Raw genomic sequence first — 144,179 nt, 5'->3', positions numbered from 1 at the left:
GCTCAAACAGCTGCAAAACCTGTTTTCCCAGCACGGAGACCTTGAGTTCTATAAGATAAAGCCATAAACATGTTTGTCTGAGTCTTCTATCAAAAGTTACAGCTATTTATATGAAGTTGTACAAAAACGCTTTCTTTCGCCAAGACAGTGCGTTTCTCACTGTTACATGCATTTGAATGGGGAACTCGACCGAAACAAAGTATAGGTTTTCATTATGTGAATAACTTGGAAATCTTAGCTCAAACAGCTGCAAAACCTGTTTGCCCAGCACGGAGACCTTGAGTTCTATAAGATAAAGCCATAAACATGTGTATCCGAGTCTTCTATCAAAAGTTACAGCTATTTCTATGAAGTTGTACAAAAACGCTTTCTTTCGCCAAGACTGTGCATTTCTCACTGTTACATGCATTTGAATGGGGAACTCGACCGAAACAAAGTATAGGTTTTCATTATGTGAATAACTTGGAAATCTTAGCTCAAACAGCTGCAAAACCTGTTTGCCCAGCACGGAGACCTTGAGTTCTATAAGATAAAGCCATAAACATGTGTATCCGAGTCTTCTATCAAAAGTTACAGCTATTTATATGAAGTTGTACAAAAACGTTTTCTTTCGCCAAGACAGTGCGTTTCTCACTGTTACATGCATTTTGAATGGGGAACTCGACCGAAACAAAGTATAGGTTTTCATTATGTGAATAACTTGGAAATCTTAGCTCAAACAGCTGCAAAACCTGTTTTCCCAGCACGGAGACCTTGAGTTCTATAAGATAAAGCCATAAACATGTGTATCCGAGTCTTCTATCAAAAGTTACAGCTATTTATATCAAGTTGTACAAAAACGCTTTCTTTCGCCAAGACAGTGCGTTTCTCACTGTTACATGCATTTGAATGGGGAACTCGACCGAAACAAAGTATAGGTTTTCATTATGTGAATAACTTGGAAATCTTAGCTCAAACAGCTGCAAAACCTGTTTGCCCAGCACGGAGACCTTGAGTTCTATAAGATAAAGCCATAAACATGTGTATCCGAGTCTTCTATCAAAAGTTACAGCTATTTCTATGAAGTTGTACAAAAACGCTTTCTTTCGCCAAGACAGTGCGTTTCTCACTGTTACCTGCATTTGAATGGGGAACTCGACCGAAACAAAGTATAGGTTTTCATTATGTGAATAACTTGGAAATCTTAGCTCAAACAGCTGCAAAACCTGTTTGCCCAGCACGGAGACCTTGAGTTCTATAAGATAAAGCCATAAACATGTGTATCCGAGTCTTCTATCAAAAGTTACAGCTATTTATATGAAGTTGTACAAAAACGTTTTCTTTCGCCAAGACAGTGCGTTTCTCACTGTTACATGCATTTTGAATGGGGAACTCGACCGAAACAAAGTATAGGTTTTCATTATGTGAATAACTTGGAAATCTTAGCTCAAACAGCTGCAAAACCTGTTTTCCCAGCACGGAGACCTTGAGTTCTATAAGATAAAGCCATAAACATGTGTATCCGAGTCTTCTATCAAAAGTTACAGCTATTTATATCAAGTTGTACAAAAACGCTTTCTTTCGCCAAGACAGTGCGTTTCTCACTGTTACATGCATTTGAATGGGGAACTCGACCGAAACAAAGTATAGGTTTTCATTATGTGAATAACTTGGAAATCTTAGCTCAAACAGCTGCAAAACCTGTTTGCCCAGCACGGAGACCTTGAGTTCTATAAGATAAAGCCATAAACATGTGTATCCGAGTCTTCTATCAAAAGTTACAGCTATTTCTATGAAGTTGTACAAAAACGCTTTCTTTCGCCAAGACAGTGCGTTTCTCACTGTTACCTGCATTTGAATGGGGAACTCGACCGAAACAAAGTATAGGTTTTCATTATGTGAATAACTTGGAAATCTTAGCTCAAACAGCTGCAAAACCTGTTTTCCCAGCACGGAGACCTTGAGTTCTATAAGATAAAGCCATAAACATGTTTGTCTGAGTCTTCTATCAAAAGTTACAGCTATTTATATGAAGTTGTACAAAAACGCTTTCTTTCGCCAAGACAGTGCGTTTCTCACTGTTACATGCATTTGAATGGGGAACTCGACCGAAACAAAGTATAGGTTTTCATTATGTGAATAACTTGGAAATCTTAGCTCAAACAGCTGCAAAACCTGTTTGCCCAGCACGGAGACCTTGAGTTCTATAAGATAAAGCCATAAACATGTGTATCCGAGTCTTCTATCAAAAGTTACAGCTATTTCTATGAAGTTGTACAAAAACGCTTTCTTTCGCCAAGACTGTGCATTTCTCACTGTTACATGCATTTGAATGGGGAACTCGACCGAAACAAAGTATAGGTTTTCATTATGTGAATAACTTGGAAATCTTAGCTCAAACAGCTGCAAAACCTGTTTGCCCAGCACGGGAACCTTGAGTTCTATAAGATAAAGCCATAAACATGTGTATCCGAGTCTTCTATCAAAAGTTACAGCTATTTATATGAAGTTGTACAAAAACGCTTTCTTTCGCCAAGACAGTGCGTTTCTCACTGTTACATGCATTTGAATGGGGAACTCGACCGAAACAAAGTATAGGTTTTCATTATGTGAATAACTTGGAAATCTTAGCTCAAACAGCTGCAAAACCTGTTTTCCCAGCACGGAGACCTTGAGTTCTATAAGATAAAGCCATAAACATGTGTATCCGAGTCTTCTATCAAAAGTTACAGCTATTTATATGAAGTTGTACAAAAACGTTTTCTTTCGCCAAGACAGTGCGTTTCTCACTGTTACATGCATTTTGAATGGGGAACTCGACCGAAACAAAGTATAGGTTTTCATTATGTGAATAACTTGGAAATCTTAGCTCAAACAGCTGCAAAACCTGTTTTCCCAGCACGGAGACCTTGAGTTCTATAAGATAAAGCCATAAACATGTGTATCCGAGTCTTCTATCAAAAGTTACAGCTATTTATATGAAGTTGTACAAAAACGCTTTCTTTCGCCAAGACAGTGCGTTTCTCACTGTTACATGCATTTGAATGGGGAACTCGACCGAAACAAAGTATAGGTTTTCATTATGTGAATAACTTGGAAATCTTAGCTCAAACAGCTGCAAAACCTGTTTGCCCAGCACGGAGACCTTGAGTTCTATAAGATAAAGCCATAAACATGTGTATCCGAGTCTTCTATCAAAAGTTACAGCTATTTCTATGAAGTTGTACAAAAACGCTTTCTTTCGCCAAGACAGTGCGTTTCTCACTGTTACATGCATTTTGAATGGGGAACTCGACCGAAACAAAGTATAGGTTTTCATTATGTGAATAACTTGGAAATCTTAGCTCAAACAGCTGCAAAACCTGTTTTCCCAGCACGGAGACCTTGAGTTCTATAAGATAAAGCCATAAACATGTGTATCCGAGTCTTCTATCAAAAGTTACAGCTATTTATATGAAGTTGTACAAAAACGTTTTCTTTCGCCGAGACAGTGCGTTTCTCACTGTTACATGCATTTTGAATGGGGAACTCCACCGAAACAAAGTATAGGTTTTCATTATGTGAATAACTTGGAAATCTTAGCTCAAACAGCTGCAAAACCTGTTTTCCCAGCACGGAGACCTTGAGTTCTATAAGATAAAGCCATAAACATGTGTATCCGAGTCTTCTATCAAAAGTTACAGCTATTTATATGAAGTTGTACAAAAACGCTTTCTTTCGCCAAGACAGTGCGTTTCTCACTGTTACCTGCATTTGAATGGGGAACTCGACCGAAACAAAGTATAGGTTTTCATTATGTGAATAACTTGGAAATCTTAGCTCAAACAGCTGCAAAACCTGTTTGCCCAGCACGGGAACCTTGAGTTCTATAAGATAAAGCCATAAACATGTGTATCCGAGTCTTCTATCAAAAGTTACAGCTATTTATATGAAGTTGTACAAAAACGCTTTCTTTCGCCAAGACAGTGCGTTTCTCACTGTTACATGCATTTGAATGGGGAACTCGACCGAAACAAAGTATAGGTTTTCATTATGTGAATAACTTGGAAATCTTAGCTCAAACAGCTGCAAAACCTGTTTGCCCAGCACGGAGACCTTGAGTTCTATAAGATAAAGCCATAAACATGTGTATCCGAGTCTTCTATCAAAAGTTACAGCTATTTCTATGAAGTTGTACAAAAACGCTTTCTTTCGCCAAGACAGTGCGTTTCTCACTGTTACATGCATTTGAATGGGGAACTCGACCGAAACAAAGTATAGGTTTTCATTATGTGAATAACTTGGAAATCTTAGCTCAAACAGCTGCAAAACCTGTTTGCCCAGCACGGAGACCTTGAGTTCTATAAGATAAAGCCATAAACATGTGTATCCGAGTCTTCTATCAAAAGTTACAGCTATTTCTATGAAGTTGTACAAAAACGCTTTCTTTCGCCAAGACAGTGCGTTTCTCACTGTTACCTGCATTTGAATGGGGAACTCGACCGAAACAAAGTATAGGTTTTCATTATGTGAATAACTTGGAAATCTTAGCTCAAACAGCTGCAAAACCTGTTTTCCCAGCACGGAGACCTTGAGTTCTATAAGATAAAGCCATAAACATGTTTGTCTGAGTCTTCTATCAAAAGTTACAGCTATTTATATGAAGTTGTACAAAAACGCTTTCTTTCGCCAAGACAGTGCGTTTCTCACTGTTACATGCATTTGAATGGGGAACTCGACCGAAACAAAGTATAGGTTTTCATTATGTCAATAACTTGGAAATCTTAGCTCAAACAGCTGCAAAACCTGTTTGCCCAGCACGGAGACCTTGAGTTCTATAAGATAAAGCCATAAACATGTGTATCCGAGTCTTCTATCAAAAGTTACAGCTATTTCTATGAAGTTGTACAAAAACGCTTTCTTTCGCCAAGACTGTGCATTTCTCACTGTTACATGCATTTGAATGGGGAACTCGACCGAAACAAAGTATAGGTTTTCATTATGTGAATAACTTGGAAATCTTAGCTCAAACAGCTGCAAAACCTGTTTGCCCAGCACGGGAACCTTGAGTTCTATAAGATAAAGCCATAAACATGTGTATCCGAGTCTTCTATCAAAAGTTACAGCTATTTATATGAAGTTGTACAAAAACGCTTTCTTTCGCCAAGACAGTGCGTTTCTCACTGTTACATGCATTTGAATGGGGAACTCGACCGAAACAAAGTATAGGTTTTCATTATGTGAATAACTTGGAAATCTTAGCTCAAACAGCTGCAAAACCTGTTTTCCCAGCACGGAGACCTTGAGTTCTATAAGATAAAGCCATAAACATGTGTATCCGAGTCTTCTATCAAAAGTTACAGCTATTTATATGAAGTTGTACAAAAACGTTTTCTTTCGCCAAGACAGTGCGTTTCTCACTGTTACATGCATTTTGAATGGGGAACTCGACCGAAACAAAGTATAAGTTTTCATTATGTGAATAACTTGGAAATCTTAGCTCAAACAGCTGCAAAACCTGTTTTCCCAGCACGGAGACCTTGAGTTCTATAAGATAAAGCCATAAACATGTGTATCCGAGTCTTCTATCAAAAGTTACAGCTATTTATATGAAGTTGTACAAAAACGCTTTCTTTCGCCAAGACAGTGCGTTTCTCACTGTTACATGCATTTGAATGGGGAACTCGACCGAAACAAAGTATAGGTTTTCATTATGTGAATAACTTGGAAATCTTAGCTCAAACAGCTGCAAAACCTGTTTTCCCAGCACGGAGACCTTGAGTTCTATAAGATAAAGCCATAAACATGTGTATCCGAGTCTTCTATCAAAAGTTACAGCTATTTATATGAAGTTGTACAAAAACGTTTTCTTTCGCCAAGACAGTGCGTTTCTCACTGTTACATGCATTTTGAATGGGGAACTCGACCGAAACAAAGTATAGGTTTTCATTATGTGAATAACTTGGAAATCTTAGCTCAAACAGCTGCAAAACCTGTTTTCCCAGCACGGAGACCTTGAGTTCTATAAGATAAAGCCATAAACATGTGTATCCGAGTCTTCTATCAAAAGTTACAGCTATTTATATGAAGTTGTACAAAAACGCTTTCTTTCGCCAAGACAGTGCGTTTCTCACTGTTACATGCATTTGAATGGGGAACTCGACCGAAACAAAGTATAAGTTTTCATTATGTGAATAACTTGGAAATCTTAGCTCAAACAGCTGCAAAACCTGTTTTCCCAGCACGGAGACCTTGAGTTCTATAATATAAGGCCATAAACATGTTTGTCTGAGTCTTCTATCAAAAGTTACAGCTATTTCTATGAAGTTGTACAAAAACGCTTTCTTTCGCCAAGACAGTGCGTTTCTCACTGTTACATGCATTTGAATGGGGAACTCGACCGAAACAAAGTATAGGTTTTCATTATGTGAATAACTTGGAAATCTTAGCTCAAACAGCTGCAAAACCTGTTTGCCCAGCACGGAGACCTTGAGTTCTATAAGATAAAGCCATAAACATGTGTATCCGAGTCTTCTATCAAAAGTTACAGCTATTTATATGAAGTTGTACAAAAACGCTTTCTTTCGCCAAGACTGTGCGTTTCTCACTGTTACATGCATTTGAATGGGGAACTCCACCGAAACAAAGTATAGGTTTTCATTATGTGAATAACTTGGAAATCTTAGCTCAAACAGCTGCAAAACCTGTTTGCCCAGCACGGAGACCTTGAGTTCTATAAGATAAAGCCATAAACATGTTTGTCTGAGTCTTCTATCAAAAGTTACAGCTATTTATATGAAGTTGTACAAAAACGCTTTCTTTCGCCAAGACAGTGCATTTCTCACTGTTACATGCATTTGAATGGGGAACTCGACCGAAACAAAGTATAGGTTTTCATTATGTGAATAACTTGGAAATCTTAGCTCAAACAGCTGCAAAACCTGTTTTCCCAGCACGGAGACCTTGAGTTCTATAATATAAGGCCATAAACATGTTTGTCTGAGTCTTCTATCAAAAGTTACAGCTATTTCTATGAAGTTGTACAAAAACGCTTTCTTTCGCCAAGACAGTGCGTTTCTCACTGTTACATGCATTTGAATGGGGAACTCGACCGAAACAAAGTATAGGTTTTCATTATGTGAATAACTTGGAAATCTTAGCTCAAACAGCTGCAAAACCTGTTTGCCCAGCACGGAGACCTTGAGTTCTATAAGATAAAGCCATAAACATGTGTATCCGAGTCTTCTATCAAAAGTTACAGCTATTTATATGAAGTTGTACAAAAACGCTTTCTTTCGCCAAGACTGTGCGTTTCTCACTGTTACATGCATTTGAATGGGGAACTCCACCGAAACAAAGTATAGGTTTTCATTATGTGAATAACTTGGAAATCTTAGCTCAAACAGCTGCAAAACCTGTTTTCCCAGCACGGAGACCTTGAGTTCTATAAGATAAAGCCATAAACATGTTTGTCTGAGTCTTCTATCAAAAGTTACAGCTATTTATATGAAGTTGTACAAAAACGCTTTCTTTCGCCAAGACAGTGCATTTCTCACTGTTACATGCATTTGAATGGGGAACTCGACCGAAACAAAGTATAGGTTTTCATTATGTGAATAACTTGGAAATCTTAGCTCAAACAGCTGCAAAACCTGTTTTCCCAGCACGGAGACCTTGAGTTCTATAAGATAAAGCCATAAACATGTGTATCCGAGTCTTCTATCAAAAGTTACAGCTATTTCTATGAAGTTGTACAAAAACGCTTTCTTTCGCCAAGACAGTGCGTTTCTCACTGTTACCTGCATTTGAATGGGGAACTCGACCGAAACAAAGTATAGGTTTTCATTATGTGAATAACTTGGAAATCTTAGCTCAAACAGCTGCAAAACCTGTTTGCCCAGCACGGAGACCTTGAGTTCTATAAGATAAAGCCATAAACATGTGTATCCGAGTCTTCTATCAAAAGTTACAGCTATTTATATGAAGTTGTACAAAAACGTTTTCTTTCGCCAAGACAGTGCGTTTCTCACTGTTACATGCATTTTGAATGGGGAACTCGACCGAAACAAAGTATAGGTTTTCATTATGTGAATAACTTGGAAATCTTAGCTCAAACAGCTGCAAAACCTGTTTGCCCAGCACGGAGACCTTGAGTTCTATAAGATAAAGCCATAAACATGTGTATCCGAGTCTTCTATCAAAAGTTACAGCTATTTATATGAAGTTGTACAAAAACGCTTTCTTTCGCCAAGACTGTGCGTTTCTCACTGTTACATGCATTTGAATGGGGAACTCCACCGAAACAAAGTATAGGTTTTCATTATGTGAATAACTTGGAAATCTTAGCTCAAACAGCTGCAAAACCTGTTTTCCCAGCACGGAGACCTTGAGTTCTATAAGATAAAGCCATAAACATGTTTGTCTGAGTCTTCTATCAAAAGTTACAGCTATTTATATGAAGTTGTACAAAAACGCTTTCTTTCGCCAAGACAGTGCATTTCTCACTGTTACATGCATTTGAATGGGGAACTCGACCGAAACAAAGTATAGGTTTTCATTATGTGAATAACTTGGAAATCTTAGCTCAAACAGCTGCAAAACCTGTTTTCCCAGCACGGAGACCTTGAGTTCTATAAGATAAAGCCATAAACATGTGTATCCGAGTCTTCTATCAAAAGTTACAGCTATTTATATGAAGTTGTACAAAAACGCTTTCTTTCGCCAAGACAGTGCGTTTCTCACTGTTACCTGCATTTGAATGGGGAACTCGACCGAAACAAAGTATAGGTTTTCATTATGTGAATAACTTGGAAATCTTAGCTCAAACAGCTGCAAAACCTGTTTGCCCAGCACGGAGACCTTGAGTTCTATAAGATAAAGCCATAAACATGTGTATCCGAGTCTTCTATCAAAAGTTACAGCTATTTATATGAAGTTGTACAAAAACGTTTTCTTTCGCCAAGACAGTGCGTTTCTCACTGTTACATGCATTTTGAATGGGGAACTCGACCGAAACAAAGTATAGGTTTTCATTATGTGAATAACTTGGAAATCTTAGCTCAAACAGCTGCAAAACCTGTTTGCCCAGCACGGAGACCTTGAGTTCTATAAGATAAAGCCATAAACATGTGTATCCGAGTCTTCTATCAAAAGTTACAGCTATTTATATGAAGTTGTACAAAAACGCTTTCTTTCGCCAAGACTGTGCGTTTCTCACTGTTACATGCATTTGAATGGGGAACTCCACCGAAACAAAGTATAGGTTTTCATTATGTGAATAACTTGGAAATCTTAGCTCAAACAGCTGCAAAACCTGTTTTCCCAGCACGGAGACCTTGAGTTCTATAAGATAAAGCCATAAACATGTTTGTCTGAGTCTTCTATCAAAAGTTACAGCTATTTATATGAAGTTGTACAAAAACGCTTTCTTTCGCCAAGACAGTGCATTTCTCACTGTTACATGCATTTGAATGGGGAACTCGACCGAAACAAAGTATAGGTTTTCATTATGTGAATAACTTGGAAATCTTAGCTCAAACAGCTGCAAAACCTGTTTTCCCAGCACGGAGACCTTGAGTTCTATAAGATAAAGCCATAAACATGTGTATCCGAGTCTTCTATCAAAAGTTACAGCTATTTCTATGAAGTTGTACAAAAACGCTTTCTTTCGCCAAGACTGTGCGTTTCTCACTGTTACCTGCATTTGAATGGGGAACTCGACCGAAACAAAGTATAGGTTTTCATTATGTGAATAACTTGGAAATCTTAGCTCAAACAGCTGCAAAACCTGTTTGCCCAGCACGGAGACCTTGAGTTCTATAAGATAAAGCCATAAACATGTGTATCCGAGTCTTCTATCAAAAGTTACAGCTATTTATATGAAGTTGTACAAAAACGTTTTCTTTCGCCAAGACAGTGCGTTTCTCACTGTTACATGCATTTTGAATGGGGAACTCGACCGAAACAAAGTATAGGTTTTCATTATGTGAATAACTTGGAAATCTTAGCTCAAACAGCTGCAAAACCTGTTTTCCCAGCACGGAGACCTTGAGTTCTATAAGATAAAGCCATAAACATGTGTATCCGAGTCTTCTATCAAAAGTTACAGCTATTTATATGAAGTTGTACAAAAACGCTTTCTTTCGCCAAGACAGTGCGTTTCTCACTGTTACATGCATTTGAATGGGGAACTCGACCGAAACAAAGTATAGGTTTTCATTATGTGAATAACTTGGAAATCTTAGCTCAAACAGCTGCAAAACCTGTTTGCCCAGCACGGAGACCTTGAGTTCTATAAGATAAAGCCATAAACATGTGTATCCGAGTCTTCTATCAAAAGTTACAGCTATTTATATGAAGTTGTACAAAAACGCTTTCTTTCGCCAAGACTGTGCGTTTCTCACTGTTACATGCATTTGAATGGGGAACTCCACCGAAACAAAGTATAGGTTTTCATTATGTGAATAACTTGGAAATCTTAGCTCAAACAGCTGCAAAACCTGTTTGCCCAGCACGGAGACCTTGAGTTCTATAAGATAAAGCCATAAACATGTTTGTCTGAGTCTTCTATCAAAAGTTACAGCTATTTATATGAAGTTGTACAAAAACGCTTTCTTTCGCCAAGACAGTGCATTTCTCACTGTTACATGCATTTGAATGGGGAACTCGACCGAAACAAAGTATAGGTTTTCATTATGTGAATAACTTGGAAATCTTAGCTCAAACAGCTGCAAAACCTGTTTTCCCAGCACGGAGACCTTGAGTTCTATAAGGCCATAAACATGTTTGTCTGAGTCTTCTATCAAAAGTTACAGCTATTTCTATGAAGTTGTACAAAAACGCTTTCTTTCGCCAAGACAGTGCGTTTCTCACTGTTACATGCATTTGAATGGGGAACTCGACCGAAACAAAGTATAGGTTTTCATTATGTGAATAACTTGGAAATCTTAGCTCAAACAGCTGCAAAACCTGTTTGCCCAGCACGGAGACCTTGAGTTCTATAAGATAAAGCCATAAACATGTGTATCCGAGTCTTCTATCAAAAGTTACAGCTATTTATATGAAGTTGTACAAAAACGCTTTCTTTCGCCAAGACTGTGCGTTTCTCACTGTTACATGCATTTGAATGGGGAACTCCACCGAAACAAAGTATAGGTTTTCATTATGTGAATAACTTGGAAATCTTAGCTCAAACAGCTGCAAAACCTGTTTTCCCAGCACGGAGACCTTGAGTTCTATAAGATAAAGCCATAAACATGTTTGTCTGAGTCTTCTATCAAAAGTTACAGCTATTTCTATGAAGTTGTACAAAAACGCTTTCTTTCGCCAAGACAGTGCGTTTCTCACTGTTACCTGCATTTGAATGGGGAACTCGACCGAAACAAAGTATAGGTTTTCATTATGTGAATAACTTGGAAATCTTAGCTCAAACAGCTGCAAAACCTGTTTGCCCAGCACGGAGACCTTGAGTTCTATAAGATAAAGCCATAAACATGTGTATCCGAGTCTTCTATCAAAAGTTACAGCTATTTATATGAAGTTGTACAAAAACGTTTTCTTTCGCCAAGACAGTGCGTTTCTCACTGTTACATGCATTTTGAATGGGGAACTCCACCGAAACAAAGTATAGGTTTTCATTATGTGAATAACTTGGAAATCTTAGCTCAAACAGCTGCAAAACCTGTTTTCCCAGCACGGAGACCTTGAGTTCTATAAGATAAAGCCATAAACATGTTTGTCTGAGTCTTCTATCAAAAGTTACAGCTATTTATATGAAGTTGTACAAAAACGCTTTCTTTCGCCAAGACAGTGCGTTTCTCACTGTTACATGCATTTGAATGGGGAACTCGACCGAAACAAAGTATAGGTTTTCATTATGTGAATAACTTGGAAATCTTAGCTCAAACAGCTGCAAAACCTGTTTGCCCAGCACGGAGACCTTGAGTTCTATAAGATAAAGCCATAAACATGTTTGTCTGAGTCTTCTATCAAAAGTTACAGCTATTTATATGAAGTTGTACAAAAACGCTTTCTTTCGCCAAGACAGTGCGTTTCTCACTGTTACATGCATTTGAATGGGGAACTCCACCGAAACAAAGTATAGGTTTTCATTATGTGAATAACTTGGAAATCTTAGCTCAAACAGCTGCAAAACCTGTTTGCCCAGCACGGAGACCTTGAGTTCTATAAGATAAAGCCATAAACATGTTTGTCTGAGTCTTCTATCAAAAGTTACAGCTATTTATATGAAGTTGTACAAAAACGCTTTCTTTCGCCAAGACAGTGCATTTCTCACTGTTACATGCATTTGAATGGGGAACTCGACCGAAACAAAGTATAGGTTTTCATTATGTGAATAACTTGGAAATCTTAGCTCAAACAGCTGCAAAACCTGTTTTCCCAGCACGGAGACCTTGAGTTCTATAATATAAGGCCATAAACATGTTTGTCTGAGTCTTCTATCAAAAGTTACAGCTATTTCTATGAAGTTGTACAAAAACGCTTTCTTTCGCCAAGACAGTGCGTTTCTCACTGTTACATGCATTTGAATGGGGAACTCGACCGAAACAAAGTATAGGTTTTCATTATGTGAATAACTTGGAAATCTTAGCTCAAACAGCTGCAAAACCTGTTTGCCCAGCACGGAGACCTTGAGTTCTATAAGATAAAGCCATAAACATGTGTATCCGAGTCTTCTATCAAAAGTTACAGCTATTTATATGAAGTTGTACAAAAACGCTTTCTTTCGCCAAGACTGTGCGTTTCTCACTGTTACATGCATTTGAATGGGGAACTCCACCGAAACAAAGTATAGGTTTTCATTATGTGAATAACTTGGAAATCTTAGCTCAAACAGCTGCAAAACCTGTTTTCCCAGCACGGAGACCTTGAGTTCTATAAGATAAAGCCATAAACATGTTTGTCTGAGTCTTCTATCAAAAGTTACAGCTATTTCTATGAAGTTGTACAAAAACGCTTTCTTTCGCCAAGACAGTGCGTTTCTCACTGTTACCTGCATTTGAATGGGGAACTCGACCGAAACAAAGTATAGGTTTTCATTATGTGAATAACTTGGAAATCTTAGCTCAAACAGCTGCAAAACCTGTTTGCCCAGCACGGAGACCTTGAGTTCTATAAGATAAAGCCATAAACATGTGTATCCGAGTCTTCTATCAAAAGTTACAGCTATTTATATGAAGTTGTACAAAAACGTTTTCTTTCGCCAAGACAGTGCGTTTCTCACTGTTACATGCATTTTGAATGGGGAACTCCACCGAAACAAAGTATAGGTTTTCATTATGTGAATAACTTGGAAATCTTAGCTCAAACAGCTGCAAAACCTGTTTTCCCAGCACGGAGACCTTGAGTTCTATAAGATAAAGCCATAAACATGTTTGTCTGAGTCTTCTATCAAAAGTTACAGCTATTTATATGAAGTTGTACAAAAACGCTTTCTTTCGCCAAGACAGTGCGTTTCTCACTGTTACATGCATTTGAATGGGGAACTCGACCGAAACAAAGTATAGGTTTTCATTATGTGAATAACTTGGAAATCTTAGCTCAAACAGCTGCAAAACCTGTTTGCCCAGCACGGAGACCTTGAGTTCTATAAGATAAAGCCATAAACATGTTTGTCTGAGTCTTCTATCAAAAGTTACAGCTATTTATATGAAGTTGTACAAAAACGCTTTCTTTCGCCAAGACAGTGCGTTTCTCACTGTTACATGCATTTGAATGGGGAACTCGACCGAAACAAAGTATAGGTTTTCATTATGTGAATAACTTGGAAATCTTAGCTCAAACAGCTGCAAAACCTGTTTTCCCAGCACGGAGACCTTGAGTTCTATAAGATAAAGCCATAAACATGTGTATCCGAGTCTTCTATCAAAAGTTACAGCTATTTCTATGAAGTTGTACAAAAACGCTTTCTTTCGCCAAGACAGTGCGTTTCTCACTGTTACCTGCATTTGAATGGGGAACTCGACCGAAACAAAGTATAGGTTTTCATTATGTGAATAACTTGGAAATCTTAGCTCAAACAGCTGCAAAACCTGTTTTCCCAGCACGGAGACCTTGAGTTCTATAAGATAAAGCCATAAACATGTTTGTCTGAGTCTTCTATCAAAAGTTACAGCTATTTATATGAAGTTGTACAAAAACGCTTTCTTTCGCCAAGACAGTGCGTTTCTCACTGTTACATGCATTTGAATGGGGAACTCGACCGAAACAAAGTATAGGTTTTCATTATGTGAATAACTTGGAAATCTTAGCTCAAACAGCTGCAAAACCTGTTTGCCCAGCACGGGAACCTTGAGTTCTATAAGATAAAGCCATAAACATGTGTATCCGAGTCTTCTATCAAAAGTTACAGCTATTTATATGAAGTTGTACAAAAACGCTTTCTTTCGCCAAGACAGTGCGTTTCTCACTGTTACATGCATTTGAATGGGGAACTCGACCGAAACAAAGTATAGGTTTTCATTATGTGAATAACTTGGAAATCTTAGCTCAAACAGCTGCAAAACCTGTTTGCCCAGCACGGAGACCTTGAGTTCTATAAGATAAAGCCATAAACATGTGTATCCGAGTCTTCTATCAAAAGTTACAGCTATTTATATGAAGTTGTACAAAAACGTTTTCTTTCGCCAAGACAGTGCGTTTCTCACTGTTACATGCATTTTGAATGGGGAACTCGACCGAAACAAAGTATAGGTTTTCATTATGTGAATAACTTGGAAATCTTAGCTCAAACAGCTGCAAAACCTGTTTTCCCAGCACGGAGACCTTGAGTTCTATAAGATAAAGCCATAAACATGTGTATCCGAGTCTTCTATCAAAAGTTACAGCTATTTATATGAAGTTGTACAAAAACGCTTTCTTTCGCCAAGACAGTGCGTTTCTCACTGTTACATGCATTTGAATGGGGAACTCGACCGAAACAAAGTATAGGTTTTCATTATGTGAATAACTTGGAAATCTTAGCTCAAACAGCTGCAAAACCTGTTTGCCCAGCACGGAGACCTTGAGTTCTATAAGATAAAGCCATAAACATGTGTATCCGAGTCTTCTATCAAAAGTTACAGCTATTTCTATGAAGTTGTACAAAAACGCTTTCTTTCGCCAAGACAGTGCGTTTCTCACTGTTACCTGCATTTGAATGGGGAACTCGACCGAAACAAAGTATAGGTTTTCATTATGTGAATAACTTGGAAATCTTAGCTCAAACAGCTGCAAAACCTGTTTTCCCAGCACGGAGACCTTGAGTTCTATAAGATAAAGCCATAAACATGTTTGTCTGAGTCTTCTATCAAAAGTTACAGCTATTTATATGAAGTTGTACAAAAACGCTTTCTTTCGCCAAGACAGTGCGTTTCTCACTGTTACATGCATTTGAATGGGGAACTCGACCGAAACAAAGTATAGGTTTTCATTATGTGAATAACTTGGAAATCTTAGCTCAAACAGCTGCAAAACCTGTTTGCCCAGCACGGAGACCTTGAGTTCTATAAGATAAAGCCATAAACATGTGTATCCGAGTCTTCTATCAAAAGTTACAGCTATTTCTATGAAGTTGTACAAAAACGCTTTCTTTCGCCAAGACTGTGCATTTCTCACTGTTACATGCATTTGAATGGGGAACTCGACCGAAACAAAGTATAGGTTTTCATTATGTGAATAACTTGGAAATCTTAGCTCAAACAGCTGCAAAACCTGTTTGCCCAGCACGGGAACCTTGAGTTCTATAAGATAAAGCCATAAACATGTGTATCCGAGTCTTCTATCAAAAGTTACAGCTATTTATATGAAGTTGTACAAAAACGCTTTCTTTCGCCAAGACAGTGCGTTTCTCACTGTTACATGCATTTGAATGGGGAACTCGACCGAAACAAAGTATAGGTTTTCATTATGTGAATAACTTGGAAATCTTAGCTCAAACAGCTGCAAAACCTGTTTTCCCAGCACGGAGACCTTGAGTTCTATAAGATAAAGCCATAAACATGTTTGTCTGAGTCTTCTATCAAAAGTTACAGCTATTTATATGAAGTTGTACAAAAACGCTTTCTTTCGCCAAGACAGTGCGTTTCTCACTGTTACATGCATTTGAATGGGGAACTCGACCGAAACAAAGTATAGGTTTTCATTATGTGAATAACTTGGAAATCTTAGCTCAAACAGCTGCAAAACCTGTTTGCCCAGCACGGAGACCTTGAGTTCTATAAGATAAAGCCATAAACATGTGTATCCGAGTCTTCTATCAAAAGTTACAGCTATTTCTATGAAGTTGTACAAAAACGCTTTCTTTCGCCAAGACTGTGCATTTCTCACTGTTACATGCATTTGAATGGGGAACTCGACCGAAACAAAGTATAGGTTTTCATTATGTGAATAACTTGGAAATCTTAGCTCAAACAGCTGCAAAACCTGTTTGCCCAGCACGGGAACCTTGAGTTCTATAAGATAAAGCCATAAACATGTGTATCCGAGTCTTCTATCAAAAGTTACAGCTATTTATATGAAGTTGTACAAAAACGCTTTCTTTCGCCAAGACAGTGCGTTTCTCACTGTTACATGCATTTGAATGGGGAACTCGACCGAAACAAAGTATAGGTTTTCATTATGTGAATAACTTGGAAATCTTAGCTCAAACAGCTGCAAAACCTGTTTTCCCAGCACGGAGACCTTGAGTTCTATAAGATAAAGCCATAAACATGTGTATCCGAGTCTTCTATCAAAAGTTACAGCTATTTATATGAAGTTGTACAAAAACGTTTTCTTTCGCCAAGACAGTGCGTTTCTCACTGTTACATGCATTTTGAATGGGGAACTCGACCGAAACAAAGTATAGGTTTTCATTATGTGAATAACTTGGAAATCTTAGCTCAAACAGCTGCAAAACCTGTTTTCCCAGCACGGAGACCTTGAGTTCTATAAGATAAAGCCATAAACATGTGTATCCGAGTCTTCTATCAAAAGTTACAGCTATTTATATGAAGTTGTACAAAAACGCTTTCTTTCGCCAAGACAGTGCGTTTCTCACTGTTACATGCATTTGAATGGGGAACTCGACCGAAACAAAGTATAGGTTTTCATTATGTGAATAACTTGGAAATCTTAGCTCAAACAGCTGCAAAACCTGTTTGCCCAGCACGGAGACCTTGAGTTCTATAAGATAAAGCCATAAACATGTGTATCCGAGTCTTCTATCAAAAGTTACAGCTATTTCTATGAAGTTGTACAAAAACGCTTTCTTTCGCCAAGACAGTGCGTTTCTCACTGTTACATGCATTTTGAATGGGGAACTCGACCGAAACAAAGTATAGGTTTTCATTATGTGAATAACTTGGAAATCTTAGCTCAAACAGCTGCAAAACCTGTTTTCCCAGCACGGAGACCTTGAGTTCTATAAGATAAAGCCATAAACATATGTATCCGAGACTTCTATCAAAAGTTACAGCTATTTATATGAAGTTGTACAAAAACGTTTTCTTTCGCCGAGACAGTGCGTTTCTCACTGTTACATGCATTTTGAATGGGGAACTCGACCGAAACAAAGTATAGGTTTTCATTATGTGAATAACTTGGAAATCTTAGCTCAAACAGCTGCAAAACCTGTTTTCCCAGCACGGAGACCTTGAGTTCTATAAGATAAAGCCATAAACATGTGTATCCGAGTCTTCTATCAAAAGTTACAGCTATTTATATGAAGTTGTACAAAAACGCTTTCTTTCGCCAAGACAGTGCGTTTCTCACTGTTACCTGCATTTGAATGGGGAACTCGACCGAAACAAAGTATAGGTTTTCATTATGTGAATAACTTGGAAATCTTAGCTCAAACAGCTGCAAAACCTGTTTGCCCAGCACGGAGACCTTGAGTTCTATAAGATAAAGCCATAAACATGTGTATCCGAGTCTTCTATCAAAAGTTACAGCTATTTATATGAAGTTGTACAAAAACGCTTTCTTTCGCCAAGACAGTGCGTTTCTCACTGTTACATGCATTTGAATGGGGAACTCGACCGAAACAAAGTATAGGTTTTCATTATGTGAATAACTTGGAAATCTTAGCTCAAACAGCTGCAAAACCTGTTTTCCCAGCACGGAGACCTTGAGTTCTATAAGATAAAGCCATAAACATGTTTGTCTGAGTCTTCTATCAAAAGTTACAGCTATTTATATGAAGTTGTACAAAAACGCTTTCTTTCGCCAAGACAGTGCGTTTCTCACTGTTACATGCATTTGAATGGGGAACTCGACCGAAACAAAGTATAGGTTTTCATTATGTGAATAACTTGGAAATCTTAGCTCAAACAGCTGCAAAACCTGTTTGCCCAGCACGGAGACCTTGAGTTCTATAAGATAAAGCCATAAACATGTGTATCCGAGTCTTCTATCAAAAGTTACAGCTATTTCTATGAAGTTGTACAAAAACGCTTTCTTTCGCCAAGACTGTGCATTTCTCACTGTTACATGCATTTGAATGGGGAACTCGACCGAAACAAAGTATAGGTTTTCATTATGTGAATAACTTGGAAATCTTAGCTCAAACAGCTGCAAAACCTGTTTGCCCAGCACGGGAACCTTGAGTTCTATAAGATAAAGCCATAAACATGTGTATCCGAGTCTTCTATCAAAAGTTACAGCTATTTCTATGAAGTTGTACAAAAACGCTTTCTTTCGCCAAGACAGTGCGTTTCTCACTGTTACCTGCATTTGAATGGGGAACTCGACCGAAACAAAGTATAGGTTTTCATTATGTGAATAACTTGGAAATCTTAGCTCAAACAGCTGCAAAACCTGTTTTCCCAGCACGGAGACCTTGAGTTCTATAAGATAAAGCCATAAACATGTGTATCCGAGTCTTCTATCAAAAGTTACAGCTATTTATATGAAGTTGTACAAAAACGCTTTCTTTCGCCAAGACAGTGCGTTTCTCACTGTTACATGCATTTTGAATGGGGAACTCGACCGAAACAAAGTATAGGTTTTCATTATGTGAATAACTTGGAAATCTTAGCTCAAACAGCTGCAAAACCTGTTTTCCCAGCACGGAGACCTTGAGTTCTATAAGATAAAGCCATAAACATGTGTATCCGAGTCTTCTATCAAAAGTTACAGCTATTTATATGAAGTTGTACAAAAACGCTTTCTTTCGCCAAGACAGTGCGTTTCTCACTGTTACCTGCATTTGAATGGGGAACTCGACCGAAACAAAGTATAGGTTTTCATTATGTGAATAACTTGGAAATCTTAGCTCAAACAGCTGCAAAACCTGTTTGCCCAGCACGGAGACCTTGAGTTCTATAAGATAAAGCCATAAACATGTGTATCCGAGTCTTCTATCAAAAGTTACAGCTATTTATATGAAGTTGTACAAAAACGCTTTCTTTCGCCAAGACAGTGCGTTTCTCACTGTTACATGCATTTGAATGGGGAACTCGACCGAAACAAAGTATAGGTTTTCATTATGTGAATAACTTGGAAATCTTAGCTCAAACAGCTGCAAAACCTGTTTTCCCAGCACGGAGACCTTGAGTTCTATAAGATAAAGCCATAAACATGTTTGTCTGAGTCTTCTATCAAAAGTTACAGCTATTTATATGAAGTTGTACAAAAACGCTTTCTTTCGCCAAGACAGTGCGTTTCTCACTGTTACATGCATTTGAATGGGGAACTCGACCGAAACAAAGTATAGGTTTTCATTATGTGAATAACTTGGAAATCTTAGCTCAAACAGCTGCAAAACCTGTTTGCCCAGCACGGAGACCTTGAGTTCTATAAGATAAAGCCATAAACATGTGTATCCGAGTCTTCTATCAAAAGTTACAGCTATTTCTATGAAGTTGTACAAAAACGCTTTCTTTCGCCAAGACTGTGCATTTCTCACTGTTACATGCATTTGAATGGGGAACTCGACCGAAACAAAGTATAGGTTTTCATTATGTGAATAACTTGGAAATCTTAGCTCAAACAGCTGCAAAACCTGTTTGCCCAGCACGGGAACCTTGAGTTCTATAAGATAAAGCCATAAACATGTGTATCCGAGTCTTCTATCAAAAGTTACAGCTATTTCTATGAAGTTGTACAAAAACGCTTTCTTTCGCCAAGACAGTGCGTTTCTCACTGTTACCTGCATTTGAATGGGGAACTCGACCGAAACAAAGTATAGGTTTTCATTATGTGAATAACTTGGAAATCTTAGCTCAAACAGCTGCAAAACCTGTTTTCCCAGCACGGAGACCTTGAGTTCTATAAGATAAAGCCATAAACATGTTTGTCTGAGTCTTCTATCAAAAGTTACAGCTATTTATATGAAGTTGTACAAAAACGCTTTCTTTCGCCAAGACAGTGCGTTTCTCACTGTTACATGCATTTGAATGGGGAACTCGACCGAAACAAAGTATAGGTTTTCATTATGTGAATAACTTGGAAATCTTAGCTCAAACAGCTGCAAAACCTGTTTGCCCAGCACGGAGACCTTGAGTTCTATAAGATAAAGCCATAAACATGTGTATCCGAGTCTTCTATCAAAAGTTACAGCTATTTCTATGAAGTTGTACAAAAACGCTTTCTTTCGCCAAGACTGTGCATTTCTCACTGTTACATGCATTTGAATGGGGAACTCGACCGAAACAAAGTATAGGTTTTCATTATGTGAATAACTTGGAAATCTTAGCTCAAACAGCTGCAAAACCTGTTTGCCCAGCACGGGAACCTTGAGTTCTATAAGATAAAGCCATAAACATGTGTATCCGAGTCTTCTATCAAAAGTTACAGCTATTTATATGAAGTTGTACAAAAACGCTTTCTTTCGCCAAGACAGTGCGTTTCTCACTGTTACATGCATTTGAATGGGGAACTCGACCGAAACAAAGTATAGGTTTTCATTATGTGAATAACTTGGAAATCTTAGCTCAAACAGCTGCAAAACCTGTTTTCCCAGCACGGAGACCTTGAGTTCTATAAGATAAAGCCATAAACATGTGTATCCGAGTCTTCTATCAAAAGTTACAGCTATTTATATGAAGTTGTACAAAAACGTTTTCTTTCGCCAAGACATTGCGTTTCTCACTGTTACATGCATTTTGAATGGGGAACTCGACCGAAACAAAGTATAGGTTTTCATTATGTGAATAACTTGGAAATCTTAGCTCAAACAGCTGCAAAACCTGTTTTCCCAGCACGGAGACCTTGAGTTCTATAAGATAAAGCCATAAACATGTGTATCCGAGTCTTCTATCAAAAGTTACAGCTATTTATATGAAGTTGTACAAAAACGCTTTCTTTCGCCAAGACTGTGCGTTTCTCACTGTTACATGCATTTGAATGGGGAACTCCACCGAAACAAAGTATAGGTTTTCATTATGTGAATAACTTGGAAATCTTAGCTCAAACAGCTGCAAAACCTGTTTTCCCAGCACGGAGACCTTGAGTTCTATAAGATAAAGCCATAAACATGTTTGTCTGAGTCTTCTATCAAAAGTTACAGCTATTTATATGAAGTTGTACAAAAACGCTTTCTTTCGCCAAGACAGTGCATTTCTCACTGTTACATGCATTTGAATGGGGAACTCGACCGAAACAAAGTATAGGTTTTCATTATGTGAATAACTTGGAAATCTTAGCTCAAACAGCTGCAAAACCTGTTTTCCCAGCACGGAGACCTTGAGTTCTATAAGATAAAGCCATAAACATGTGTATCCGAGTCTTCTATCAAAAGTTACAGCTATTTCTATGAAGTTGTACAAAAACGCTTTCTTTCGCCAAGACAGTGCGTTTCTCACTGTTACCTGCATTTGAATGGGGAACTCGACCGAAACAAAGTATAGGTTTTCATTATGTGAATAACTTGGAAATCTTAGCTCAAACAGCTGCAAAACCTGTTTGCCCAGCACGGAGACCTTGAGTTCTATAAGATAAAGCCATAAACATGTGTATCCGAGTCTTCTATCAAAAGTTACAGCTATTTATATGAAGTTGTACAAAAACGCTTTCTTTCGCCAAGACAGTGCGTTTCTCACTGTTACATGCATTTTGAATGGGGAACTCGACCGAAACAAAGTATAGGTTTTCATTATGTGAATAACTTGGAAATCTTAGCTCAAACAGCTGCAAAACCTGTTTTCCCAGCACGGAGACCTTGAGTTCTATAAGATAAAGCCATAAACATGTGTATCCGAGTCTTCTATCAAAAGTTACAGCTATTTATATGAAGTTGTACAAAAACGCTTTCTTTCGCCAAGACAGTGCGTTTCTCACTGTTACATGCATTTGAATGGGGAACTCGACCGAAACAAAGTATAGGTTTTCATTATGTGAATAACTTGGAAATCTTAGCTCAAACAGCTGCAAAACCTGTTTGCCCAGCACGGAGACCTTGAGTTCTATAAGATAAAGCCATAAACATGTTTGTCTGAGTCTTCTATCAAAAGTTACAGCTATTTATATGAAGTTGTACAAAAACGCTTTCTTTCGCCAAGACAGTGCATTTCTCACTGTTACATGCATTTGAATGGGGAACTCGACCGAAACAAAGTATAGGTTTTCATTATGTGAATAACTTGGAAATCTTAGCTCAAACAGCTGCAAAACCTGTTTTCCCAGCACGGAGACCTTGAGTTCTATAATATAAGGCCATAAACATGTTTGTCTGAGTCTTCTATCAAAAGTTACAGCTATTTCTATGAAGTTGTACAAAAACGCTTTCTTTCGCCAAGACAGTGCGTTTCTCACTGTTACATGCATTTGAATGGGGAACTCGACCGAAACAAAGTATAGGTTTTCATTATGTGAATAACTTGGAAATCTTAGCTCAAACAGCTGCAAAACCTGTTTGCCCAGCACGGAGACCTTGAGTTCTATAAGATAAAGCCATAAACATGTGTATCCGAGTCTTCTATCAAAAGTTACAGCTATTTATATGAAGTTGTACAAAAACGCTTTCTTTCGCCAAGACTGTGCGTTTCTCACTGTTACATGCATTTGAATGGGGAACTCCACCGAAACAAAGTATAGGTTTTCATTATGTGAATAACTTGGAAATCTTAGCTCAAACAGCTGCAAAACCTGTTTTCCCAGCACGGAGACCTTGAGTTCTATAAGATAAAGCCATAAACATGTTTGTCTGAGTCTTCTATCAAAAGTTACAGCTATTTCTATGAAGTTGTACAAAAACGCTTTCTTTCGCCAAGACAGTGCGTTTCTCACTGTTACCTGCATTTGAATGGGGAACTCGACCGAAACAAAGTATAGGTTTTCATTATGTGAATAACTTGGAAATCTTAGCTCAAACAGCTGCAAAACCTGTTTGCCCAGCACGGAGACCTTGAGTTCTATAAGATAAAGCCATAAACATGTGTATCCGAGTCTTCTATCAAAAGTTACAGCTATTTATATGAAGTTGTACAAAAACGTTTTCTTTCGCCAAGACAGTGCGTTTCTCACTGTTACATGCATTTTGAATGGGGAACTCCACCGAAACAAAGTATAGGTTTTCATTATGTGAATAACTTGGAAATCTTAGCTCAAACAGCTGCAAAACCTGTTTTCCCAGCACGGAGACCTTGAGTTCTATAAGATAAAGCCATAAACATGTTTGTCTGAGTCTTCTATCAAAAGTTACAGCTATTTATATGAAGTTGTACAAAAACGCTTTCTTTCGCCAAGACAGTGCGTTTCTCACTGTTACATGCATTTGAATGGGGAACTCGACCGAAACAAAGTATAGGTTTTCATTATGTGAATAACTTGGAAATCTTAGCTCAAACAGCTGCAAAACCTGTTTGCCCAGCACGGAGACCTTGAGTTCTATAAGATAAAGCCATAAACATGTTTGTCTGAGTCTTCTATCAAAAGTTACAGCTATTTATATGAAGTTGTACAAAAACGCTTTCTTTCGCCAAGACAGTGCGTTTCTCACTGTTACATGCATTTGAATGGGGAACTCCACCGAAACAAAGTATAGGTTTTCATTATGTGAATAACTTGGAAATCTTAGCTCAAACAGCTGCAAAACCTGTTTGCCCAGCACGGAGACCTTGAGTTCTATAAGATAAAGCCATAAACATGTTTGTCTGAGTCTTCTATCAAAAGTTACAGCTATTTATATGAAGTTGTACAAAAACGCTTTCTTTCGCCAAGACAGTGCGTTTCTCACTGTTACATGCATTTGAATGGGGAACTCGACCGAAACAAAGTATAGGTTTTCATTATGTGAATAACTTGGAAATCTTAGCTCAAACAGCTGCAAAACCTGTTTGCCCAGCACGGGAACCTTGAGTTCTATAAGATAAAGCCATAAACATGTGTATCCGAGTCTTCTATCAAAAGTTACAGCTATTTCTATGAAGTTGTACAAAAACGCTTTCTTTCGCCAAGACAGTGCGTTTCTCACTGTTACCTGCATTTGAATGGGGAACTCGACCGAAACAAAGTATAGGTTTTCATTATGTGAATAACTTGGAAATCTTAGCTCAAACAGCTGCAAAACCTGTTTTCCCAGCACGGAGACCTTGAGTTCTATAAGATAAAGCCATAAACATGTTTGTCTGAGTCTTCTATCAAAAGTTACAGCTATTTATATGAAGTTGTACAAAAACGCTTTCTTTCGCCAAGACAGTGCGTTTCTCACTGTTACATGCATTTGAATGGGGAACTCGACCGAAACAAAGTATAGGTTTTCATTATGTGAATAACTTGGAAATCTTAGCTCAAACAGCTGCAAAACCTGTTTGCCCAGCACGGAGACCTTGAGTTCTATAAGATAAAGCCATAAACATGTGTATCCGAGTCTTCTATCAAAAGTTACAGCTATTTCTATGAAGTTGTACAAAAACGCTTTCTTTCGCCAAGACTGTGCATTTCTCACTGTTACATGCATTTGAATGGGGAACTCGACCGAAACAAAGTATAGGTTTTCATTATGTGAATAACTTGGAAATCTTAGCTCAAACAGCTGCAAAACCTGTTTGCCCAGCACGGGAACCTTGAGTTCTATAAGATAAAGCCATAAACATGTGTATCCGAGTCTTCTATCAAAAGTTACAGCTATTTATATGAAGTTGTACAAAAACGCTTTCTTTCGCCAAGACAGTGCGTTTCTCACTGTTACATGCATTTGAATGGGGAACTCGACCGAAACAAAGTATAGGTTTTCATTATGTGAATAACTTGGAAATCTTAGCTCAAACAGCTGCAAAACCTGTTTTCCCAGCACGGAGACCTTGAGTTCTATAAGATAAAGCCATAAACATGTGTATCCGAGTCTTCTATCAAAAGTTACAGCTATTTCTATGAAGTTGTACAAAAACGCTTTCTTTCGCCAAGACAGTGCGTTTCTCACTGTTACATGCATTTGAATGGGGAACTCGACCGAAACAAAGTATAGGTTTTCATTATGTGAATAACTTGGAAATCTTAGCTCAAACAGCTGCAAAACCTGTTTGCCCAGCACGGAGACCTTGAGTTCTATAAGATAAAGCCATAAACATGTGTATCCGAGTCTTCTATCAAAAGTTACAGCTATTTATATGAAGTTGTACAAAAACGCTTTCTTTCGCCAAGACTGTGCGTTTCTCACTGTTACATGCATTTGAATGGGGAACTCCACCGAAACAAAGTATAGGTTTTCATTATGTGAATAACTTGGAAATCTTAGCTCAAACAGCTGCAAAACCTGTTTTCCCAGCACGGAGACCTTGAGTTCTATAAGATAAAGCCATAAACATGTTTGTCTGAGTCTTCTATCAAAAGTTACAGCTATTTCTATGAAGTTGTACAAAAACGCTTTCTTTCGCCAAGACAGTGCGTTTCTCACTGTTACCTGCATTTGAATGGGGAACTCGACCGAAACAAAGTATAGGTTTTCATTATGTGAATAACTTGGAAATCTTAGCTCAAACAGCTGCAAAACCTGTTTGCCCAGCACGGAGACCTTGAGTTCTATAAGATAAAGCCATAAACATGTGTATCCGAGTCTTCTATCAAAAGTTACAGCTATTTATATGAAGTTGTACAAAAACGTTTTCTTTCGCCAAGACAGTGCGTTTCTCACTGTTACATGCATTTTGAATGGGGAACTCCACCGAAACAAAGTATAGGTTTTCATTATGTGAATAACTTGGAAATCTTAGCTCAAACAGCTGCAAAACCTGTTTTCCCAGCACGGAGACCTTGAGTTCTATAAGATAAAGCCATAAACATGTTTGTCTGAGTCTTCTATCAAAAGTTACAGCTATTTATATGAAGTTGTACAAAAACGCTTTCTTTCGCCAAGACAGTGCGTTTCTCACTGTTACATGCATTTGAATGGGGAACTCGACCGAAACAAAGTATAGGTTTTCATTATGTGAATAACTTGGAAATCTTAGCTCAAACAGCTGCAAAACCTGTTTGCCCAGCACGGAGACCTTGAGTTCTATAAGATAAAGCCATAAACATGTGTATCCGAGTCTTCTATCAAAAGTTACAGCTATTTATATGAAGTTGTACAAAAACGCTTTCTTTCGCCAAGACAGTGCGTTTCTCACTGTTACATGCATTTGAATGGGGAACTCGACCGAAACAAAGTATAGGTTTTCATTATGTGAATAACTTGGAAATCTTAGCTCAAACAGCTGCAAAACCTGTTTTCCCAGCACGGAGACCTTGAGTTCTATAAGATAAAGCCATAAACATGTTTGTCTGAGTCTTCTATCAAAAGTTACAGCTATTTATATGAAGTTGTACAAAAACGCTTTCTTTCGCCAAGACAGTGCGTTTCTCACTGTTACATGCATTTGAATGGGGAACTCGACCGAAACAAAGTATAGGTTTTCATTATGTGAATAACTTGGAAATCTTAGCTCAAACAGCTGCAAAACCTGTTTGCCCAGCACGGGAACCTTGAGTTCTATAAGATAAAGCCATAAACATGTGTATCCGAGTCTTCTATCAAAAGTTACAGCTATTTCTATGAAGTTGTACAAAAACGCTTTCTTTCGCCAAGACAGTGCGTTTCTCACTGTTACCTGCATTTGAATGGGGAACTCGACCGAAACAAAGTATAGGTTTTCATTATGTGAATAACTTGGAAATCTTAGCTCAAACAGCTGCAAAACCTGTTTTCCCAGCACGGAGACCTTGAGTTCTATAAGATAAAGCCATAAACATGTTTGTCTGAGTCTTCTATCAAAAGTTACAGCTATTTATATGAAGTTGTACAAAAACGCTTTCTTTCGCCAAGACAGTGCGTTTCTCACTGTTACATGCATTTGAATGGGGAACTCGACCGAAACAAAGTATAGGTTTTCATTATGTGAATAACTTGGAAATCTTAGCTCAAACAGCTGCAAAACCTGTTTGCCCAGCACGGAGACCTTGAGTTCTATAAGATAAAGCCATAAACATGTGTATCCGAGTCTTCTATCAAAAGTTACAGCTATTTCTATGAAGTTGTACAAAAACGCTTTCTTTCGCCAAGACTGTGCATTTCTCACTGTTACATGCATTTGAATGGGGAACTCGACCGAAACAAAGTATAGGTTTTCATTATGTGAATAACTTGGAAATCTTAGCTCAAACAGCTGCAAAACCTGTTTGCCCAGCACGGGAACCTTGAGTTCTATAAGATAAAGCCATAAACATGTGTATCCGAGTCTTCTATCAAAAGTTACAGCTATTTATATGAAGTTGTACAAAAACGCTTTCTTTCGCCAAGACAGTGCGTTTCTCACTGTTACATGCATTTGAATGGGGAACTCGACCGAAACAAAGTATAGGTTTTCATTATGTGAATAACTTGGAAATCTTAGCTCAAACAGCTGCAAAACCTGTTTTCCCAGCACGGAGACCTTGAGTTCTATAAGATAAAGCCATAAACATGTGTATCCGAGTCTTCTATCAAAAGTTACAGCTATTTATATGAAGTTGTACAAAAACGTTTTCTTTCGCCAAGACATTGCGTTTCTCACTGTTACATGCATTTTGAATGGGGAACTCGACCGAAACAAAGTATAGGTTTTCATTATGTGAATAACTTGGAAATCTTAGCTCAAACAGCTGCAAAACCTGTTTTCCCAGCACGGAGACCTTGAGTTCTATAAGATAAAGCCATAAACATGTGTATCCGAGTCTTCTATCAAAAGTTACAGCTATTTATATGAAGTTGTACAAAAACGCTTTCTTTCGCCAAGACTGTGCGTTTCTCACTGTTACATGCATTTGAATGGGGAACTCCACCGAAACAAAGTATAGGTTTTCATTATGTGAATAACTTGGAAATCTTAGCTCAAACAGCTGCAAAACCTGTTTTCCCAGCACGGAGACCTTGAGTTCTATAAGATAAAGCCATAAACATGTTTGTCTGAGTCTTCTATCAAAAGTTACAGCTATTTATATGAAGTTGTACAAAAACGCTTTCTTTCGCCAAGACAGTGCATTTCTCACTGTTACATGCATTTGAATGGGGAACTCGACCGAAACAAAGTATAGGTTTTCATTATGTGAATAACTTGGAAATCTTAGCTCAAACAGCTGCAAAACCTGTTTTCCCAGCACGGAGACCTTGAGTTCTATAAGATAAAGCCATAAACATGTGTATCCGAGTCTTCTATCAAAAGTTACAGCTATTTCTATGAAGTTGTACAAAAACGCTTTCTTTCGCCAAGACAGTGCGTTTCTCACTGTTACCTGCATTTGAATGGGGAACTCGACCGAAACAAAGTATAGGTTTTCATTATGTGAATAACTTGGAAATCTTAGCTCAAACAGCTGCAAAACCTGTTTGCCCAGCACGGAGACCTTGAGTTCTATAAGATAAAGCCATAAACATGTGTATCCGAGTCTTCTATCAAAAGTTACAGCTATTTATATGAAGTTGTACAAAAACGTTTTCTTTCGCCAAGACAGTGCGTTTCTCACTGTTACATGCATTTTGAATGGGGAACTCGACCGAAACAAAGTATAGGTTTTCATTATGTGAATAACTTGGAAATCTTAGCTCAAACAGCTGCAAAACCTGTTTTCCCAGCACGGAGACCTTGAGTTCTATAAGATAAAGCCATAAACATGTGTATCCGAGTCTTCTATCAAAAGTTACAGCTATTTATATGAAGTTGTACAAAAACGCTTTCTTTCGCCAAGACAGTGCGTTTCTCACTGTTACATGCATTTGAATGGGGAACTCGACCGAAACAAAGTATAGGTTTTCATTATGTGAATAACTTGGAAATCTTAGCTCAAACAGCTGCAAAACCTGTTTGCCCAGCACGGAGACCTTGAGTTCTATAAGATAAAGCCATAAACATGTTTGTCTGAGTCTTCTATCAAAAGTTACAGCTATTTATATGAAGTTGTACAAAAACGCTTTCTTTCGCCAAGACAGTGCATTTCTCACTGTTACATGCATTTGAATGGGGAACTCGACCGAAACAAAGTATAGGTTTTCATTATGTGAATAACTTGGAAATCTTAGCTCAAACAGCTGCAAAACCTGTTTTCCCAGCACGGAGACCTTGAGTTCTATAATATAAGGCCATAAACATGTTTGTCTGAGTCTTCTATCAAAAGTTACAGCTATTTCTATGAAGTTGTACAAAAACGCTTTCTTTCGCCAAGACAGTGCGTTTCTCACTGTTACATGCATTTGAATGGGGAACTCGACCGAAACAAAGTATAGGTTTTCATTATGTGAATAACTTGGAAATCTTAGCTCAAACAGCTGCAAAACCTGTTTGCCCAGCACGGAGACCTTGAGTTCTATAAGATAAAGCCATAAACATGTGTATCCGAGTCTTCTATCAAAAGTTACAGCTATTTATATGAAGTTGTACAAAAACGCTTTCTTTCGCCAAGACTGTGCGTTTCTCACTGTTACATGCATTTGAATGGGGAACTCCACCGAAACAAAGTATAGGTTTTCATTATGTGAATAACTTGGAAATCTTAGCTCAAACAGCTGCAAAACCTGTTTTCCCAGCACGGAGACCTTGAGTTCTATAAGATAAAGCCATAAACATGTTTGTCTGAGTCTTCTATCAAAAGTTACAGCTATTTCTATGAAGTTGTACAAAAACGCTTTCTTTCGCCAAGACAGTGCGTTTCTCACTGTTACCTGCATTTGAATGGGGAAGTCGACCGAAACAAAGTATAGGTTTTCATTATGTGAATAACTTGGAAATCTTAGCTCAAACAGCTGCAAAACCTGTTTGCCCAGCACGGAGACCTTGAGTTCTATAAGATAAAGCCATAAACATGTGTATCCGAGTCTTCTATCAAAAGTTACAGCTATTTATATGAAGTTGTACAAAAACGTTTTCTTTCGCCAAGACAGTGCGTTTCTCACTGTTACATGCATTTTGAATGGGGAACTCCACCGAAACAAAGTATAGGTTTTCATTATGTGAATAACTTGGAAATCTTAGCTCAAACAGCTGCAAAACCTGTTTTCCCAGCACGGAGACCTTGAGTTCTATAAGATAAAGCCATAAACATGTTTGTCTGAGTCTTCTATCAAAAGTTACAGCTATTTATATGAAGTTGTACAAAAACGCTTTCTTTCGCCAAGACAGTGCGTTTCTCACTGTTACATGCATTTGAATGGGGAACTCGACCGAAACAAAGTATAGGTTTTCATTATGTGAATAACTTGGAAATCTTAGCTCAAACAGCTGCAAAACCTGTTTGCCCAGCACGGAGACCTTGAGTTCTATAAGATAAAGCCATAAACATGTTTGTCTGAGTCTTCTATCAAAAGTTACAGCTATTTATATGAAGTTGTACAAAAACGCTTTCTTTCGCCAAGACAGTGCGTTTCTCACTGTTACATGCATTTGAATGGGGAACTCGACCGAAACAAAGTATAGGTTTTCATTATGTGAATAACTTGGAAATCTTAGCTCAAACAGCTGCAAAACCTGTTTGCCCAGCACGGAGACCTTGAGTTCTATAAGATAAAGCCATAAACATGTTTGTCTGAGTCTTCTATCAAAAGTTACAGCTATTTATATGAAGTTGTACAAAAACGCTTTCTTTCGCCAAGACAGTGCATTTCTCACTGTTACATGCATTTGAATGGGGAACTCGACCGAAACAAAGTATAGGTTTTCATTATGTGAATAACTTGGAAATCTTAGCTCAAACAGCTGCAAAACCTGTTTTCCCAGCACGGAGACCTTGAGTTCTATAATATAAGGCCATAAACATGTTTGTCTGAGTCTTCTATCAAAAGTTACAGCTATTTCTATGAAGTTGTACAAAAACGCTTTCTTTCGCCAAGACAGTGCGTTTCTCACTGTTACATGCATTTGAATGGGGAACTCGACCGAAACAAAGTATAGGTTTTCATTATGTGAATAACTTGGAAATCTTAGCTCAAACAGCTGCAAAACCTGTTTTCCCAGCACGGAGACCTTGAGTTCTATAAGATAAAGCCATAAACATGTGTATCCGAGTCTTCTATCAAAAGTTACAGCTATTTATATGAAGTTGTACAAAAACGCTTTCTTTCGCCAAGACTGTGCGTTTCTCACTGTTACATGCATTTGAATGGGGAACTCCACCGAAACAAAGTATAGGTTTTCATTATGTGAATAACTTGGAAATCTTAGCTCAAACAGCTGCAAAACCTGTTTTCCCAGCACGGAGACCTTGAGTTCTATAAGATAAAGCCATAAACATGTTTGTCTGAGTCTTCTATCAAAAGTTACAGCTATTTCTATGAAGTTGTACAAAAACGCTTTCTTTCGCCAAGACAGTGCGTTTCTCACTGTTACCTGCATTTGAATGGGGAACTCGACCGAAACAAAGTATAGGTTTTCATTATGTGAATAACTTGGAAATCTTAGCTCAAACAGCTGCAAAACCTGTTTGCCCAGCACGGAGACCTTGAGTTCTATAAGATAAAGCCATAAACATGTGTATCCGAGTCTTCTATCAAAAGTTACAGCTATTTATATGAAGTTGTACAAAAACGTTTTCTTTCGCCAAGACAGTGCGTTTCTCACTGTTACATGCATTTTGAATGGGGAACTCCACCGAAACAAAGTATAGGTTTTCATTATGTGAATAACTTGGAAATCTTAGCTCAAACAGCTGCAAAACCTGTTTTCCCAGCACGGAGACCTTGAGTTCTATAAGATAAAGCCATAAACATGTTTGTCCGAGTCTTCTATCAAAAGTTACAGCTATTTATATGAAGTTGTACAAAAACGCTTTCTTTCGCCAAGACAGTGCGTTTCTCACTGTTACATGCATTTGAATGGGGAACTCGACCGAAACAAAGTATAGGTTTTCATTATGTGAATAACTTGGAAATCTTAGCTCAAACAGCTGCAAAACCTGTTTGCCCAGCACGGAGACCTTGAGTTCTATAAGATAAAGCCATAAACATGTTTGTCTGAGTCTTCTATCAAAAGTTACAGCTATTTATATGAAGTTGTACAAAAACGCTTTCTTTCGCCAAGACAGTGCGTTTCTCACTGTTACATGCATTTGAATGGGGAACTCGACCGAAACAAAGTATAGGTTTTCATTATGTGAATAACTTGGAAATCTTAGCTCAAACAGCTGCAAAACCTGTTTTCCCAGCACGGAGACCTTGAGTTCTATAAGATAAAGCCATAAACATGTTTGTCTGAGTCTTCTATCAAAAGTTACAGCTATTTATATGAAGTTGTACAAAAACGCTTTCTTTCGCCAAGACAGTGCGTTTCTCACTGTTACATGCATTTGAATGGGGAACTCGACCGAAACAAAGTATAGGTTTTCATTATGTGAATAACTTGGAAATCTTAGCTCAAACAGCTGCAAAACCTGTTTGCCCAGCACGGAGACCTTGAGTTCTATAAGATAAAGCCATAAACATGTGTATCCGAGTCTTCTATCAAAAGTTACAGCTATTTCTATGAAGTTGTACAAAAACGCTTTCTTTCGCCAAGACTGTGCATTTCTCACTGTTACATGCATTTGAATGGGGAACTCGACCGAAACAAAGTATAGGTTTTCATTATGTGAATAACTTGGAAATCTTAGCTCAAACAGCTGCAAAACCTGTTTGCCCAGCACGGGAACCTTGAGTTCTATAAGATAAAGCCATAAACATGTGTATCCGAGTCTTCTATCAAAAGTTACAGCTATTTATATGAAGTTGTACAAAAACGCTTTCTTTCGCCAAGACAGTGCGTTTCTCACTGTTACATGCATTTGAATGGGGAACTCGACCGAAACAAAGTATAGGTTTTCATTATGTGAATAACTTGGAAATCTTAGCTCAAACAGCTGCAAAACCTGTTTTCCCAGCACGGAGACCTTGAGTTCTATAAGATAAAGCCATAAACATGTGTATCCGAGTCTTCTATCAAAAGTTACAGCTATTTATATGAAGTTGTACAAAAACGCTTTCTTTCGCCAAGACAGTGCGTTTCTCACTGTTACATGCATTTGAATGGGGAACTCGACCGAAACAAAGTATAGGTTTTCATTATGTGAATAACTTGGAAATCTTAGCTCAAACAGCTGCAAAACCTGTTTGCCCAGCACGGAGACCTTGAGTTCTATAAGATAAAGCCATAAACATGTTTGTCTGAGTCTTCTATCAAAAGTTACAGCTATTTATATGAAGTTGTACAAAAACGCTTTCTTTCGCCAAGACAGTGCATTTCTCACTGTTACATGCATTTGAATGGGGAACTCGACCGAAACAAAGTATAGGTTTTCATTATGTGAATAACTTGGAAATCTTAGCTCAAACAGCTGCAAAACCTGTTTTCCCAGCACGGAGACCTTGAGTTCTATAATATAAGGCCATAAACATGTTTGTCTGAGTCTTCTATCAAAAGTTACAGCTATTTCTATGAAGTTGTACAAAAACGCTTTCTTTCGCCAAGACAGTGCGTTTCTCACTGTTACATGCATTTGAATGGGGAACTCGACCGAAACAAAGTATAGGTTTTCATTATGTGAATAACTTGGAAATCTTAGCTCAAACAGCTGCAAAACCTGTTTTCCCAGCACGGAGACCTTGAGTTCTATAAGATAAAGCCATAAACATGTGTATCCGAGTCTTCTATCAAAAGTTACAGCTATTTATATGAAGTTGTACAAAAACGCTTTCTTTCGCCAAGACTGTGCGTTTCTCACTGTTACATGCATTTGAATGGGGAACTCCACCGAAACAAAGTATAGGTTTTCATTATGTGAATAACTTGGAAATCTTAGCTCAAACAGCTGCAAAACCTGTTTTCCCAGCACGGAGACCTTGAGTTCTATAAGATAAAGCCATAAACATGTTTGTCTGAGTCTTCTATCAAAAGTTACAGCTATTTCTATGAAGTTGTACAAAAACGCTTTCTTTCGCCAAGACAGTGCGTTTCTCACTGTTACCTGCATTTGAATGGGGAACTCGACCGAAACAAAGTATAGGTTTTCATTATGTGAATAACTTGGAAATCTTAGCTCAAACAGCTGCAAAACCTGTTTGCCCAGCACGGAGACCTTGAGTTCTATAAGATAAAGCCATAAACATGTGTATCCGAGTCTTCTATCAAAAGTTACAGCTATTTATATGAAGTTGTACAAAAACGTTTTCTTTCGCCAAGACAGTGCGTTTCTCACTGTTACATGCATTTTGAATGGGGAACTCCACCGAAACAAAGTATAGGTTTTCATTATGTGAATAACTTGGAAATCTTAGCTCAAACAGCTGCAAAACCTGTTTTCCCAGCACGGAGACCTTGAGTTCTATAAGATAAAGCCATAAACATGTTTGTCCGAGTCTTCTATCAAAAGTTACAGCTATTTATATGAAGTTGTACAAAAACGCTTTCTTTCGCCAAGACAGTGCGTTTCTCACTGTTACATGCATTTGAATGGGGAACTCGACCGAAACAAAGTATAGGTTTTCATTATGTGAATAACTTGGAAATCTTAGCTCAAACAGCTGCAAAACCTGTTTGCCCAGCACGGAGACCTTGAGTTCTATAAGATAAAGCCATAAACATGTTTGTCTGAGTCTTCTATCAAAAGTTACAGCTATTTATATGAAGTTGTACAAAAACGCTTTCTTTCGCCAAGACAGTGCGTTTCTCACTGTTACATGCATTTGAATGGGGAACTCGACCGAAACAAAGTATAGGTTTTCATTATGTGAATAACTTGGAAATCTTAGCTCAAACAGCTGCAAAACCTGTTTTCCCAGCACGGAGACCTTGAGTTCTATAAGATAAAGCCATAAACATGTTTGTCTGAGTCTTCTATCAAAAGTTACAGCTATTTATATGAAGTTGTACAAAAACGCTTTCTTTCGCCAAGACAGTGCGTTTCTCACTGTTACATGCATTTGAATGGGGAACTCGACCGAAACAAAGTATAGGTTTTCATTATGTGAATAACTTGGAAATCTTAGCTCAAACAGCTGCAAAACCTGTTTGCCCAGCACGGAGACCTTGAGTTCTATAAGATAAAGCCATAAACATGTGTATCCGAGTCTTCTATCAAAAGTTACAGCTATTTCTATGAAGTTGTACAAAAACGCTTTCTTTCGCCAAGACTGTGCATTTCTCACTGTTACATGCATTTGAATGGGGAACTCGACCGAAACAAAGTATAGGTTTTCATTATGTGAATAACTTGGAAATCTTAGCTCAAACAGCTGCAAAACCTGTTTGCCCAGCACGGGAACCTTGAGTTCTATAAGATAAAGCCATAAACATGTGTATCCGAGTCTTCTATCAAAAGTTACAGCTATTTATATGAAGTTGTACAAAAACGCTTTCTTTCGCCAAGACAGTGCGTTTCTCACTGTTACATGCATTTGAATGGGGAACTCGACCGAAACAAAGTATAGGTTTTCATTATGTGAATAACTTGGAAATCTTAGCTCAAACAGCTGCAAAACCTGTTTTCCCAGCACGGAGACCTTGAGTTCTATAAGATAAAGCCATAAACATGTGTATCCGAGTCTTCTATCAAAAGTTACAGCTATTTATATGAAGTTGTACAAAAACGTTTTCTTTCGCCAAGACAGTGCGTTTCTCACTGTTACATGCATTTTGAATGGGGAACTCGACCGAAACAAAGTATAGGTTTTCATTATGTGAATAACTTGGAAATCTTAGCTCAAACAGCTGCAAAACCTGTTTTCCCAGCACGGAGACCTTGAGTTCTATAAGATAAAGCCATAAACATGTGTATCCGAGTCTTCTATCAAAAGTTACAGCTATTTATATGAAGTTGTACAAAAACGCTTTCTTTCGCCAAGACAGTGCGTTTCTCACTGTTACATGCATTTGAATGGGGAACTCGACCGAAACAAAGTATAGGTTTTCATTATGTGAATAACTTGGAAATCTTAGCTCAAACAGCTGCAAAACCTGTTTGCCCAACACGGAGACCTTGAGTTCTATAAGATAAAGCCATAAACATGTGTATCCGAGTCTTCTATCAAAAGTTACAGCTATTTCTATGAAGTTGTACAAAAACGCTTTCTTTCGCCAAGACAGTGCGTTTCTCACTGTTACATGCATTTTGAATGGGGAACTCGACCGAAACAAAGTATAGGTTTTCATTATGTGAATAACTTGGAAATCTTAGCTCAAACAGCTGCAAAACCTGTTTTCCCAGCACGGAGACCTTGAGTTCTATAAGATAAAGCCATAAACATATGTATCTGAGTCTTCTATCAAAAGTTACAGCTATTTATATGAAGTTGTACAAAAACGTTTTCTTTCGCCGAGACAGTGCGTTTCTCACTGTTACATGCATTTTGAATGGGGAACTCGACCGAAACAAAGTATAGGTTTTCATTATGTGAATAACTTGGAAATCTTAGCTCAAACAGCTGCAAAACCTGTTTTCCCAGCACGGAGACCTTGAGTTCTATAAGATAAAGCCATAAACATGTGTATCCGAGTCTTCTATCAAAAGTTACAGCTATTTATATGAAGTTGTACAAAAACGCTTTCTTTCGCCAAGACAGTGCGTTTCTCACTGTTACCTGCATTTGAATGGGGAACTCGACCGAAACAAAGTATAGGTTTTCATTATGTGAATAACTTGGAAATCTTAGCTCAAACAGCTGCAAAACCTGTTTGCCCAGCACGGAGACCTTGAGTTCTATAAGATAAAGCCATAAACATGTGTATCCGAGTCTTCTATCAAAAGTTACAGCTATTTATATGAAGTTGTACAAAAACGCTTTCTTTCGCCAAGACAGTGCGTTTCTCACTGTTACATGCATTTGAATGGGGAACTCGACCGAAACAAAGTATAGGTTTTCATTATGTGAATAACTTGGAAATCTTAGCTCAAACAGCTGCAAAACCTGTTTTCCCAGCACGGAGACCTTGAGTTCTATAAGATAAAGCCATAAACATGTTTGTCTGAGTCTTCTATCAAAAGTTACAGCTATTTATATGAAGTTGTACAAAAACGCTTTCTTTCGCCAAGACAGTGCGTTTCTCACTGTTACATGCATTTGAATGGGGAACTCGACCGAAACAAAGTATAGGTTTTCATTATGTGAATAACTTGGAAATCTTAGCTCAAACAGCTGCAAAACCTGTTTGCCCAGCACGGAGACCTTGAGTTCTATAAGATAAAGCCATAAACATGTGTATCCGAGTCTTCTATCAAAAGTTACAGCTATTTCTATGAAGTTGTACAAAAACGCTTTCTTTCGCCAAGACTGTGCATTTCTCACTGTTACATGCATTTGAATGGGGAACTCGACCGAAACAAAGTATAGGTTTTCATTATGTGAATAACTTGGAAATCTTAGCTCAAACAGCTGCAAAACCTGTTTGCCCAGCACGGGAACCTTGAGTTCTATAAGATAAAGCCATAAACATGTGTATCCGAGTCTTCTATCAAAAGTTACAGCTATTTCTATGAAGTTGTACAAAAACGCTTTCTTTCGCCAAGACAGTGCGTTTCTCACTGTTACCTGCATTTGAATGGGGAACTCGACCGAAACAAAGTATAGGTTTTCATTATGTGAATAACTTGGAAATCTTAGCTCAAACAGCTGCAAAACCTGTTTTCCCAGCACGGAGACCTTGAGTTCTATAAGATAAAGCCATAAACATGTGTATCCGAGTCTTCTATCAAAAGTTACAGCTATTTATATGAAGTTGTACAAAAACGCTTTCTTTCGCCAAGACAGTGCGTTTCTCACTGTTACATGCATTTTGAATGGGGAACTCGACCGAAACAAAGTATAGGTTTTCATTATGTGAATAACTTGGAAATCTTAGCTCAAACAGCTGCAAAACCTGTTTTCCCAGCACGGAGACCTTGAGTTCTATAAGATAAAGCCATAAACATATGTATCCGAGTCTTCTATCAAAAGTTACAGCTATTTATATGAAGTTGTACAAAAACGTTTTCTTTCGCCGAGACAGTGCGTTTCTCACTGTTACATGCATTTTGAATGGGGAACTCGACCGAAACAAAGTATAGGTTTTCATTATGTGAATAACTTGGAAATCTTAGCTCAAACAGCTGCAAAACCTGTTTTCCCAGCACGGAGACCTTGAGTTCTATAAGATAAAGCCATAAACATGTGTATCCGAGTCTTCTATCAAAAGTTACAGCTATTTATATGAAGTTGTACAAAAACGCTTTCTTTCGCCAAGACAGTGCGTTTCTCACTGTTACCTGCATTTGAATGGGGAACTCGACCGAAACAAAGTATAGGTTTTCATTATGTGAATAACTTGGAAATCTTAGCTCAAACAGCTGCAAAACCTGTTTGCCCAGCACGGAGACCTTGAGTTCTATAAGATAAAGCCATAAACATGTGTATCCGAGTCTTCTATCAAAAGTTACAGCTATTTATATGAAGTTGTACAAAAACGCTTTCTTTCGCCAAGACAGTGCGTTTCTCACTGTTACATGCATTTGAATGGGGAACTCGACCGAAACAAAGTATAGGTTTTCATTATGTGAATAACTTGGAAATCTTAGCTCAAACAGCTGCAAAACCTGTTTTCCCAGCACGGAGACCTTGAGTTCTATAAGATAAAGCCATAAACATGTTTGTCTGAGTCTTCTATCAAAAGTTACAGCTATTTATATGAAGTTGTACAAAAACGCTTTCTTTCGCCAAGACAGTGCGTTTCTCACTGTTACATGCATTTGAATGGGGAACTCGACCGAAACAAAGTATAGGTTTTCATTATGTGAATAACTTGGAAATCTTAGCTCAAACAGCTGCAAAACCTGTTTGCCCAGCACGGAGACCTTGAGTTCTATAAGATAAAGCCATAAACATGTGTATCCGAGTCTTCTATCAAAAGTTACAGCTATTTCTATGAAGTTGTACAAAAACGCTTTCTTTCGCCAAGACTGTGCATTTCTCACTGTTACATGCATTTGAATGGGGAACTCGACCGAAACAAAGTATAGGTTTTCATTATGTGAATAACTTGGAAATCTTAGCTCAAACAGCTGCAAAACCTGTTTGCCCAGCACGGGAACCTTGAGTTCTATAAGATAAAGCCATAAACATGTGTATCCGAGTCTTCTATCAAAAGTTACAGCTATTTATATGAAGTTGTACAAAAACGCTTTCTTTCGCCAAGACAGTGCGTTTCTCACTGTTACATGCATTTGAATGGGGAACTCGACCGAAACAAAGTATAGGTTTTCATTATGTGAATAACTTGGAAATCTTAGCTCAAACAGCTGCAAAACCTGTTTTCCCAGCACGGAGACCTTGAGTTCTATAAGATAAAGCCATAAACATGTGTATCCGAGTCTTCTATCAAAAGTTACAGCTATTTATATGAAGTTGTACAAAAACGTTTTCTTTCGCCAAGACAGTGCGTTTCTCACTGTTACATGCATTTTGAATGGGGAACTCGACCGAAACAAAGTATAGGTTTTCATTATGTGAATAACTTGGAAATCTTAGCTCAAACAGCTGCAAAACCTGTTTTCCCAGCACGGAGACCTTGAGTTCTATAAGATAAAGCCATAAACATGTGTATCCGAGTCTTCTATCAAAAGTTACAGCTATTTATATGAAGTTGTACAAAAACGCTTTCTTTCGCCAAGACAGTGCGTTTCTCACTGTTACATGCATTTGAATGGGGAACTCGACCGAAACAAAGTATAGGTTTTCATTATGTGAATAACTTGGAAATCTTAGCTCAAACAGCTGCAAAACCTGTTTGCCCAACACGGAGACCTTGAGTTCTATAAGATAAAGCCATAAACATGTGTATCCGAGTCTTCTATCAAAAGTTACAGCTATTTCTATGAAGTTGTACAAAAACGCTTTCTTTCGCCAAGACAGTGCGTTTCTCACTGTTACATGCATTTTGAATGGGGAACTCGACCGAAACAAAGTATAGGTTTTCATTATGTGAATAACTTGGAAATCTTAGCTCAAACAGCTGCAAAACCTGTTTTCCCAGCACGGAGACCTTGAGTTCTATAAGATAAAGCCATAAACATATGTATCTGAGTCTTCTATCAAAAGTTACAGCTATTTATATGAAGTTGTACAAAAACGTTTTCTTTCGCCGAGACAGTGCGTTTCTCACTGTTACATGCATTTTGAATGGGGAACTCGACCGAAACAAAGTATAGGTTTTCATTATGTGAATAACTTGGAAATCTTAGCTCAAACAGCTGCAAAACCTGTTTTCCCAGCACGGAGACCTTGAGTTCTATAAGATAAAGCCATAAACATGTGTATCCGAGTCTTCTATCAAAAGTTACAGCTATTTATATGAAGTTGTACAAAAACGCTTTCTTTCGCCAAGACAGTGCGTTTCTCACTGTTACCTGCATTTGAATGGGGAACTCGACCGAAACAAAGTATAGGTTTTCATTATGTGAATAACTTGGAAATCTTAGCTCAAACAGCTGCAAAACCTGTTTGCCCAGCACGGAGACCTTGAGTTCTATAAGATAAAGCCATAAACATGTGTATCCGAGTCTTCTATCAAAAGTTACAGCTATTTATATGAAGTTGTACAAAAACGCTTTCTTTCGCCAAGACAGTGCGTTTCTCACTGTTACATGCATTTGAATGGGGAACTCGACCGAAACAAAGTATAGGTTTTCATTATGTGAATAACTTGGAAATCTTAGCTCAAACAGCTGCAAAACCTGTTTTCCCAGCACGGAGACCTTGAGTTCTATAAGATAAAGCCATAAACATGTTTGTCTGAGTCTTCTATCAAAAGTTACAGCTATTTATATGAAGTTGTACAAAAACGCTTTCTTTCGCCAAGACAGTGCGTTTCTCACTGTTACATGCATTTGAATGGGGAACTCGACCGAAACAAAGTATAGGTTTTCATTATGTGAATAACTTGGAAATCTTAGCTCAAACAGCTGCAAAACCTGTTTGCCCAGCACGGAGACCTTGAGTTCTATAAGATAAAGCCATAAACATGTGTATCCGAGTCTTCTATCAAAAGTTACAGCTATTTCTATGAAGTTGTACAAAAACGCTTTCTTTCGCCAAGACTGTGCATTTCTCACTGTTACATGCATTTGAATGGGGAACTCGACCGAAACAAAGTATAGGTTTTCATTATGTGAATAACTTGGAAATCTTAGCTCAAACAGCTGCAAAACCTGTTTGCCCAGCACGGGAACCTTGAGTTCTATAAGATAAAGCCATAAACATGTGTATCCGAGTCTTCTATCAAAAGTTACAGCTATTTCTATGAAGTTGTACAAAAACGCTTTCTTTCGCCAAGACAGTGCGTTTCTCACTGTTACCTGCATTTGAATGGGGAACTCGACCGAAACAAAGTATAGGTTTTCATTATGTGAATAACTTGGAAATCTTAGCTCAAACAGCTGCAAAACCTGTTTTCCCAGCACGGAGACCTTGAGTTCTATAAGATAAAGCCATAAACATGTGTATCCGAGTCTTCTATCAAAAGTTACAGCTATTTATATGAAGTTGTACAAAAACGCTTTCTTTCGCCAAGACAGTGCGTTTCTCACTGTTACATGCATTTTGAATGGGGAACTCGACCGAAACAAAGTATAGGTTTTCATTATGTGAATAACTTGGAAATCTTAGCTCAAACAGCTGCAAAACCTGTTTTCCCAGCACGGAGACCTTGAGTTCTATAAGATAAAGCCATAAACATATGTATCCGAGTCTTCTATCAAAAGTTACAGCTATTTATATGAAGTTGTACAAAAACGTTTTCTTTCGCCGAGACAGTGCGTTTCTCACTGTTACATGCATTTTGAATGGGGAACTCGACCGAAACAAAGTATAGGTTTTCATTATGTGAATAACTTGGAAATCTTAGCTCAAACAGCTGCAAAACCTGTTTTCCCAGCACGGAGACCTTGAGTTCTATAAGATAAAGCCATAAACATGTGTATCCGAGTCTTCTATCAAAAGTTACAGCTATTTATATGAAGTTGTACAAAAACGCTTTCTTTCGCCAAGACAGTGCGTTTCTCACTGTTACCTGCATTTGAATGGGGAACTCGACCGAAACAAAGTATAGGTTTTCATTATGTGAATAACTTGGAAATCTTAGCTCAAACAGCTGCAAAACCTGTTTGCCCAGCACGGAGACCTTGAGTTCTATAAGATAAAGCCATAAACATGTGTATCCGAGTCTTCTATCAAAAGTTACAGCTATTTATATGAAGTTGTACAAAAACGCTTTCTTTCGCCAAGACAGTGCGTTTCTCACTGTTACATGCATTTGAATGGGGAACTCGACCGAAACAAAGTATAGGTTTTCATTATGTGAATAACTTGGAAATCTTAGCTCAAACAGCTGCAAAACCTGTTTTCCCAGCACGGAGACCTTGAGTTCTATAAGATAAAGCCATAAACATGTTTGTCTGAGTCTTCTATCAAAAGTTACAGCTATTTATATGAAGTTGTACAAAAACGCTTTCTTTCGCCAAGACAGTGCGTTTCTCACTGTTACATGCATTTGAATGGGGAACTCGACCGAAACAAAGTATAGGTTTTCATTATGTGAATAACTTGGAAATCTTAGCTCAAACAGCTGCAAAACCTGTTTGCCCAGCACGGAGACCTTGAGTTCTATAAGATAAAGCCATAAACATGTGTATCCGAGTCTTCTATCAAAAGTTACAGCTATTTCTATGAAGTTGTACAAAAACGCTTTCTTTCGCCAAGACTGTGCATTTCTCACTGTTACATGCATTTGAATGGGGAACTCGACCGAAACAAAGTATAGGTTTTCATTATGTGAATAACTTGGAAATCTTAGCTCAAACAGCTGCAAAACCTGTTTGCCCAGCACGGGAACCTTGAGTTCTATAAGATAAAGCCATAAACATGTGTATCCGAGTCTTCTATCAAAAGTTACAGCTATTTCTATGAAGTTGTACAAAAACGCTTTCTTTCGCCAAGACAGTGCGTTTCTCACTGTTACCTGCATTTGAATGGGGAACTCGACCGAAACAAAGTATAGGTTTTCATTATGTGAATAACTTGGAAATCTTAGCTCAAACAGCTGCAAAACCTGTTTTCCCAGCACGGAGACCTTGAGTTCTATAAGATAAAGCCATAAACATGTTTGTCTGAGTCTTCTATCAAAAGTTACAGCTATTTATATGAAGTTGTACAAAAACGCTTTCTTTCGCCAAGACAGTGCGTTTCTCACTGTTACATGCATTTGAATGGGGAACTCGACCGAAACAAAGTATAGGTTTTCATTATGTGAATAACTTGGAAATCTTAGCTCAAACAGCTGCAAAACCTGTTTGCCCAGCACGGAGACCTTGAGTTCTATAAGATAAAGCCATAAACATGTGTATCCGAGTCTTCTATCAAAAGTTACAGCTATTTCTATGAAGTTGTACAAAAACGCTTTCTTTCGCCAAGACTGTGCATTTCTCACTGTTACATGCATTTGAATGGGGAACTCGACCGAAACAAAGTATAGGTTTTCATTATGTGAATAACTTGGAAATCTTAGCTCAAACAGCTGCAAAACCTGTTTTCCCAGCACGGAGACCTTGAGTTCTATAAGATAAAGCCATAAACATGTTTGTCTGAGTCTTCTATCAAAAGTTACAGCTATTTCTATGAAGTTGTACAAAAACGCTTTCTTTCGCCAAGACAGTGCGTTTCTCACTGTTACCTGCATTTGAATGGGGAACTCGACCGAAACAAAGTATAGGTTTTCATTATGTGAATAACTTGGAAATCTTAGCTCAAACAGCTGCAAAACCTGTTTTCCCAGCACGGAGACCTTGAGTTCTATAAGATAAAGCCATAAACATGTGTATCCGAGTCTTCTATCAAAAGTTACAGCTATTTATATGAAGTTGTACAAAAACGTTTTCTTTCGCCAAGACAGTGCGTTTCTCACTGTTACATGCATTTTGAATGGGGAACTCCACCGAAACAAAGTATAGGTTTTCATTATGTGAATAACTTGGAAATCTTAGCTCAAACAGCTGCAAAACCTGTTTTCCCAGCACGGAGACCTTGAGTTCTATAAGATAAAGCCATAAACATGTTTGTCTGAGTCTTCTATCAAAAGTTACAGCTATTTATATGAAGTTGTACAAAAACGCTTTCTTTCGCCAAGACAGTGCGTTTCTCACTGTTACATGCATTTGAATGGGGAACTCGACCGAAACAAAGTATAGGTTTTCATTATGTGAATAACTTGGAAATCTTAGCTCAAACAGCTGCAAAACCTGTTTGCCCAGCACGGAGACCTTGAGTTCTATAAGATAAAGCCATAAACATGTTTGTCTGAGTCTTCTATCAAAAGTTACAGCTATTTATATGAAGTTGTACAAAAACGCTTTCTTTCGCCAAGACAGTGCGTTTCTCACTGTTACATGCATTTGAATGGGGAACTCCACCGAAACAAAGTATAGGTTTTCATTATGTGAATAACTTGGAAATCTTAGCTCAAACAGCTGCAAAACCTGTTTGCCCAGCACGGAGACCTTGAGTTCTATAAGATAAAGCCATAAACATGTTTGTCTGAGTCTTCTATCAAAAGTTACAGCTATTTATATGAAGTTGTACAAAAACGCTTTCTTTCGCCAAGACAGTGCATTTCTCACTGTTACATGCATTTGAATGGGGAACTCGACCGAAACAAAGTATAGGTTTTCATTATGTGAATAACTTGGAAATCTTAGCTCAAACAGCTGCAAAACCTGTTTTCCCAGCACGGAGACCTTGAGTTCTATAATATAAGGCCATAAACATGTTTGTCTGAGTCTTCTATCAAAAGTTACAGCTATTTCTATGAAGTTGTACAAAAACGCTTTCTTTCGCCAAGACAGTGCGTTTCTCACTGTTACATGCATTTGAATGGGGAACTCGACCGAAACAAAGTATAGGTTTTCATTATGTGAATAACTTGGAAATCTTAGCTCAAACAGCTGCAAAACCTGTTTGCCCAGCACGGAGACCTTGAGTTCTATAAGATAAAGCCATAAACATGTGTATCCGAGTCTTCTATCAAAAGTTACAGCTATTTATATGAAGTTGTACAAAAACGCTTTCTTTCGCCAAGACTGTGCGTTTCTCACTGTTACATGCATTTGAATGGGGAACTCCACCGAAACAAAGTATAGGTTTTCATTATGTGAATAACTTGGAAATCTTAGCTCAAACAGCTGCAAAACCTGTTTTCCCAGCACGGAGACCTTGAGTTCTATAAGATAAAGCCATAAACATGTTTGTCTGAGTCTTCTATCAAAAGTTACAGCTATTTCTATGAAGTTGTACAAAAACGCTTTCTTTCGCCAAGACAGTGCGTTTCTCACTGTTACCTGCATTTGAATGGGGAACTCGACCGAAACAAAGTATAGGTTTTCATTATGTGAATAACTTGGAAATCTTAGCTCAAACAGCTGCAAAACCTGTTTTCCCAGCACGGAGACCTTGAGTTCTATAAGATAAAGCCATAAACATGTGTATCCGAGTCTTCTATCAAAAGTTACAGCTATTTATATGAAGTTGTACAAAAACGTTTTCTTTCGCCAAGACAGTGCGTTTCTCACTGTTACATGCATTTTGAATGGGGAACTCCACCGAAACAAAGTATAGGTTTTCATTATGTGAATAACTTGGAAATCTTAGCTCAAACAGCTGCAAAACCTGTTTTCCCAGCACGGAGACCTTGAGTTCTATAAGATAAAGCCATAAACATGTTTGTCTGAGTCTTCTATCAAAAGTTACAGCTATTTATATGAAGTTGTACAAAAACGCTTTCTTTCGCCAAGACAGTGCGTTTCTCACTGTTACATGCATTTGAATGGGGAACTCGACCGAAACAAAGTATAGGTTTTCATTATGTGAATAACTTGGAAATCTTAGCTCAAACAGCTGCAAAACCTGTTTGCCCAGCACGGAGACCTTGAGTTCTATAAGATAAAGCCATAAACATGTTTGTCTGAGTCTTCTATCAAAAGTTACAGCTATTTATATGAAGTTGTACAAAAACGCTTTCTTTCGCCAAGACAGTGCGTTTCTCACTGTTACATGCATTTGAATGGGGAACTCCACCGAAACAAAGTATAGGTTTTCATTATGTGAATAACTTGGAAATCTTAGCTCAAACAGCTGCAAAACCTGTTTGCCCAGCACGGAGACCTTGAGTTCTATAAGATAAAGCCATAAACATGTTTGTCTGAGTCTTCTATCAAAAGTTACAGCTATTTATATGAAGTTGTACAAAAACGCTTTCTTTCGCCAAGACAGTGCATTTCTCACTGTTACATGCATTTGAATGGGGAACTCGACCGAAACAAAGTATAGGTTTTCATTATGTGAATAACTTGGAAATCTTAGCTCAAACAGCTGCAAAACCTGTTTTCCCAGCACGGAGACCTTGAGTTCTATAATATAAGGCCATAAACATGTTTGTCTGAGTCTTCTATCAAAAGTTACAGCTATTTCTATGAAGTTGTACAAAAACGCTTTCTTTCGCCAAGACAGTGCGTTTCTCACTGTTACATGCATTTGAATGGGGAACTCGACCGAAACAAAGTATAGGTTTTCATTATGTGAATAACTTGGAAATCTTAGCTCAAACAGCTGCAAAACCTGTTTGCCCAGCACGGAGACCTTGAGTTCTATAAGATAAAGCCATAAACATGTGTATCCGAGTCTTCTATCAAAAGTTACAGCTATTTATATGAAGTTGTACAAAAACGCTTTCTTTCGCCAAGACTGTGCGTTTCTCACTGTTACATGCATTTGAATGGGGAACTCCACCGAAACAAAGTATAGGTTTTCATTATGTGAATAACTTGGAAATCTTAGCTCAAACAGCTGCAAAACCTGTTTTCCCAGCACGGAGACCTTGAGTTCTATAAGATAAAGCCATAAACATGTTTGTCTGAGTCTTCTATCAAAAGTTACAGCTATTTCTATGAAGTTGTACAAAAACGCTTTCTTTCGCCAAGACAGTGCGTTTCTCACTGTTACCTGCATTTGAATGGGGAACTCGACCGAAACAAAGTATAGGTTTTCATTATGTGAATAACTTGGAAATCTTAGCTCAAACAGCTGCAAAACCTGTTTGCCCAGCACGGAGACCTTGAGTTCTATAAGATAAAGCCATAAACATGTGTATCCGAGTCTTCTATCAAAAGTTACAGCTATTTATATGAAGTTGTACAAAAACGTTTTCTTTCGCCAAGACAGTGCGTTTCTCACTGTTACATGCATTTTGAATGGGGAACTCCACCGAAACAAAGTATAGGTTTTCATTATGTGAATAACTTGGAAATCTTAGCTCAAACAGCTGCAAAACCTGTTTTCCCAGCACGGAGACCTTGAGTTCTATAAGATAAAGCCATAAACATGTTTGTCTGAGTCTTCTATCAAAAGTTACAGCTATTTATATGAAGTTGTACAAAAACGCTTTCTTTCGCCAAGACAGTGCGTTTCTCACTGTTACATGCATTTGAATGGGGAACTCCACCGAAACAAAGTATAGGTTTTCATTATGTGAATAACTTGGAAATCTTAGCTCAAACAGCTGCAAAACCTGTTTGCCCAGCACGGAGACCTTGAGTTCTATAAGATAAAGCCATAAACATGTTTGTCTGAGTCTTCTATCAAAAGTTACAGCTATTTATATGAAGTTGTACAAAAACGCTTTCTTTCGCCAAGACAGTGCGTTTCTCACTGTTACATGCATTTGAATGGGGAACTCGACCGAAACAAAGTATAGGTTTTCATTATGTGAATAACTTGGAAATCTTAGCTCAAACAGCTGCAAAACCTGTTTTCCCAGCACGGAGACCTTGAGTTCTATAAGATAAAGCCATAAACATGTGTATCCGAGTCTTCTATCAAAAGTTACAGCTATTTCTATGAAGTTGTACAAAAACGCTTTCTTTCGCCAAGACAGTGCGTTTCTCACTGTTACCTGCATTTGAATGGGGAACTCGACCGAAACAAAGTATAGGTTTTCATTATGTGAATAACTTGGAAATCTTAGCTCAAACAGCTGCAAAACCTGTTTTCCCAGCACGGAGACCTTGAGTTCTATAAGATAAAGCCATAAACATGTTTGTCTGAGTCTTCTATCAAAAGTTACAGCTATTTATATGAAGTTGTACAAAAACGCTTTCTTTCGCCAAGACAGTGCGTTTCTCACTGTTACATGCATTTGAATGGGGAACTCGACCGAAACAAAGTATAGGTTTTCATTATGTGAATAACTTGGAAATCTTAGCTCAAACAGCTGCAAAACCTGTTTGCCCAGCACGGAGACCTTGAGTTCTATAAGATAAAGCCATAAACATGTGTATCCGAGTCTTCTATCAAAAGTTACAGCTATTTCTATGAAGTTGTACAAAAACGCTTTCTTTCGCCAAGACTGTGCATTTCTCACTGTTACATGCATTTGAATGGGGAACTCGACCGAAACAAAGTATAGGTTTTCATTATGTGAATAACTTGGAAATCTTAGCTCAAACAGCTGCAAAACCTGTTTGCCCAGCACGGGAACCTTGAGTTCTATAAGATAAAGCCATAAACATGTGTATCCGAGTCTTCTATCAAAAGTTACAGCTATTTATATGAAGTTGTACAAAAACGCTTTCTTTCGCCAAGACAGTGCGTTTCTCACTGTTACATGCATTTGAATGGGGAACTCGACCGAAACAAAGTATAGGTTTTCATTATGTGAATAACTTGGAAATCTTAGCTCAAACAGCTGCAAAACCTGTTTGCCCAGCACGGAGACCTTGAGTTCTATAAGATAAAGCCATAAACATGTGTATCCGAGTCTTCTATCAAAAGTTACAGCTATTTATATGAAGTTGTACAAAAACGTTTTCTTTCGCCAAGACAGTGCGTTTCTCACTGTTACATGCATTTTGAATGGGGAACTCGACCGAAACAAAGTATAGGTTTTCATTATGTGAATAACTTGGAAATCTTAGCTCAAACAGCTGCAAAACCTGTTTTCCCAGCACGGAGACCTTGAGTTCTATAAGATAAAGCCATAAACATGTGTATCCGAGTCTTCTATCAAAAGTTACAGCTATTTATATGAAGTTGTACAAAAACGCTTTCTTTCGCCAAGACAGTGCGTTTCTCACTGTTACATGCATTTGAATGGGGAACTCGACCGAAACAAAGTATAGGTTTTCATTATGTGAATAACTTGGAAATCTTAGCTCAAACAGCTGCAAAACCTGTTTGCCCAGCACGGAGACCTTGAGTTCTATAAGATAAAGCCATAAACATGTGTATCCGAGTCTTCTATCAAAAGTTACAGCTATTTCTATGAAGTTGTACAAAAACGCTTTCTTTCGCCAAGACAGTGCGTTTCTCACTGTTACCTGCATTTGAATGGGGAACTCGACCGAAACAAAGTATAGGTTTTCATTATGTGAATAACTTGGAAATCTTAGCTCAAACAGCTGCAAAACCTGTTTTCCCAGCACGGAGACCTTGAGTTCTATAAGATAAAGCCATAAACATGTTTGTCTGAGTCTTCTATCAAAAGTTACAGCTATTTATATGAAGTTGTACAAAAACGCTTTCTTTCGCCAAGACAGTGCGTTTCTCACTGTTACATGCATTTGAATGGGGAACTCGACCGAAACAAAGTATAGGTTTTCATTATGTGAATAACTTGGAAATCTTAGCTCAAACAGCTGCAAAACCTGTTTGCCCAGCACGGAGACCTTGAGTTCTATAAGATAAAGCCATAAACATGTGTATCCGAGTCTTCTATCAAAAGTTACAGCTATTTCTATGAAGTTGTACAAAAACGCTTTCTTTCGCCAAGACTGTGCATTTCTCACTGTTACATGCATTTGAATGGGGAACTCGACCGAAACAAAGTATAAGTTTTCATTATGTGAATAACTTGGAAATCTTAGCTCAAACAGCTGCAAAACCTGTTTGCCCAGCACGGGAACCTTGAGTTCTATAAGATAAAGCCATAAACATGTGTATCCGAGTCTTCTATCAAAAGTTACAGCTATTTATATGAAGTTGTACAAAAACGCTTTCTTTCGCCAAGACAGTGCGTTTCTCACTGTTACATGCATTTGAATGGGGAACTCGACCGAAACAAAGTATAGGTTTTCATTATGTGAATAACTTGGAAATCTTAGCTCAAACAGCTGCAAAACCTGTTTTCCCAGCACGGAGACCTTGAGTTCTATAAGATAAAGCCATAAACATGTTTGTCTGAGTCTTCTATCAAAAGTTACAGCTATTTATATGAAGTTGTACAAAAACGCTTTCTTTCGCCAAGACAGTGCGTTTCTCACTGTTACATGCATTTGAATGGGGAACTCGACCGAAACAAAGTATAGGTTTTCATTATGTGAATAACTTGGAAATCTTAGCTCAAACAGCTGCAAAGCCTGTTTGCCCAGCACGGAGACCTTGAGTTCTATAAGATAAAGCCATAAACATGTGTATCCGAGTCTTCTATCAAAAGTTACAGCTATTTCTATGAAGTTGTACAAAAACGCTTTCTTTCGCCAAGACTGTGCATTTCTCACTGTTACATGCATTTGAATGGGGAACTCGACCGAAACAAAGTATAGGTTTTCATTATGTGAATAACTTGGAAATCTTAGCTCAAACAGCTGCAAAACCTGTTTGCCCAGCACGGGAACCTTGAGTTCTATAAGATAAAGCCATAAACATGTGTATCCGAGTCTTCTATCAAAAGTTACAGCTATTTATATGAAGTTGTACAAAAACGCTTTCTTTCGCCAAGACAGTGCGTTTCTCACTGTTACATGCATTTGAATGGGGAACTCGACCGAAACAAAGTATAGGTTTTCATTATGTGAATAACTTGGAAATCTTAGCTCAAACAGCTGCAAAACCTGTTTTCCCAGCACGGAGACCTTGAGTTCTATAAGATAAAGCCATAAACATGTGTATCCGAGTCTTCTATCAAAAGTTACAGCTATTTATATGAAGTTGTACAAAAACGTTTTCTTTCGCCAAGACAGTGCGTTTCTCACTGTTACATGCATTTTGAATGGGGAACTCGACCGAAACAAAGTATAGGTTTTCATTATGTGAATAACTTGGAAATCTTAGCTCAAACAGCTGCAAAACCTGTTTTCCCAGCACGGAGACCTTGAGTTCTATAAGATAAAGCCATAAACATGTGTATCCGAGTCTTCTATCAAAAGTTACAGCTATTTATATGAAGTTGTACAAAAACGCTTTCTTTCGCCAAGACAGTGCGTTTCTCACTGTTACATGCATTTGAATGGGGAACTCGACCGAAACAAAGTATAGGTTTTCATTATGTGAATAACTTGGAAGTCTTAGCTCAAACAGCTGCAAAACCTGTTTGCCCAGCACGGAGACCTTGAGTTCTATAAGATAAAGCCATAAACATGTGTATCCGAGTCTTCTATCAAAAGTTACAGCTATTTCTATGAAGTTGTACAAAAACGCTTTCTTTCGCCAAGACAGTGCGTTTCTCACTGTTACATGCATTTTGAATGGGGAACTCGACCGAAACAAAGTATAGGTTTTCATTATGTGAATAACTTGGAAATCTTAGCTCAAACAGCTGCAAAACCTGTTTTCCCAGCACGGAGACCTTGAGTTCTATAAGATAAAGCCATAAACATATGTATCCGAGTCTTCTATCAAAAGTTACAGCTATTTATATGAAGTTGTACAAAAACGTTTTCTTTCGCCGAGACAGTGCGTTTCTCACTGTTACATGCATTTTGAATGGGGAACTCGACCGAAACAAAGTATAGGTTTTCATTATGTGAATAACTTGGAAATCTTAGCTCAAACAGCTGCAAAACCTGTTTTCCCAGCACGGAGACCTTGAGTTCTATAAGATAAAGCCATAAACATGTGTATCCGAGTCTTCTATCAAAAGTTACAGCTATTTATATGAAGTTGTACAAAAACGCTTTCTTTCGCCAAGACAGTGCGTTTCTCACTGTTACCTGCATTTGAATGGGGAACTCGACCGAAACAAAGTATAGGTTTTCATTATGTGAATAACTTGGAAATCTTAGCTCAAACAGCTGCAAAACCTGTTTGCCCAGCACGGAGACCTTGAGTTCTATAAGATAAAGCCATAAACATGTGTATCCGAGTCTTCTATCAAAAGTTACAGCTATTTATATGAAGTTGTACAAAAACGCTTTCTTTCGCCAAGACAGTGCGTTTCTCACTGTTACATGCATTTGAATGGGGAACTCGACCGAAACAAAGTATAGGTTTTCATTATGTGAATAACTTGGAAATCTTAGCTCAAACAGCTGCAAAACCTGTTTTCCCAGCACGGAGACCTTGAGTTCTATAAGATAAAGCCATAAACATGTTTGTCTGAGTCTTCTATCAAAAGTTACAGCTATTTATATGAAGTTGTACAAAAACGCTTTCTTTCGCCAAGACAGTGCGTTTCTCACTGTTACATGCATTTGAATGGGGAACTCCACCGAAACAAAGTATAGGTTTTCATTATGTGAATAACTTGGAAATCTTAGCTCAAACAGCTGCAAAACCTGTTTGCCCAGCACGGAGACCTTGAGTTCTATAAGATAAAGCCATAAACATGTGTATCCGAGTCTTCTATCAAAAGTTACAGCTATTTCTATGAAGTTGTACAAAAACGCTTTCTTTCGCCAAGACTGTGCATTTCTCACTGTTACATGCATTTGAATGGGGAACTCGACCGAAACAAAGTATAGGTTTTCATTATGTGAATAACTTGGAAATCTTAGCTCAAACAGCTGCAAAACCTGTTTTCCCAGCACGGAGACCTTGAGTTCTATAAGATAAAGCCATAAACATATGTATCCGAGTCTTCTATCAAAAGTTACAGCTATTTATATGAAGTTGTACAAAAACGTTTTCTTTCGCCGAGACAGTGCGTTTCTCACTGTTACATGCATTTTGAATGGGGAACTCGACCGAAACAAAGTATAGGTTTTCATTATGTGAATAACTTGGAAATCTTAGCTCAAACAGCTGCAAAACCTGTTTTCCCAGCACGGAGACCTTGAGTTCTATAAGATAAAGCCATAAACATGTGTATCCGAGTCTTCTATCAAAAGTTACAGCTATTTCTATGAAGTTGTACAAAAACGCTTTCTTTCGCCAAGACAGTGCGTTTCTCACTGTTACCTGCATTTGAATGGGGAACTCGACCGAAACAAAGTATAGGTTTTCATTATGTGAATAACTTGGAAATCTTAGCTCAAACAGCTGCAAAACCTGTTTGCCCAGCACGGAGACCTTGAGTTCTATAAGATAAAGCCATAAACATGTGTATCCGAGTCTTCTATCAAAAGTTACAGCTATTTATATGAAGTTGTACAAAAACGCTTTCTTTCGCCAAGACAGTGCGTTTCTCACTGTTACATGCATTTGAATGGGGAACTCGACCGAAACAAAGTATAGGTTTTCATTATGTGAATAACTTGGAAATCTTAGCTCAAACAGCTGCAAAACCTGTTTGCCCAGCACGGAGACCTTGAGTTCTATAAGATAAAGCCATAAACATATGTATCCGAGTCTTCTATCAAAAGTTACAGCTATTTATATGAAGTTGTACAAAAACGTTTTCTTTCGCCGAGACAGTGCGTTTCTCACTGTTACATGCATTTTGAATGGGGAACTCGACCGAAACAAAGTATAGGTTTTCATTATGTGAATAACTTGGAAATCTTAGCTCAAACAGCTGCAAAACCTGTTTTCCCAGCACGGAGACCTTGAGTTCTATAAGATAAAGCCATAAACATGTGTATCCGAGTCTTCTATCAAAAGTTACAGCTATTTATATGAAGTTGTACAAAAACGCTTTCTTTCGCCAAGACAGTGCGTTTCTCACTGTTACCTGCATTTGAATGGGGAACTCGACCGAAACAAAGTATAGGTTTTCATTATGTGAATAACTTGGAAATCTTAGCTCAAACAGCTGCAAAACCTGTTTGCCCAGCACGGAGACCTTGAGTTCTATAAGATAAAGCCATAAACATGTGTATCCGAGTCTTCTATCAAAAGTTACAGCTATTTATATGAAGTTGTACAAAAACGCTTTCTTTCGCCAAGACAGTGCGTTTCTCACTGTTACATGCATTTGAATGGGGAACTCGACCGAAACAAAGTATAGGTTTTCATTATGTGAATAACTTGGAAATCTTAGCTCAAACAGCTGCAAAACCTGTTTTCCCAGCACGGAGACCTTGAGTTCTATAAGATAAAGCCATAAACATGTTTGTCTGAGTCTTCTATCAAAAGTTACAGCTATTTATATGAAGTTGTACAAAAACGCTTTCTTTCGCCAAGACAGTGCGTTTCTCACTGTTACATGCATTTGAATGGGGAACTCGACCGAAACAAAGTATAGGTTTTCATTATGTGAATAACTTGGAAATCTTAGCTCAAACAGCTGCAAAACCTGTTTGCCCAGCACGGAGACCTTGAGTTCTATAAGATAAAGCCATAAACATGTGTATCCGAGTCTTCTATCAAAAGTTACAGCTATTTCTATGAAGTTGTACAAAAACGCTTTCTTTCGCCAAGACTGTGCATTTCTCACTGTTACATGCATTTGAATGGGGAACTCGACCGAAACAAAGTATAGGTTTTCATTATGTGAATAACTTGGAAATCTTAGCTCAAACAGCTGCAAAACCTGTTTGCCCAGCACGGGAACCTTGAGTTCTATAAGATAAAGCCATAAACATGTGTATCCGAGTCTTCTATCAAAAGTTACAGCTATTTCTATGAAGTTGTACAAAAACGCTTTCTTTCGCCAAGACAGTGCGTTTCTCACTGTTACCTGCATTTGAATGGGGAACTCGACCGAAACAAAGTATAGGTTTTCATTATGTGAATAACTTGGAAATCTTAGCTCAAACAGCTGCAAAACCTGTTTTCCCAGCACGGAGACCTTGAGTTCTATAAGATAAAGCCATAAACATGTTTGTCTGAGTCTTCTATCAAAAGTTACAGCTATTTATATGAAGTTGTACAAAAACGCTTTCTTTCGCCAAGACAGTGCGTTTCTCACTGTTACATGCATTTGAATGGGGAACTCGACCGAAACAAAGTATAGGTTTTCATTATGTGAATAACTTGGAAATCTTAGCTCAAACAGCTGCAAAACCTGTTTGCCCAGCACGGAGACCTTGAGTTCTATAAGATAAAGCCATAAACATGTGTATCCGAGTCTTCTATCAAAAGTTACAGCTATTTCTATGAAGTTGTACAAAAACGCTTTCTTTCGCCAAGACTGTGCATTTCTCACTGTTACATGCATTTGAATGGGGAACTCGACCGAAACAAAGTATAGGTTTTCATTATGTGAATAACTTGGAAATCTTAGCTCAAACAGCTGCAAAACCTGTTTTCCCAGCACGGAGACCTTGAGTTCTATAAGATAAAGCCATAAACATGTTTGTCTGAGTCTTCTATCAAAAGTTACAGCTATTTATATGAAGTTGTACAAAAACGCTTTCTTTCGCCAAGACAGTGCGTTTCTCACTGTTACATGCATTTGAATGGGGAACTCGACCGAAACAAAGTATAGGTTTTCATTATGTGAATAACTTGGAAATCTTAGCTCAAACAGCTGCAAAACCTGTTTGCCCAGCACGGAGACCTTGAGTTCTATAAGATAAAGCCATAAACATGTGTATCCGAGTCTTCTATCAAAAGTTACAGCTATTTCTATGAAGTTGTACAAAAACGCTTTCTTTCGCCAAGACTGTGCATTTCTCACTGTTACATGCATTTGAATGGGGAACTCGACCGAAACAAAGTATAGGTTTTCATTATGTGAATAACTTGGAAATCTTAGCTCAAACAGCTGCAAAACCTGTTTGCCCAGCACGGGAACCTTGAGTTCTATAAGATAAAGCCATAAACATGTGTATCCGAGTCTTCTATCAAAAGTTACAGCTATTTCTATGAAGTTGTACAAAAACGCTTTCTTTCGCCAAGACAGTGCGTTTCTCACTGTTACCTGCATTTGAATGGGGAACTCGACCGAAACAAAGTATAGGTTTTCATTATGTGAATAACTTGGAAATCTTAGCTCAAACAGCTGCAAAACCTGTTTTCCCAGCACGGAGACCTTGAGTTCTATAAGATAAAGCCATAAACATGTTTGTCTGAGTCTTCTATCAAAAGTTACAGCTATTTATATGAAGTTGTACAAAAACGCTTTCTTTCGCCAAGACAGTGCGTTTCTCACTGTTACATGCATTTGAATGGGGAACTCGACCGAAACAAAGTATAGGTTTTCATTATGTGAATAACTTGGAAATCTTAGCTCAAACAGCTGCAAAACCTGTTTGCCCAGCACGGAGACCTTGAGTTCTATAAGATAAAGCCATAAACATGTGTATCCGAGTCTTCTATCAAAAGTTACAGCTATTTCTATGAAGTTGTACAAAAACGCTTTCTTTCGCCAAGACTGTGCATTTCTCACTGTTACATGCATTTGAATGGGGAACTCGACCGAAACAAAGTATAGGTTTTCATTATGTGAATAACTTGGAAATCTTAGCTCAAACAGCTGCAAAACCTGTTTGCCCAGCACGGGAACCTTGAGTTCTATAAGATAAAGCCATAAACATGTGTATCCGAGTCTTCTATCAAAAGTTACAGCTATTTATATGAAGTTGTACAAAAACGCTTTCTTTCGCCAAGACAGTGCGTTTCTCACTGTTACATGCATTTGAATGGGGAACTCGACCGAAACAAAGTATAGGTTTTCATTATGTGAATAACTTGGAAATCTTAGCTCAAACAGCTGCAAAACCTGTTTTCCCAGCACGGAGACCTTGAGTTCTATAAGATAAAGCCATAAACATGTGTATCCGAGTCTTCTATCAAAAGTTACAGCTATTTATATGAAGTTGTACAAAAACGCTTTCTTTCGCCAAGACAGTGCGTTTCTCACTGTTACATGCATTTGAATGGGGAACTCGACCGAAACAAAGTATAGGTTTTCATTATGTGAATAACTTGGAAATCTTAGCTCAAACAGCTGCAAAACCTGTTTTCCCAGCACGGAGACCTTGAGTTCTATAAGATAAAGCCATAAACATGTGTATCCGAGTCTTCTATCAAAAGTTACAGCTATTTATATGAAGTTGTACAAAAACGTTTTCTTTCGCCAAGACAGTGCGTTTCTCACTGTTACATGCATTTTGAATGGGGAACTCGACCGAAACAAAGTATAGGTTTTCATTATGTGAATAACTTGGAAATCTTAGCTCAAACAGCTGCAAAACCTGTTTTCCCAGCACGGAGACCTTGAGTTCTATAAGATAAAGCCATAAACATGTGTATCCGAGTCTTCTATCAAAAGTTACAGCTATTTATATGAAGTTGTACAAAAACGCTTTCTTTCGCCAAGACAGTGCGTTTCTCACTGTTACATGCATTTGAATGGGGAACTCGACCGAAACAAAGTATAAGTTTTCATTATGTGAATAACTTGGAAATCTTAGCTCAAACAGCTGCAAAACCTGTTTTCCCAGCACGGAGACCTTGAGTTCTATAATATAAGGCCATAAACATGTTTGTCTGAGTCTTCTATCAAAAGTTACAGCTATTTCTATGAAGTTGTACAAAAACGCTTTCTTTCGCCAAGACAGTGCGTTTCTCACTGTTACATGCATTTGAATGGGGAACTCCACCGAAACAAAGTATAGGTTTTCATTATGTGAATAACTTGGAAATCTTAGCTCAAACAGCTGCAAAACCTGTTTGCCCAGCACGGAGACCTTGAGTTCTATAAGATAAAGCCATAAACATGTGTATCCGAGTCTTCTATCAAAAGTTACAGCTATTTATATGAAGTTGTACAAAAACGCTTTCTTTCGCCAAGACTGTGCGTTTCTCACTGTTACATGCATTTGAATGGGGAACTCCACCGAAACAAAGTATAGGTTTTCATTATGTGAATAACTTGGAAATCTTAGCTCAAACAGCTGCAAAACCTGTTTGCCCAGCACGGAGACCTTGAGTTCTATAAGATAAAGCCATAAACATGTTTGTCTGAGTCTTCTATCAAAAGTTACAGCTATTTATATGAAGTTGTACAAAAACGCTTTCTTTCGCCAAGACAGTGCATTTCTCACTGTTACATGCATTTGAATGGGGAACTCGACCGAAACAAAGTATAGGTTTTCATTATGTGAATAACTTGGAAATCTTAGCTCAAACAGCTGCAAAACCTGTTTGCCCAGCACGGAGACCTTGAGTTCTATAAGATAAAGCCATAAACATGTGTATCCGAGTCTTCTATCAAAAGTTACAGCTATTTATATGAAGTTGTACAAAAACGCTTTCTTTCGCCAAGACTGTGCGTTTCTCACTGTTACATGCATTTGAATGGGGAACTCCACCGAAACAAAGTATAGGTTTTCATTATGTGAATAACTTGGAAATCTTAGCTCAAACAGCTGCAAAACCTGTTTTCCCAGCACGGAGACCTTGAGTTCTATAAGATAAAGCCATAAACATGTTTGTCTGAGTCTTCTATCAAAAGTTACAGCTATTTATATGAAGTTGTACAAAAACGCTTTCTTTCGCCAAGACAGTGCATTTCTCACTGTTACATGCATTTGAATGGGGAACTCGACCGAAACAAAGTATAGGTTTTCATTATGTGAATAACTTGGAAATCTTAGCTCAAACAGCTGCAAAACCTGTTTTCCCAGCACGGAGACCTTGAGTTCTATAAGATAAAGCCATAAACATGTTTGTCTGAGTCTTCTATCAAAAGTTACAGCTATTTCTATGAAGTTGTACAAAAACGCTTTCTTTCGCCAAGACTGTGCGTTTCTCACTGTTACATGCATTTGAATGGGGAACTCCACCGAAACAAAGTATAGGTTTTCATTATGTGAATAACTTGGAAATCTTAGCTCAAACAGCTGCAAAACCTGTTTTCCCAGCACGGAGACCTTGAGTTCTATAAGATAAAGCCATAAACATGTTTGTCTGAGTCTTCTATCAAAAGTTACAGCTATTTCTATGAAGTTGTACAAAAACGCTTTCTTTCGCCAAGACAGTGCGTTTCTCACTGTTACATGCATTTGAATGGGGAACTCGACCGAAACAAAGTATAGGTTTTCATTATGTGAATAACTTGGAAATCTTAGCTCAAACAGCTGCAAAACCTGTTTGCCCAGCACGGAGACCTTGAGTTCTATAAGATAAAGCCATAAACATGTTTGTCTGAGTCTTCTATCAAAAGTTACAGCTATTTCTATGAAGTTGTACAAAAACGTTTTCTTTCGCCAAGACAGTGCGTTTCTCACTGTTACATGCATTTGAATGGGGAACTCGACCGAAACAAAGTATAGGTTTTCATTATGTGAATAACTTGGAAATCTTAGCTCAAACAGCTGCAAAACCTGTTTTCCCAGCACGGAGACCTTGAGTTCTATAATATAAGGCCATAAACATGTTTGTCTGAGTCTTCTATCAAAAGTTACAGCTATTTATATGAAGTTGTACAAAAACGCTTTCTTTCGCCAAGACAGTGCGTTTCTCACTGTTACATGCATTTGAATGGGGAACTCCACCGAAACAAAGTATAAGTTTTCATTATGTGAATAACTTGGAAATCTTAGCTCAAACAGCTGCAAAACCTGTTTGCCCAGCACGGAGACCTTGAGTTCTATAAGATAAAGCCATAAACATGTTTGTCTGAGTCTTCTATCAAAAGTTACAGCTATTTATATGAAGTTGTACAAAAACGCTTTCTTTCGCCAAGACAGTGCGTTTCTCACTATTACATGCATTTGAATGGGGAACTCGACCGAAACAAAGTATAGGTTTTCATTATGTGAATAACTTGGAAATCTTAGCTCAAACAGCTGCAAAACCTGTTTTCCCAGCACGGAGACCTTGAGTTCTATAATATAAGGCCATAAACATGTTTGTCTGAGTCTTCTATCAAAAGTTACAGCTATTTCTATGAAGTTGTACAAAAACGCTTTCTTTCGCCAAGACAGTGCGTTTCTCACTGTTACATGCATTTGAATGGGGAACTCGACCGAAACAAAGTATAGGTTTTCATTATGTGAATAACTTGGAAATCTTAGCTCAAACAGCTGCAAAACCTGTTTTCCCAGCACGGAGACCTTGAGTTCTATAAGATAAAGCCATAAACATGTGTATCCGAGTCTTCTATCAAAAGTTACAGCTATTTATATGAAGTTGTACAAAAACGCTTTCTTTCGCCAAGACGGTGCGTTTCTCACTGTTACATGCATTTGAATGGGGAACTCCACCGAAACAAAGTATAGGTTTTCATTATGTGAATAACTTGGAAATCTTAGCTCAAACAGCTGCAAAACCTGTTTGCCCAGCACGGAGACCTTGAGTTCTATAATATAAGGCCATAAACATGTTTGTCTGAGTCTTCTATCAAAAGTTACAGCTATTTCTATGAAGTTGTACAAAAACGCTTTCTTTCGCCAAGACAGTGCGTTTCTCACTGTTACATGCATTTGAATGGGGAACTCGACCGAAACAAAGTATAGGTTTTCATTATGTGAATAACTTGGAAATCTTAGCTCAAACAGCTGCAAAACCTGTTTTCCCAGCACGGAGACCTTGAGTTCTATAAGATAAAGCCATAAACATGTGTATCCGAGTCTTCTATCAAAAGTTACAGCTATTTATATGAAGTTGTACAAAAACGCTTTCTTTCGCCAAGACAGTGCGTTTCTCACTGTTACATGCATTTGAATGGGGAACTCGACTGAAACAAAGTATAGGTTTTCATTATGTGAATAACTTGGAAATCTTAGCTCAAACAGCTGCAAAACCTGTTTGCCCAGCACGGAGACCTTGAGTTCTATAATATAAGGCCATAAACATGTTTGTCTGAGTCTTCTATCAAAAGTTACAGCTATTTATATGAAGTTGTACAAAAACGCTTTCTTTCGCCAAGACAGTGCGTTTCTCACTGTTACATGCATTTGAATGGGGAACTCCACCGAAACAAAGTATAAGTTTTCATTATGTGAATAACTTGGAAATCTTAGCTCAAACAGCTGCAAAACCTGTTTGCCCAGCACGGAGACCTTGAGTTCTATAAGATAAAGCCATAAACATGTTTGTCTGAGTCTTCTATCAAAAGTTACAGCTATTTATATGAAGTTGTACAAAAACGCTTTCTTTCGCCAAGACAGTGCGTTTCTCACTATTACATGCATTTGAATGGGGAACTCGACCGAAACAAAGTATAGGTTTTCATTATGTGAATAACTTGGAAATCTTAGCTCAAACAGCTGCAAAACCTGTTTTCCCAGCACGGAGACCTTGAGTTCTATAATATAAGGCCATAAACATGTTTGTCTGAGTCTTCTATCAAAAGTTACAGCTATTTCTATGAAGTTGTACAAAAACGCTTTCTTTCGCCAAGACAGTGCGTTTCTCACTGTTACATGCATTTGAATGGGGAACTCGACCGAAACAAAGTATAGGTTTTCATTATGTGAATAACTTGGAAATCTTAGCTCAAACAGCTGCAAAACCTGTTTTCCCAGCACGGAGACCTTGAGTTCTATAATATAAGGCCATAAACATGTTTGTCTGAGTCTTCTATCAAAAGTTACAGCTATTTATATGAAGTTGTACAAAAACGCTTTCTTTCGCCAAGACAGTGCGTTTCTCACTGTTACATGCATTTGAATGGGGAACTCGACCGAAACAAAGTATAGGTTTTCATTATGTGAATAACTTGGAAATCTTAGCTCAAACAGCTGCAAAACCTGTTTTCCCAGCACGGAGACCTTGAGTTCTATAAGATAAAGCCATAAACATGTGTATCCGAGTCTTCTATCAAAAGTTACAGCTATTTATATGAAGTTGTACAAAAACGCTTTCTTTCGCCAAGACAGTGCGTTTCTCACTGTTACATGCATTTGAATGGGGAACTCCACCGAAACAAAGTATAGGTTTTCATTATGTGAATAACTTGGAAATCTTAGCTCAAACAGCTGCAAAACCTGTTTTCCCAGCACGGAGACCTTGAGTTCTATAAGATAAAGCCATAAACATGTGTATCCGAGTCTTCTATCAAAAGTTACAGCTATTTATATGAAGTTGTACAAAAACGCTTTCTTTCGCCAAGACAGTGCGTTTCTCACTGTTACATGCATTTGAATGGGGAACTCGACCGAAACAAAGTATAAGTTTTCATTATGTGAATAACTTGGAAATCTTAGCTCAAACAGCTGCAAAACCTGTTTTCCCAGCACGGAGACCTTGAGTTCTATAATATAAGGCCATAAACATGTTTGTCTGAGTCTTCTATCAAAAGTTACAGCTATTTCTATGAAGTTGTACAAAAACGCTTTCTTTCGCCAAGACAGTGCGTTTCTCACTGTTACATGCATTTGAATGGGGAACTCGACCGAAACAAAGTATAGGTTTTCATTATGTGAATAACTTGGAAATCTTAGCTCAAACAGCTGCAAAACCTGTTTTCCCAGCACGGAGACCTTGAGTTCTATAAGATAAAGCCATAAACATGTGTATCCGAGTCTTCTATCAAAAGTTACAGCTATTTATATGAAGTTGTACAAAAACGCTTTCTTTCGCCAAGACGGTGCGTTTCTCACTGTTACATGCATTTGAATGGGGAACTCCACCGAAACAAAGTATAGGTTTTCATTATGTGAATAACTTGGAAATCTTAGCTCAAACAGCTGCAAAACCTGTTTGCCCAGCACGGAGACCTTGAGTTCTATAATATAAGGCCATAAACATGTTTGTCTGAGTCTTCTATCAAAAGTTACAGCTATTTCTATGAAGTTGTACAAAAACGCTTTCTTTCGCCAAGACAGTGCGTTTCTCACTGTTACATGCATTTGAATGGGGAACTCGACCGAAACAAAGTATAAGTTTTCATTATGTGAATAACTTGGAAATCTTAGCTCAAACAGCTGCAAAACCTGTTTTCCCAGCACGGAGACCTTGAGTTCTATAATATAAGGCCATAAACATGTTTGTCTGAGTCTTCTATCAAAAGTTACAGCTATTTATATGAAGTTGTACAAAAACGCTTTCTTTCGCCAAGACAGTGCGTTTCTCACTGTTACATGCATTTGAATGGGGAACTCGACCGAAACAAAGTATAGGTTTTCATTATGTGAATAACTTGGAAATCTTAGCTCAAACAGCTGCAAAACCTGTTTTCCCAGCACGGAGACCTTGAGTTCTATAAGATAAAGCCATAAACATGTGTATCCGAGTCTTCTATCAAAAGTTACAGCTATTTATATGAAGTTGTACAAAAACGCTTTCTTTCGCCAAGACAGTGCGTTTCTCACTGTTACATGCATTTGAATGGGGAACTCGACTGAAACAAAGTATAGGTTTTCATTATGTGAATAACTTGGAAATCTTAGCTCAAACAGCTGCAAAACCTGTTTTCCCAGCACGGAGACCTTGAGTTCTATAAGATAAAGCCATAAACATGTGTATCCGAGTCTTCTATCAAAAGTTACAGCTATTTATATGAAGTTGTACAAAAACGCTTTCTTTCGCCAAGACAGTGCGTTTCTCACTGTTACATGCATTTGAATGGGGAACTCGACTGAAACAAAGTATAGGTTTTCATTATGTGAATAACTTGGAAATCTTAGCTCAAACAGCTGCAAAACCTGTTTGCCCAGCACGGAGACCTTGAGTTCTATAATATAAGGCCATAAACATGTTTGTCTGAGTCTTCTATCAAAAGTTACAGCTATTTATATGAAGTTGTACAAAAACGCTTTCTTTCGCCAAGACAGTGCGTTTCTCACTGTTACATGCATTTGAATGGGGAACTCCACCGAAACAAAGTATAAGTTTTCATTATGTGAATAACTTGGAAATCTTAGCTCAAACAGCTGCAAAACCTGTTTGCCCAGCACGGAGACCTTGAGTTCTATAAGATAAAGCCATAAACATGTTTGTCTGAGTCTTCTATCAAAAGTTACAGCTATTTATATGAAGTTGTACAAAAACGCTTTCTTTCGCCAAGACAGTGCGTTTCTCACTATTACATGCATTTGAATGGGGAACTCGACCGAAACAAAGTATAGGTTTTCATTATGTGAATAACTTGGAAATCTTAGCTCAAACAGCTGCAAAACCTGTTTTCCCAGCACGGAGACCTTGAGTTCTATAATATAAGGCCATAAACATGTTTGTCTGAGTCTTCTATCAAAAGTTACAGCTATTTCTATGAAGTTGTACAAAAACGCTTTCTTTCGCCAAGACAGTGCGTTTCTCACTGTTACATGCATTTGAATGGGGAACTCGACCGAAACAAAGTATAGGTTTTCATTATGTGAATAACTTGGAAATCTTAGCTCAAACAGCTGCAAAACCTGTTTTCCCAGCACGGAGACCTTGAGTTCTATAATATAAGGCCATAAACATGTTTGTCTGAGTCTTCTATCAAAAGTTACAGCTATTTATATGAAGTTGTACAAAAACGCTTTCTTTCGCCAAGACAGTGCGTTTCTCACTGTTACATGCATTTGAATGGGGAACTCGACCGAAACAAAGTATAGGTTTTCATTATGTGAATAACTTGGAAATCTTAGCTCAAACAGCTGCAAAACCTGTTTTCCCAGCACGGAGACCTTGAGTTCTATAAGATAAAGCCATAAACATGTGTATCCGAGTCTTCTATCAAAAGTTACAGCTATTTATATGAAGTTGTACAAAAACGCTTTCTTTCGCCAAGACAGTGCGTTTCTCACTGTTACATGCATTTGAATGGGGAACTCCACCGAAACAAAGTATAGGTTTTCATTATGTGAATAACTTGGAAATCTTAGCTCAAACAGCTGCAAAACCTGTTTTCCCAGCACGGAGACCTTGAGTTCTATAAGATAAAGCCATAAACATGTGTATCCGAGTCTTCTATCAAAAGTTACAGCTATTTATATGAAGTTGTACAAAAACGCTTTCTTTCGCCAAGACAGTGCGTTTCTCACTGTTACATGCATTTGAATGGGGAACTCGACCGAAACAAAGTATAAGTTTTCATTATGTGAATAACTTGGAAATCTTAGCTCAAACAGCTGCAAAACCTGTTTTCCCAGCACGGAGACCTTGAGTTCTATAATATAAGGCCATAAACATGTTTGTCTGAGTCTTCTATCAAAAGTTACAGCTATTTCTATGAAGTTGTACAAAAACGCTTTCTTTCGCCAAGACAGTGCGTTTCTCACTGTTACATGCATTTGAATGGGGAACTCGACCGAAACAAAGTATAGGTTTTCATTATGTGAATAACTTGGAAATCTTAGCTCAAACAGCTGCAAAACCTGTTTGCCCAGCACGGAGACCTTGAGTTCTATAATATAAGGCCATAAACATGTTTGTCTGAGTCTTCTATCAAAAGTTACAGCTATTTATATGAAGTTGTACAAAAACGCTTTCTTTCGCCAAGACAGTGCGTTTCTCACTGTTACATGCATTTGAATGGGGAACTCGACCGAAACAAAGTATGTTTTCATTATGTGAATAACTTGGAAATCTTAGCTCAAACAGCTGCAAAACCTGTTTGCCCAGCACGGAGACCTTGAGTTCTATAATATAAGGCCATAAACATGTTTGTCTGAGTCTTCTATCAAAAGTTACAGCTATTTCTATGAAGTTGTACAAAAACGCTTTCTTTCGCCAAGACAGTGCGTTTCTCACTGTTACATGCATTTGAATGGGGAACTCCACCGAAACAAAGTATAAGTTTTCATTATGTGAATAACTTGGAAATCTTAGCTCAAACAGCTGCAAAACCTGTTTTCCCAGCACGGAGACCTTGAGTTCTATAATATAAGGCCATAAACATGTTTGTCTGAGTCTTCTATCAAAAGTTACAGCTATTTCTATGAAGTTGTACAAAAACGCTTTCTTTCGCCAAGACAGTGCGTTTCTCACTGTTACATGCATTTGAATGGGGAACTCGACCGAAACAAAGTATAGGTTTTCATTATGTGAATAACTTGGAAATCTTAGCTCAAACAGCTGCAAAACCTGTTTTCCCAGCACGGAGACCTTGAGTTCTATAAGATAAAGCCATAAACATGTTTGTCTGAGTCTTCTATCAAAAGTTACAGCTATTTATATGAAGTTGTACAAAAACGCTTTCTTTCGCCAAGACAGTGCGTTTCTCACTGTTACATGCATTTGAATGGGGAACTCGACCGAAACAAAGTATAGGTTTTCATTATGTGAATAACTTGGAAATCTTAGCTCAAACAGCTGCAAAACCTGTTTTCCCAGCACGGAGACCTTGAGTTCTATAAGATAAAGCCATAAACATGTTTGTCTGAGTCTTCTATCAAAAGTTACAGCTATTTATATGAAGTTGTACAAAAACGCTTTCTTTCGCCAAGACAGTGCGTTTCTCACTGTTACATGCATTTGAATGGGGAACTCGACCGAAACAAAGTATAGGTTTTCATTATGTGAATAACTTGGAAATCTTAGCTCAAACAGCTGCAAAACCTGTTTTCCCAGCACGGAGACCTTGAGTTCTATAATATAAGGCCATAAACATGTGTATCCGAGTCTTCTATCAAAAGTTACAGCTATTTCTATGAAGTTGTACAAAAACGCTTTCTTTCGCCAAGACAGTGCGTTTCTCACTGTTACATGCATTTGAATGGGGAACTCGACCGAAACAAAGTATAAGTTTTCATTATGTGAATAACTTGGAAATCTTAGCTCAAACAGCTGCAAAACCTGTTTTCCCAGCACGGAGACCTTGAGTTCTATAATATAAGGCCATAAACATGTTTGTCTGAGTCTTCTATCAAAAGTTACAGCTATTTCTATGAAGTTGTACAAAAACGCTTTCTTTCGCCAAGACAGTGCGTTTCTCACTGTTACATGCATTTGAATGGGGAACTCGACCGAAACAAAGTATAGGTTTTCATTATGTGAATAACTTGGAAATCTTAGCTCAAACAGCTGCAAAACCTGTTTGCCCAGCACGGAGACCTTGAGTTCTATAATATAAGGCCATAAACATGTTTGTCTGAGTCTTCTATCAAAAGTTACAGCTATTTATATGAAGTTGTACAAAAACGCTTTCTTTCGCCAAGACAGTGCGTTTCTCACTGTTACATGCATTTGAATGGGGAACTCGACCGAAACAAAGTATGTTTTCATTATGTGAATAACTTGGAAATCTTAGCTCAAACAGCTGCAAAACCTGTTTGCCCAGCACGGAGACCTTGAGTTCTATAATATAAGGCCATAAACATGTTTGTCTGAGTCTTCTATCAAAAGTTACAGCTATTTCTATGAAGTTGTACAAAAACGCTTTCTTTCGCCAAGACAGTGCGTTTCTCACTGTTACATGCATTTGAATGGGGAACTCCACCGAAACAAAGTATAAGTTTTCATTATGTGAATAACTTGGAAATCTTAGCTCAAACAGCTGCAAAACCTGTTTTCCCAGCACGGAGACCTTGAGTTCTATAATATAAGGCCATAAACATGTTTGTCTGAGTCTTCTATCAAAAGTTACAGCTATTTCTATGAAGTTGTACAAAAACGCTTTCTTTCGCCAAGACAGTGCGTTTCTCACTGTTACATGCATTTGAATGGGGAACTCGACCGAAACAAAGTATAGGTTTTCATTATGTGAATAACTTGGAAATCTTAGCTCAAACAGCTGCAAAACCTGTTTTCCCAGCACGGAGACCTTGAGTTCTATAAGATAAAGCCATAAACATGTTTGTCTGAGTCTTCTATCAAAAGTTACAGCTATTTATATGAAGTTGTACAAAAACGCTTTCTTTCGCCAAGACAGTGCGTTTCTCACTGTTACATGCATTTGAATGGGGAACTCGACCGAAACAAAGTATAGGTTTTCATTATGTGAATAACTTGGAAATCTTAGCTCAAACAGCTGCAAAACCTGTTTTCCCAGCACGGAGACCTTGAGTTCTATAAGATAAAGCCATAAACATGTTTGTCTGAGTCTTCTATCAAAAGTTACAGCTATTTATATGAAGTTGTACAAAAACGCTTTCTTTCGCCAAGACAGTGCGTTTCTCACTGTTACATGCATTTGAATGGGGAACTCCACCGAAACAAAGTATAGGTTTTCATTATGTGAATAACTTGGAAATCTTAGCTCAAACAGCTGCAAAACCTGTTTTCCCAGCACGGAGACCTTGAGTTCTATAATATAAGGCCATAAACATGTTTGTCTGAGTCTTCTATCAAAAGTTACAGCTATTTCTATGAAGTTGTACAAAAACGCTTTCTTTCGCCAAGACAGTGCGTTTCTCACTGTTACATGCATTTGAATGGGGAACTCGACCGAAACAAAGTATAGGTTTTCATTATGTGAATAACTTGGAAATCTTAGCTCAAACAGCTGCAAAACCTGTTTTCCCAGCACGGAGACCTTGAGTTCTATAAGATAAAGCCATAAACATGTTTGTCTGAGTCTTCTATCAAAAGTTACAGCTATTTATATGAAGTTGTACAAAAACGCTTTCTTTCGCCAAGACAGTGCGTTTCTCACTGTTACATGCATTTGAATGGGGAACTCGACCGAAACAAAGTATAGGTTTTCATTATGTGAATAACTTGGAAATCTTAGCTCAAACAGCTGCAAAACCTGTTTTCCCAGCACGGAGACCTTGAGTTCTATAAGATAAAGCCATAAACATGTTTGTCTGAGTCTTCTATCAAAAGTTACAGCTATTTATATGAAGTTGTACAAAAACGCTTTCTTTCGCCAAGACAGTGCGTTTCTCACTGTTACATGCATTTGAATGGGGAACTCGACCGAAACAAAGTATAGGTTTTCATTATGTGAATAACTTGGAAATCTTAGCTCAAACAGCTGCAAAACCTGTTTTCCCAGCACGGAGACCTTGAGTTCTATAAGATAAAGCCATAAACATGTTTGTCTGAGTCTTCTATCAAAAGTTACAGCTATTTATATGAAGTTGTACAAAAACGCTTTCTTTCGCCAAGACAGTGCGTTTCTCACTGTTACATGCATTTGAATGGGGAACTCGACCGAAACAAAGTATAGGTTTTCATTATGTGAATAACTTGGAAATCTTAGCTCAAACAGCTGCAAAACCTGTTTTCCCAGCACGGAGACCTTGAGTTCTATAAGATAAAGCCATAAACATGTTTGTCTGAGTCTTCTATCAAAAGTTACAGCTATTTATATGAAGTTGTACAAAAACGCTTTCTTTCGCCAAGACAGTGCGTTTCTCACTGTTACATGCATTTGAATGGGGAACTCGACCGAAACAAAGTATAGGTTTTCATTATGTGAATAACTTGGAAATCTTAGCTCAAACAGCTGCAAAACCTGTTTTCCCAGCACGGAGACCTTGAGTTCTATAATATAAGGCCATAAACATGTTTGTCTGAGTCTTCTATCAAAAGTTACAGCTATTTCTATGAAGTTGTACAAAAACGCTTTCTTTCGCCAAGACAGTGCGTTTCTCACTGTTACATGCATTTGAATGGGGAACTCGACCGAAACAAAGTATAAGTTTTCATTATGTGAATAACTTGGAAATCTTAGCTCAAACAGCTGCAAAACCTGTTTTCCCAGCACGGAGACCTTGAGTTCTATAATATAAGGCCATAAACATGTTTGTCTGAGTCTTCTATCAAAAGTTACAGCTATTTCTATGAAGTTGTACAAAAACGCTTTCTTTCGCCAAGACAGTGCGTTTCTCACTGTTACATGCATTTGAATGGGGAACTCGACCGAAACAAAGTATAGGTTTTCATTATGTGAATAACTTGGAAATCTTAGCTCAAACAGCTGCAAAACCTGTTTTCCCAGCACGGAGACCTTGAGTTCTATAAGATAAAGCCATAAACATGTTTGTCTGAGTCTTCTATCAAAAGTTACAGCTATTTATATGAAGTTGTACAAAAACGCTTTCTTTCGCCAAGACAGTGCGTTTCTCACTGTTACATGCATTTGAATGGGGAACTCCACCGAAACAAAGTATAAGTTTTCATTATGTGAATAACTTGGAAATCTTAGCTCAAACAGCTGCAAAACCTGTTTGCCCAGCACGGAGACCTTGAGTTCTATAAGATAAAGCCATAAACATGTGTATCCGAGTCTTCTATCAAAAGTTACAGCTATTTCTATGAAGTTGTACAAAAACGCTTTCTTTCGCCAAGACTGTGCGTTTCTCACTGTTACATGCATTTGAATGGGGAACTCCACCGAAACAAAGTATAGGTTTTCATTATGTGAATAACTTGGAAATCTTAGCTCAAACAGCTGCAAAACCTGTTTTCCCAGCACGGAGACCTTGAGTTCTATAAGATAAAGCCATAAACATGTTTGTCTGAGTCTTCTATCAAAAGTTACAGCTATTTCTATGAAGTTGTACAAAAACGTTTTCTTTCGCCAAGACAGTGCGTTTCTCACTGTTACATGCATTTGAATGGGGAACTCGACCGAAACAAAGTATAGGTTTTCATTATGTGAATAACTTGGAAATCTTAGCTCAAACAGCTGCAAAACCTGTTTTCCCAGCACGGAGACCTTGAGTTCTATAAGATAAAGCCATAAACATGTGTATCCGAGTCTTCTATCAAAAGTTACAGCTATTTATATGAAGTTGTACAAAAACGCTTTCTTTCGCCAAGACAGTGCGTTTCTCACTATTACATGCATTTGAATGGGGAACTCGACCGAAACAAAGTATAAGTTTTCATTATGTGAATAACTTGGAAATCTTAGCTCAAACAGCTGCAAAACCTGTTTTCCCAGCACGGAGACCTTGAGTTCTATAATATAAGGCCATAAACATGTTTGTCTGAGTCTTCTATCAAAAGTTACAGCTATTTCTATGAAGTTGTACAAAAACGCTTTCTTTCGCCAAGACAGTGCGTTTCTCACTGTTACATGCATTTGAATGGGGAACTCGACCGAAACAAAGTATAGGTTTTCATTATGTGAATAACTTGGAAATCTTAGCTCAAACAGCTGCAAAACCTTTTTTCCCAGCACGGAGACCTTGAGTTCTATAATATAAGGCCATAAACATGTTTGTCTGAGTCTTCTATCAAAAGTTACAGCTATTTCTATGAAGTTGTACAAAAACGCTTTCTTTCGCCAAGACAGTGCGTTTCTCACTGTTACATGCATTTGAATGGGGAACTCCACCGAAACAAAGTATAAGTTTTCATTATGTGAATAACTTGGAAATCTTAGCTCAAACAGCTGCAAAACCTGTTTTCCCAGCACGGAGACCTTGAGTTCTATAATATAAGGCCATAAACATGTTTGTCTGAGTCTTCTATCAAAAGTTACAGCTATTTCTATGAAGTTGTACAAAAACGCTTTCTTTCGCCAAGCCAGTGCGTTTCTCACTGTTACATGCATTTGAATGGGGAACTCGACCGAAACAAAGTATAGGTTTTCATTATGTGAATAACTTGGAAATCTTAGCTCAAACAGCTGCAAAACCTGTTTTCCCAGCACGGAGACCTTGAGTTCTATAATATAAGGCCATAAACATGTTTGTCTGAGTCTTCTATCAAAAGTTACAGCTATTTCTATGAAGTTGTACAAAAACGCTTTCTTTCGCCAAGACAGTGCGTTTCTCACTGTTACATGCATTTGAATGGGGAACTCGACCGAAACAAAGTATAGGTTTTCATTATGTGAATAACTTGGAAATCTTAGCTCAAACAGCTGCAAAACCTGTTTTCCCAGCACGGAGACCTTGAGTTCTATAAGATAAAGCCATAAACATGTGTATCCGAGTCTTCTATCAAAAGTTACAGCTATTTCTATGAAGTTGTACAAAAACGCTTTCTTTCGCCAAGACAGTGCGTTTCTCACTATTACATGCATTTGAATGGGGAACTCGACCGAAACAAAGTATAGGTTTTCATTATGTGAATAACTTGGAAATCTTAGCTCAAACAGCTGCAAAACCTGTTTTCCCAGCACGGAGACCTTGAGTTCTATAATATAAGGCCATAAACATGTTTGTCTGAGTCTTCTATCAAAAGTTACAGCTATTTCTATGAAGTTGTACAAAAACGCTTTCTTTCGCCAAGACAGTGCGTTTCTCACTGTTACATGCATTTGAATGGGGAACTCGACCGAAACAAAGTATAAGTTTTCATTATGTGAATAACTTGGAAATCTTAGCTCAAACAGCTGCAAAACCTGTTTTCCCAGCACGGAGACCTTGAGTTCTATAAGATAAAGCCATAAACATGTGTATCCGAGTCTTCTATCAAAAGTTACAGCTATTTATATGAAGTTGTACAAAAACGCTTTCTTTCGCCAAGACAGTGCGTTTCTCACTATTACATGCATTTGAATGGGGAACTCGACCGAAACAAAGTATAGGTTTTCATTATGTGAATAACTTGGAAATCTTAGCTCAAACAGCTGCAAAACCTGTTTTCCCAGCACGGAGACCTTGAGTTCTATAATATAAGGCCATAAACATGTTTGTCTGAGTCTTCTATCAAAAGTTACAGCTATTTCTATGAAGTTGTACAAAAACGCTTTCTTTCGCCAAGACAGTGCGTTTCTCACTGTTACATGCATTTGAATGGGGAACTCGACCGAAACAAAGTATAGGTTTTCATTATGTGAATAACTTGGAAATCTTAGCTCAAACAGCTGCAAAACCTTTTTTCCCAGCACGGAGACCTTGAGTTCTATAATATAAGGCCATAAACATGTTTGTCTGAGTCTTCTATCAAAAGTTACAGCTATTTCTATGAAGTTGTACAAAAACGCTTTCTTTCGCCAAGACAGTGCGTTTCTCACTGTTACATGCATTTGAATGGGGAACTCCACCGAAACAAAGTATAAGTTTTCATTATGTGAATAACTTGGAAATCTTAGCTCAAACAGCTGCAAAACCTGTTTTCCCAGCACGGAGACCTTGAGTTCTATAATATAAGGCCATAAACATGTTTGTCTGAGTCTTCTATCAAAAGTTACAGCTATTTCTATGAAGTTGTACAAAAACGCTTTCTTTCGCCAAGCCAGTGCGTTTCTCACTGTTACATGCATTTGAATGGGGAACTCGACCGAAACAAAGTATAGGTTTTCATTATGTGAATAACTTGGAAATCTTAGCTCAAACAGCTGCAAAACCTGTTTTCCCAGCACGGAGACCTTGAGTTCTATAATATAAGGCCATAAACATGTTTGTCTGAGTCTTCTATCAAAAGTTACAGCTATTTCTATGAAGTTGTACAAAAACGCTTTCTTTCGCCAAGACAGTGCGTTTCTCACTGTTACATGCATTTGAATGGGGAACTCGACCGAAACAAAGTATAGGTTTTCATTATGTGAATAACTTGGAAATCTTAGCTCAAACAGCTGCAAAACCTGTTTTCCCAGCACGGAGACCTTGAGTTCTATAAGATAAAGCCATAAACATGTGTATCCGAGTCTTCTATCAAAAGTTACAGCTATTTCTATGAAGTTGTACAAAAACGCTTTCTTTCGCCAAGACAGTGCGTTTCTCACTATTACATGCATTTGAATGGGGAACTCGACCGAAACAAAGTATAGGTTTTCATTATGTGAATAACTTGGAAATCTTAGCTCAAACAGCTGCAAAACCTGTTTTCCCAGCACGGAGACCTTGAGTTCTATAATATAAGGCCATAAACATGTTTGTCTGAGTCTTCTATCAAAAGTTACAGCTATTTCTATGAAGTTGTACAAAAACGCTTTCTTTCGCCAAGACAGTGCGTTTCTCACTGTTACATGCATTTGAATGGGGAACTCGACCGAAACAAAGTATAAGTTTTCATTATGTGAATAACTTGGAAATCTTAGCTCAAACAGCTGCAAAACCTGTTTTCCCAGCACGGAGACCTTGAGTTCTATAAGATAAAGCCATAAACATGTGTATCCGAGTCTTCTATCAAAAGTTACAGCTATTTATATGAAGTTGTACAAAAACGCTTTCTTTCGCCAAGACAGTGCGTTTCTCACTATTACATGCATTTGAATGGGGAACTCGACCGAAACAAAGTATAGGTTTTCATTATGTGAATAACTTGGAAATCTTAGCTCAAACAGCTGCAAAACCTGTTTTCCCAGCACGGAGACCTTGAGTTCTATAATATAAGGCCATAAACATGTTTGTCTGAGTCTTCTATCAAAAGTTACAGCTATTTCTATGAAGTTGTACAAAAACGCTTTCTTTCGCCAAGACAGTGCGTTTCTCACTGTTACATGCATTTGAATGGGGAACTCGACCGAAACAAAGTATAGGTTTTCATTATGTGAATAACTTGGAAATCTTAGCTCAAACAGCTGCAAAACCTGTTTTCCCAGCACGGAGACCTTGAGTTCTATAAGATAAAGCCATAAACATGTGTATCCGAGTCTTCTATCAAAAGTTACAGCTATTTATATGAAGTTGTACAAAAACGCTTTCTTTCGCCAAGACAGTGCGTTTCTCACTATTACATGCATTTGAATGGGGAACTCGACCGAAACAAAGTATAGGTTTTCATTATGTGAATAACTTGGAAATCTTAGCTCAAACAGCTGCAAAACCTGTTTTCCCAGCACGGAGACCTTGAGTTCTATAAGATAAAGCCATAAACATGTGTATCCGAGTCTTCTATCAAAAGTTACAGCTATTTATATGAAGTTGTACAAAAACGCTTTCTTTCGCCAAGACAGTGCGTTTCTCACTGTTACATGCATTTGAATGGGGAACTCGACCGAAACAAAGTATAGGTTTTCATTATGTGAATAACTTGGAAATCTTAGCTCAAACAGCTGCAAAACCTGTTTTCCCAGCACGGAGACCTTGAGTTCTATAATATAAGGCCATAAACATGTTTGTCTGAGTCTTCTATCAAAAGTTACAGCTATTTCTATGAAGTTGTACAAAAACGCTTTCTTTCGCCAAGACAGTGCGTTTCTCACTGTTACATGCATTTGAATGGGGAACTCGACCGAAACAAAGTATAGGTTTTCATTATGTGAATAACTTGGAAATCTTAGCTCAAACAGCTGCAAAACCTGTTTTCCCAGCACGGAGACCTTGAGTTCTATAATATAAGGCCATAAACATGTTTGTCTGAGTCTTCTATCAAAAGTTACAGCTATTTCTATGAAGTTGTACAAAAACGCTTTCTTTCGCCAAGACAGTGCGTTTCTCACTGTTACATGCATTTGAATGGGGAACTCGACCGAAACAAAGTATGTTTTCATTATGTGAATAACTTGGAAATCTTAGCTCAAACAGCTGCAAAACCTGTTTTCCCAGCACGGAGACCTTGAGTTCTATAAGATAAAGCCATAAACATGTTTGTCTGAGTCTTCTATCAAAAGTTACAGCTATTTATATGAAGTTGTACAAAAACGCTTTCTTTCGCCAAGACAGTGCGTTTCTCACTGTTACATGCATTTGAATGGGGAACTCGACCGAAACAAAGTATAGGTTTTCATTATGTGAATAACTTGGAAATCTTAGCTCAAACAGCTGCAAAACCTGTTTTCCCAGCACGGAGACCTTGAGTTCTATAATATAAGGCCATAAACATGTTTGTCTGAGTCTTCTATCAAAAGTTACAGCTATTTCTATGAAGTTGTACAAAAACGCTTTCTTTCGCCAAGACTGTGCGTTTCTCACTGTTACATGCATTTGAATGGGGAACTCGACCGAAACAAAGTATAGGTTTTCATTATGTGAATAACTTGGAAATCTTAGCTCAAACAGCTGCAAAACCTGTTTTCCCAGCACGGAGACCTTGAGTTCTATAAGATAAAGCCATAAACATGTGTATCCGAGTCTTCTATCAAAAGTTACAGCTATTTATATGAAGTTGTACAAAAACGCTTTCTTTCGCCAAGACAGTGCGTTTCTCACTATTACATGCATTTGAATGGGGAACTCGACCGAAACAAAGTATAAGTTTTCATTATGTGAATAACTTGGAAATCTTAGCTCAAACAGCTGCAAAACCTGTTTTCCCAGCACGGAGACCTTGAGTTCTATAATATAAGGCCATAAACATGTTTGTCTGAGTCTTCTATCAAAAGTTACAGCTATTTATATGAAGTTGTACAAAAACGCTTTCTTTCGCCAAGACAGTGCGTTTCTCACTGTTACATGCATTTGAATGGGGAACTCGACCGAAACAAAGTATAGGTTTTCATTATGTGAATAACTTGGAAATCTTAGCTCAAACAGCTGCAAAACCTGTTTTCCCAGCACGGAGACCTTGAGTTCTATAATATAAGGCCATAAACATGTTTGTCTGAGTCTTCTATCAAAAGTTACAGCTATTTCTATGAAGTTGTACAAAAACGCTTTCTTTCGCCAAGACAGTGCGTTTCTCACTGTTACATGCATTTGAATGGGGAACTCCACCGAAACAAAGTATAAGTTTTCATTATGTGAATAACTTGGAAATCTTAGCTCAAACAGCTGCAAAACCTGTTTTCCCAGCACGGAGACCTTGAGTTCTATAAGATAAAGCCATAAACATGTTTGTCTGAGTCTTCTATCAAAAGTTACAGCTATTTCTATGAAGTTGTACAAAAACGTTTTCTTTCGCCAAGACAGTGCGTTTCTCACTGTTACATGCATTTGAATGGGGAACTCGACCGAAACAAAGTATAGGTTTTCATTATGTGAATAACTTGGAAATCTTAGCTCAAACAGCTGCAAAACCTGTTTTCCCAGCACGGAGACCTTGAGTTCTATAAGATAAAGCCATAAACATGTGTATCCGAGTCTTCTATCAAAAGTTACAGCTATTTATATGAAGTTGTACAAAAACGCTTTCTTTCGCCAAGACAGTGCGTTTCTCACTATTACATGCATTTGAATGGGGAACTCGACCGAAACAAAGTATAAGTTTTCATTATGTGAATAACTTGGAAATCTTAGCTCAAACAGCTGCAAAACCTGTTTTCCCAGCACGGAGACCTTGAGTTCTATAAGATAAAGCCATAAACATGTGTATCCGAGTCTTCTATCAAAAGTTACAGCTATTTATATGAAGTTGTACAAAAACGCTTTCTTTCGCCAAGACAGTGCGTTTCTCACTATTACATGCATTTGAATGGGGAACTCGACCGAAACAAAGTATAGGTTTTCATTATGTGAATAACTTGGAAATCTTAGCTCAAACAGCTGCAAAACCTGTTTTCCCAGCACGGAGACCTTGAGTTCTATAATATAAGGCCATAAACATGTTTGTCTGAGTCTTCTATCAAAAGTTACAGCTATTTCTATGAAGTTGTACAAAAACGCTTTCTTTCGCCAAGACAGTGCGTTTCTCACTGTTACATGCATTTGAATGGGGAACTCGACCGAAACAAAGTATAGGTTTTCATTATGTGAATAACTTGGAAATCTTAGCTCAAACAGCTGCAAAACCTGTTTTCCCAGCACGGAGACCTTGAGTTCTATAATATAAGGCCATAAACATGTTTGTCTGAGTCTTCTATCAAAAGTTACAGCTATTTCTATGAAGTTGTACAAAAACGCTTTCTTTCGCCAAGACAGTGCGTTTCTCACTGTTACATGCATTTGAATGGGGAACTCGACCGAAACAAAGTATAGGTTTTCATTATGTGAATAACTTGGAAATCTTAGCTCAAACAGCTGCAAAACCTGTTTTCCCAGCACGGAGACCTTGAGTTCTATAAGATAAAGCCATAAACATGTGTATCCGAGTCTTCTATCAAAAGTTACAGCGATTTATATGAAGTTGTACAAAAACGCTTTCTTTCGCCAAGACAGTGCGTTTCTCACTATTACATGCATTTGAATGGGGAACTCGACCGAAACAAAGTATAGGTTTTCATTATGTGAATAACTTGGAAATCTTAGCTCAAACAGCTGCAAAACCTGTTTTCCCAGCACGGAGACCTTGAGTTCTATAAGATAAAGCCATAAACATGTGTATCCGAGTCTTCTATCAAAAGTTACAGCTATTTATATGAAGTTGTACAAAAACGCTTTCTTTCGCCAAGACAGTGCGTTTCTCACTATTACATGCATTTGAATGGGGAACTCGACCGAAACAAAGTATAAGTTTTCATTATGTGAATAACTTGGAAATCTTAGCTCAAACAGCTGCAAAACCTGTTTTCCCAGCACGGAGACCTTGAGTTCTATAAGATAAAGCCATAAACATGTGTATCCGAGTCTTCTATCAAAAGTTACAGCTATTTATATGAAGTTGTACAAAAACGCTTTCTTTCGCCAAGACAGTGCGTTTCTCACTATTACATGCATTTGAATGGGGAACTCGACCGAAACAAAGTATAGGTTTTCATTATGTGAATAACTTGGAAATCTTAGCTCAAACAGCTGCAAAACCTGTTTTCCCAGCACGGAGACCTTGAGTTCTATAATATAAGGCCATAAACATGTTTGTCTGAGTCTTCTATCAAAAGTTACAGCTATTTCTATGAAGTTGTACAAAAACGCTTTCTTTCGCCAAGACAGTGCGTTTCTCACTGTTACATGCATTTGAATGGGGAACTCGACCGAAACAAAGTATAGGTTTTCATTATGTGAATAACTTGGAAATCTTAGCTCAAACAGCTGCAAAACCTGTTTTCCCAGCACGGAGACCTTGAGTTCTATAATATAAGGCCATAAACATGTTTGTCTGAGTCTTCTATCAAAAGTTACAGCTATTTCTATGAAGTTGTACAAAAACGCTTTCTTTCGCCAAGACAGTGCGTTTCTCACTGTTACATGCATTTGAATGGGGAACTCGACCGAAACAAAGTATAGGTTTTCATTATGTGAATAACTTGGAAATCTTAGCTCAAACAGCTGCAAAACCTGTTTTCCCAGCACGGAGACCTTGAGTTCTATAAGATAAAGCCATAAACATGTGTATCCGAGTCTTCTATCAAAAGTTACAGCGATTTATATGAAGTTGTACAAAAACGCTTTCTTTCGCCAAGACAGTGCGTTTCTCACTATTACATGCATTTGAATGGGGAACTCGACCGAAACAAAGTATAGGTTTTCATTATGTGAATAACTTGGAAATCTTAGCTCAAACAGCTGCAAAACCTGTTTTCCCAGCACGGAGACCTTGAGTTCTATAATATAAGGCCATAAACATGTTTGTCTGAGTCTTCTATCAAAAGTTACAGCTATTTCTATGAAGTTGTACAAAAACGCTTTCTTTCGCCAAGACAGTGCGTTTCTCACTGTTACATGCATTTGAATGGGGAACTCGACCGAAACAAAGTATAGGTTTTCATTATGTGAATAACTTGGAAATCTTAGCTCAAACAGCTGCAAAACCTGTTTTCCCAGCACGGAGACCTTGAGTTCTATAAGATAAAGCCATAAACATGTGTATCCGAGTCTTCTATCAAAAGTTACAGCTATTTATATGAAGTTGTACAAAAACGCTTTCTTTCGCCAAGACAGTGCGTTTCTCACTATTACATGCATTTGAATGGGGAACTCGACCGAAACAAAGTATAGGTTTTCATTATGTGAATAACTTGGAAATCTTAGCTCAAACAGCTGCAAAACCTGTTTTCCCAGCACGGAGACCTTGAGTTCTATAAGATAAAGCCATAAACATGTGTATCCGAGTCTTCTATCAAAAGTTACAGCTATTTATATGAAGTTGTACAAAAACGCTTTCTTTCGCCAAGACAGTGCGTTTCTCACTGTTACATGCATTTGAATGGGGAACTCGACCGAAACAAAGTATAGGTTTTCATTATGTGAATAACTTGGAAATCTTAGCTCAAACAGCTGCAAAACCTGTTTTCCCAGCACGGAGACCTTGAGTTCTATAAGATAAAGCCATAAACATGTGTATCCGAGTCTTCTATCAAAAGTTACAGCTATTTATATGAAGTTGTACAAAAACGCTTTCTTTCGCCAAGACAGTGCGTTTCTCACTATTACATGCATTTGAATGGGGAACTCGACCGAAACAAAGTATAGGTTTTCATTATGTGAATAACTTGGAAATCTTAGCTCAAACAGCTGCAAAACCTGTTTTCCCAGCACGGAGACCTTGAGTTCTATAAGATAAAGCCATAAACATGTGTATCCGAGTCTTCTATCAAAAGTTACAGCTATTTATATGAAGTTGTACAAAAACGCTTTCTTTCGCCAAGACAGTGCGTTTCTCACTGTTACATGCATTTGAATGGGGAACTCGACCGAAACAAAGTATAGGTTTTCATTATGTGAATAACTTGGAAATCTTAGCTCAAACAGCTGCAAAACCTGTTTTCCCAGCACGGAGACCTTGAGTTCTATAAGATAAAGCCATAAACATGTGTATCCGAGTCTTCTATCAAAAGTTACAGCTATTTATATGAAGTTGTACAAAAACGCTTTCTTTCGCCAAGACAGTGCGTTTCTCACTGTTACATGCATTTGAATGGGGAACTCGACCGAAACAAAGTATAGGTTTTCATTATGTGAATAACTTGGAAATCTTAGCTCAAACAGCTGCAAAACCTGTTTTCCCAGCACGGAGACCTTGAGTTCTATAATATAAGGCCATAAACATGTTTGTCTGAGTCTTCTATCAAAAGTTACAGCTATTTCTATGAAGTTGTACAAAAACGCTTTCTTTCGCCAAGACAGTGCGTTTCTCACTGTTACATGCATTTGAATGGGGAACTCGACCGAAACAAAGTATAGGTTTTCATTATGTGAATAACTTGGAAATCTTAGCTCAAACAGCTGCAAAACCTGTTTTCCCAGCACGGAGACCTTGAGTTCTATAATATAAGGCCATAAACATGTTTGTCTGAGTCTTCTATCAAAAGTTACAGCTATTTCTATGAAGTTGTACAAAAACGCTTTCTTTCGCCAAGACAGTGCGTTTCTCACTGTTACATGCATTTGAAGGGGGAACTCCACCGAAACAAAGTATAAGTTTTCATTATGTGAATAACTTGGAAATCTTAGCTCAAACAGCTGCAAAACCTGTTTTCCCAGCACGGAGACCTTGAGTTCTATAATATAAGGCCATAAACATGTTTGTCTGAGTCTTCTATCAAAAGTTACAGCTATTTCTATGAAGTTGTACAAAAACGCTTTCTTTCGCCAAGACAGTGCGTTTCTCACTGTTACATGCATTTGAATGGGGAACTCGACCGAAACAAAGTATAGGTTTTCATTATGTGAATAACTTGGAAATCTTAGCTCAAACAGCTGCAAAACCTGTTTTCCCAGCACGGAGACCTTGAGTTCTATAAGATAAAGCCATAAACATGTTTGTCTGAGTCTTCTATCAAAAGTTACAGCTATTTATATGAAGTTGTACAAAAACGCTTTCTTTCGCCAAGACAGTGCGTTTCTCACTGTTACATGCATTTGAATGGGGAACTCGACCGAAACAAAGTATAAGTTTTCATTATGTGAATAACTTGGAAATCTTAGCTCAAACAGCTGCAAAACCTGTTTTCCCAGCACGGAGACCTTGAGTTCTATAAGATAAAGCCATAAACATGTGTATCCGAGTCTTCTATCAAAAGTTACAGCTATTTCTATGAAGTTGTACAAAAACGCTTTCTTTCGCCAAGACTGTGCGTTTCTCACTGTTACATGCATTTGAATGGGGAACTCCACCGAAACAAAGTATAGGTTTTCATTATGTGAATAACTTGGAAATCTTAGCTCAAACAGCTGCAAAACCTGTTTTCCCAGCACGGAGACCTTGAGTTCTATAAGATAAAGCCATAAACATGTTTGTCTGAGTCTTCTATCAAAAGTTACAGCTATTTCTATGAAGTTGTACAAAAACGTTTTCTTTCGCCAAGACAGTGCGTTTCTCACTGTTACATGCATTTGAATGGGGAACTCCACCGAAACAAAGTATAGGTTTTCATTATGTGAATAACTTGGAAATCTTAGCTCAAACAGCTGCAAAACCTGTTTTCCCAGCACGGAGACCTTGAGTTCTATAAGATAAAGCCATAAACATGTGTATCCGAGTCTTCTATCAAAAGTTACAGCTATTTATATGAAGTTGTACAAAAACGCTTTCTTTCGCCAAGACAGTGCGTTTCTCACTATTACATGCATTTGAATGGGGAACTCGACCGAAACAAAGTATAAGTTTTCATTATGTGAATAACTTGGAAATCTTAGCTCAAACAGCTGCAAAACCTGTTTTCCCAGCACGGAGACCTTGAGTTCTATAATATAAGGCCATAAACATGTTTGTCTGAGTCTTCTATCAAAAGTTACAGCTATTTCTATGAAGTTGTACAAAAACGCTTTCTTTCGCCAAGACAGTGCGTTTCTCACTGTTACATGCATTTGAATGGGGAACTCGACCGAAACAAAGTATAGGTTTTCATTATGTGAATAACTTGGAAATCTTAGCTCAAACAGCTGCAAAACCTGTTTTCCCAGCACGGAGACCTTGAGTTCTATAAGATAAAGCCATAAACATGTGTATCCGAGTCTTCTATCAAAAGTTACAGCTATTTATATGAAGTTGTACAAAAACGCTTTCTTTCGCCAAGACAGTGCGTTTCTCACTGTTACATGCATTTGAATGGGGAACTCCACCGAAACAAAGTATAGGTTTTCATTATGTGAATAACTTGGAAATCTTAGCTCAAACAGCTGCAAAACCTGTTTTCCCAGCACGGAGACCTTGAGTTCTATAAGATAAAGCCATAAACATGTTTGTCTGAGTCTTCTATCAAAAGTTATAGCTATTTCTATGAAGTTGTACAAAAACGCTTTCTTTCGCCAAGACAGTGCGTTTCTCACTGTTACATGCATTTGAATGGGGAACTCGACCGAAACAAAGTATAGGTTTTCATTATGTGAATAACTTGGAAATCTTAGCTCAAACAGCTGCAAAACCTGTTTTCCCAGCACGGAGACCTTGAGTTCTATAAGATAAAGCCATAAACATGTTTGTCTGAGTCTTCTATCAAAAGTTACAGCTATTTCTATGAAGTTGTACAAAAACGTTTTCTTTCGCCAAGACAGTGCGTTTCTCACTGTTACATGCATTTGAATGGGGAACTCGACCGAAACAAAGTATAGGTTTTCATTATGTGAATAACTTGGAAATCTTAGCTCAAACAGCTGCAAAACCTGTTTTTCCAGCACGGAGACCTTGAGTTCTATAAGATAAAGCCATAAACATGTGTATCCGAGTCTTCTATCAAAAGTTACAGCTATTTATATGAAGTTGTACAAAAACGCTTTCTTTCGCCAAGACAGTGCGTTTCTCACTATTACATGCATTTGAATGGGGAACTCGACCGAAACAAAGTATAAGTTTTCATTATGTGAATAACTTGGAAATCTTAGCTCAAACAGCTGCAAAACCTGTTTTCCCAGCACGGAGACCTTGAGTTCTATAATATAAGGCCATAAACATGTTTGTCTGAGTCTTCTATCAAAAGTTACAGCTATTTCTATGAAGTTGTACAAAAACGCTTTCTTTCGCCAAGACAGTGCGTTTCTCACTGTTACATGCATTTGAATGGGGAACTCGACCGAAACAAAGTATAAGTTTTCATTATGTGAATAACTTGGAAATCTTAGCTCAAACAGCTGCAAAACCTGTTTTCCCAGCACGGAGACCTTGAGTTCTATAATATAAGGCCATAAACATGTTTGTCTGAGTCTTCTATCAAAAGTTACAGCTATTTCTATGAAGTTGTACAAAAACGCTTTCTTTCGCCAAGACAGTGCGTTTCTCACTGTTACATGCATTTGAATGGGGAACTCGACCGAAACAAAGTATAGGTTTTCATTATGTGAATAACTTGGAAATCTTAGCTCAAACAGCTGCAAAACCTGTTTTCCCAGCACGGAGACCTTGAGTTCTATAAGATAAAGCCATAAACATGTGTATCCGAGTCTTCTATCAAAAGTTACAGCTATTTATATGAAGTTGTACAAAAACGCTTTCTTTCGCCAAGACTGTGCGTTTCTCACTGTTACATGCATTTGAATGGGGAACTCGACCAAAACAAAGTATAGGTTTTCATTATGTGAATAACTTGGAAATCTTAGCTCAAACAGCTGCAAAACCTGTTTTCCCAGCACGGAGACCTTGAGTTCTATAAGATAAAGCCATAAACATGTGTATCCGAGTCTTCTATCAAAAGTTACAGCTATTTATATGAAGTTGTACAAAAACGCTTTCTTTCGCCAAGACAGTGCGTTTCTCACTGTTACATGCATTTGAATGGGGAACTCGACCGAAACAAAGTATAGGTTTTCATTATGTGAATAACTTGGAAATCTTAGCTCAAACAGCTGCAAAACCTGTTTTCCCAGCACGGAGACCTTGAGTTCTATAAGATAAAGCCATAAACATGTTTGTCTGAGTCTTCTATCAAAAGTTACAGCTATTTCTATGAAGTTGTACAAAAACGCTTTCTTTCGCCAAGACAGTGCGTTTCTCACTGTTACATGCATTTGAATGGGGAACTCGACCGAAACAAAGTATAGGTTTTCATTATGTGAATAACTTGGAAATCTTAGCTCAAACAGCTGCAAAACCTGTTTTCCCAGCACGGAGACCTTGAGTTCTATAATATAAGGCCATAAACATGTTTGTCTGAGTCTTCTATCAAAAGTTACAGCTATTTCTATGAAGTTGTACAAAAACGCTTTCTTTCGCCAAGACAGTGCGTTTCTCACTGTTACATGCATTTGAATGGGGAACTCGACCGAAACAAAGTATAGGTTTTCATTATGTGAATAACTTGGAAATCTTAGCTCAAACAGCTGCAAAACCTGTTTTCCCAGCACGGAGACCTTGAGTTCTATAAGATAAAGCCATAAACATGTTTGTCTGAGTCTTCTATCAAAAGTTACAGCTATTTCTATGAAGTTGTACAAAAACGCTTTCTTTCGCCAAGACAGTGCGTTTCTCACTGTTACATGCATTTGAATGGGGAACTCCACCGAAACAAAGTATAAGTTTTCATTATGTGAATAACTTGGAAATCTTAGCTCAAACAGCTGCAAAACCTGTTTTCCCAGCACGGAGACCTTGAGTTCTATAAGATAAAGCCATAAACATGTTTGTCTGAGTTTTCTATCAAAAGTTACAGCTATTTCTATGAAGTTGTACAAAAACGCTTTCTTTCGCCAAGACAGTGCGTTTCTCACTGTTACATGCATTTGAATGGGGAACTCGACCGAAACAAAGTATAGGTTTTCATTATGTGAATAACTTGGAAATCTTAGCTCAAACAGCTGCAAAACCTGTTTTCCCAGCACGGAGACCTTGAGTTCTATAAGATAAAGCCATAAACATGTTTGTCTGAGTCTTCTATCAAAAGTTACAGCTATTTCTATGAAGTTGTACAAAAACGCTTTCTTTCGCCAAGACAGTGCGTTTCTCACTGTTACATGCATTTGAATGGGGAACTCCACCGAAACAAAGTATAAGTTTTCATTATGTGAATAACTTGGAAATCTTAGCTCAAACAGCTGCAAAACCTGTTTTCCCAGCACGGAGACCTTGAGTTCTATAAGATAAAGCCATAAACATGTTTGTCTGAGTTTTCTATCAAAAGTTACAGCTATTTCTATGAAGTTGTACAAAAACGCTTTCTTTCGCCAAGACTGTGCGTTTCTCACTGTTACATGCATTTGAATGGGGAACTCGACCGAAACAAAGTATAGGTTTTCATTATGTGAATAACTTGGAAATCTTAGCTCAAACAGCTGCAAAACCTGTTTTCCCAGCACGGAGACCTTGAGTTCTATAATATAAGGCCATGAACATATTTGTCTGAGTCTTCTATCAAAAGTTACAGCTATTTCTATGAAGTTGTACAAAACGCTTTCTTTCGCCAAGACAGTGCGTTTCTCACTGTTACATGCATTTGAATGGGGAACTCGACCGAAACAAAGTATAGGTTTTCATTATGTGAATAACTTGGAAATCTTAGCTCAAACAGCTGCAAAACCTGTTTTCCCAGCACGGAGACCTTGAGTTCTATAAGATAAAGCCATAAACATGTGTATCCGAGTCTTCTATCAAAAGTTACAGCTATTTATATGAAGTTGTACAAAAACGCTTTCTTTCGCCAAGACAGTGCGTTTCTCACTGTTACATGCATTTGAATGGGGAACTCCACCGAAACAAAGTATAAGTTTTCATTATGTGAATAACTTGGAAATCTTAGCTCAAACAGCTGCAAAACCTGTTTTCCCAGCACGGAGACCTTGAGTTCTATAAGATAAAGCCATAAACATGTTTGTCTGAGTCTTCTATCAAAAGTTACAGCTATTTCTATGAAGTTGTACAAAAACGCTTTCTTTCGCCAAGACAGTGCGTTTCTCACTGTTACATGCATTTGAATGGGGAACTCGACCGAAACAAAGTATAGGTTTTCATTATGTGAATAACTTGGAAATCTTAGCTCAAACAGCTGCAAAACCTGTTTTCCCAGCACGGAGACCTTGAGTTCTATAATATAAGGCCATAAACATGTTTGTCTGAGTCTTCTATCAAAAGTTACAGCTATTTCTATGAAGTTGTACAAAAACGCTTTCTTTCGCCAAGACAGTGCGTTTCTCACTGTTACATGCATTTGAATGGGGAACTCGACCGAAACAAAGTATAGGTTTTCATTATGTGAATAACTTGGAAATCTTAGCTCAAACAGCTGCAAAACCTGTTTTCCCAGCACGGAGACCTTGAGTTCTATAAGATAAAGCCATAAACATGTTTGTCTGAGTCTTCTATCAAAAGTTACAGCTATTTCTATGAAGTTGTACAAAAACGCTTTCTTTCGCCAAGACAGTGCGTTTCTCACTGTTACATGCATTTGAATGGGGAACTCCACCGAAACAAAGTATAAGTTTTCATTATGTGAATAACTTGGAAATCTTAGCTCAAACAGCTGCAAAACCTGTTTTCCCAGCACGGAGACCTTGAGTTCTATAAGATAAAGCCATAAACATGTTTGTCTGAGTTTTCTATCAAAAGTTACAGCTATTTCTATGAAGTTGTACAAAAACGCTTTCTTTCGCCAAGACTGTGCGTTTCTCACTGTTACATGCATTTGAATGGGGAACTCGACCGAAACAAAGTATAGGTTTTCATTATGTGAATAACTTGGAAATCTTAGCTCAAACAGCTGCAAAACCTGTTTTCCCAGCACGGAGACCTTGAGTTCTATAAGATAAAGCCATAAACATGTGTATCCGAGTCTTCTATCAAAAGTTACAGCTATTTATATGAAGTTGTACAAAAACGCTTTCTTTCGCCAAGACAGTGCGTTTCTCACTATTACATGCATTTGAATGGGGAACTCGACCGAAACAAAGTATAAGTTTTCATTATGTGAATAACTTGGAAATCTTAGCTCAAACAGCTGCAAAACCTGTTTGCCCAGCACGGAGACCTTGAGTTCTATAATATAAGGCCATAAACATGTTTGTCTGAGTCTTCTATCAAAAGTTACAGCTATTTATATGAAGTTGTACAAAAACGCTTTCTTTCGCCAAGACAGTGCGTTTCTCACTGTTACATGCATTTGAATGGGGAACTCGACCGAAACAAAGTATAGGTTTTCATTATGTGAATAACTTGGAAATCTTAGCTCAAACAGCTGCAAAACCTGTTTTCCCAGCACGGAGACCTTGAGTTCTATAATATAAGGCCATAAACATGTTTGTCTGAGTCTTCTATCAAAAGTTACAGCTATTTCTATGAAGTTGTACAAAAACGCTTTCTTTCGCCAAGACAGTGCGTTTCTCACTGTTACATGCATTTGAATGGGGAACTCCACCGAAACAAAGTATAAGTTTTCATTATGTGAATAACTTGGAAATCTTAGCTCAAACAGCTGCAAAACCTGTTTGCCCAGCACGGAGACCTTGAGTTCTATAATATAAGGCCATAAACATGTTTGTCTGAGTCTTCTATCAAAAGTTACAGCTATTTCTATGAAGTTGTACAAAAACGCTTTCTTTCGCCAAGACAGTGCGTTTCTCACTGTTACATGCATTTGAATGGGGAACTCGACCGAAACAAAGTATAGGTTTTCATTATGTGAATAACTTGGAAATCTTAGCTCAAACAGCTGCAAAACCTGTTTTCCCAGCACGGAGACCTTGAGTTCTATAAGATAAAGCCATAAACATGTTTGTCTGAGTCTTCTATCAAAAGTTACAGCTATTTCTATGAAGTTGTACAAAAACGCTTTCTTTCGCCAAGACAGTGCGTTTCTCACTGTTACATGCATTTGAATGGGGAACTCCACCGAAACAAAGTATAAGTTTTCATTATGTGAATAACTTGGAAATCTTAGCTCAAACAGCTGCAAAACCTGTTTTCCCAGCACGGAGACCTTGAGTTCTATAAGATAAAGCCATAAACATGTTTGTCTGAGTTTTCTATCAAAAGTTACAGCTATTTCTATGAAGTTGTACAAAAACGCTTTCTTTCGCCAAGACAGTGCGTTTCTCACTGTTACATGCATTTGAATGGGGAACTCGACCGAAACAAAGTATAGGTTTTCATTATGTGAATAACTTGGAAATCTTAGCTCAAACAGCTGCAAAACCTGTTTTCCCAGCACGGAGACCTTGAGTTCTATAAGATAAAGCCATAAACATGTTTGTCTGAGTCTTCTATCAAAAGTTACAGCTATTTCTATGAAGTTGTACAAAAACGCTTTCTTTCGCCAAGACAGTGCGTTTCTCACTGTTACATGCATTTGAATGGGGAACTCCACCGAAACAAAGTATAAGTTTTCATTATGTGAATAACTTGGAAATCTTAGCTCAAACAGCTGCAAAACCTGTTTTCCCAGCACGGAGACCTTGAGTTCTATAAGATAAAGCCATAAACATGTTTGTCTGAGTTTTCTATCAAAAGTTACAGCTATTTCTATGAAGTTGTACAAAAACGCTTTCTTTCGCCAAGACTGTGCGTTTCTCACTGTTACATGCATTTGAATGGGGAACTCGACCGAAACAAAGTATAGGTTTTCATTATGTGAATAACTTGGAAATCTTAGCTCAAACAGCTGCAAAACCTGTTTTCCCAGCACGGAGACCTTGAGTTCTATAATATAAGGCCATGAACATATTTGTCTGAGTCTTCTATCAAAAGTTACAGCTATTTCTATGAAGTTGTACAAAACGCTTTCTTTCGCCAAGACAGTGCGTTTCTCACTGTTACATGCATTTGAATGGGGAACTCGACCGAAACAAAGTATAGGTTTTCATTATGTGAATAACTTGGAAATCTTAGCTCAAACAGCTGCAAAACCTGTTTTCCCAGCACGGAGACCTTGAGTTCTATAAGATAAAGCCATAAACATGTGTATCCGAGTCTTCTATCAAAAGTTACAGCTATTTATATGAAGTTGTACAAAAACGCTTTCTTTCGCCAAGACAGTGCGTTTCTCACTATTACATGCATTTGAATGGGGAACTCGACCGAAACAAAGTATAGGTTTTCATTATGTGAATAACTTGGAAATCTTAGCTCACACAGCTGCAAAACCTGTTTTCCCAGCACGGAGACCTTGAGTTCTATAATATAAGGCCATAAACATGTTTGTCTGAGTCTTCTATCAAAAGTTACAGCTATTTCTATGAAGTTGTACAAAAACGCTTTCTTTCGCCAAGACAGTGCGTTTCTCACTGTTACATGCATTTGAATGGGGAACTCGACCGAAACAAAGTATAGGTTTTCATTATGTGAATAACTTGGAAATCTTAGCTCAAACAGCTGCAAAACCTGTTTTCCCAGCACGGAGACCTTGAGTTCTATAATATAAGGCCATAAACATGTTTGTCTGAGTCTTCTATCAAAAGTTACAGCTATTTCTATGAAGTTGTACAAAAACGCTTTCTTTCGCCAAGACAGTGCGTTTCTCACTGTTACATGCATTTGAATGGGGAACTCGACCGAAACAAAGAATAGGTTTTCATTATGTGAATAACTTGGAAATCTTAGCTCAAACAGCTGCAAAACCTGTTTTCCCAGCACGGAGACCTTGAGTTCTATAAGATAAAGCCATAAACATGTGTATCCGAGTCTTCTATCAAAAGTTACAGCGATTTATATGAAGTTGTACAAAAACGCTTTCTTTCGCCAAGACAGTGCGTTTCTCACTATTACATGCATTTGAATGGGGAACTCGACCGAAACAAAGTATAGGTTTTCATTATGTGAATAACTTGGAAATCTTAGCTCAAACAGCTGCAAAACCTGTTTTCCCAGCACGGAGACCTTGAGTTCTATAATATAAGGCCATAAACATGTTTGTCTGAGTCTTCTATCAAAAGTTACAGCTATTTCTATGAAGTTGTACAAAAACGCTTTCTTTCGCCAAGACAGTGCGTTTCTCACTGTTACATGCATTTGAATGGGGAACTCGACCGAAACAAAGTATAGGTTTTCATTATGTGAATAACTTGGAAATCTTAGCTCAAACAGCTGCAAAACCTGTTTTCCCAGCACGGAGACCTTGAGTTCTATAAGATAAAGCCATAAACATGTGTATCCGAGTCTTCTATCAAAAGTTACAGCTATTTATATGAAGTTGTACAAAAACGCTTTCTTTCGCCAAGACAGTGCGTTTCTCACTATTACATGCATTTGAATGGGGAACTCGACCGAAACAAAGTATAGGTTTTCATTATGTGAATAACTTGGAAATCTTAGCTCAAACAGCTGCAAAACCTGTTTTCCCAGCACGGAGACCTTGAGTTCTATAAGATAAAGCCATAAACATGTGTATCCGAGTCTTCTATCAAAAGTTACAGCTATTTATATGAAGTTGTACAAAAACGCTTTCTTTCGCCAAGACAGTGCGTTTCTCACTGTTACATGCATTTGAATGGGGAACTCGACCGAAACAAAGTATAGGTTTTCATTATGTGAATAACTTGGAAATCTTAGCTCAAACAGCTGCAAAACCTGTTTTCCCAGCACGGAGACCTTGAGTTCTATAATATAAGGCCATAAACATGTTTGTCTGAGTCTTCTATCAAAAGTTACAGCTATTTCTATGAAGTTGTACAAAAACGCTTTCTTTCGCCAAGACAGTGCGTTTCTCACTGTTACATGCATTTGAATGGGGAACTCCACCGAAACAAAGTATAAGTTTTCATTATGTGAATAACTTGGAAATCTTAGCTCAAACAGCTGCAAAACCTGTTTTCCCAGCACGGAGACCTTGAGTTCTATAAGATAAAGCCATAAACATGTTTGTCTGAGTCTTCTATCAAAAGTTACAGCTATTTCTATGAAGTTGTACAAAAACGTTTTCTTTCGCCAAGACAGTGCGTTTCTCACTGTTACATGCATTTGAATGGGGAACTCGACCGAAACAAAGTATAGGTTTTCATTATGTGAATAACTTGGAAATCTTAGCTCAAACAGCTGCAAAACCTGTTTTCCCAGCACGGAGACCTTGAGTTCTATAAGATAAAGCCATAAACATGTGTATCCGAGTCTTCTATCAAAAGTTACAGCTATTTATATGAAGTTGTACAAAAACGCTTTCTTTCGCCAAGACAGTGCGTTTCTCACTATTACATGCATTTGAATGGGGAACTCGACCGAAACAAAGTATAAGTTTTCATTATGTGAATAACTTGGAAATCTTAGCTCAAACAGCTGCAAAACCTGTTTTCCCAGCACGGAGACCTTGAGTTCTATAAGATAAAGCCATAAACATGTGCATCCGAGTCTTCTATCAAAAGTTACAGCTATTTATATGAAGTTGTACAAAAACGCTTTCTTTCGCCAAGACAGTGCGTTTCTCACTATTACATGCATTTGAATGGGGAACTCGACCGAAACAAAGTATAGGTTTTCATTATGTGAATAACTTGGAAATCTTAGCTCAAACAGCTGCAAAACCTGTTTTCCCAGCACGGAGACCTTGAGTTCTATAATATAAGGCCATAAACATGTTTGTCTGAGTCTTCTATCAAAAGTTACAGCTATTTCTATGAAGTTGTACAAAAACGCTTTCTTTCGCCAAGACAGTGCGTTTCTCACTGTTACATGCATTTGAATGGGGAACTCGACCGAAACAAAGTATAGGTTTTCATTATGTGAATAACTTGGAAATCTTAGCTCAAACAGCTGCAAAACCTGTTTTCCCAGCACGGAGACCTTGAGTTCTATAAGATAAAGCCATAAACATGTGTATCCGAGTCTTCTATCAAAAGTTACAGCTATTTATATGAAGTTGTACAAAAACGCTTTCTTTCGCCAAGACAGTGCGTTTCTCACTATTACATGCATTTGAATGGGGAACTCGACCGAAACAAAGTATAGGTTTTCATTATGTGAATAACTTGGAAATCTTAGCTCAAACAGCTGCAAAACCTGTTTTCCCAGCACGGAGACCTTGAGTTCTATAAGATAAAGCCATAAACATGTGTATCCGAGTCTTCTATCAAAAGTTACAGCTATTTATATGAAGTTGTACAAAAACGCTTTCTTTCGCCAAGACAGTGCGTTTCTCACTGTTACATGCATTTGAATGGGGAACTCGACCGAAACAAAGTATAGGTTTTCATTATGTGAATAACTTGGAAATCTTAGCTCAAACAGCTGCAAAACCTGTTTTCCCAGCACGGAGACCTTGAGTTCTATAAGATAAAGCCATAAACATGTGTATCCGAGTCTTCTATCAAAAGTTACAGCTATTTATATGAAGTTGTACAAAAACGCTTTCTTTCGCCAAGACAGTGCGTTTCTCACTATTACATGCATTTGAATGGGGAACTCGACCGAAACAAAGTATAGGTTTTCATTATGTGAATAACTTGGAAATCTTAGCTCAAACAGCTGCAAAACCTGTTTTCCCAGCACGGAGACCTTGAGTTCTATAAGATAAAGCCATAAACATGTGTATCCGAGTCTTCTATCAAAAGTTACAGCTATTTATATGAAGTTGTACAAAAACGCTTTCTTTCGCCAAGACAGTGCGTTTCTCACTGTTACATGCATTTGAATGGGGAACTCGACCGAAACAAAGTATAGGTTTTCATTATGTGAATAACTTGGAAATCTTAGCTCAAACAGCTGCAAAACCTGTTTTCCCAGCACGGAGACCTTGAGTTCTATAAGATAAAGCCATAAACATGTGTATCCGAGTCTTCTATCAAAAGTTACAGCTATTTATATGAAGTTGTACAAAAACGCTTTCTTTCGCCAAGACAGTGCGTTTCTCATTGTTACATGCATTTGAATGGGGAACTCGACCGAAACAAAGTATAAGTTTTCATTATGTGAATAACTTGGAAATCTTAGCTCAAACAGCTGCAAAACCTGTTTTCCCAGCACGGAGACCTTGAGTTCTATAATATAAGGCCATAAACATGTTTGTCTGAGTCTTCTATCAAAAGTTACAGCTATTTCTATGAAGTTGTACAAAAACGCTTTCTTTCGCCAAGACAGTGCGTTTCTCACTGTTACATGCATTTGAATGGGGAACTCGACCGAAACAAAGTATAGGTTTTCATTATGTGAATAACTTGGAAATCTTAGCTCAAACAGCTGCAAAACCTGTTTTCCCAGCACGGAGACCTTGAGTTCTATAATATAAGGCCATAAACATGTTTGTCTGAGTCTTCTATCAAAAGTTACAGCTATTTCTATGAAGTTGTACAAAAACGCTTTCTTTCGCCAAGACAGTGCGTTTCTCACTGTTACATGCATTTGAAGGGGGAACTCCACCGAAACAAAGTATAAGTTTTCATTATGTGAATAACTTGGAAATCTTAGCTCAAACAGCTGCAAAACCTGTTTTCCCAGCACGGAGACCTTGAGTTCTATAATATAAGGCCATAAACATGTTTGTCTGAGTCTTCTATCAAAAGTTACAGCTATTTCTATGAAGTTGTACAAAAACGCTTTCTTTCGCCAAGACAGTGCGTTTCTCACTGTTACATGCATTTGAATGGGGAACTCGACCGAAACAAAGTATAGGTTTTCATTATGTGAATAACTTGGAAATCTTAGCTCAAACAGCTGCAAAACCTGTTTTCCCAGCACGGAGACCTTGAGTTCTATAATATAAGGCCATAAACATGTTTGTCTGAGTCTTCTATCAAAAGTTACAGCTATTTCTATGAAGTTGTACAAAAACGCTTTCTTTCGCCAAGACAGTGCGTTTCTCACTGTTACATGCATTTGAAGGGGGAACTCCACCGAAACAAAGTATAAGTTTTCATTATGTGAATAACTTGGAAATCTTAGCTCAAACAGCTGCAAAACCTGTTTTCCCAGCACGGAGACCTTGAGTTCTATAATATAAGGCCATAAACATGTTTGTCTGAGTCTTCTATCAAAAGTTACAGCTATTTCTATGAAGTTGTACAAAAACGCTTTCTTTCGCCAAGACAGTGCGTTTCTCACTGTTACATGCATTTGAATGGGGAACTCGACCGAAACAAAGTATAGGTTTTCATTATGTGAATAACTTGGAAATCTTAGCTCAAACAGCTGCAAAACCTGTTTTCCCAGCACGGAGACCTTGAGTTCTATAAGATAAAGCCATAAACATGTTTGTCTGAGTCTTCTATCAAAAGTTACAGCTATTTATATGAAGTTGTACAAAAACGCTTTCTTTCGCCAAGACAGTGCGTTTCTCACTGTTACATGCATTTGAATGGGGAACTCGACCGAAACAAAGTATAGGTTTTCATTATGTGAATAACTTGGAAATCTTAGCTCAAACAGCTGCAAAACCTGTTTTCCCAGCACGGAGACCTTGAGTTCTATAAGATAAAGCCATAAACATGTGTATCCGAGTCTTCTATCAAAAGTTACAGCTATTTATATGAAGTTGTACAAAAACGCTTTCTTTCGCCAAGACAGTGCGTTTCTCACTGTTACATGCATTTGAATGGGGAACTCGACCGAAACAAAGTATAGGTTTTCATTATGTGAATAACTTGGAAATCTTAGCTCAAACAGCTGCAAAACCTGTTTTCCCAGCACGGAGACCTTGAGTTCTATAAGATAAAGCCATAAACATGTGTATCCGAGTCTTCTATCAAAAGTTACAGCTATTTATATGAAGTTGTACAAAAACGCTTTCTTTCGCCAAGACAGTGCGTTTCTCACTGTTACATGCATTTGAATGGGGAACTCGACCGAAACAAAGTATAAGTTTTCATTATGTGAATAACTTGGAAATCTTAGCTCAAACAGCTGCAAAACCTGTTTTCCCAGCACGGAGACCTTGAGTTCTATAATATAAGGCCATAAACATGTTTGTCTGAGTCTTCTATCAAAAGTTACAGCTATTTCTATGAAGTTGTACAAAAACGCTTTCTTTCGCCAAGACAGTGCGTTTCTCACTGTTACATGCATTTGAATGGGGAACTCGACCGAAACAAAGTATAGGTTTTCATTATGTGAATAACTTGGAAATCTTAGCTCAAACAGCTGCAAAACCTGTTTTCCCAGCACGGAGACCTTGAGTTCTATAATATAAGGCCATAAACATGTTTGTCTGAGTCTTCTATCAAAAGTTACAGCTATTTCTATGAAGTTGTACAAAAACGCTTTCTTTCGCCAAGACAGTGCGTTTCTCACTGTTACATGCATTTGAAGGGGGAACTCCACCGAAACAAAGTATAAGTTTTCATTATGTGAATAACTTGGAAATCTTAGCTCAAACAGCTGCAAAACCTGTTTTCCCAGCACGGAGACCTTGAGTTCTATAAGATAAAGCCATAAACATGTTTGTCTGAGTCTTCTATCAAAAGTTACAGCTATTTCTATGAAGTTGTACAAAAACGCTTTCTTTCGCCAAGACAGTGCGTTTCTCACTGTTACATGCATTTGAAGGGGGAACTCCACCGAAACAAAGTATAAGTTTTCATTATGTGAATAACTTGGAAATCTTAGCTCAAACAGCTGCAAAACCTGTTTTCCCAGCACGGAGACCTTGAGTTCTATAAGATAAAGCCATAAACATGTGTATCCGAGTCTTCTATCAAAAGTTACAGCTATTTCTATGAAGTTGTACAAAAACGCTTTCTTTCGCCAAGACTGTGCGTTTCTCACTGTTACATGCATTTGAATGGGGAACTCGACCGAAACAAAGTATAGGTTTTCATTATGTGAATAACTTGGAAATCTTAGCTCAAACAGCTGCAAAACCTGTTTTCCCAGCACGGAGACCTTGAGTTCTATAAGATAAAGCCATAAACATGTTTGTCTGAGTCTTCTATCAAAAGTTACAGCTATTTCTATGAAGTTGTACAAAAACGTTTTCTTTCGCCAAGACAGTGCGTTTCTCACTGTTACATGCATTTGAATGGGGAACTCCACCGAAACAAAGTATAGGTTTTCATTATGTGAATAACTTGGAAATCTTAGCTCAAACAGCTGCAAAACCTGTTTTCCCAGCACGGAGACCTTGAGTTCTATAAGATAAAGCCATAAACATGTGTATCCGAGTCTTCTATCAAAAGTTACAGCTATTTATATGAAGTTGTACAAAAACGCTTTCTTTCGCCAAGACAGTGCGTTTCTCACTATTACATGCATTTGAATGGGGAACTCGACCGAAACAAAGTATAAGTTTTCATTATGTGAATAACTTGGAAATCTTAGCTCAAACAGCTGCAAAACCTGTTTTCCCAGCACGGAGACCTTGAGTTCTATAATATAAGGCCATAAACATGTTTGTCTGAGTCTTCTATCAAAAGTTACAGCTATTTCTATGAAGTTGTACAAAAACGCTTTCTTTCGCCAAGACAGTGCGTTTCTCACTGTTACATGCATTTGAATGGGGAACTCGACCGAAACAAAGTATAGGTTTTCATTATGTGAATAACTTGGAAATCTTAGCTCAAACAGCTGCAAAACCTGTTTTCCCAGCACGGAGACCTTGAGTTCTATAAGATAAAGCCATAAACATGTGTATCCGAGTCTTCTATCAAAAGTTACAGCTATTTATATGAAGTTGTACAAAAACGCTTTCTTTCGCCAAGACAGTGCGTTTCTCACTGTTACATGCATTTGAATGGGGAACTCGACCGAAACAAAGTATAGGTTTTCATTATGTGAATAACTTGGAAATCTTAGCTCAAACAGCTGCAAAACCTGTTTTCCCAGCACGGAGACCTTGAGTTCTATAAGATAAAGCCATAAACATGTTTGTCTGAGTCTTCTATCAAAAGTTACAGCTATTTCTATGAAGTTGTACAAAAACGTTTTCTTTCGCCAAGACAGTGCGTTTCTCACTGTTACATGCATTTGAATGGGGAACTCGACCGAAACAAAGTATAGGTTTTCATTATGTGAATAACTTGGAAATCTTAGCTCAAACAGCTGCAAAACCTGTTTTTCCAGCACGGAGACCTTGAGTTCTATAAGATAAAGCCATAAACATGTGTATCCGAGTCTTCTATCAAAAGTTACAGCTATTTATATGAAGTTGTACAAAAACGCTTTCTTTCGCCAAGACAGTGCGTTTCTCACTATTACATGCATTTGAATGGGGAACTCGACCGAAACAAAGTATAAGTTTTCATTATGTGAATAACTTGGAAATCTTAGCTCAAACAGCTGCAAAACCTGTTTTCCCAGCACGGAGACCTTGAGTTCTATAATATAAGGCCATAAACATGTTTGTCTGAGTCTTCTATCAAAAGTTACAGCTATTTCTATGAAGTTGTACAAAAACGCTTTCTTTCGCCAAGACAGTGCGTTTCTCACTGTTACATGCATTTGAATGGGGAACTCGACCGAAACAAAGTATAAGTTTTCATTATGTGAATAACTTGGAAATCTTAGCTCAAACAGCTGCAAAACCTGTTTTCCCAGCACGGAGACCTTGAGTTCTATAATATAAGGCCATAAACATGTTTGTCTGAGTCTTCTATCAAAAGTTACAGCTATTTCTATGAAGTTGTACAAAAACGCTTTCTTTCGCCAAGACAGTGCGTTTCTCACTGTTACATGCATTTGAATGGGGAACTCGACCGAAACAAAGTATAGGTTTTCATTATGTGAATAACTTGGAAATCTTAGCTCAAACAGCTGCAAAACCTGTTTTCCCAGCACGGAGACCTTGAGTTCTATAAGATAAAGCCATAAACATGTGTATCCGAGTCTTCTATCAAAAGTTACAGCTATTTATATGAAGTTGTACAAAAACGCTTTCTTTCGCCAAGACTGTGCGTTTCTCACTGTTACATGCATTTGAATGGGGAACTCGACCAAAACAAAGTATAGGTTTTCATTATGTGAATAACTTGGAAATCTTAGCTCAAACAGCTGCAAAACCTGTTTTCCCAGCACGGAGACCTTGAGTTCTATAAGATAAAGCCATAAACATGTGTATCCGAGTCTTCTATCAAAAGTTACAGCTATTTATATGAAGTTGTACAAAAACGCTTTCTTTCGCCAAGACAGTGCGTTTCTCACTGTTACATGCATTTGAATGGGGAACTCGACCGAAACAAAGTATAGGTTTTCATTATGTGAATAACTTGGAAATCTTAGCTCAAACAGCTGCAAAACCTGTTTTCCCAGCACGGAGACCTTGAGTTCTATAAGATAAAGCCATAAACATGTTTGTCTGAGTCTTCTATCAAAAGTTACAGCTATTTCTATGAAGTTGTACAAAAACGCTTTCTTTCGCCAAGACAGTGCGTTTCTCACTGTTACATGCATTTGAATGGGGAACTCGACCGAAACAAAGTATAGGTTTTCATTATGTGAATAACTTGGAAATCTTAGCTCAAACAGCTGCAAAACCTGTTTTCCCAGCACGGAGACCTTGAGTTCTATAATATAAGGCCATAAACATGTTTGTCTGAGTCTTCTATCAAAAGTTACAGCTATTTCTATGAAGTTGTACAAAAACGCTTTCTTTCGCCAAGACAGTGCGTTTCTCACTGTTACATGCATTTGAATGGGGAACTCGACCGAAACAAAGTATAGGTTTTCATTATGTGAATAACTTGGAAATCTTAGCTCAAACAGCTGCAAAACCTGTTTTCCCAGCACGGAGACCTTGAGTTCTATAAGATAAAGCCATAAACATGTTTGTCTGAGTCTTCTATCAAAAGTTACAGCTATTTCTATGAAGTTGTACAAAAACGCTTTCTTTCGCCAAGACAGTGCGTTTCTCACTGTTACATGCATTTGAATGGGGAACTCCACCGAAACAAAGTATAAGTTTTCATTATGTGAATAACTTGGAAATCTTAGCTCAAACAGCTGCAAAACCTGTTTTCCCAGCACGGAGACCTTGAGTTCTATAAGATAAAGCCATAAACATGTTTGTCTGAGTTTTCTATCAAAAGTTACAGCTATTTCTATGAAGTTGTACAAAAACGCTTTCTTTCGCCAAGACTGTGCGTTTCTCACTGTTACATGCATTTGAATGGGGAACTCGACCGAAACAAAGTATAGGTTTTCATTATGTGAATAACTTGGAAATCTTAGCTCAAACAGCTGCAAAACCTGTTTTCCCAGCACGGAGACCTTGAGTTCTATAATATAAGGCCATGAACATATTTGTCTGAGTCTTCTATCAAAAGTTACAGCTATTTCTATGAAGTTGTACAAAACGCTTTCTTTCGCCAAGACAGTGCGTTTCTCACTGTTACATGCATTTGAATGGGGAACTCGACCGAAACAAAGTATAGGTTTTCATTATGTGAATAACTTGGAAATCTTAGCTCAAACAGCTGCAAAACCTGTTTTCCCAGCACGGAGACCTTGAGTTCTATAAGATAAAGCCATAAACATGTGTATCCGAGTCTTCTATCAAAAGTTACAGCTATTTCTATGAAGTTGTACAAAAACGCTTTCTTTCGCCAAGACAGTGCGTTTCTCACTGTTACATGCATTTGAATGGGGAACTCGACCGAAACAAAGTATAAGTTTTCATTATGTGAATAACTTGGAAATCTTAGCTCAAACAGCTGCAAAACCTGTTTTCCCAGCACGGAGACCTTGAGTTCTATAAGATAAAGCCATAAACATGTTTGTCTGAGTCTTCTATCAAAAGTTACAGCTATTTCTATGAAGTTGTACAAAAACGCTTTCTTTCGCCAAGACAGTGCGTTTCTCACTGTTACATGCATTTGAATGGGGAACTCGACCGAAACAAAGTATAGGTTTTCATTATGTGAATAACTTGGAAATCTTAGCTCAAACAGCTGCAAAACCTGTTTTCCCAGCACGGAGACCTTGAGTTCTATAATATAAGGCCATAAACATGTTTGTCTGAGTCTTCTATCAAAAGTTACAGCTATTTCTATGAAGTTGTACAAAAACGCTTTCTTTCGCCAAGACAGTGCGTTTCTCACTGTTACATGCATTTGAATGGGGAACTCGACCGAAACAAAGTATAGGTTTTCATTATGTGAATAACTTGGAAATCTTAGCTCAAACAGCTGCAAAACCTGTTTTCCCAGCACGGAGACCTTGAGTTCTATAAGATAAAGCCATAAACATGTTTGTCTGAGTTTTCTATCAAAAGTTACAGCTATTTCTATGAAGTTGTACAAAAACGCTTTCTTTCGCCAAGACTGTGCGTTTCTCACTGTTACATGCATTTGAATGGGGAACTCGACCGAAACAAAGTATAGGTTTTCATTATGTGAATAACTTGGAAATCTTAGCTCAAACAGCTGCAAAACCTGTTTTCCCAGCACGGAGACCTTGAGTTCTATAATATAAGGCCATGAACATATTTGTCTGAGTCTTCTATCAAAAGTTACAGCTATTTCTATGAAGTTGTACAAAACGCTTTCTTTCGCCAAGACAGTGCGTTTCTCACTGTTACATGCATTTGAATGGGGAACTCGACCGAAACAAAGTATAGGTTTTCATTATGTGAATAACTTGGAAATCTTAGCTCAAACAGCTGCAAAACCTGTTTTCCCAGCACGGAGACCTTGAGTTCTATAAGATAAAGCCATAAACATGTGTATCCGAGTCTTCTATCAAAAGTTACAGCTATTTATATGAAGTTGTACAAAAACGCTTTCTTTCGCCAAGACAGTGCGTTTCTCACTATTACATGCATTTGAATGGGGAACTCGACCGAAACAAAGTATCGGTTTTCATTATGTGAATAACTTGGAAATCTTAGCTCAAACAGCTGCAAAACCTGTTTTCCCAGCACGGAGACCTTGAGTTCTATAAGATAAAGCCATAAACATGTGTATCCGAGTCTTCTATCAAAAGTTACAGCTATTTCTATGAAGTTGTACAAAAACGCTTTCTTTCGCCAAGACTGTGCGTTTCTCACTGTTACATGCATTTGAATGGGGAACTCCACCGAAACAAAGTATAGGTTTTCATTATGTGAATAACTTGGAAATCTTAGCTCAAACAGCTGCAAAACCTGTTTTCCCAGCACGGAGACCTTGAGTTCTATAATATAAGGCCATGAACATATTTGTCTGAGTCTTCTATCAAAAGTTACAGCTATTTCTATGAAGTTGTACAAAAACGCTTTCTTTCGCCAAGACAGTGCGTTTCTCACTGTTACATGCATTTGAATGGGGAACTCGACCGAAACAAAGTATAGGTTTTCATTATGTGAATAACTTGGAAATCTTAGCTCAAACAGCTGCAAAACCTGTTTTCCCAGCACGGAGACCTTGAGTTCTATAAGATAAAGCCATAAACATGTTTGTCTGAGTCTTCTATCAAAAGTTACAGCTATTTCTATGAAGTTGTACAAAAACGCTTTCTTTCGCCAAGACTGTGCGTTTCTCACTGTTACATGCATTTGAATGGGGAACTCGACCGAAACAAAGTATAGGTTTTCATTATGTGAATAACTTGGAAATCTTAGCTCAAACAGCTGCAAAACCTGTTTTCCCAGCACGGAGACCTTGAGTTCTATAAGATAAAGCCATAAACATGTTTGTCTGAGTCTTCTATCAAAAGTTACAGCTATTTCTATGAAGTTGTACAAAAACGCTTTCTTTCGCCAAGACTGTGCGTTTCTCACTGTTACATGCATTTGAATGGGGAACTCGACCGAAACAAAGTATAAGTTTTCATTATGTGAATAACTTGGAAATCTTAGCTCAAACAGCTGCAAAACCTGTTTTCCCAGCACGGAGACCTTGAGTTCTATAAGATAAAGCCATAAACATGTGTATCCGAGTCTTCTATCAAAAGTTACAGCTATTTCTATGAAGTTGTACAAAAACGCTTTCTTTCGCCAAGACTGTGCGTTTCTCACTATTACATGCATTTGAATGGGGAACTCGACCGAAACAAAGTATAAGTTTTCATTATGTGAATAACTTGGAAATCTTAGCTCAAACAGCTGCAAAACCTGTTTTCCCAGCACGGAGACCTTGAGTTCTATAATATAAGGCCATAAACATGTTTGTCTGAGTCTTCTATCAAAAGTTACAGCTATTTCTATGAAGTTGTACAAAAACGCTTTCTTTCGCCAAGACAGTGCGTTTCTCACTGTTACATGCATTTGAATGGGGAACTCGACCGAAACAAAGTATAGGTTTTCATTATGTGAATAACTTGGAAATCTTAGCTCAAACAGCTGCAAAACCTGTTTTCCCAGCACGGAGACCTTGAGTTCTATAAGATAAAGCCATAAACATGTGTATCCGAGTCTTCTATCAAAAGTTACAGCTATTTATATGAAGTTGTACAAAAACGCTTTCTTTCGCCAAGACAGTGCGTTTCTCACTGTTACATGCATTTGAATGGGGAACTCCACCGAAACAAAGTATAGGTTTTCATTATGTGAATAACTTGGAAATCTTAGCTCAAACAGCTGCAAAACCTGTTTTCCCAGCACGGAGACCTTGAGTTCTATAAGATAAAGCCATAAACATGTTTGTCTGAGTCTTCTATCAAAAGTTATAGCTATTTCTATGAAGTTGTACAAAAACGCTTTCTTTCGCCAAGACAGTGCGTTTCTCACTGTTACATGCATTTGAATGGGGAACTCGACCGAAACAAAGTATAGGTTTTCATTATGTGAATAACTTGGAAATCTTAGCTCAAACAGCTGCAAAACCTGTTTTCCCAGCACGGAGACCTTGAGTTCTATAAGATAAAGCCATAAACATGTTTGTCTGAGTCTTCTATCAAAAGTTACAGCTATTTCTATGAAGTTGTACAAAAACGTTTTCTTTCGCCAAGACAGTGCGTTTCTCACTGTTACATGCATTTGAATGGGGAACTCGACCGAAACAAAGTATAGGTTTTCATTATGTGAATAACTTGGAAATCTTAGCTCAAACAGCTGCAAAACCTGTTTTTCCAGCACGGAGACCTTGAGTTCTATAAGATAAAGCCATAAACATGTGTATCCGAGTCTTCTATCAAAAGTTACAGCTATTTATATGAAGTTGTACAAAAACGCTTTCTTTCGCCAAGACAGTGCGTTTCTCACTATTACATGCATTTGAATGGGGAACTCGACCGAAACAAAGTATAAGTTTTCATTATGTGAATAACTTGGAAATCTTAGCTCAAACAGCTGCAAAACCTGTTTTCCCAGCACGGAGACCTTGAGTTCTATAATATAAGGCCATAAACATGTTTGTCTGAGTCTTCTATCAAAAGTTACAGCTATTTCTATGAAGTTGTACAAAAACGCTTTCTTTCGCCAAGACAGTGCGTTTCTCACTGTTACATGCATTTGAATGGGGAACTCGACCGAAACAAAGTATAAGTTTTCATTATGTGAATAACTTGGAAATCTTAGCTCAAACAGCTGCAAAACCTGTTTTCCCAGCACGGAGACCTTGAGTTCTATAATATAAGGCCATAAACATGTTTGTCTGAGTCTTCTATCAAAAGTTACAGCTATTTCTATGAAGTTGTACAAAAACGCTTTCTTTCGCCAAGACAGTGCGTTTCTCACTGTTACATGCATTTGAATGGGGAACTCGACCGAAACAAAGTATAGGTTTTCATTATGTGAATAACTTGGAAATCTTAGCTCAAACAGCTGCAAAACCTGTTTTCCCAGCACGGAGACCTTGAGTTCTATAAGATAAAGCCATAAACATGTGTATCCGAGTCTTCTATCAAAAGTTACAGCTATTTATATGAAGTTGTACAAAAACGCTTTCTTTCGCCAAGACTGTGCGTTTCTCACTGTTACATGCATTTGAATGGGGAACTCGACCAAAACAAAGTATAGGTTTTCATTATGTGAATAACTTGGAAATCTTAGCTCAAACAGCTGCAAAACCTGTTTTCCCAGCACGGAGACCTTGAGTTCTATAAGATAAAGCCATAAACATGTGTATCCGAGTCTTCTATCAAAAGTTACAGCTATTTCTATGAAGTTGTACAAAAACGCTTTCTTTCGCCAAGACAGTGCGTTTCTCACTGTTACATGCATTTGAATGGGGAACTCGACCGAAACAAAGTATAAGTTTTCATTATGTGAATAACTTGGAAATCTTAGCTCAAACAGCTGCAAAACCTGTTTTCCCAGCACGGAGACCTTGAGTTCTATAAGATAAAGCCATAAACATGTGTATCTGAGTCTTCTATCAAAAGTTACAGCTATTTCTATGAAGTTGTACAAAAACGCTTTCTTTCGCCAAGACAGTGCGTTTCTCACTATTACATGCATTTGAATGGGGAACTCGACCGAAACAAAGTATCGGTTTTCATTATGTGAATAACTTGGAAATCTTAGCTCAAACAGCTGCAAAACCTGTTTTCCCAGCACGGAGACCTTGAGTTCTATAAGATAAAGCCATAAACATGTGTATCCGAGTCTTCTATCAAAAGTTACAGCTATTTCTATGAAGTTGTACAAAAACGCTTTCTTTCGCCAAGACTGTGCGTTTCTCACTGTTACATGCATTTGAATGGGGAACTCGACCGAAACAAAGTATAGGTTTTCATTATGTGAATAACTTGGAAATCTTAGCTCAAACAGCTGCAAAACCTGTTTTCCCAGCACGGAGACCTTGAGTTCTATAAGATAAAGCCATAAACATGTTTGTCTGAGTCTTCTATCAAAAGTTACAGCTATTTATATGAAGTTGTACAAAAACGCTTTCTTTCGCCAAGACAGTGCGTTTCTCACTGTTACATGCATTTGAATGGGGAACTCGACCGAAACAAAGTATAGGTTTTCATTATGTGAATAACTTGGAAATCTTAGCTCAAACAGCTGCAAAACCTGTTTTCCCAGCACGGAGACCTTGAGTTCTATAAGATAAAGCCATAAACATGTGTATCCGAGTCTTCTATCAAAAGTTACAGCTATTTATATGAAGTTGTACAAAAACGCTTTCTTTCGCCAAGACAGTGCGTTTCTCACTATTACATGCATTTGAATGGGGAACTCGACCGAAACAAAGTATCGGTTTTCATTATGTGAATAACTTGGAAATCTTAGCTCAAACAGCTGCAAAACCTGTTTTCCCAGCACGGAGACCTTGAGTTCTATAAGATAAAGCCATAAACATGTGTATCCGAGTCTTCTATCAAAAGTTACAGCTATTTCTATGAAGTTGTACAAAAACGCTTTCTTTCGCCAAGACAGTGCGTTTCTCACTGTTACATGCATTTGAATGGGGAACTCGACCGAAACAAAGTATAGGTTTTCATTATGTGAATAACTTGGAAATCTTAGCTCAAACAGCTGCAAAACCTGTTTTCCCAGCACGGAGACCTTGAGTTCTATAAGATAAAGCCATAAACATGTTTGTCTGAGTCTTCTATCAAAAGTTACAGCTATTTCTATGAAGTTGTACAAAAACGCTTTCTTTCGCCAAGACTGTGCGTTTCTCACTGTTACATGCATTTGAATGGGGAACTCGACCGAAACAAAGTATAGGTTTTCATTATGTGAATAACTTGGAAATCTTAGCTCAAACAGCTGCAAAACCTGTTTTCCCAGCACGGAGACCTTGAGTTCTATAAGATAAAGCCATAAACATGTGTATCCGAGTCTTCTATCAAAAGTTACAGCTATTTATATGAAGTTGTACAAAAACGCTTTCTTTCGCCAAGACAGTGCGTTTCTCACTGTTACATGCATTTGAATGGGGAACTCGACCGAAACAAAGTATAAGTTTTCATTATGTGAATAACTTGGAAATCTTAGCTCAAACAGCTGCAAAACCTGTTTTCCCAGCACGGAGACCTTGAGTTCTATAAGATAAAGCCATAAACATGTTTGTCTGAGTCTTCTATCAAAAGTTACAGCTATTTCTATGAAGTTGTACAAAAACGCTTTCTTTCGCCAAGACAGTGCGTTTCTCACTGTTACATGCATTTGAATGGGGAACTCGACCGAAACAAAGTATAGGTTTTCATTATGTGAATAACTTGGAAATCTTAGCTCAAACAGCTGCAAAACCTGTTTTCCCAGCACGGAGACCTTGAGTTCTATAATATAAGGCCATAAACATGTTTGTCTGAGTCTTCTATCAAAAGTTACAGCTATTTCTATGAAGTTGTACAAAAACGCTTTCTTTCGCCAAGACAGTGCGTTTCTCACTGTTACATGCATTTGAATGGGGAACTCGACCGAAACAAAGTATAGGTTTTCATTATGTGAATAACTTGGAAATCTTAGCTCAAACAGCTGCAAAACCTGTTTTCCCAGCACGGAGACCTTGAGTTCTATAAGATAAAGCCATAAACATGTTTGTCTGAGTCTTCTATCAAAAGTTACAGCTATTTCTATGAAGTTGTACAAAAACGCTTTCTTTCGCCAAGACAGTGCGTTTCTCACTGTTACATGCATTTGAATGGGGAACTCGACCGAAACAAAGTATAAGTTTTCATTATGTGAATAACTTGGAAATCTTAGCTCAAACAGCTGCAAAACCTGTTTTCCCAGCACGGAGACCTTGAGTTCTATAAGATAAAGCCATAAACATGTTTGTCTGAGTTTTCTATCAAAAGTTACAGCTATTTCTATGAAGTTGTACAAAAACGCTTTCTTTCGCCAAGACTGTGCGTTTCTCACTGTTACATGCATTTGAATGGGGAACTCGACCGAAACAAAGTATAGGTTTTCATTATGTGAATAACTTGGAAATCTTAGCTCAAACAGCTGCAAAACCTGTTTTCCCAGCACGGAGACCTTGAGTTCTATAATATAAGGCCATGAACATATTTGTCTGAGTCTTCTATCAAAAGTTACAGCTATTTCTATGAAGTTGTACAAAACGCTTTCTTTCGCCAAGACAGTGCGTTTCTCACTGTTACATGCATTTGAATGGGGAACTCGACCGAAACAAAGTATAGGTTTTCATTATGTGAATAACTTGGAAATCTTAGCTCAAACAGCTGCAAAACCTGTTTTCCCAGCACGGAGACCTTGAGTTCTATAAGATAAAGCCATAAACATGTGTATCCGAGTCTTCTATCAAAAGTTACAGCTATTTATATGAAGTTGTACAAAAACGCTTTCTTTCGCCAAGACAGTGCGTTTCTCACTATTACATGCATTTGAATGGGGAACTCGACCGAAACAAAGTATCGGTTTTCATTATGTGAATAACTTGGAAATCTTAGCTCAAACAGCTGCAAAACCTGTTTTCCCAGCACGGAGACCTTGAGTTCTATAAGATAAAGCCATAAACATGTGTATCCGAGTCTTCTATCAAAAGTTACAGCTATTTCTATGAAGTTGTACAAAAACGCTTTCTTTCGCCAAGACTGTGCGTTTCTCACTGTTACATGCATTTGAATGGGGAACTCGACCGAAACAAAGTATAGGTTTTCATTATGTGAATAACTTGGAAATCTTAGCTCAAACAGCTGCAAAACCTGTTTTCCCAGCACGGAGACCTTGAGTTCTATAAGATAAAGCCATAAACATGTTTGTCTGAGTCTTCTATCAAAAGTTACAGCTATTTATATGAAGTTGTACAAAAACGCTTTCTTTCGCCAAGACAGTGCGTTTCTCACTGTTACATGCATTTGAATGGGGAACTCGACCGAAACAAAGTATAGGTTTTCATTATGTGAATAACTTGGAAATCTTAGCTCAAACAGCTGCAAAACCTGTTTTCCCAGCACGGAGACCTTGAGTTCTATAAGATAAAGCCATAAACATGTGTATCCGAGTCTTCTATCAAAAGTTACAGCTATTTATATGAAGTTGTACAAAAACGCTTTCTTTCGCCAAGACAGTGCGTTTCTCACTATTACATGCATTTGAATGGGGAACTCGACCGAAACAAAGTATCGGTTTTCATTATGTGAATAACTTGGAAATCTTAGCTCAAACAGCTGCAAAACCTGTTTTCCCAGCACGGAGACCTTGAGTTCTATAAGATAAAGCCATAAACATGTGTATCCGAGTCTTCTATCAAAAGTTACAGCTATTTCTATGAAGTTGTACAAAAACGCTTTCTTTCGCCAAGACAGTGCGTTTCTCACTGTTACATGCATTTGAATGGGGAACTCGACCGAAACAAAGTATAGGTTTTCATTATGTGAATAACTTGGAAATCTTAGCTCAAACAGCTGCAAAACCTGTTTTCCCAGCACGGAGACCTTGAGTTCTATAAGATAAAGCCATAAACATGTTTGTCTGAGTCTTCTATCAAAAGTTACAGCTATTTCTATGAAGTTGTACAAAAACGCTTTCTTTCGCCAAGACTGTGCGTTTCTCACTGTTACATGCATTTGAATGGGGAACTCGACCGAAACAAAGTATAGGTTTTCATTATGTGAATAACTTGGAAATCTTAGCTCAAACAGCTGCAAAACCTGTTTTCCCAGCACGGAGACCTTGAGTTCTATAAGATAAAGCCATAAACATGTGTATCCGAGTCTTCTATCAAAAGTTACAGCTATTTATATGAAGTTGTACAAAAACGCTTTCTTTCGCCAAGACAGTGCGTTTCTCACTGTTACATGCATTTGAATGGGGAACTCCACCGAAACAAAGTATAAGTTTTCATTATGTGAATAACTTGGAAATCTTAGCTCAAACAGCTGCAAAACCTGTTTTCCCAGCACGGAGACCTTGAGTTCTATAATATAAGGCCATAAACATGTTTGTCTGAGTCTTCTATCAAAAGTTACAGCTATTTCTATGAAGTTGTACAAAAACGCTTTCTTTCGCCAAGACAGTGCGTTTCTCACTGTTACATGCATTTGAATGGGGAACTCGACCGAAACAAAGTATAGGTTTTCATTATGTGAATAACTTGGAAATCTTAGCTCAAACAGCTGAAAAACCTGTTTTCCCAGCACGGAGACCTTGAGTTCTATAATATAAGGCCATAAACATGTTTGTCTGAGTCTTCTATCAAAAGTTACAGCTATTTCTATGAAGTTGTACAAAAACGCTTTCTTTCGCCAAGACAGTGCGTTTCTCACTGTTACATGCATTTGAATGGGGAACTCGACCGAAACAAAGTATAAGTTTTCATTATGTGAATAACTTGGAAATCTTAGCTCAAACAGCTGCAAAACCTGTTTTCCCAGCACGGAGACCTTGAGTTCTATAAGATAAAGCCATAAACATGTGTATCCGAGTCTTCTATCAAAAGTTACAGCTATTTATATGAAGTTGTACAAAAACGCTTTCTTTCGCCAAGACAGTGCGTTTCTCACTGTTACATGCATTTGAATGGGGAACTCCACCGAAACAAAGTATAAGTTTTCATTATGTGAATAACTTGGAAATCTTAGCTCAAACAGCTGCAAAACCTGTTTTCCCAGCACGGAGACCTTGAGTTCTATAAGATAAAGCCATAAACATGTGTATCCGAGTCTTCTATCAAAAGTTACAGCTATTTATATGAAGTTGTACAAAAACGCTTTCTTTCGCCAAGACAGTGCGTTTCTCACTGTTACATGCATTTGAATGGGGAACTCCACCGAAACAAAGTATAAGTTTTCATTATGTGAATAACTTGGAAATCTTAGCTCAAACAGCTGCAAAACCTGTTTTCCCAGCACGGAGACCTTGAGTTCTATAAGATAAAGCCATAAACATGTTTGTCTGAGTCTTCTATCAAAAGTTACAGCTATTTCTATGAAGTTGTACAAAAACGCTTTCTTTCGCCAAGACTGTGCGTTTCTCACTGTTACATGCATTTGAATGGGGAACTCGACCGAAACAAAGTATAGGTTTTCATTATGTGAATAACTTGGAAATCTTAGCTCAAACAGCTGCAAAACCTGTTTTCCCAGCACGGAGACCTTGAGTTCTATAAGATAAAGCCATAAACATGTTTGTCTGAGTCTTCTATCAAAAGTTACAGCTATTTATATGAAGTTGTACAAAAACGCTTTCTTTCGCCAAGACAGTGCGTTTCTCACTGTTACATGCATTTGAATGGGGAACTCGACCGAAACAAAGTATAGGTTTTCATTATGTGAATAACTTGGAAATCTTAGCTCAAACAGCTGCAAAACCTGTTTTCCCAGCACGGAGACCTTGAGTTCTATAATATAAGGCCATAAACATGTTTGTCTGAGTCTTCTATCAAAAGTTACAGCTATTTCTATGAAGTTGTACAAAAACGCTTTCTTTCGCCAAGACAGTGCGTTTCTCACTGTTACATGCATTTGAATGGGGAACTCGACCGAAACAAAGTATAGGTTTTCATTATGTGAATAACTTGGAAATCTTAGCTCAAACAGCTGCAAAACCTGTTTTCCCAGCACGGAGACCTTGAGTTCTATAATAGAAGGCCATAAACATGTTTGTCTGAGTCTTCTATCAAAAGTTACAGCTATTTCTATGAAGTTGTACAAAAACGCTTTCTTTCGCCAAGACAGTGCGTTTCTCACTGTTACATGCATTTGAATGGGGAACTCCACCGAAACAAAGTATAAGTTTTCATTATGTGAATAACTTGGAAATCTTAGCTCAAACAGCTGCAAAACCTGTTTTCCCAGCACGGAGACCTTGAGTTCTATAATATAAGGCCATAAACATGTTTGTCTGAGTCTTCTATCAAAAGTTACAGCTATTTCTATGAAGTTGTACAAAAACGCTTTCTTTCGCCAAGACAGTGCGTTTCTCACTGTTACATGCATTTGAATGGGGAACTCGACCGAAACAAAGTATAGGTTTTCATTATGTGAATAACTTGGAAATCTTAGCTCAAACAGCTGCAAAACCTGTTTTCCCAGCACGGAGACCTTGAGTTCTATAATATAAGGCCATGAACATATTTGTCTGAGTCTTCTATCAAAAGTTACAGCTATTTCTATGAAGTTGTACAAAACGCTTTCTTTCGCCAAGACAGTGCGTTTCTCACTGTTACATGCATTTGAATGGGGAACTCGACCGAAACAAAGTATAGGTTTTCATTATGTGAATAACTTGGAAATCTTAGCTCAAACAGCTGCAAAACCTGTTTTCCCAGCACGGAGACCTTGAGTTCTATAAGATAAAGCCATAAACATGTGTATCCGAGTCTTCTATCAAAAGTTACAGCTATTTATATGAAGTTGTACAAAAACGCTTTCTTTCGCCAAGACTGTGCGTTTCTCACTGTTACATGCATTTGAATGGGGAACTCGACCGAAACAAAGTATAGGTTTTCATTATGTGAATAACTTGGAAATCTTAGCTCAAACAGCTGCAAAACCTGTTTTCCCAGCACGGAGACCTTGAGTTCTATAAGATAAGGCCATGAACATATTTGTCTGAGTCTTCTATCAAAAGTTACAGCTATTTCTATGAAGTTGTACAAAAACGCTTTCTTTCGCCAAGACAGTGCGTTTCTCACTGTTACATGCATTTGAATGGGGAACTCGACCGAAACAAAGTATAGGTTTTCATTATGTGAATAACTTGGAAATCTTAGCTCAAACAGCTGCAAAACCTGTTTTCCCAGCACGGAGACCTTGAGTTCTATAAGATAAAGCCATAAACATGTGTATCCGAGTCTTCTATCAAAAGTTACAGCTATTTATATGAAGTTGTACAAAAACGCTTTCTTTCGCCAAGACAGTGCGTTTCTCACTATTACATGCATTTGAATGGGGAACTCGACCGAAACAAAGTATCGGTTTTCATTATGTGAATAACTTGGAAATCTTAGCTCAAACAGCTGCAAAACCTGTTTTCCCAGCACGGAGACCTTGAGTTCTATAAGATAAAGCCATAAACATGTGTATCCGAGTCTTCTATCAAAAGTTACAGCTATTTCTATGAAGTTGTACAAAAACGCTTTCTTTCGCCAAGACAGTGCGTTTCTCACTGTTACATGCATTTGAATGGGGAACTCGACCGAAACAAAGTATAGGTTTTCATTATGTGAATAACTTGGAAATCTTAGCTCAAACAGCTGCAAAACCTGTTTTCCCAGCACGGAGACCTTGAGTTCTATAAGATAAAGCCATAAACATGTTTGTCTGAGTCTTCTATCAAAAGTTACAGCTATTTCTATGAAGTTGTACAAAAACGCTTTCTTTCGCCAAGACTGTGCGTTTCTCACTGTTACATGCATTTGAATGGGGAACTCGACCGAAACAAAGTATAGGTTTTCATTATGTGAATAACTTGGAAATCTTAGCTCAAACAGCTGCAAAACCTGTTTTCCCAGCACGGAGACCTTGAGTTCTATAAGATAAAGCCATAAACATGTGTATCCGAGTCTTCTATCAAAAGTTACAGCTATTTATATGAAGTTGTACAAAAACGCTTTCTTTCGCCAAGACAGTGCGTTTCTCACTGTTACATGCATTTGAATGGGGAACTCCACCGAAACAAAGTATAAGTTTTCATTATGTGAATAACTTGGAAATCTTAGCTCAAACAGCTGCAAAACCTGTTTTCCCAGCACGGAGACCTTGAGTTCTATAATATAAGGCCATGTCAAGGGTTGACAATTTGTTCAAACACAGTAAGAGAGAAATGAGACACTGGCAGACCGACTCAGAGTTTCAAAGACGTGCGCACGGGTGAGAGTCTCTGAGCAGACTAACACACCGAGCACCGTTTACTCGCTTTATTTATAAGGCAAAATGGGTTACATAATACTTCCTCTTTCAACTGAAGAGGGGAGAGCTCAGGCATTGTCTTAGCTATCTAACTTCTGCACACAAACTGAAAAACAACGACACAGCAGTATTCATGCTTATCTGACATCGCAGACACTGAAGTAAAGAATGCATGTATATGTCCTGTCTTTGTCAAACATCTCACACACTTAAGCAAGGAATACATTGTGTTCTTTTCAACAGTAAGCTTTACCGTGTGAAAATATATAAACACTTGATTATAAGGCATACTTGTTTCTACTTGATTATACTTTAATGATTTAACTAAAATAAAAATTCTCTTAACAGGCCATAAACATGTTTGTCTGAGTCTTCTATCAAAAGTTACAGCTATTTCTATGAAGTTGTACAAAAACGCTTTCTTTCGCCAAGACAGTGCGTTTCTCACTGTTACATGCATTTGAATGGGGAACTCGACCGAAACAAAGTATAGGTTTTCATTATGTGAATAACTTGGAAATCTTAGCTCAAACAGCTGCAAAACCTGTTTTCCCAGCACGGAGACCTTGAGTTCTATAATATAAGGCCATAAACATGTTTGTCTGAGTCTTCTATCAAAAGTTACAGCTATTTCTATGAAGTTGTACAAAAACGCTTTCTTTCGCCAAGACAGTGCGTTTCTCACTGTTACATGCATTTGAATGGGGAACTCGACCGAAACAAAGTATAAGTTTTCATTATGTGAATAACTTGGAAATCTTAGCTCAAACAGCTGCAAAACCTGTTTTCCCAGCACGGAGACCTTGAGTTCTATAAGATAAAGCCATAAACATGTGTATCCGAGTCTTCTATCAAAAGTTACAGCTATTTATATGAAGTTGTACAAAAACGCTTTCTTTCGCCAAGACAGTGCGTTTCTCACTGTTACATGCATTTGAATGGGGAACTCCACCGAAACAAAGTATAAGTTTTCATTATGTGAATAACTTGGAAATCTTAGCTCAAACAGCTGCAAAACCTGTTTTCCCAGCACGGAGACCTTGAGTTCTATAAGATAAAGCCATAAACATGTGTATCCGAGTCTTCTATCAAAAGTTACAGCTATTTATATGAAGTTGTACAAAAACGCTTTCTTTCGCCAAGACAGTGCGTTTCTCACTGTTACATGCATTTGAATGGGGAACTCCACCGAAACAAAGTATAAGTTTTCATTATGTGAATAACTTGGAAATCTTAGCTCAAACAGCTGCAAAACCTGTTTTCCCAGCACGGAGACCTTGAGTTCTATAAGATAAAGCCATAAACATGTTTGTCTGAGTCTTCTATCAAAAGTTACAGCTATTTCTATGAAGTTGTACAAAAACGCTTTCTTTCGCCAAGACTGTGCGTTTCTCACTGTTACATGCATTTGAATGGGGAACTCGACCGAAACAAAGTATAGGTTTTCATTATGTGAATAACTTGGAAATCTTAGCTCAAACAGCTGCAAAACCTGTTTTCCCAGCACGGAGACCTTGAGTTCTATAAGATAAAGCCATAAACATGTTTGTCTGAGTCTTCTATCAAAAGTTACAGCTATTTATATGAAGTTGTACAAAAACGCTTTCTTTCGCCAAGACTGTGCGTTTCTCACTGTTACATGCATTTGAATGGGGAACTCGACCGAAACAAAGTATAGGTTTTCATTATGTGAATAACTTGGAAATCTTAGCTCAAACAGCTGCAAAACCTGTTTTCCCAGCACGGAGACCTTGAGTTCTATAATATAAGGCCATAAACATGTTTGTCTGAGTCTTCTATCAAAAGTTACAGCTATTTCTATGAAGTTGTACAAAAACGCTTTCTTTCGCCAAGACAGTGCGTTTCTCACTGTTACATGCATTTGAATGGGGAACTCGACCGAAACAAAGTATAGGTTTTCATTATGTGAATAACTTGGAAATCTTAGCTCAAACAGCTGCAAAACCTGTTTTCCCAGCACGGAGACCTTGAGTTCTATAATAGAAGGCCATAAACATGTTTGTCTGAGTCTTCTATCAAAAGTTACAGCTATTTCTATGAAGTTGTACAAAAACGCTTTCTTTCGCCAAGACAGTGCGTTTCTCACTGTTACATGCATTTGAATGGGGAACTCCACCGAAACAAAGTATAAGTTTTCATTATGTGAATAACTTGGAAATCTTAGCTCAAACAGCTGCAAAACCTGTTTTCCCAGCACGGAGACCTTGAGTTCTATAATATAAGGCCATAAACATGTTTGTCTGAGTCTTCTATCAAAAGTTACAGCTATTTCTATGAAGTTGTACAAAAACGCTTTCTTTCGCCAAGACAGTGCGTTTCTCACTGTTACATGCATTTGAATGGGGAACTCGACCGAAACAAAGTATAGGTTTTCATTATGTGAATAACTTGGAAATCTTAGCTCAAACAGCTGCAAAACCTGTTTTCCCAGCACGGAGACCTTGAGTTCTATAATATAAGGCCATAAACATGTTTGTCTGAGTCTTCTATCAAAAGTTACAGCTATTTCTATGAAGTTGTACAAAAACGCTTTCTTTCGCCAAGACAGTGCGTTTCTCACTGTTACATGCATTTGAATGGGGAACTCGACCGAAACAAAGTATAAGTTTTCATTATGTGAATAACTTGGAAATCTTAGCTCAAACAGCTGCAAAACCTGTTTTCCCAGCACGGAGACCTTGAGTTCTATAAGATAAAGCCATAAACATGTGTATCCGAGTCTTCTATCAAAAGTTACAGCTATTTATATGAAGTTGTACAAAAACGCTTTCTTTCGCCAAGACAGTGCGTTTCTCACTGTTACATGCATTTGAATGGGGAACTCCACCGAAACAAAGTATAAGTTTTCATTATGTGAATAACTTGGAAATCTTAGCTCAAACAGCTGCAAAACCTGTTTTCCCAGCACGGAGATCTTGAGTTCTATAATATAAGGCCATAAACATGTTTGTCTGAGTCTTCTATCAAAAGTTACAGCTATTTCTATGAAGTTGTACAAAAACGCTTTCTTTCGCCAAGACAGTGCGTTTCTCACTGTTACATGCATTTGAATGGGGAACTCCACCGAAACAAAGTATAAGTTTTCATTATGTGAATAACTTGGAAATCTTAGCTCAAACAGCTGCAAAACCTGTTTTCCCAGCACGGAGACCTTGAGTTCTATAATATAAGGCCATAAACAGGTTTGTCTGAGTCTTCTATCAAAAGTTACAGCTATTTCTATGAAGTTGTACAAAAACGCTTTCTTTCGCCAAGACAGTGCGTTTCTCACTGTTACATGCATTTGAATGGGGAACTCGACCGAAACAAAGTATAGGTTTTCATTATGTGAATAACTTGGAAATCTTAGCTCAAACAGCTGCAAAACCTGATTTCCCAGCACGGAGACCTTGAGTTCTATAAGATAAAGCCATAAACATGTGTATCCGAGTCTTCTATCAAAAGTTACAGCTATTTCTATGAAGTTGTACAAAAACGCTTTCTTTCGCCAAGACAGTGCGTTTCTCACTGTTACATGCATTTGAATGGGGAACTCGACCGAAACAAAGTATAGGTTTTCATTATGTGAATAACTTGGAAATCTTAGCTCAAACAGCTGCAAAACCTGTTTTCCCAGCACGGAGACCTTGAGTTCTATAATATAAGGCCATAAACATGTTTGTCTGAGTCTTCTATCAAAAGTTACAGCTATTTCTATGAAGTTGTACAAAAACGCTTTCTTTCGCCAAGACAGTGCGTTTCTCACTGTTACATGCATTTGAATGGGGAACTCGACCGAAACAAAGTATAAGTTTTCATTATGTGAATAACTTGGAAATCTTAGCTCAAACAGCTGCAAAACCTGTTTTCCCAGCACGGAGACCTTGAGTTCTATAAGATAAAGCCATAAACATGTGTATCCGAGTCTTCTATCAAAAGTTACAGCTATTTATATGAAGTTGTACAAAAACGCTTTCTTTCGCCAAGACAGTGCGTTTCTCACTGTTACATGCATTTGAATGGGGAACTCCACCGAAACAAAGTATAAGTTTTCATTATGTGAATAACTTGGAAATCTTAGCTCAAACAGCTGCAAAACCTGTTTTCCCAGCACGGAGATCTTGAGTTCTATAATATAAGGCCATAAACATGTTTGTCTGAGTCTTCTATCAAAAGTTACAGCTATTTCTATGAAGTTGTACAAAAACGCTTTCTTTCGCCAAGACAGTGCGTTTCTCACTGTTACATGCATTTGAATGGGGAACTCCACCGAAACAAAGTATAAGTTTTCATTATGTGAATAACTTGGAAATCTTAGCTCAAACAGCTGCAAAACCTGTTTTCCCAGCACGGAGACCTTGAGTTCTATAATATAAGGCCATAAACAGGTTTGTCTGAGTCTTCTATCAAAAGTTACAGCTATTTCTATGAAGTTGTACAAAAACGCTTTCTTTCGCCAAGACAGTGCGTTTCTCACTGTTACATGCATTTGAATGGGGAACTCGACCGAAACAAAGTATAGGTTTTCATTATGTGAATAACTTGGAAATCTTAGCTCAAACAGCTGCAAAACCTGATTTCCCAGCACGGAGACCTTGAGTTCTATAAGATAAAGCCATAAACATGTGTATCCGAGTCTTCTATCAAAAGTTACAGCTATTTCTATGAAGTTGTACAAAAACGCTTTCTTTCGCCAAGACAGTGCGTTTCTCACTGTTACATGCATTTGAATGGGGAACTCGACCGAAACAAAGTATAAGTTTTCATTATGTGAATAACTTGGAAATCTTAGCTCAAACAGCTGCAAAACCTGTTTTCCCAGCACGGAGACCTTGAGTTCTATAAGATAAAGCCATAAACATGTGTATCCGAGTCTTCTATCAAAAGTTACAGCTATTTATATGAAGTTGTACAAAAACGCTTTCTTTCGCCAAGACAGTGCGTTTCTCACTGTTACATGCATTTGAATGGGGAACTCCACCGAAACAAAGTATAAGTTTTCATTATGTGAATAACTTGGAAATCTTAGCTCAAACAGCTGCAAAACCTGTTTTCCCAGCACGGAGATCTTGAGTTCTATAATATAAGGCCATAAACATGTTTGTCTGAGTCTTCTATCAAAAGTTACAGCTATTTCTATGAAGTTGTACAAAAACGCTTTCTTTCGCCAAGACAGTGCGTTTCTCACTGTTACATGCATTTGAATGGGGAACTCCACCGAAACAAAGTATAAGTTTTCATTATGTGAATAACTTGGAAATCTTAGCTCAAACAGCTGCAAAACCTGTTTTCCCAGCACGGAGACCTTGAGTTCTATAATATAAGGCCATAAACAGGTTTGTCTGAGTCTTCTATCAAAAGTTACAGCTATTTCTATGAAGTTGTACAAAAACGCTTTCTTTCGCCAAGACAGTGCGTTTCTCACTGTTACATGCATTTGAATGGGGAACTCGACCGAAACAAAGTATAGGTTTTCATTATGTGAATAACTTGGAAATCTTAGCTCAAACAGCTGCAAAACCTGATTTCCCAGCACGGAGACCTTGAGTTCTATAAGATAAAGCCATAAACATGTGTATCCGAGTCTTCTATCAAAAGTTACAGCTATTTCTATGAAGTTGTACAAAAACGCTTTCTTTCGCCAAGACAGTGCGTTTCTCACTGTTACATGCATTTGAATGGGGAACTCGACCGAAACAAAGTATAGGTTTTCATTATGTGAATAACTTGGAAATCTTAGCTCAAACAGCTGCAAAACCTGTTTTCCCAGCACGGAGACCTTGAGTTCTATAATATAAGGCCATAAACATGTTTGTCTGAGTCTTCTATCAAAAGTTACAGCTATTTCTATGAAGTTGTACAAAAACGCTTTCTTTCGCCAAGACTGTGCGTTTCTCACTGTTACATGCATTTGAATGGGGAACTCGACCGAAACAAAGTATAGGTTTTCATTATGTGAATAACTTGGAAATCTTAGCTCAAACAGCTGCAAAACCTGTTTTCCCAGCACGGAGACCTTGAGTTCTATAAGATAAAGCCATAAACATGTGTATCCGAGTCTTCTATCAAAAGTTACAGCTATTTATATGAAGTTGTACAAAAACGCTTTCTTTCGCCAAGACAGTGCGTTTCTCACTGTTACATGCATTTGAATGGGGAACTCGACCGAAACAAAGTATAGGTTTTCATTATGTGAATAACTTGGAAATCTTAGCTCAAACAGCTGCAAAACCTGATTTCCCAGCACGGAGACCTTGAGTTCTATAAGATAAAGCCATAAACATGTGTATCCGAGTCTTCTATCAAAAGTTACAGCTATTTCTATGAAGTTGTACAAAAACGCTTTCTTTCGCCAAGACAGTGCGTTTCTCACTGTTACATGCATTTGAATGGGGAACTCGACCGAAACAAAGTATAGGTTTTCATTATGTGAATAACTTGGAAATCTTAGCTCAAACAGCTGCAAAACCTGTTTTCCCAGCACGGAGACCTTGAGTTCTATAAGATAAAGCCATAAACATGTTTGTCTGAGTCTTCTATCAAAAGTTACAGCTATTTATATGAAGTTGTACAAAAACGCTTTCTTTCGCCAAGACAGTGCGTTTCTCACTGTTACATGCATTTGAATGGGGAACTCGACCGAAACAAAGTATAGGTTTTCATTATGTGAATAACTTGGAAATCTTAGCTCAAACAGCTGCAAAACCTGTTTTCCCAGCACGGAGACCTTGAGTTCTATAATATAAGGCCATAAACATGTTTGTCTGAGTCTTCTATCAAAAGTTACAGCTATTTCTATGAAGTTGTACAAAAACGCTTTCTTTCGCCAAGACAGTGCGTTTCTCACTATTACCTGCATTTGAATGGGGAACTCGACCGAAACAAAGTATAGGTTTTCATTATGTGAATAACTTGGAAATCTTAGCTCAAACAGCTGCAAAACCTGTTTTCCCAGCACGGAGACCTTGAGTTCTATAAGATAAAGCCATAAACATGTGTATCCGAGTCTTCTATCAAAAGTTACAGCTATTTCTATGAAGTTGTACAAAAACGCTTTCTTTCGCCAAGACAGTGCGTTTCTCACTGTTACATGCATTTGAATGGGGAACTCGACCGAAACAAAGTATAGGTTTTCATTATGTGAATAACTTGGAAATCTTAGCTCAAACAGCTGCAAAACCTGTTTTCCCAGCACGGAGACCTTGAGTTCTATAAGATAAAGCCATAAACATGTGTATCCGAGTCTTCTATCAAAAGTTACAGCTATTTATATGAAGTTGTACAAAAACGCTTTCTTTCGCCAAGACAGTGCGTTTCTCACTGTTACATGCATTTGAATGGGGAACTCGACCGAAACAAAGTATAAGTTTTCATTATGTGAATAACTTGGAAATCTTAGCTCAAACAGCTGCAAAACCTGTTTTCCCAGCACGGAGACCTTGAGTTCTATAAGATAAAGCCATAAACATGTTTGTCTGAGTCTTCTATCAAAAGTTACAGCTATTTCTATGAAGTTGTACAAAAACGCTTTCTTTCGCCAAGACAGTGCGTTTCTCACTGTTACATGCATTTGAATGGGGAACTCCACCGAAACAAAGTATAAGTTTTCATTATGTGAATAACTTGGAAATCTTAGCTCAAACAGCTGCAAAACCTGTTTTCCCAGCACGGAGACCTTGAGTTCTATAAGATAAAGCCATAAACATGTTTGTCTGAGTTTTCTATCAAAAGTTACAGCTATTTCTATGAAGTTGTACAAAAACGCTTTCTTTCGCCAAGACTGTGCGTTTCTCACTGTTACATGCATTTGAATGGGGAACTCGACCGAAACAAAGTATAGGTTTTCATTATGTGAATAACTTGGAAATCTTAGCTCAAACAGCTGCAAAACCTGTTTTCCCAGCACGGAGACCTTGAGTTCTATAAGATAAAGCCATAAACATGTTTGTCTGAGTCTTCTATCAAAAGTTACAGCTATTTCTATGAAGTTGTACAAAAACGCTTTCTTTCGCCAAGACAGTGCGTTTCTCACTGTTACATGCATTTGAATGGGGAACTCCACCGAAACAAAGTATAAGTTTTCATTATGTGAATAACTTGGAAATCTTAGCTCAAACAGCTGCAAAACCTGTTTTCCCAGCACGGAGACCTTGAGTTCTATAAGATAAAGCCATAAACATGTTTGTCTGAGTTTTCTATCAAAAGTTACAGCTATTTCTATGAAGTTGTACAAAAACGCTTTCTTTCGCCAAGACTGTGCGTTTCTCACTGTTACATGCATTTGAATGGGGAACTCGACCGAAACAAAGTATAGGTTTTCATTATGTGAATAACTTGGAAATCTTAGCTCAAACAGCTGCAAAACCTGTTTTCCCAGCACGGAGACCTTGAGTTCTATAATATAAGGCCATGAACATATTTGTCTGAGTCTTCTATCAAAAGTTACAGCTATTTCTATGAAGTTGTACAAAACGCTTTCTTTCGCCAAGACAGTGCGTTTCTCACTGTTACATGCATTTGAATGGGGAACTCGACCGAAACAAAGTATAGGTTTTCATTATGTGAATAACTTGGAAATCTTAGCTCAAACAGCTGCAAAACCTGTTTTCCCAGCACGGAGACCTTGAGTTCTATAAGATAAAGCCATAAACATGTGTATCCGAGTCTTCTATCAAAAGTTACAGCTATTTATATGAAGTTGTACAAAAACGCTTTCTTTCGCCAAGACAGTGCGTTTCTCACTATTACATGCATTTGAATGGGGAACTCGACCGAAACAAAGTATCGGTTTTCATTATGTGAATAACTTGGAAATCTTAGCTCAAACAGCTGCAAAACCTGTTTTCCCAGCACGGAGACCTTGAGTTCTATAAGATAAAGCCATAAACATGTGTATCCGAGTCTTCTATCAAAAGTTACAGCTATTTCTATGAAGTTGTACAAAAACGCTTTCTTTCGCCAAGACTGTGCGTTTCTCACTGTTACATGCATTTGAATGGGGAACTCGACCGAAACAAAGTATAGGTTTTCATTATGTGAATAACTTGGAAATCTTAGCTCAAACAGCTGCAAAACCTGTTTTCCCAGCACGGAGACCTTGAGTTCTATAAGATAAAGCCATAAACATGTTTGTCTGAGTCTTCTATCAAAAGTTACAGCTATTTATATGAAGTTGTACAAAAACGCTTTCTTTCGCCAAGACAGTGCGTTTCTCACTGTTACATGCATTTGAATGGGGAACTCGACCGAAACAAAGTATAGGTTTTCATTATGTGAATAACTTGGAAATCTTAGCTCAAACAGCTGCAAAACCTGTTTTCCCAGCACGGAGACCTTGAGTTCTATAATATAAGGCCATGAACATATTTGTCTGAGTCTTCTATCAAAAGTTACAGCTATTTCTATGAAGTTGTACAAAAACGCTTTCTTTCGCCAAGACAGTGCGTTTCTCACTGTTACATGCATTTGAATGGGGAACTCGACCGAAACAAAGTATAGGTTTTCATTATGTGAATAACTTGGAAATCTTAGCTCAAACAGCTGCAAAACCTGTTTTCCCAGCACGGAGACCTTGAGTTCTATAAGATAAAGCCATAAACATGTGTATCCGAGTCTTCTATCAAAAGTTACAGCTATTTATATGAAGTTGTACAAAAACGCTTTCTTTCGCCAAGACAGTGCGTTTCTCACTATTACATGCATTTGAATGGGGAACTCGACCGAAACAAAGTATCGGTTTTCATTATGTGAATAACTTGGAAATCTTAGCTCAAACAGCTGCAAAACCTGTTTTCCCAGCACGGAGACCTTGAGTTCTATAAGATAAAGCCATAAACATGTGTATCCGAGTCTTCTATCAAAAGTTACAGCTATTTCTATGAAGTTGTACAAAAACGCTTTCTTTCGCCAAGACAGTGCGTTTCTCACTGTTACATGCATTTGAATGGGGAACTCGACCGAAACAAAGTATAGGTTTTCATTATGTGAATAACTTGGAAATCTTAGCTCAAACAGCTGCAAAACCTGTTTTCCCAGCACGGAGACCTTGAGTTCTATAAGATAAAGCCATAAACATGTTTGTCTGAGTCTTCTATCAAAAGTTACAGCTATTTCTATGAAGTTGTACAAAAACGCTTTCTTTCGCCAAGACTGTGCGTTTCTCACTGTTACATGCATTTGAATGGGGAACTCGACCGAAACAAAGTATAGGTTTTCATTATGTGAATAACTTGGAAATCTTAGCTCAAACAGCTGCAAAACCTGTTTTCCCAGCACGGAGACCTTGAGTTCTATAAGATAAAGCCATAAACATGTGTATCCGAGTCTTCTATCAAAAGTTACAGCTATTTATATGAAGTTGTACAAAAACGCTTTCTTTCGCCAAGACAGTGCGTTTCTCACTGTTACATGCATTTGAATGGGGAACTCCACCGAAACAAAGTATAGGTTTTCATTATGTGAATAACTTGGAAATCTTAGCTCAAACAGCTGCAAAACCTGTTTTCCCAGCACGGAGACCTTGAGTTCTATAATATAAGGCCATAAACATGTTTGTCTGAGTCTTCTATCAAAAGTTACAGCTATTTCTATGAAGTTGTACAAAAACGCTTTCTTTCGCCAAGACAGTGCGTTTCTCACTGTTACATGCATTTGAATGGGGAACTCGACCGAAACAAAGTATAAGTTTTCATTATGTGAATAACTTGGAAATCTTAGCTCAAACAGCTGCAAAACCTGTTTTCCCAGCACGGAGACCTTGAGTTCTATAAGATAAAGCCATAAACATGTGTATCCGAGTCTTCTATCAAAAGTTACAGCTATTTATATGAAGTTGTACAAAAACGCTTTCTTTCGCCAAGACAGTGCGTTTCTCACTGTTACATGCATTTGAATGGGGAACTCCACCGAAACAAAGTATAAGTTTTCATTATGTGAATAACTTGGAAATCTTAGCTCAAACAGCTGCAAAACCTGTTTTCCCAGCACGGAGACCTTGAGTTCTATAATATAAGGCCATAAACATGTTTGTCTGAGTCTTCTATCAAAAGTTACAGCTATTTCTATGAAGTTGTACAAAAACGCTTTCTTTCGCCAAGACAGTGCGTTTCTCACTGTTACATGCATTTGAATGGGGAACTCGACCGAAACAAAGTATAGGTTTTCATTATGTGAATAACTTGGAAATCTTAGCTCAAACAGCTGCAAAACCTGTTTTCCCAGCACGGAGACCTTGAGTTCTATAAGATAAAGCCATAAACATGTGTATCCGAGTCTTCTATCAAAAGTTACAGCTATTTATATGAAGTTGTACAAAAACGCTTTCTTTCGCCAAGACAGTGCGTTTCTCACTATTACATGCATTTGAATGGGGAACTCGACCGAAACAAAGTATCGGTTTTCATTATGTGAATAACTTGGAAATCTTAGCTCAAACAGCTGCAAAACCTGTTTTCCCAGCACGGAGACCTTGAGTTCTATAATATAAGGCCATAAACATATTTGTCTGAGTCTTCTATCAAAAGTTACAGCTATTTCTATGAAGTTGTACAAAACGCTTTCTTTCGCCAAGACAGTGCGTTTCTCACTGTTACATGCATTTGAATGGGGAACTCGACCGAAACAAAGTATAGGTTTTCATTATGTGAATAACTTGGAAATCTTAGCTCAAACAGCTGCAAAACCTGTTTTCCCAGCACGGAGACCTTGAGTTCTATAAGATAAAGCCATAAACATGTGTATCCGAGTCTTCTATCAAAAGTTACAGCTATTTATATGAAGTTGTACAAAAACGCTTTCTTTCGCCAAGACAGTGCGTTTCTCACTGTTACATGCATTTGAATGGGGAACTCGACCGAAACAAAGTATAAGTTTTCATTATGTGAATAACTTGGAAATCTTAGCTCAAACAGCTGCAAAACCTGTTTTCCCAGCACGGAGACCTTGAGTTCTATAAGATAAAGCCATAAACATGTTTGTCTGAGTCTTCTATCAAAAGTTACAGCTATTTCTATGAAGTTGTACAAAAACGCTTTCTTTCGCCAAGACAGTGCGTTTCTCACTGTTACATGCATTTGAATGGGGAACTCGACCGAAACAAAGTATAGGTTTTCATTATGTGAATAACTTGGAAATCTTAGCTCAAACAGCTGCAAAACCTGTTTTCCCAGCACGGAGACCTTGAGTTCTATAATATAAGGCCATAAACATGTTTGTCTGAGTCTTCTATCAAAAGTTACAGCTATTTCTATGAAGTTGTACAAAAACGCTTTCTTTCGCCAAGACAGTGCGTTTCTCACTGTTACATGCATTTGAATGGGGAACTCGACCGAAACAAAGTATAGGTTTTCATTATGTGAATAACTTGGAAATCTTAGCTCAAACAGCTGCAAAACCTGTTTTCCCAGCACGGAGACCTTGAGTTCTATAAGATAAAGCCATAAACATGTTTGTCTGAGTCTTCTATCAAAAGTTACAGCTATTTCTATGAAGTTGTACAAAACGCTTTCTTTCGCCAAGACAGTGCGTTTCTCACTGTTACATGCATTTGAATGGGGAACTCGACCGAAACAAAGTATAGGTTTTCATTATGTGAATAACTTGGAAATCTTAGCTCAAACAGCTGCAAAACCTGTTTTCCCAGCACGGAGACCTTGAGTTCTATAAGATAAAGCCATAAACATGTGTATCCGAGTCTTCTATCAAAAGTTACAGCTATTTCTATGAAGTTGTACAAAAACGCTTTCTTTCGCCAAGACTGTGCGTTTCTCACTGTTACATGCATTTGAATGGGGAACTCGACCGAAACAAAGTATAGGTTTTCATTATGTGAATAACTTGGAAATCTTAGCTCAAACAGCTGCAAAACCTGTTTTCCCAGCACGGAGACCTTGAGTTCTATAAGATAAAGCCATAAACATGTTTGTCTGAGTCTTCTATCAAAAGTTACAGCTATTTATATGAAGTTGTACAAAAACGCTTTCTTTCGCCAAGACAGTGCGTTTCTCACTGTTACATGCATTTGAATGGGGAACTCGACCGAAACAAAGTATAGGTTTTCATTATGTGAATAACTTGGAAATCTTAGCTCAAACAGCTGCAAAACCTGTTTTCCCAGCACGGAGACCTTGAGTTCTATAATATAAGGCCATGAACATATTTGTCTGAGTCTTCTATCAAAAGTTACAGCTATTTCTATGAAGTTGTACAAAAACGCTTTCTTTCGCCAAGACAGTGCGTTTCTCACTGTTACATGCATTTGAATGGGGAACTCCACCGAAACAAAGTATAGGTTTTCATTATGTGAATAACTTGGAAATCTTAGCTCAAACAGCTGCAAAACCTGTTTTCCCAGCACGGAGACCTTGAGTTCTATAAGATAAAGCCATAAACATGTGTATCCGAGTCTTCTATCAAAAGTTACAGCTATTTATATGAAGTTGTACAAAAACGCTTTCTTTCGCCAAGACAGTGCGTTTCTCACTGTTACATGCATTTGAATGGGGAACTCCACCGAAACAAAGTATAAGTTTTCATTATGTGAATAACTTGGAAATCTTAGCTCAAACAGCTGCAAAACCTGTTTTCCCAGCACGGAGACCTTGAGTTCTATAATATAAGGCCATAAACATGTTTGTCTGAGTCTTCTATCAAAAGTTACAGCTATTTCTATGAAGTTGTACAAAAACGCTTTCTTTCGCCAAGACAGTGCGTTTCTCACTGTTACATGCATTTGAATGGGGAACTCGACCGAAACAAAGTATAGGTTTTCATTATGTGAATAACTTGGAAATCTTAGCTCAAACAGCTGCAAAACCTGTTTTCCCAGCACGGAGACCTTGAGTTCTATAAGATAAAGCCATAAACATGTGTATCCGAGTCTTCTATCAAAAGTTACAGCTATTTATATGAAGTTGTACAAAAACGCTTTCTTTCGCCAAGACAGTGCGTTTCTCACTATTACATGCATTTGAATGGGGAACTCGACCGAAACAAAGTATCGGTTTTCATTATGTGAATAACTTGGAAATCTTAGCTCAAACAGCTGCAAAACCTGTTTTCCCAGCACGGAGACCTTGAGTTCTATAATATAAGGCCATAAACATATTTGTCTGAGTCTTCTATCAAAAGTTACAGCTATTTCTATGAAGTTGTACAAAACGCTTTCTTTCGCCAAGACAGTGCGTTTCTCACTGTTACATGCATTTGAATGGGGAACTCGACCGAAACAAAGTATAGGTTTTCATTATGTGAATAACTTGGAAATCTTAGCTCAAACAGCTGCAAAACCTGTTTTCCCAGCACGGAGACCTTGAGTTCTATAAGATAAAGCCATAAACATGTGTATCCGAGTCTTCTATCAAAAGTTACAGCTATTTATATGAAGTTGTACAAAAACGCTTTCTTTCGCCAAGACAGTGCGTTTCTCACTGTTACATGCATTTGAATGGGGAACTCGACCGAAACAAAGTATAAGTTTTCATTATGTGAATAACTTGGAAATCTTAGCTCAAACAGCTGCAAAACCTGTTTTCCCAGCACGGAGACCTTGAGTTCTATAAGATAAAGCCATAAACATGTTTGTCTGAGTCTTCTATCAAAAGTTACAGCTATTTCTATGAAGTTGTACAAAAACGCTTTCTTTCGCCAAGACAGTGCGTTTCTCACTGTTACATGCATTTGAATGGGGAACTCGACCGAAACAAAGTATAGGTTTTCATTATGTGAATAACTTGGAAATCTTAGCTCAAACAGCTGCAAAACCTGTTTTCCCAGCACGGAGACCTTGAGTTCTATAATATAAGGCCATAAACATGTTTGTCTGAGTCTTCTATCAAAAGTTACAGCTATTTCTATGAAGTTGTACAAAAACGCTTTCTTTCGCCAAGACAGTGCGTTTCTCACTGTTACATGCATTTGAATGGGGAACTCGACCGAAACAAAGTATAGGTTTTCATTATGTGAATAACTTGGAAATCTTAGCTCAAACAGCTGCAAAACCTGTTTTCCCAGCACGGAGACCTTGAGTTCTATAAGATAAAGCCATAAACATGTTTGTCTGAGTCTTCTATCAAAAGTTACAGCTATTTCTATGAAGTTGTACAAAAACGCTTTCTTTCGCCAAGACAGTGCGTTTCTCACTGTTACATGCATTTGAATGGGGAACTCCACCGAAACAAAGTATAAGTTTTCATTATGTGAATAACTTGGAAATCTTAGCTCAAACAGCTGCAAAACCTGTTTTCCCAGCACGGAGACCTTGAGTTCTATAAGATAAAGCCATAAACATGTTTGTCTGAGTTTTCTATCAAAAGTTACAGCTATTTCTATGAAGTTGTACAAAAACGCTTTCTTTCGCCAAGACTGTGCGTTTCTCACTGTTACATGCATTTGAATGGGGAACTCGACCGAAACAAAGTATAGGTTTTCATTATGTGAATAACTTGGAAATCTTAGCTCAAACAGCTGCAAAACCTGTTTTCCCAGCACGGAGACCTTGAGTTCTATAATATAAGGCCATGAACATATTTGTCTGAGTCTTCTATCAAAAGTTACAGCTATTTCTATGAAGTTGTACAAAACGCTTTCTTTCGCCAAGACAGTGCGTTTCTCACTGTTACATGCATTTGAATGGGGAACTCGACCGAAACAAAGTATAGGTTTTCATTATGTGAATAACTTGGAAATCTTAGCTCAAACAGCTGCAAAACCTGTTTTCCCAGCACGGAGACCTTGAGTTCTATAAGATAAAGCCATAAACATGTGTATCCGAGTCTTCTATCAAAAGTTACAGCTATTTATATGAAGTTGTACAAAAACTCTTTCTTTCGCCAAGACAGTGCGTTTCTCACTATTACATGCATTTGAATGGGGAACTCGACCGAAACAAAGTATCGGTTTTCATTATGTGAATAACTTGGAAATCTTAGCTCAAACAGCTGCAAAACCTGTTTTCCCAGCACGGAGACCTTGAGTTCTATAAGATAAAGCCATAAACATGTGTATCCGAGTCTTCTATCAAAAGTTACAGCTATTTCTATGAAGTTGTACAAAAACGCTTTCTTTCGCCAAGACTGTGCGTTTCTCACTGTTACATGCATTTGAATGGGGAACTCGACCGAAACAAAGTATAGGTTTTCATTATGTGAATAACTTGGAAATCTTAGCTCAAACAGCTGCAAAACCTGTTTTCCCAGCACGGAGACCTTGAGTTCTATAAGATAAAGCCATAAACATGTTTGTCTGAGTCTTCTATCAAAAGTTACAGCTATTTATATGAAGTTGTACAAAAACGCTTTCTTTCGCCAAGACAGTGCGTTTCTCACTGTTACATGCATTTGAATGGGGAACTCGACCGAAACAAAGTATAGGTTTTCATTATGTGAATAACTTGGAAATCTTAGCTCAAACAGCTGCAAAACCTGTTTTCCCAGCACGGAGACCTTGAGTTCTATAATATAAGGCCATGAACATATTTGTCTGAGTCTTCTATCAAAAGTTACAGCTATTTCTATGAAGTTGTACAAAAACGCTTTCTTTCGCCAAGACAGTGCGTTTCTCACTGTTACATGCATTTGAATGGGGAACTCGACCGAAACAAAGTATAGGTTTTCATTATGTGAATAACTTGGAAATCTTAGCTCAAACAGCTGCAAAACCTGTTTTCCCAGCACGGAGACCTTGAGTTCTATAAGATAAAGCCATAAACATGTGTATCCGAGTCTTCTATCAAAAGTTACAGCTATTTATATGAAGTTGTACAAAAACGCTTTCTTTCGCCAAGACAGTGCGTTTCTCACTATTACATGCATTTGAATGGGGAACTCGACCGAAACAAAGTATCGGTTTTCATTATGTGAATAACTTGGAAATCTTAGCTCAAACAGCTGCAAAACCTGTTTTCCCAGCACGGAGACCTTGAGTTCTATAAGATAAAGCCATAAACATGTGTATCTGAGTCTTCTATCAAAAGTTACAGCTATTTCTATGAAGTTGTACAAAAACGCTTTCTTTCGCCAAGACAGTGCGTTTCTCACTGTTACATGCATTTGAATGGGGAACTCGACCGAAACAAAGTATAAGTTTTCATTATGTGAATAACTTGGAAATCTTAGCTCAAACAGCTGCAAAACCTGTTTTCCCAGCACGGAGACCTTGAGTTCTATAAGATAAAGCCATAAACATGTGTATCCGAGTCTTCTATCAAAAGTTACAGCTATTTATATGAAGTTGTACAAAAACGCTTTCTTTCGCCAAGACAGTGCGTTTCTCACTGTTACATGCATTTGAATGGGGAACTCGACCGAAACAAAGTATAGGTTTTCATTATGTGAATAACTTGGAAATCTTAGCTCAAACAGCTGCAAAACCTGTTTTCCCAGCACGGAGACCTTGAGTTCTATAATATAAGGCCATAAACATGTTTGTCTGAGTCTTCTATCAAAAGTTACAGCTATTTCTATGAAGTTGTACAAAAACGCTTTCTTTCGCCAAGACAGTGCGTTTCTCACTGTTACATGCATTTGAATGGGGAACTCGACCGAAACAAAGTATAGGTTTTCATTATGTGAATAACTTGGAAATCTTAGCTCAAACAGCTGCAAAACCTGTTTTCCCAGCACGGAGACCTTGAGTTCTATAAGATAAAGCCATAAACATGTTTGTCTGAGTCTTCTATCAAAAGTTACAGCTATTTCTATGAAGTTGTACAAAAACGCTTTCTTTCGCCAAGACAGTGCGTTTCTCACTGTTACATGCATTTGAATGGGGAACTCCACCGAAACAAAGTATAAGTTTTCATTATGTGAATAACTTGGAAATCTTAGCTCAAACAGCTGCAAAACCTGTTTTCCCAGCACGGAGACCTTGAGTTCTATAATATAAGGCCATGAACATATTTGTCTGAGTCTTCTATCAAAAGTTACAGCTATTTCTATGAAGTTGTACAAAACGCTTTCTTTCGCCAAGACAGTGCGTTTCTCACTGTTACATGCATTTGAATGGGGAACTCGACCGAAACAAAGTATAGGTTTTCATTATGTGAATAACTTGGAAATCTTAGCTCAAACAGCTGCAAAACCTGTTTTCCCAGCACGGAGACCTTGAGTTCTATAAGATAAAGCCATAAACATGTGTATCCGAGTCTTCTATCAAAAGTTACAGCTATTTATATGAAGTTGTACAAAAACTCTTTCTTTCGCCAAGACAGTGCGTTTCTCACTATTACATGCATTTGAATGGGGAACTCGACCGAAACAAAGTATCGGTTTTCATTATGTGAATAACTTGGAAATCTTAGCTCAAACAGCTGCAAAACCTGTTTTCCCAGCACGGAGACCTTGAGTTCTATAAGATAAAGCCATAAACATGTGTATCCGAGTCTTCTATCAAAAGTTACAGCTATTTCTATGAAGTTGTACAAAAACGCTTTCTTTCGCCAAGACTGTGCGTTTCTCACTGTTACATGCATTTGAATGGGGAACTCGACCGAAACAAAGTATAGGTTTTCATTATGTGAATAACTTGGAAATCTTAGCTCAAACAGCTGCAAAACCTGTTTTCCCAGCACGGAGACCTTGAGTTCTATAAGATAAAGCCATAAACATGTTTGTCTGAGTCTTCTATCAAAAGTTACAGCTATTTATATGAAGTTGTACAAAAACGCTTTCTTTCGCCAAGACAGTGCGTTTCTCACTGTTACATGCATTTGAATGGGGAACTCGACCGAAACAAAGTATAGGTTTTCATTATGTGAATAACTTGGAAATCTTAGCTCAAACAGCTGCAAAACCTGTTTTCCCAGCACGGAGACCTTGAGTTCTATAAGATAAAGCCATAAACATGTGTATCCGAGTCTTCTATCAAAAGTTACAGCTATTTATATGAAGTTGTACAAAAACGCTTTCTTTCGCCAAGACAGTGCGTTTCTCACTATTACATGCATTTGAATGGGGAACTCGACCGAAACAAAGTATCGGTTTTCATTATGTGAATAACTTGGAAATCTTAGCTCAAACAGCTGCAAAACCTGTTTTCCCAGCACGGAGACCTTGAGTTCTATAAGATAAAGCCATAAACATGTGTATCCGAGTCTTCTATCAAAAGTTACAGCTATTTCTATGAAGTTGTACAAAAACGCTTTCTTTCGCCAAGACAGTGCGTTTCTCACTGTTACATGCATTTGAATGGGGAACTCGACCGAAACAAAGTATAAGTATTCATTATGTGAATAACTTGGAAATCTTAGCTCAAACAGCTGCAAAACCTGTTTTCCCAGCACGGAGACCTTGAGTTCTATAAGATAAAGCCATAAACATGTGTATCCGAGTCTTCTATCAAAAGTTACAGCTATTTATATGAAGTTGTACAAAAACGCTTTCTTTCGCCAAGACAGTGCGTTTCTCACTGTTACATGCATTTGAATGGGGAACTCGACCGAAACAAAGTATAAGTTTTCATTATGTGAATAACTTGGAAATCTTAGCTCAAACAGCTGCAAAACCTGTTTTCCCAGCACGGAGACCTTGAGTTCTATAAGATAAAGCCATAAACATGTGTATCCGAGTCTTCTATCAAAAGTTACAGCTATTTATATGAAGTTGTACAAAAACGCTTTCTTTCGCCAAGACAGTGCGTTTCTCACTGTTACATGCATTTGAATGGGGAACTCCACCGAAACAAAGTATAAGTTTTCATTATGTGAATAACTTGGAAATCTTAGCTCAAACAGCTGCAAAACCTGTTTTCCCAGCACGGAGATCTTGAGTTCTATAATATAAGGCCATAAACATGTTTGTCTGAGTCTTCTATCAAAAGTTACAGCTATTTCTATGAAGTTGTACAAAAACGCTTTCTTTCGCCAAGACAGTGCGTTTCTCACTGTTACATGCATTTGAATGGGGAACTCCACCGAAACAAAGTATAAGTTTTCATTATGTGAATAACTTGGAAATCTTAGCTCAAACAGCTGCAAAACCTGTTTTCCCAGCACGGAGACCTTGAGTTCTATAATATAAGGCCATAAACAGGTTTGTCTGAGTCTTCTATCAAAAGTTACAGCTATTTCTATGAAGTTGTACAAAAACGCTTTCTTTCGCCAAGACAGTGCGTTTCTCACTGTTACATGCATTTGAATGGGGAACTCGACCGAAACAAAGTATAGGTTTTCATTATGTGAATAACTTGGAAATCTTAGCTCAAACAGCTGCAAAACCTGATTTCCCAGCACGGAGACCTTGAGTTCTATAAGATAAAGCCATAAACATGTGTATCCGAGTCTTCTATCAAAAGTTACAGCTATTTCTATGAAGTTGTACAAAAACGCTTTCTTTCGCCAAGACAGTGCGTTTCTCACTGTTACATGCATTTGAATGGGGAACTCGACCGAAACAAAGTATAGGTTTTCATTATGTGAATAACTTGGAAATCTTAGCTCAAACAGCTGCAAAACCTGTTTTCCCAGCACGGAGACCTTGAGTTCTATAATATAAGGCCATAAACATGTTTGTCTGAGTCTTCTATCAAAAGTTACAGCTATTTCTATGAAGTTGTACAAAAACGCTTTCTTTCGCCAAGACTGTGCGTTTCTCACTGTTACATGCATTTGAATGGGGAACTCGACCGAAACAAAGTATAGGTTTTCATTATGTGAATAACTTGGAAATCTTAGCTCAAACAGCTGCAAAACCTGTTTTCCCAGCACGGAGACCTTGAGTTCTATAAGATAAAGCCATAAACATGTGTATCCGAGTCTTCTATCAAAAGTTACAGCTATTTATATGAAGTTGTACAAAAACGCTTTCTTTCGCCAAGACAGTGCGTTTCTCACTGTTACATGCATTTGAATGGGGAACTCGACCGAAACAAAGTATAGGTTTTCATTATGTGAATAACTTGGAAATCTTAGCTCAAACAGCTGCAAAACCTGATTTCCCAGCACGGAGACCTTGAGTTCTATAAGATAAAGCCATAAACATGTGTATCCGAGTCTTCTATCAAAAGTTACAGCTATTTCTATGAAGTTGTACAAAAACGCTTTCTTTCGCCAAGACAGTGCGTTTCTCACTGTTACATGCATTTGAATGGGGAACTCGACCGAAACAAAGTATAGGTTTTCATTATGTGAATAACTTGGAAATCTTAGCTCAAACAGCTGCAAAACCTGTTTTCCCAGCACGGAGACCTTGAGTTCTATAAGATAAAGCCATAAACATGTTTGTCTGAGTCTTCTATCAAAAGTTACAGCTATTTATATGAAGTTGTACAAAAACGCTTTCTTTCGCCAAGACAGTGCGTTTCTCACTGTTACATGCATTTGAATGGGGAACTCGACCGAAACAAAGTATAGGTTTTCATTATGTGAATAACTTGGAAATCTTAGCTCAAACAGCTGCAAAACCTGTTTTCCCAGCACGGAGACCTTGAGTTCTATAATATAAGGCCATAAACATGTTTGTCTGAGTCTTCTATCAAAAGTTACAGCTATTTCTATGAAGTTGTACAAAAACGCTTTCTTTCGCCAAGACAGTGCGTTTCTCACTATTACCTGCATTTGAATGGGGAACTCGACCGAAACAAAGTATAGGTTTTCATTATGTGAATAACTTGGAAATCTTAGCTCAAACAGCTGCAAAACCTGTTTTCCCAGCACGGAGACCTTGAGTTCTATAAGATAAAGCCATAAACATGTGTATCTGAGTCTTCTATCAAAAGTTACAGCTATTTATATGAAGTTGTACAAAAACGCTTTCTTTCGCCAAGACAGTGCGTTTCTCACTATTACATGCATTTGAATGGGGAACTCGACCGAAACAAAGTATCGGTTTTCATTATGTGAATAACTTGGAAATCTTAGCTCAAACAGCTGCAAAACCTGTTTTCCCAGCACGGAGACCTTGAGTTCTATAATATAAGGCCATAAACATATTTGTCTGAGTCTTCTATCAAAAGTTACAGCTATTTCTATGAAGTTGTACAAAACGCTTTCTTTCGCCAAGACAGTGCGTTTCTCACTGTTACATGCATTTGAATGGGGAACTCGACCGAAACAAAGTATAGGTTTTCATTATGTGAATAACTTGGAAATCTTAGCTCAAACAGCTGCAAAACCTGTTTTCCCAGCACGGAGACCTTGAGTTCTATAAGATAAAGCCATAAACATGTGTATCCGAGTCTTCTATCAAAAGTTACAGCTATTTATATGAAGTTGTACAAAAACGCTTTCTTTCGCCAAGACAGTGCGTTTCTCACTGTTACATGCATTTGAATGGGGAACTCGACCGAAACAAAGTATAAGTTTTCATTATGTGAATAACTTGGAAATCTTAGCTCAAACAGCTGCAAAACCTGTTTTCCCAGCACGGAGACCTTGAGTTCTATAAGATAAAGCCATAAACATGTTTGTCTGAGTCTTCTATCAAAAGTTACAGCTATTTCTATGAAGTTGTACAAAAACGCTTTCTTTCGCCAAGACAGTGCGTTTCTCACTGTTACATGCATTTGAATGGGGAACTCGACCGAAACAAAGTATAGGTTTTCATTATGTGAATAACTTGGAAATCTTAGCTCAAACAGCTGCAAAACCTGTTTTCCCAGCACGGAGACCTTGAGTTCTATAATATAAGGCCATAAACATGTTTGTCTGAGTCTTCTATCAAAAGTTACAGCTATTTCTATGAAGTTGTACAAAAACGCTTTCTTTCGCCAAGACAGTGCGTTTCTCACTGTTACATGCATTTGAATGGGGAACTCGACCGAAACAAAGTATAGGTTTTCATTATGTGAATAACTTGGAAATCTTAGCTCAAACAGCTGCAAAACCTGTTTTCCCAGCACGGAGACCTTGAGTTCTATAAGATAAAGCCATAAACATGTTTGTCTGAGTCTTCTATCAAAAGTTACAGCTATTTCTATGAAGTTGTACAAAAACGCTTTCTTTCGCCAAGACAGTGCGTTTCTCACTGTTACATGCATTTGAATGGGGAACTCCACCGAAACAAAGTATAAGTTTTCATTATGTGAATAACTTGGAAATCTTAGCTCAAACAGCTGCAAAACCTGTTTTCCCAGCACGGAGACCTTGAGTTCTATAAGATAAAGCCATAAACATGTTTGTCTGAGTTTTCTATCAAAAGTTACAGCTATTTCTATGAAGTTGTACAAAAACGCTTTCTTTCGCCAAGACTGTGCGTTTCTCACTGTTACATGCATTTGAATGGGGAACTCGACCGAAACAAAGTATAGGTTTTCATTATGTGAATAACTTGGAAATCTTAGCTCAAACAGCTGCAAAACCTGTTTTCCCAGCACGGAGACCTTGAGTTCTATAATATAAGGCCATGAACATATTTGTCTGAGTCTTCTATCAAAAGTTACAGCTATTTCTATGAAGTTGTACAAAACGCTTTCTTTCGCCAAGACAGTGCGTTTCTCACTGTTACATGCATTTGAATGGGGAACTCGACCGAAACAAAGTATAGGTTTTCATTATGTGAATAACTTGGAAATCTTAGCTCAAACAGCTGCAAAACCTGTTTTCCCAGCACGGAGACCTTGAGTTCTATAAGATAAAGCCATAAACATGTGTATCCGAGTCTTCTATCAAAAGTTACAGCTATTTATATGAAGTTGTACAAAAACTCTTTCTTTCGCCAAGACAGTGCGTTTCTCACTATTACATGCATTTGAATGGGGAACTCGACCGAAACAAAGTATCGGTTTTCATTATGTGAATAACTTGGAAATCTTAGCTCAAACAGCTGCAAAACCTGTTTTCCCAGCACGGAGACCTTGAGTTCTATAAGATAAAGCCATAAACATGTGTATCCGAGTCTTCTATCAAAAGTTACAGCTATTTCTATGAAGTTGTACAAAAACGCTTTCTTTCGCCAAGACTGTGCGTTTCTCACTGTTACATGCATTTGAATGGGGAACTCGACCGAAACAAAGTATAGGTTTTCATTATGTGAATAACTTGGAAATCTTAGCTCAAACAGCTGCAAAACCTGTTTTCCCAGCACGGAGACCTTGAGTTCTATAAGATAAAGCCATAAACATGTTTGTCTGAGTCTTCTATCAAAAGTTACAGCTATTTATATGAAGTTGTACAAAAACGCTTTCTTTCGCCAAGACAGTGCGTTTCTCACTGTTACATGCATTTGAATGGGGAACTCGACCGAAACAAAGTATAGGTTTTCATTATGTGAATAACTTGGAAATCTTAGCTCAAACAGCTGCAAAACCTGTTTTCCCAGCACGGAGACCTTGAGTTCTATAATATAAGGCCATGAACATATTTGTCTGAGTCTTCTATCAAAAGTTACAGCTATTTCTATGAAGTTGTACAAAAACGCTTTCTTTCGCCAAGACAGTGCGTTTCTCACTGTTACATGCATTTGAATGGGGAACTCGACCGAAACAAAGTATAGGTTTTCATTATGTGAATAACTTGGAAATCTTAGCTCAAACAGCTGCAAAACCTGTTTTCCCAGCACGGAGACCTTGAGTTCTATAAGATAAAGCCATAAACATGTGTATCCGAGTCTTCTATCAAAAGTTACAGCTATTTATATGAAGTTGTACAAAAACGCTTTCTTTCGCCAAGACAGTGCGTTTCTCACTATTACATGCATTTGAATGGGGAACTCGACCGAAACAAAGTATCGGTTTTCATTATGTGAATAACTTGGAAATCTTAGCTCAAACAGCTGCAAAACCTGTTTTCCCAGCACGGAGACCTTGAGTTCTATAATATAAGGCCATAAACATGTTTGTCTGAGTCTTCTATCAAAAGTTACAGCTATTTCTATGAAGTTGTACAAAAACGCTTTCTTTCGCCAAGACAGTGCGTTTCTCACTGTTACATGCATTTGAATGGGGAACTCGACCGAAACAAAGTATAGGTTTTCATTATGTGAATAACTTGGAAATCTTAGCTCAAACAGCTGCAAAACCTGTTTTCCCAGCACGGAGACCTTGAGTTCTATAAGATAAAGCCATAAACATGTTTGTCTGAGTCTTCTATCAAAAGTTACAGCTATTTCTATGAAGTTGTACAAAAACGCTTTCTTTCGCCAAGACAGTGCGTTTCTCACTGTTACATGCATTTGAATGGGGAACTCCACCGAAACAAAGTATAGGTTTTCATTATGTGAATAACTTGGAAATCTTAGCTCAAACAGCTGCAAAACCTGTTTTCCCAGCACGGAGACCTTGAGTTCTATAAGATAAAGCCATAAACATGTTTGTCTGAGTCTTCTATCAAAAGTTACAGCTATTTCTATGAAGTTGTACAAAAACGCTTTCTTTCGCCAAGACAGTGCGTTTCTCACTGTTACATGCATTTGAATGGGGAACTCCACCGAAACAAAGTATAAGTTTTCATTATGTGAATAACTTGGAAATCTTAGCTCAAACAGCTGCAAAACCTGTTTTCCCAGCACGGAGACCTTGAGTTCTATAAGATAAAGCCATAAACATGTTTGTCTGAGTTTTCTATCAAAAGTTACAGCTATTTCTATGAAGTTGTACAAAAACGCTTTCTTTCGCCAAGACTGTGCGTTTCTCACTGTTACATGCATTTGAATGGGGAACTCGACCGAAACAAAGTATAGGTTTTCATTATGTGAATAACTTGGAAATCTTAGCTCAAACAGCTGCAAAACCTGTTTTCCCAGCACGGAGACCTTGAGTTCTATAATATAAGGCCATGAACATATTTGTCTGAGTCTTCTATCAAAAGTTACAGCTATTTCTATGAAGTTGTACAAAACGCTTTCTTTCGCCAAGACAGTGCGTTTCTCACTGTTACATGCATTTGAATGGGGAACTCGACCGAAACAAAGTATAGGTTTTCATTATGTGAATAACTTGGAAATCTTAGCTCAAACAGCTGCAAAACCTGTTTTCCCAGCACGGAGACCTTGAGTTCTATAAGATAAAGCCATAAACATGTGTATCCGAGTCTTCTATCAAAAGTTACAGCTATTTATATGAAGTTGTACAAAAACTCTTTCTTTCGCCAAGACAGTGCGTTTCTCACTATTACATGCATTTGAATGGGGAACTCGACCGAAACAAAGTATCGGTTTTCATTATGTGAATAACTTGGAAATCTTAGCTCAAACAGCTGCAAAACCTGTTTTCCCAGCACGGAGACCTTGAGTTCTATAAGATAAAGCCATAAACATGTGTATCCGAGTCTTCTATCAAAAGTTACAGCTATTTCTATGAAGTTGTACAAAAACGCTTTCTTTCGCCAAGACAGTGCGTTTCTCACTGTTACATGCATTTGAATGGGGAACTCGACCGAAACAAAGTATAGGTTTTCATTATGTGAATAACTTGGAAATCTTAGCTCAAACAGCTGCAAAACCTGTTTTCCCAGCACGGAGACCTTGAGTTCTATAATATAAGGCCATGAACATATTTGTCTGAGTCTTCTATCAAAAGTTACAGCTATTTCTATGAAGTTGTACAAAAACGCTTTCTTTCGCCAAGACAGTGCGTTTCTCACTGTTACATGCATTTGAATGGGGAACTCGACCGAAACAAAGTATAGGTTTTCATTATGTGAATAACTTGGAAATCTTAGCTCAAACAGCTGCAAAACCTGTTTTCCCAGCACGGAGACCTTGAGTTCTATAAGATAAAGCCATAAACATGTGTATCCGAGTCTTCTATCAAAAGTTACAGCTATTTATATGAAGTTGTACAAAAACGCTTTCTTTCGCCAAGACAGTGCGTTTCTCACTATTACATGCATTTGAATGGGGAACTCGACCGAAACAAAGTATCGGTTTTCATTATGTGAATAACTTGGAAATCTTAGCTCAAACAGCTGCAAAACCTGTTTTCCCAGCACGGAGACCTTGAGTTCTATAATATAAGGCCATAAACATGTTTGTCTGAGTCTTCTATCAAAAGTTACAGCTATTTCTATGAAGTTGTACAAAAACGCTTTCTTTCGCCAAGACAGTGCGTTTCTCACTGTTACATGCATTTGAATGGGGAACTCGACCGAAACAAAGTATAGGTTTTCATTATGTGAATAACTTGGAAATCTTAGCTCAAACAGCTGCAAAACCTGTTTTCCCAGCACGGAGACCTTGAGTTCTATAAGATAAAGCCATAAACATGTTTGTCTGAGTCTTCTATCAAAAGTTACAGCTATTTCTATGAAGTTGTACAAAAACGCTTTCTTTCGCCAAGACAGTGCGTTTCTCACTGTTACATGCATTTGAATGGGGAACTCCACCGAAACAAAGTATAGGTTTTCATTATGTGAATAACTTGGAAATCTTAGCTCAAACAGCTGCAAAACCTGTTTTCCCAGCACGGAGACCTTGAGTTCTATAAGATAAAGCCATAAACATGTTTGTCTGAGTCTTCTATCAAAAGTTACAGCTATTTCTATGAAGTTGTACAAAAACGCTTTCTTTCGCCAAGACAGTGCGTTTCTCACTGTTACATGCATTTGAATGGGGAACTCCACCGAAACAAAGTATAAGTTTTCATTATGTGAATAACTTGGAAATCTTAGCTCAAACAGCTGCAAAACCTGTTTTCCCAGCACGGAGACCTTGAGTTCTATAAGATAAAGCCATAAACATGTTTGTCTGAGTTTTCTATCAAAAGTTACAGCTATTTCTATGAAGTTGTACAAAAACGCTTTCTTTCGCCAAGACTGTGCGTTTCTCACTGTTACATGCATTTGAATGGGGAACTCGACCGAAACAAAGTATAGGTTTTCATTATGTGAATAACTTGGAAATCTTAGCTCAAACAGCTGCAAAACCTGTTTTCCCAGCACGGAGACCTTGAGTTCTATAATATAAGGCCATGAACATATTTGTCTGAGTCTTCTATCAAAAGTTACAGCTATTTCTATGAAGTTGTACAAAACGCTTTCTTTCGCCAAGACAGTGCGTTTCTCACTGTTACATGCATTTGAATGGGGAACTCGACCGAAACAAAGTATAGGTTTTCATTATGTGAATAACTTGGAAATCTTAGCTCAAACAGCTGCAAAACCTGTTTTCCCAGCACGGAGACCTTGAGTTCTATAAGATAAAGCCATAAACATGTGTATCCGAGTCTTCTATCAAAAGTTACAGCTATTTATATGAAGTTGTACAAAAACTCTTTCTTTCGCCAAGACAGTGCGTTTCTCACTATTACATGCATTTGAATGGGGAACTCGACCGAAACAAAGTATCGGTTTTCATTATGTGAATAACTTGGAAATCTTAGCTCAAACAGCTGCAAAACCTGTTTTCCCAGCACGGAGACCTTGAGTTCTATAAGATAAAGCCATAAACATGTGTATCCGAGTCTTCTATCAAAAGTTACAGCTATTTCTATGAAGTTGTACAAAAACGCTTTCTTTCGCCAAGACTGTGCGTTTCTCACTGTTACATGCATTTGAATGGGGAACTCGACCGAAACAAAGTATAGGTTTTCATTATGTGAATAACTTGGAAATCTTAGCTCAAACAGCTGCAAAACCTGTTTTCCCAGCACGGAGACCTTGAGTTCTATAAGATAAAGCCATAAACATGTTTGTCTGAGTCTTCTATCAAAAGTTACAGCTATTTATATGAAGTTGTACAAAAACGCTTTCTTTCGCCAAGACAGTGCGTTTCTCACTGTTACATGCATTTGAATGGGGAACTCGACCGAAACAAAGTATAGGTTTTCATTATGTGAATAACTTGGAAATCTTAGCTCAAACAGCTGCAAAACCTGTTTTCCCAGCACGGAGACCTTGAGTTCTATAATATAAGGCCATGAACATATTTGTCTGAGTCTTCTATCAAAAGTTACAGCTATTTCTATGAAGTTGTACAAAAACGCTTTCTTTCGCCAAGACAGTGCGTTTCTCACTGTTACATGCATTTGAATGGGGAACTCGACCGAAACAAAGTATAGGTTTTCATTATGTGAATAACTTGGAAATCTTAGCTCAAACAGCTGCAAAACCTGTTTTCCCAGCACGGAGACCTTGAGTTCTATAAGATAAAGCCATAAACATGTGTATCCGAGTCTTCTATCAAAAGTTACAGCTATTTATATGAAGTTGTACAAAAACGCTTTCTTTCGCCAAGACAGTGCGTTTCTCACTATTACATGCATTTGAATGGGGAACTCGACCGAAACAAAGTATCGGTTTTCATTATGTGAATAACTTGGAAATCTTAGCTCAAACAGCTGCAAAACCTGTTTTCCCAGCACGGAGACCTTGAGTTCTATAAGATAAAGCCATAAACATGTGTATCCGAGTCTTCTATCAAAAGTTACAGCTATTTCTATGAAGTTGTACAAAAACGCTTTCTTTCGCCAAGACAGTGCGTTTCTCACTGTTACATGCATTTGAATGGGGAACTCGACCGAAACAAAGTATAAGTTTTCATTATGTGAATAACTTGGAAATCTTAGCTCAAACAGCTGCAAAACCTGTTTTCCCAGCACGGAGACCTTGAGTTCTATAAGATAAAGCCATAAACATGTGTATCCGAGTCTTCTATCAAAAGTTACAGCTATTTATATGAAGTTGTACAAAAACGCTTTCTTTCGCCAAGACAGTGCGTTTCTCACTGTTACATGCATTTGAATGGGGAACTCGACCGAAACAAAGTATAAGTTTTCATTATGTGAATAACTTGGAAATCTTAGCTCAAACAGCTGCAAAACCTGTTTTCCCAGCACGGAGACCTTGAGTTCTATAAGATAAAGCCATAAACATGTGTATCCGAGTCTTCTATCAAAAGTTACAGCTATTTATATGAAGTTGTACAAAAACGCTTTCTTTCGCCAAGACAGTGCGTTTCTCACTGTTACATGCATTTGAATGGGGAACTCCACCGAAACAAAGTATAAGTTTTCATTATGTGAATAACTTGGAAATCTTAGCTCAAACAGCTGCAAAACCTGTTTTCCCAGCACGGAGATCTTGAGTTCTATAATATAAGGCCATAAACATGTTTGTCTGAGTCTTCTATCAAAAGTTACAGCTATTTCTATGAAGTTGTACAAAAACGCTTTCTTTCGCCAAGACAGTGCGTTTCTCACTGTTACATGCATTTGAATGGGGAACTCCACCGAAACAAAGTATAAGTTTTCATTATGTGAATAACTTGGAAATCTTAGCTCAAACAGCTGCAAAACCTGTTTTCCCAGCACGGAGACCTTGAGTTCTATAATATAAGGCCATAAACAGGTTTGTCTGAGTCTTCTATCAAAAGTTACAGCTATTTCTATGAAGTTGTACAAAAACGCTTTCTTTCGCCAAGACAGTGCGTTTCTCACTGTTACATGCATTTGAATGGGGAACTCGACCGAAACAAAGTATAGGTTTTCATTATGTGAATAACTTGGAAATCTTAGCTCAAACAGCTGCAAAACCTGATTTCCCAGCACGGAGACCTTGAGTTCTATAAGATAAAGCCATAAACATGTGTATCCGAGTCTTCTATCAAAAGTTACAGCTATTTCTATGAAGTTGTACAAAAACGCTTTCTTTCGCCAAGACAGTGCGTTTCTCACTGTTACATGCATTTGAATGGGGAACTCGACCGAAACAAAGTATAGGTTTTCATTATGTGAATAACTTGGAAATCTTAGCTCAAACAGCTGCAAAACCTGTTTTCCCAGCACGGAGACCTTGAGTTCTATAATATAAGGCCATAAACATGTTTGTCTGAGTCTTCTATCAAAAGTTACAGCTATTTCTATGAAGTTGTACAAAAACGCTTTCTTTCGCCAAGACTGTGCGTTTCTCACTGTTACATGCATTTGAATGGGGAACTCGACCGAAACAAAGTATAGGTTTTCATTATGTGAATAACTTGGAAATCTTAGCTCAAACAGCTGCAAAACCTGTTTTCCCAGCACGGAGACCTTGAGTTCTATAAGATAA

Source organism: Rhamphochromis longiceps, linkage group LG20 (assembly GCF_057381845.1).
Source record: "Rhamphochromis longiceps isolate RC_006_pf linkage group LG20, R_longiceps_female_GT1.1, whole genome shotgun sequence".
NCBI classification, from domain to species: domain Eukaryota; kingdom Metazoa; phylum Chordata; class Actinopteri; order Cichliformes; family Cichlidae; genus Rhamphochromis; species Rhamphochromis longiceps.
This window is presented reverse-complemented; position numbering follows the sequence as displayed.